The sequence below is a fragment of the Pecten maximus genome, chromosome 6 (assembly GCF_902652985.1).
Source record: "Pecten maximus chromosome 6, xPecMax1.1, whole genome shotgun sequence".
NCBI lineage: Eukaryota > Metazoa > Mollusca > Bivalvia > Pectinida > Pectinidae > Pecten > Pecten maximus.
The window spans coordinates 33,178,644-33,298,233 of NC_047020.1; the positions used below are offsets into that span (position 1 = coordinate 33,178,644).

The following is a 119,590-nucleotide window of genomic DNA, read 5'->3' on the forward strand; positions in this document are numbered from 1 at the left end:
ACCCGACGGTTCTATGGGCAACACTTAAGCCATAACTGATCCTATATACATTAGATGTATTTTGACCAATTAAACCAAAACTGATAGTTTCATAGGATAAAAATACTAGGAGTGTAGTCACTCCATTCCCTCCCCCCTTTTATTGGAGAGCACTCTTGATAAAAAAACTACTTATACTAGAAGTGTACTCCATTCCTCACCCCCTCTCTTAAGATGAGGTGTGCTCTCTGTGACCAATGGCTACCTGATGACCTGATCGAATTTTAATTATATGTATTAGTTCTCAGGGGAGGGTCTCTCAGGTAAGCTATATACCTGTCTCCACAGATTTCTCCCTCTCCACCTGAATACTCAAGGGGGGAGCCTGCGGTGACCTTGAGAACTTGTGCTGGAGGTATAGAACCTCACACCTTATCAATCTGTTGGTGTTGTGGCAGCGTGCACACCCTCAGAAGCTCTCGGACCCACAAATTGAGGAGAGATCTCTGTGTGACTGCACGCCCCCCTTGAGGGACTTAAAGTTCCATTAGCACCAGAGTGCCTTGAACTCTAAACCCTCCTTCCGAGAATTAGAGAATTCCGATATTTCATCAAGTATATAAATATCAATTGGGATGCTGCCTGCTGAGGTTCCACTGGAACCCCGCGGTGCACATTACTGGTTACATAGACTTTTAAGACTTGCCCCCTTGAGGTTCTACAAATAATTTGGAACCCTAGGAGGCATTTCTCTATTTTGGATATTTAGGGGCTCCACCGTCACCTCCAGCTCCTATAAAGCGGTGGCAAGGTGGATATCGGGTTTGGTGTTTTAGTGGGGCCCCGGGTTGGTGAAGGGGCATCCCCCCGGACGTTTCAGGGGGAATGTTGTCGCCCTCAAGGTCTGTCTTCTCCGGCTCTGCCAGGGGAGCACGGACGGGCCCTGGGGGCGAGGAAGTCTCCGACTCCAATTGAGGAGTCGGATTTGCATACGTTTTGGACTCCTCCGTCCCTGTGGACGGTGGAGTCCCTGAGGGAGAAGTCCCACCCACCGGCCCTTTGGGGGTCGATGGCCATGGGGCTTCGGGTTCTAATAACCCTTGGACCTCCCTAAGGAGGTCCTCGAGCCCATCTTCCCGGTGGTGCAATTCCAGGATGTCCATTTATAGTCCTGCAACGGAATTGACTGAGAGTTGCATTGTATGGATCGGAATAGTAGCATTTCCTATCTATATACTCCTATACACCACCTGCATTTGTGCCTACACACACCACCTGTATTCGCTTGCCTAACTTACCTTCCCCCCTCCCGTAGTGTAACCTAGGGTAGGAAGTAGTTGTCAAATCTACGGGGTTGTCTGGTTTGTCTCCCCGTACGCGTTACTGGTTTATTCTGGTCCCCCCTCAAAATGCTATCGGGAGAGCCAACGGTATTCGAGCGGTTCGAGACCCCGGGGCCTGTTGATGGTTTATTCGGGGACACCACACTTGGCGGTGTGTTACTACCGCTTCCGGGGTGTTCCGCCCCCCCCCCCCCCCCCCCCACGACTTGCCGTCGGAGCGTCACTGTCCTCCCCTGAACTCGCGTTACACGGGTCTATGTCCTCCTCGTCCGAGGGTACTTCGGTCCGCGAGGAATCATCGTACGCGGCCCCCGGTAGGAGGTTGTGTCTTAGGCGACGTAGCCATATGGGAAATGTATCCCCCGCGTAGAGCTTTAAGCGATCGTGGTGACAATACTTGGCCCCTAGTCCTGTATCAGCCCCTTCCCAATGGACCTTAATGTCCAACTTATGGGGAGTTTTTGTCTCCCTGTATAGGAGAGTGATATAGGGTCCCCATTCTTCCCCTAGACTACATGAGTAGGTACCCCCGGGGTCAATCTTCCATGGTTCGACAGACATACTCAGCGGACCCTGGTTCTGTTGGCGCGAAATCCCACGACACTGCAGATAGCGGCCCTTCAGCGCGTTCTCGCGTATGGGTACTACAGTCAGGTTTTTAAGAAGCTCTGATCCACCTCCTGGGTTCGGATCATTCTGGGTCTTCCATGACACGTCTCTGTTGGAATGGGCTTCTCCTGGCGGCTCAGTGTGTGGTTCCCTGACAGGAAGGGGTATATGGGGCTCCACTGTCTCTATTCTCATGACGTCCTTCCCCCTTGCAATTTTGAAGTCACTGACCACCTTCATAATGGCATGATCCACCCCAGAGGATACCGATGTGTTGCCAAATAATGGCCCCACCGCACTGGAGTTGGGCTGGACCATGACCGGCTGCCGGGTGGTCTCGTTCCAGCTGACATCACAAAATCCTATGGAGTTTGAGGGAATAGTTGTCTGAGCGGTGGACACCATGGGTGGTTCCTGTGGGTTCTCCCTGTAAGGTGTGAGAGGGATTACCTGATCTCCCATTAGTAGCCTCCCAGAGTTCATGTCCAGGATACAGCTGTTCCTGGCTAGGAAATCTACGTCCAGCAACATGTCATCTGTGATGGGTGCTTCACATACCGTCCAGGGGGTCACCGTGGTTCCTAACCCAATGAGTAGGTCCTTAATTTCCCATACATTCTCCAGGTTGCCGGTGAATCCTCTGAGCTGTACCCTTTTACCCAGTATAAGTGGTCCATTCATGTGGTCCAGCAATCCTCTCCGGATCAGTGTCATGGTGGCGGCTGTATCTACGACTGCCCTTATGGTTGTCCCATTCAAGGTCACGGGTATGGTTAGACTACTCCCTTCCGAGACTACTAACTTTATTTCCCTATGAGGGGATGAATCCCTTGATCCCTTGTTCGTGGGTGACGGTGAGCGGGACCGCGTAGGAAAGCTTTTCTGGCGTTCTGTAGACATGGAATTGTTTACCGGGACGCGGCTGTCTTCCGTGTTGCCCTGGCTCCTACCATTACTCCATCCTGGTGGCGTAGAGTTACGTCCTCGGTCCCACGTCTTTCGGTCAACAGTAGGGGAACGATCCCGGTCCCTAGGCAGAAATTGACGGCCTTCATTATCCGTTGACCGTTGGAAGCGCCGCGGGGAACCGTCGTACCCGGGAGATCGAGGTCTTCGGTCGGGATTTCGATTCCCTTCGCGATACGGAGGATACCAACGTGGATCCCCCGCCGGCGGGTAATACGGAGATACCACCTCACCTCCACCCTGATTATGGTATGGAGGTGGGGGCCGAGGCTGGCAGTACGGTGAGTTAGCTGTCCCACCACGCGTAAGCGACCGTTTGAGATCATTTACCTCATCGCGTAGCATTTTAATAATCTCCTGCTGTGTCTCACCGTCCCCGGGTTTGGTGCCTTCAGCGAACTCCACCTGTCTACTCGGAAAATGTGATGAGCGTGTGCCAAATAAAGCGCGCTGGTTCGCTACCGAGGCCTTTATATATTTAAGGGCCTTATGAACCGTCTTGGGGTTCTTTTCCATAGCTTTTTGAGCCGCCACCTTCTCCCGGCATCCCTTTAAGAAGGATTCTGTCGCGATTTGATCTTGGGTGGTCTCATCAGCATAAGCATACCCATCATTGGTAAGCGTTTGGATACGCTGAGCGTACTCAGCAAGGGTCTCCGTTTCTTCCTGCTTGGCATACTGGAGCTCGCGCCTAGCTACTACAGGTACATCCTTGTCACTAAACCTCTCCTTCATCTTCTTTTTTAGCCAATGAAAGGAGAGCTCGTCGGGTAGTTTATCTGCATATTCTAGCGCGTCCCCGCTTAGACAATCAAAGAACCGGTTAATTGTCTTACGCTCTGACCATGCGTTGTCGGCTACTATGCGGTCAAATTTTAGGATGAAGGGTTCCCATCTATCCTTACCAGTAAATGTTGGCATCTTGTGGCGCTGCGGGCTTTTACTGCGATGTCGGTGGTGGCGGTGTCCATCTCTCCGACGTCGGTTGAAGTTGTCACTGGATGACTCCACATTAGGCTTCTCCTGACTCGAGAAATCTAAGTCAGACTGTCCGATGAGTCGGCACGGCGGTTTTCCACTCGGGCACGACGCGGATTGCGGGCACGCCTATTGTCAACGGCCCCTCGATCGGTTGAGCCGCGCCGAGAACCGTGGTCGTCCCGATTATGCCTATCATATGTGTGCTTCCCCCCCCCCCCCCCCCCCCCCCCCCCCCTGGGTCTCTATGGTATATTGACTGTCTGTCTACTGAACCTCTACAGGTATACTTAACAGCTGTATTCCCCACGTGGGTCTCTGTACCCATATTGGGAGGAGGTTTACTATCCCCTGAGTTATCCGGTTTAATACGGTTTGGTATGGTGAGGCCATCTATGTACCCTAATAAGGGAGTTTCTACATTGGGCCTACATATAGGGGCTATGGGCAAGTCATGTATCTGTGGGAGTGGTATGGGTGTAGACCCCCCATAATCATTTGGTGGTAGGTTGGTAGTAATCTTACCACCATAACCACCCAGGTCCCTGGAACATAAAGGGTCTAAGTCAGCAAATGTCTGGACTCCAGCAGATACTGGGTGCCTGCCTGTTACCTGGGGACCTGGTTGAAATCCATAACCTACAGGTATGTCATTGGCTATGGGTTGAATACCTTGACATGGTAGATTGTCCCCAACATAGGATCTGGTAATGCCCATAGTATCCCTAGATACCGGTGGCTGATCCACAGAACTGTTCATGTTGTTCTGAGGTTCTGTAAAACCCCCAAGATGTTTTAAATTCTTGTTGTTGAGGCGATATCTGTATCCCCCATGTGTTGGCTTTAGATTGGGGAGGGTATGAGGTAACTTGATCCCTTATGTATCGACCATCCCTAGGTAGTACATTTATGATACTGTCCAGATAAGGGTTACATTGTGGAAGGGTCCCCGACATGACTAACCCCCCTGGCGCCTCCCGTTGTTGGGTGGGTTCCCCCTATACTGGCGGAAAGTCAGGAACTGTGGGTTCTAAGGGCTGGGGGTCCAGTGGTACCTGGTCATGGATGTACTGCGCCCCACTAGGGGTGGTTAGCTGAATTGTTCCCGGTTGTACCACCTTACCAGGAATTGACCTGGTAACAGCGGACTCCTCCTTTAAGAGATCCGCTGTCCCCCTGTCTACCATAAATTAATCTAATTTCCCCATAATTCTGTAAACTTGAGGTTCATGTCCCTAATTGCATCGTCCTGTTTATTCAGGCGATTATCCAAGTTTTTCCCAGGGGAATGGGACCCTCTCAAGGAACTGGGTGAATGGGGTGGTGAGGTTGGCCTCAGGTTCATACCTGTAATCCTTCCCTGGCATATCCAATCTAGCCAAGTGTCTTTACTAATTCTTAATTCCTTTAGGGAAGACAATGTTAATTCTTCCCTCCCCCTGATTTCTATTATTTTCCCTGCATAGACTTCCCCTATACCTGGAAGGGAACAGAGTTCCTCCTCTGTTGCTTCCCTTAAATTAATACAAGGCATGGTTATCACAGGAAAAATAAATAAGGCAACACAGGTGGTGTAAATAAAGAACACAACACAGTTTTTGTATGCAAAAGGGGTGGTGTAAATAAAGAACACAACACAGTTTTTGTATGCAAAAGGGGTGGTGTAAATAAAGAACACAACACAGTTTTTACATGTGTTTGTAGGCTACTGTTGTGTGGTGCTATGTAAAATAACACCAATAATACATGTAATTATATCTAATCTATGCTATCCTAATACTAACTTAACATTTATTTCCTATAACTAAAAATAAGTTTCCTAACACTAACTACTCTAACCTAAAATACGTGCGATTATAACACACCTCCAAAATATAATGGGCGGCCCACAGCACAGGTGCGTAGCCGTATAAAAATAACTACCTAAACTAATTTCTAATTTAAAAAAAACCTATGTTACTGTATGATTGTACACTCGGCCTTTGTATGCCGCCGATATGGGCGGCCCACACGATCAAGTGTACCAGCAAAAACACGAAAAAAAAAACAAAAAATGTTTGTTGGAACGACAATTAAATCGTTCCAACCTACCCTAACCTACAAATAATTAGCAAAAAAACCCCCTAATAGTCCGACAGAGTGTCGTTCTGCTCCGTAGGCAACATGTGCAGGTCAAAACAAAATGGCGCTGACACGTGCTGTCCGGAACAGGACGACACTAAGTTGAACAAACATGTTGAAAAAAATAGAATTTGGCGTGAAATTCTCAAACACTCTGACACCAGTGTAGAGAAAACTGGTGTAGGGTTCTCACCAGCCTTCTCTAGAAGACTAATGAATGCTCCCGTATCCCAAAACCCATACAATACAGTGACGAGTACTCACGTTTAGTGGCTGTATGTGTGCATTGCAGGGTTCAGGATCAAAGAGACCGCTCTCTGACACCCCGCGGGATTTTATACTAGCTCACGTGCAGAATGAGCTCCAACCAAGGGAGATAACTCCCCCGATTTTCACTACAATATTTCGTTGGTTACCTAAATCGGAACCTTCCCAGTTTCGGTGCTGATCAAATTGGATGCAAGAGTAGAATAAGAGGTTATTTTGATGCATTTGTGCATTATATAGAACAGTTTTTAATTGTATCATCATTAGGTAATAGCATTGTAAGCACAACTTTTCAGGTTGCAACCGAAAACCCAGAAATATTACTGCGTTGAACACCCCATTCAGAATGGTGCTGTATTGTCGTCAAGCGTGACGTCAAAGAGTATGCCACCGATTCCCGCGCTTTCTCAGCGCATATATTTTACGAGTTTTTCGTCGTCCAGATTTCTGTAAAATATGTGATATTTTACAGGAAACGAACAACTTCTGTATTAACTGCAGTAGTTGCTGCATTTTTCATCATAAAATTTCATCAAAACTTGTATTATATTAATAAAATTTCATGATTTGTCCAATATGCACTCAGTTCAGATTAAAAACCTGGATACTTATAATATATATCAAATCATAGTCTAAGCGAGTGATTTTGCTTCTTGTTACTTCAACCACGGACTTACATATACATACTAATATATGTCCATGCTTTAACCTGAAAACAAAACTAAAACCCAACAGATGCATAAAATAAAAGAAAATAAAGATATATGTCGTAAGTTTTAATTGTAACTAGTTTATTGATACGATTGCCTTCTAGCTTCCTTTAGCTCAGTCAGTAAAGCAGGTGACCATTTAAGCCATGCAGGGGTCGCAGGCTCGATCCCGATGGAGGCACACTACTTGCTTTTCTGTTACATCGGGTGACTACTCCAAGTGCAAGCTATAGGGAAATGAGATGATTCGTTGGGGATAAACCCACCTAGGTTAATGTGTGTTCGGGGCAAACACGTTTGAAAAGTGAGGAATAGTGAGGCAAGTTTTAATTGTAAATAGTGTACATAGTGATTTCAAGTGGGGAGATTTCCCTTAAGCTTATTCGGTAGAGCGACGGACCAGTAAGCAGAGGGTCGCGGGTTCAATCCCTTGTGGAGGCAATATATTCCTGTTATATATATCATGAGAATCTTGTTGTATTGTCTGTCCTTTTACGTTTTTAGTAGCATATGGAATATGGCAGTAGAATACTGATGCCATTATTCAGTGCACATGTCATCACGGATATGATGATATACACGATCATTTGGAATGCAAAGTAATTAAAACATTGAAAGTCACATCAGGACAAACAATAAGAATTTCAGCTGATATCTGTATAGATGTATAGATGTAATACATTGGCCAGAAGCATCAGTAACCCAATATTAAAAGAATGAAAAGAAAAACCAAAAAGCACTCGCCAAAGCACAGCGTAAACTGAAAAAAATAGGCTGCTATAGAAAAAAACCCAACAAACAAACAATCACAAACGTCAAAATAATGTTCCTGTTCATTTCGTTAATAGCTTTGTTTGTCGACCTCGAACAATGCTAAGTATATAAAGTTATAGTGTGGGGATTTCAACTGCTTTAAAGAAATATACCAGAAATGAAGTTCAGACTCTCTAAGGGTGTGAAAAGACCGCAGGGATTGATTTTACAACATGATTGGGTTTAAAAAGTCCCTTGGGGTTGGGAAATGCCATTGGGCCTACTACATTAGGATTGTGTTAGTCCCTTTAACGTCCGGTGATGCTATACATGGTTATATGATGGGTATCTCAACAGTTTCAAAAATATAACCACTACACTACTGGTAAATCATAAGGGGTATGGAAAGACCTCAGGGCCCATTTTTACACCAGGATTGTGTTTATCTTTTGATGAAGTTGATGCCCAACAATGCTATGTTATAGATAAGGATATAGGTCGTCATGCATGACCGTCGTGAGGGCAAGCTTGTTTGACCAAATTCATGCAACCATAAAAACAAAGCGGAGACTGGTTAGAATTGAAATTGGCCGTTTATCATATGTAAACAGTTTTCTTATAGTGGATGTTTCTCAGGTCCTACGACTGGGTTCCGTGTGTGCTATACAACTATATACACCCCGGTATGCATCTCCAGCATGACATTGCAAAAGACAATCAACGAGCAGATATATTCACTTATATATTTATTTACACGACAGGAATACAAGGCCTACAAATACAATCACAAACAACTCGCATACTGCACTCTCATATACGGAACAACGACCCCCCGAAATCAAAATATGGATTTTCAAGTCTGACACACAACTTGATATACAAGAAAAACTTTGGTCCAAGGTGGGGATAAAAAACGCTACCATGCTGTTCTACATTCTAGAACAACATACCCCATCTGAGGTCTCAATTACATGGCGAATGTGAATCTCCCTTTTTGTGTCGCCTTGACGAAAAGGTGACATATAGGTATTACTATGTCGGCGTCGGCGGTGCCGTCGTCCGCACAATGTTTTCCGTGCAATAACTTTTGTTCCCTTTGGCCTATCAAACTCAAACTTCATACAGTGCTTTATTACCAAAAGTGCTTGCTTGGGATTGCTTTTCAGGTCCAAAGGTTAAAGGACCTTGCAACTGTAAATAGAAAATAGGTTTGCTTGCGATAATTTGAGATCCCTTGGGCCAATCAAACTCAAATTTGATGCATTGCCTTTTTATAGGAAGTGCTTGCTTGACCAATAAAACTCAAATTTTGTATGGTAACTCCTTATCAAAATGCTTGCTTGGGATTGCTTTTCAGGTCAAAGTCACGGTCACTGTAAATCAATAGAAAATCTGTCCAGTTCCCTTTGGGTCAATCAACCTAAAACTTCATATACTGCTTTCTGGTTTCTGTGTGAAAAACACTTAAATTTTGCATGAAAATTGTTTTGATTTGCAAAGCAGATCAGTTGGATTTTTGTCAAATATTTGCACTGATCAGAAAAATATTTCCAATTTTTGGTATCGACTTTTTCTGAAAAGGGCGCCTATAGGTATTACTATCATTCGTGAGTTCATTCATTGTACGGGAATCCATCCGAAAAATTATACAAATTATACTTAGAATAGATACAATGAATATCCAAGCTGGTTTTGTTTTTTAATTCAAATCCTAGCTTGCTGTGAAGGCGACGCATCCACTTCCGTGGAATTCTTGTTGAATAGCCGCATTACAGTTTCCACTTGGCTTGATATGTGCATGAGTAGAGTGACAGATAATAAGTCAACGTTCAAATCACCAGCAATTACTACATTTTGAGATAGTTCGATCGGGCCGGGATTTGATTCAACATCCATGTGCTGAAGCAGAGTTTCGAAAATGTGATAACATAAGATGATTTGATAGTGAAAGCAATTTTAGGAACCGGCCATGCAGAAGGATCAATAGACGAAATATAAACATTTCCCATAGACCTTGGAATGAAATATACCTATCGCCGTTCTGTGACCTATGTAGTAATCACCTATTGTTGAGAAACGAGTACATCGTGGTCACAGAAAGGAGACGAAATCTAATCTCAGATAAACTTGCAACCAGCAACAGACAAAGTTGAAGAAAGGTTTATATATACAATAGATACAATACAACACAACAAAGTAATAAACACATACAATACATTTGAAAACCCAGAACTCAAACTAAACATAAACAAATCAGTAGATTCGTTTTTATATTATTATGATACAACTTTCGGTGATAGTAAACACAATCAACAAAATCTGACGTTCATCGAAATTTGAAGAAAAAAACATAACCTGCAGAACACAAAATGATGTCAAAACGGCGACAGAATGTGTGTACATGAATATGTTTTCTAAGGAAAGGTCAAAATAGTTAGGCTGTAGCAAATTTTCAGGTCCTTGTGGTTCCAACTAGCGGGAATTTCCCTTTAGCCTATAGTAGCAGGATATTTTCCGTGAGAGCGAAAGGTCGATTGTTCGAAGCCCGGCAAGCAGCAGGTAGTATGCAGTGAGTAGTAAACAAGAAACAAGACTAGTACATTGAAAGTATTAAGCAGCGTTTGCAGTAGACAGTAAGCAGTAATAAGCAATAGGCAGTGTTTGTAGTAGACTTTATGCAGTAGACAGTATTTGTAGTAGACACTAAGCAGTAATACGCATTAGGTTGTGTTTGCAGTAGACAGTAAGTGGTAGGTAGTAAGTGGTAGGTAGTAAGCAGTGGGCAGTGGGCAGTGGATCTATAGCTGTCAATAGGAAGTAACAGTGAACTTAGTTAAAATGTAGAAAGCAGGAGGGAGGATGCTGTCGCTTTAGGAATTCTATAAGGTTCAGATTCTTTGTTTAAGTTTTATAACTTATCAATATAACATGTAAGAAATAAGAAATGACACAATATTTACATTCTACGATGGCCGATAGCAGCCGGCATATTTATTTTTATAGAAAATAAACGTCATGTCACTTTTCAGCTAAAAAGTATCTGACAAATTTTTATTTTATGAAAAATTATTTGACATGACATTTTTCAGCTAAAAAGTGCCATGTCAAATAATTTTTAGACAAATTTTTATCTTTATTTTCAATTGTATTCTTTTCATCAAAATTCCCAGCATGCCTCTAACACCTGTATAACGTAAAGCTGCTAAGCACACGCTAGTTTTCATACCAGCGTCATTTCAGCAGTTATCCTTCACAACTTTCACATCAATAAAAACTAAAGACTAAACACAGAAGCATATTGTTTCGATATAAAATTGATATACTTTTTAGTTATTGAAATTGTTTCTTGTTTCCGTTTTAATTGATTGTTTAGACGTATATAACTATATAAATATTATTTTTAGGAAACGACTAATCCACAATGGAACATGACCATGAACAACGTAAGTATTCTTAAGATGGTATTATTTATTCATATATTCTTATCAATTTTCATATTGGTATCATTGATCACACTATGCCGGCATGATTGTGTCATTGGGCAAGACATTTAATCCAACTTATGTTTAGTTGATAATTTCGTAATTCATAACAAAACCGATTGCATGTATACACGCGTGTTAGAATCAATATTTATAGAAGACATACTCGTAGTATAACAGTTTCAATTCTACACGACGTTTGATATCATTTACAATTGATTCACATAAATGTACGTATTTACTCTTAAATTAATGTTATTTTTCCATTTCAGATAATGCCTTTTAATTGTTATTGGAATACTCAAATCAAAATTTGACGTATGAAGAAATGTCACAGCTTTTTGAGAACAAATATGGATTTAAACTGAAAATAGAGTAAAAAAAAATATTTGACATGACACTTTTTAGCTGAAAAGTGTCATGACAAATATTTTTTCATAAAATAAAAATTTGTCCGACACTTTTTAGCTGAAAAGTGTCATGTCAAATATTTGTTTATAAAATAAAAATATATCCGACGCTTTTTAGCTGAAAAGTGACATGACGTTTATTTTCTATAAAAATAAATATACCAGCTGCTATCGGCCATCGTAACATTCACACCAACATTGAGGCATAGCGACCTGTTTTTAGGCTGACAACAACTTACTTCTTTCAAAGGCTAAGCCGATATATTCACCATGCAAGGGTAGTGAGTTATCTAACATTAGGTGTATTATCTAAATAGCAAATCCGGTGATATTTCACAAGCCTGTAAATCACTACTCTGGTGCAAACTATTTGCATATTTCGGCAAAACATGCCAGGGTCGTTAGGTAAAGTTCACTTGTCAGAGCTCTAGGGGCTTATTCCTTGAGAGTTATTTATCATACTTCAGACACTTATAAAAGGCAATATACATTGCCGAGTACGAGTTTCAGGGTTGTAATGTCAGGGTCACCGTTGCTATTTTTAGAAAATCCTAGTTTCATTTAATATAATTTCTCTGTCCCAATGCTAACATTACAGTGTCTTGCATTGTTGAATTGATTTAAAATCAGTTTCAAGCTAATTGTATACTTTCCATTTTTCCAAATTACCACCAAATGGCACCATCTTTATGATGGCTCAATTTACGTACAAGTAAAACAGACAAGACACAAAGTCAAAATACATTTTTCATTTAAACAAGGCATTACTTATATAAATTCTTCAATGGCTTCTACTAGCTGCGTTTTGCGCAACCTTTGTGCACCTTTTCACACCCCGTAGTACTATGAGCCTGTAGATTTCAGGGTTTCATTTTCCTCACGATTTGGATATTGGTTTTACCTCTGCTATTTTACAGGAATCAGCTAGTTCGCTCTTATGATAACAATGAGTGGCTTAATGATGGTTACAGAGTTTTGAAATACATATTTCGTATTTTGGCCTGCATGACTTTTGTTCGATTTTACTCCTTTTATGTTTTTTTTAAAATTTTGTTTGATTGCTTGTTTTTGTTTTGTTCTTTTTTCTTATTATTATTTTCTTAATTAATTCATTTATTGTTTTTGTTTTTGTTTTTGTTATTTCATTTTGCCGATTGTTCTGACTTTCTAAGTTCTTTTACCTGCGTCTTTCCATAAAAGCTTAGGGTCTGATTTGAGTTGTTCAGCCATATCTCTGTCAAAAAGATACTTGTTCGCCCTCCTTCTGTGTGGCGGTACATTCATTGCGCACAACGTTACATCGTGGAAGTTTGCTTCAATTGTGTCTCGTATGTATTTCCTCCTGAGATTACGCTTTTTTGACATTGTCCGCTGTGATTCCTGATTGATGTTCCGTTTTTAGAGGTTCTTACGCATCACTCCATGCACCCTTGCTACGTTTTTACGAATAATTTCCGTATAACTTTTTGCAAGAGAGTCATCAGCAGGCATCAGCTACTTTTCGACGTACATGAATCGAGGTACTCAGCATCGAATAAGGCTATTTCCTGTGAAATCACATCATAGTTGCAGTTGTGGAAATTGATCTTTGACTGGTTCCTGGTTTTGGTCTCATCCATGTGAACATCATTGTGGAAAGACAGGATAGAAAACAGACCGTTAAACACATATATAATTCTAGATTGCCATTTCCCAGTCCGGCTCAACATCGCCTACCATAGTCTCCTCGTTAGTTAAAATCAAGTCTAATTGGTTTGGTTAAAATTACTATATATGGCATCGTCGGCCCCAGGTGAACAAATGCACTATCGCTTAGTGCCATTTTCACCTAGGGTCGAGAAATTCCATTATCAACATACAAAAGACAATTGCATACAGTGTATCTAATGGCGCTGCATCATATACTCAGGATAGCCCAGCTTAAAATTTAGTTATTATACTGTTTACTCTCAGACTAGTTAAGGTTAAAATGTAGTTATTATACTGTTTAATCTCAGACTAGTTAAGGTTAAAATGTGGTTATTATACTGTTTACTCTCAGACTAGGTAAGGTTAAAATGTAGTTATACTGTATACTATCAAACGAGTTAAGGTGAAAATGTGGTTATTATACTATATACTCTCAAACTAGTTCAGGTTAAAATGTAGTTATAATACTGTATACTATCAAACGAGTTAAGGTTCAAATGTAGTTATAATACTGTATACTATCAAACGAGTTAAGGTTAAAATGTAGTTATTATACTGTATACACTCAAACTAGTTAAGGGTAAAATGTAGTTATAATACTGTATACTCTCAGACTATTTAAGGTTAAAATGTAGTTATTATACTATATATTCTCAAACTAGTTCAGGTTAAAACGTAGTTATAATACTGTATACTGTCAAACGAGTTAAGGTTAAAATGTAGTTATAAATTATAATATTGTATAATCTCAGACTAGTGAAGGTACAGATGTGGTTATTATACTGAATGCTCTCAAACTTTTCAAGGTTAAAATGTAGTTATATTACCGTATCATACACTTAAACTAGCCAAGGTTATTTGGATATATCTATGTACATGTACATTTACCTGTGTACGCCTATACATGTATAGTTGTCCGTTAATGCTGGCAAATCCGCTGGTCATTTTCAAAACGTGTTCTATTTATCAATATCACAAGCATTTGCACACAGAAGTTGTGATTATAAATTATAAAATGTCAACAGTATACAGTGCCCTTAGTTGTGCCGAAAAGCATACATACAGGTACAGCCGGAGTGCCTTGGCTCATGCTTACTGTCGAGAAGTTCGTGGTTGTCAAAGCTTGATTTAAGAAAAAAAAACTGTTAGATAAAACAAAGTGGCAGCTGGGCTACATAATGTGTGTTTGAATGGTGTTAGGTCAGCGCTGAGTGTATAGTGTCTGGGAGCAAAACAGGTAGGTTGTAGAGCTCGGGACGGGTATGGTTGGTGGAAAGAAAGAGACTGAGCAAAAAAAGTAATTTGGTGGACGAATGAGGGATAACATATTTGTGGTTGCGAGGGGGAATGAAATGTTAGTCTTTGCTGATTGCTATACTTAGTTATGGTAGCCCGAGTTTCCTCTTGCCCAGACACCATGGTGTCAGGGCCAGAGGAAACTCGGGTTAAAGTTATGGATGATAGCATATTCTATGACGCAACATAGGTAGCAGACGGGCGATATTTTGTTAAAGCAGATGTCTCCTCTGCTGTGATATACAGAAATAAGTATACTATAATTGGTATATTCATTATGAAGTGTAGTATACATACAGGCTTCGTATATTTTTGAAGGGGGAAGGGGTTCGAGATTATAAATGTCCGGCAGGCGCGTAGCAATTAAGGCGTACGCCAGTACGCTCGGGCTTTCACATCATTTTGTCAAGATAACATTTTTTTTTTTCATTAGATAATTTTCAAACATATTGTTTTGATAATATGATATGTGGATGGTTTCCCATCAAACCCTACATTAACCTGCAATTAGTGTATGCCTATTCATCGGCGTCTAGATTGTTTGACACTGTATCCGAACGTCTCCAGGTGTCTAGAGATTCTACGTGTATATGTCTGTTACGTTTTCAGCATCATGTGTCAGCTAAAGACATACGAGAACTGATTTATATGTTGTGAGCCTTATTCATATTGAAGGAGGCACTCAAGGATGCTTTTTAAGTCCCACTATTCTCTGACTATATAGGGCCGTGTACTCAAGGACTGGTCTCATTTGGTTAGTTTATATCGACGAGGTAGAACTCTAAAGTAAACAAGACAAGCGACTTTTGCAAAATGGACAAAATCGGTGAAAGAGCAGTGATCCACTATTTGCATAAAATGGGTAAACACCTAAGGATACCCATAATGATATGCAGGCAACACTAGGAAAAATGCCCCTTCATTTGCTTCAGTGAAAAGGTGGGTGGCGGAATTTAAGCGCGGCCGACAGAGGCATGAGGATGACTCCGTCCTGGATGGCCTGTCAATGTTCCAACCCCAGAAATTGCCAATAATGTTCATGATATTGTTATGACTGACAGACGAATCACAGAAATATATATAGCCAGTATAATTGGCTTTTCACAGAGAAGAGTACATTCCATTCTGACCGAGGATCTTGCAATGAGAAAGCTTTCGGCCCGAAGGGTACCAAGACATCTGACAGTTGATCAGAAGCACACCAGGCGCATATCATCGCATGCTAATGTTTTTGAGGAAGATCCTGCTCATTTTCTTCAGAGATTTGTCATTATGGGTGACACATGAGTCCATCATTTTACCCCAGGGGCCAAACAACAATCGAAACAATGGAGGCACCCTGGCTCTCCCCCGCCATAGAAGGCAAAGACTGTTCCATCAGCTGGGAAGGTTATGGACTCGGTTTTCTGGGATGCGAATGGTATTCTGCTTATATAATATCTTCAAAGGGGACAAACAATCAATGGCACATAGGCCTACTACGCTTCACTTCTGAGGCAGTTACTGGAAAATATTAAACTTAAGCGGCGCGGAAAGCTCACTAAAGGTGTGTTATTCCATCAGGACAATGCCCCTGTTCACACGTCTGTTATTGCCATGGCTGCCATTGACGATTGAGGCTTTAAATTGATTGAGCATCCGCCTTATTCACCTGATCTCGCTCCATCAGACTTTCATATCTTTCCAAAACTGAAAACAGCTATTTCAGTCACCCATTTTTAGTCCGATGATGACGCCATGCATGCAGTGGGTGGTTCTTTCTGAATAGCCAAGAAAGGGAGTTCTATAAAAGTGGCATTGAGGCCCTTAAACACTGCTGGCAAAAGTGTATAGATACTGAAGGGGATTTTGTTGAAAAATAATACAATATGAGGCTCACAACATATCATGTTGCATGTGTGTTGCGATTTTGTAGATTTAGACACAGTGGTGACCATGTTTGTTAATTATTTATAAAAAGCTAGTAATCCATCGTCTATTAAAACACACACATTAGTTTCGATATACATGTATATGACATTTGTATGATTTATCACCTGAATATGTACACGATATAGATTTTTTCAATCTACATCATTACATAATTTACAATGTACAGTGTATTACAGATTATAAGTCATGACTTTCACGGTATATGTTTTGTGCTAATATGTTTCTCGACCTTTAAATTTTGTCCGACCGGGCTTCCACTTTCATTTAGGTTTGGCTACGCGCCTGTCCGGTTTTCCAAAAGATTGTTTTTACACTTTAACTGTAGTTTTACTTGCAACAAAATAGTAGAAAATTTTAATGATGAACATGCATAACGTATGTCAAAACAATTGGATTTCAGAAAGGAGAGTGTGGGGATTGTGTCATTATAAGTAAAAAAAAATCGTGACATTTTGCATTTTTTAAAGTTTAAAGTGGTTTCAAGGTTTTCGCACATCTCGAATAACAAGAACAAAAGTTAACTGTATCCTTCACAGCTGTATTAAAATTGCAAATGTAGTACTGTTATGCAGGATTAACTGGCTATGTTTATTTTCAGTACTAAATCAGTACAGTACATATCTTAAACGTGTGCCTTAAATTAATTGTTTTTCAGAATTGGATATTTTTACTGTAGATCTACACTGCTAACTGTAATGTTATATTCGCAATCTAATTAACCTTTAATTAGATTGGTTATGTTCGAAACTTTATATTTTATTCGTATATTTTTGTCCGTTCCGTGTGGTCTATTATAATCCAAACTCGACTTCCGACAACACGCGGGAAAGCGAAATGAGCGATTCCGAAGCGGAAAATGAAGATCATGAACATGACAGCACGCTTCCGACTCGCGAAGAGTGCGAGTCAAGATGTCAGACGTTTGCGGAGGTCACTGGGACAGACACAGCACTGGCCATGTTCTATCTACAGGAAGTAGAATGGAACATTGATGTATGTAAACACACACTGGATGCACACTAATAAACGGACCGTTGTAGACATAATACCCGGAGAGGTACCACTGTCGTTAGATAAGAACTCTTTCACCTTTCACTTTCAAAATAGGTTTAGTAGAACGTTCGTCGTTAACAAATCATTGACGTAAGCTAACCCGTTACTGTTTGAATAAGACATGTATTGTTTGTAAGATTAGAACATCTTCCTTCCTTGTAAATAGACCCAATTTAAGTTTATCTTTCTTGTGGACTATTGAAATTTATATTAAAATTTTGGGAAACGTTCTGAAAGATAATGTATGGAGTCCTTATAAGATGGATCATATTATTGCTCTGATAGAGAATGTTCAGAAGAGAACTACAAAACTCATATCTGGAATTAAAAACTTAATGTACCCTGAAGGAAGAGAAGAGACATAATATCAGCATATTTAAAATCCTGAAAAAAAAAAATATTTGTGTTGAACGAGTCACACCAGTTATGTTCCAAATGGATACTATTAACAGGATAAGGGGACATTCACTAAAATTATTTGAAAAGCCTTGTAACCTAGTCACAAAGAAAAACTTTATAGCTTCCAAGTTGTAATTGTCTGAAACAACTTACCACAGCATGTTATAGATGCAACAAATATAAAACAACTGATGATTCCAATGGGCAATCATTGGGGAAAATTCTAAAAAGGATTTAGGCTTAGCAAATAATATGTGTGTTTTCACTAACATAACAGATAAAAAATGGTAGGTAGGTAGGGAAATTGTTTTTCTCAAATGGTTTTTACTAAGGTTATATAGACAAGCAATCTTGGCGTTAGTAGTCCTTTCTGGAAAATGGCAGAAAAAAACCAACAAAAAAGCAACTTTGGGGTACACACAAAAATATAGGGCAGGTAGGGTTTAGCTGTAACACAGGTCGTATTATGGTATACCCTGCGCTGTATGTCCCTCCGTTAACTTTTCCTTGTTAGCGCTCTCTAGCCTTTATTTATGAACAGATTTTTATGAAACTTATACAAATATTCTATGGCACAAAAGCTCAAGCAAGTGTGTGTTACGGAATTTCGCAATTATTTTATGCAGAGTTATGCCCCTTTAATTGCAAGAAGTTTTCTATATTTTTTGTTCAATTTCTCTTAAGATTTTGTATACAACTAGAAGCAATTATGTTTAACATATATCACAGGTTTTTGGCTCGTGTTTCAACTATTTGCATAACAGCATCTTATATTTGCTCAGGTAAAGTTCATTTCAGGAATCCAGCATCCAGCACCTAGATCACTAGGCCTGATGCTCCAGTATTATAAAAAAAAATTAAATTTGCTAATGCATTAAGATAGAATACACAAAATGCTTGTATCAAAATTTATGTTCCAGAGTGCCCTTAACAAGTTTTACGAAGCACAAGGTGGGCAAGAAATCATAAACTCCAAGAGAAAAATGGAAAATGATGAAGATGATGTTGGATCTCATAAGAAGTCAAGGTATAGAATGATACTGTTAATTTTAAAGATCAGTCTGAATACCATTACACAGCTAAATATAGTTACATTTACGGGGTGTTATTCTGACGTTTCATAAACATTCTTATATAAGTTTTTTTTCATTAAACATTCAATGCTATGCCAGTAAAAAAAGTTCATAAAATGTCAAAATAATTGGTACTAACATAATTCAAAATTGTATGCATATAATCTGATTTGTATTCAATAATACCTTACAGAGAAGAGGAGTCCGACCCAGAACCACATAGGATTCGACTTCTATCTTGGAATATAGATGGACTTGACGAAGTTGCAATACAAAGACGGACAAAAGCAGTGTGCGAAATCATCAATAAGTGTGTACCTTAAGTCATATTTATTTACTTACTACAAATTATCAGTGTCAATTTCTGCAGGACTCATTACTGAATGTAAACTTGCTGTGTTAAAACCTTTGAACTTTGTGAGTACCCGGTCATAGTGAAATCCAGTGGCTGATATATATGATGTATCAGTATAACAAACTGATTCTGAATACTGCCATCATATTAAATAAATCAACCTTATTGTATTAAATTCATGCATAAGTTATGTTTAATAAAAATAATTATGGATAATTATATTTATTCATAAAAACTAGCCTTTCATGAATCTTCAATAGTATGATATAATGCATATTTCATCAATTATTTTAAATTTATACATCATTGTCAAGATATCTATGGTAATTTGTGCTACATTTAGCAAAGTGTAACACAATCAGCTGTGTGTATCGGACCATGCATATAAATGTACATACATGTATATGTGAAAGCAAGAAAAGAATACCAACACAAGTATTTTCATAACCAGGTATGATATTTTTTTTTTTTTGTAACAGAGAGAACCCCCATGTCGTCTTTCTACAGGAAGTGACAGCTGTGACTCAATCAATTTTGGAGTCGAACTGCTCTGCCTACCAGATTATACCTGGAGGAGATGAGCAATATTATACCTGTATGTTAATGAAGGTGGGACAGGTAGAAGTGATACACCACCAAACGCTGCCCTTCCCCAACACATCGATGATGAGGAACCTCCTACTTGTACAGGTAAGTAATTCACAGCCCTTCCCTTACACATTACTGATGAGGAACCTCCTACTTGTATAGGTAAATGTAATTCTCCGTCCTCATCCAATACAAGTACATATTAAGTAGATCAAGTTCCACATACATTGGCTTATGTAACAATGTTTGTAGATGAGGAGGTGATTGTGAAGTATATTTTAATACATTTTTACCAGTAAAATATCAAAAATTATGTGGGGAAAATTAAACGCTGACCCATATATTTAGCTATAAAAAATAAATATCTAAGAGTATTTACAGTAATGCCAAATATATTTCAGGTGTGGGGCTAATATTTCAGCCCCACTAGTGACATTTATTTTGTATTACTGAAGACACTGTTAGCCCCCCTCCCCCCCTCCCTGTGCCTGGAAGTATAACTTTGATGGATACTTTGCTTTATCTCATTTAGATATGTTTAAAAAAAAAAAAAAAGCTTTAATAAGCTTAAGATTAGGTTGGGCTGATGTTTTGAATATGGTGCACTTTTCACAAAATTCACAAATAAACCAAATACATCTACTGTAGAGTCATTTTGGCTCCCCAATGCCTATAATCACTTGCTGGAGTGGCATGCTACAAGTTCATAAATACAAATGTTTATCTGTTCATATTACAGTGCAAGATTAAGGATGAAAACTTTGTGTTGATGACCTCTCATTTGGAAAGTTGCAAAGACCATTCCAAGGAACGTGTGGCTCAGCTACAAAAGGCTTTTCGTGTGATGCAGAAATCCTCACAGTCGTCCACCGTTATATTTGGAGGGGATCTCAACTTACGTGATAAAGAAGTTAGTATTGTAGATTTCATTTTTAAAGATCAATTCAATTATTTGTTTAGATGAATATGGTAAAGATAAGAATAAATAGGATTGTACGATTTTATTCTTTGCGCTAAATTGGTATTTCAATTTTCGATGTATTTTTGTTAAAGTAATAATAACAAATTATATAATGCAGCATGATGATGGTGTTATGAAGATGATTGGCATCATAATGGTGTTTGATTCGTGTATGATGATGATGATGATGATGATTATTATGCAGAATGATTGTGTATGATGATGATGATGATGATGATGTTTGATTCGTGTATGATGATGATGTTTGATTATGATGATGATTAAGTTCGATTATGTATGATGATGATAATGATGTTTGATTATGTATGATGATGGATCTACATTATAATGCTATTATGAGGATGATGCTATTGATGATGATGATGATGCTGATGATGATGATGATGATGGTTGTTGTATTTGTTGTTCATATTAAAATGATTAAAAAATATAACAAATATGAAAAAAAAAAAAAAAATATACCATGCACTTCTTCATTTCTTCATTTCTGCTATATGGTTTTTGGGTAGGGGTTTACACTGTAACGTTTGTAGTTTAACTCATGATTTTACTTTGGTTAATAAGGCACCTGCGTAGGGGAGAGGAAAGAATATGCTAGCTGCATTTCACTGCATATCATAAATTACTGTGCTCAATCTGCTCATGTGGGTTTCTCTTTGGCCTTGTGTTCTGGAGACTTCGGTGAGCCCAAGAATAAATCCGGATGTATCTCACTGCATTTTGATTTACTTGTAGAAAGTGACAGAAAGTGGGACCCCTGCAGAAACGGGGGGTTTTCTTGAAAGTCTTCTATTTATGGGACTGAAACGAATAAAATAGATCTGCTGATGCCATTGCAACATGTAGGATCTTTATTTTGGCATTACAATTATCTTAAAACTCCTATAAAATACAAATGATGTGCAGGTAACATTTGACACGTTTTAGAACTTATATTGTAAAATGACACTTTTTTCAGGTTGCCAATATTGGAGGCCCACCTCCAGGTGTCCAGGATATCTGGGAGACGACTGGTCAACGGCCAGAAGCAGCTTACACCTGGGACATGTCTCGCAATGACAACAAGATATTTCCTGGAAAGTTCAAGCCCAAGTTAAGATTTGATCGGTTGTACATAAGAGGGGCAGAGCCACCTGTTATTGATCCAGTTTATATGGAACTTGTTGGAATCGAACGTGTTGCTAAGTGTGGAAAGTATCCTAGCGATCACTGGGGACTATTGACTCATTACAACATAATTTCAAAGGTCAAAAATGTTGTTTCCAAGGTCAAATGATCATGGAAGTTATTCAGTTAATTTGTAGTTTTGAATTTATAGACTGATTTTGTAACAGTGGTACAAATGACATTTTAAAGCTTTCATCTGAGCCAGCAATCATAAACGAAGGGAAGTAAGTCTTTATTCAAGAATTTGTTATACTATATTAAGAATTACATCAGTCAATATTCAATAATCAAAGGTCATACTTGATCACTTTTGAAATGAAAATGATTGTGTAAATATCTCATGAAGCCCTCAACAGATTTAGTTAATATTCACATCATAGTATATACATACATGTACACTGTATTATAACATCATGTTCTATGCCTGATTTATATTCGCTGTCACTTAATTGTCTACATTTAACCTTACATTATTGGAGAAGAAATCTTACAAACACATGGGAAAGAGATTCTGACTTCCTGTACGCCTGTTATGACCATACTGTTGATAAGATGTTAAACAATTCAAAACCAAACAGACACTCTAAGGGCAGAGGTGGGGACCTGATGGGGAAATTTAAGTTAATCTTTCAAATCTAAGTAATAGATCAAGGAATGAATGGGAAAGGTCTGCCCCTTACAAGGAAATGGAGATTTTTGACTAAATTTGATCAGATTCCTTGTTGGATGGAAAATGTTTCCTGGGAATGTGTATCTTTAATGTCTTTCTATACAAAGAAACGAAATATAAAGATGTGAAATTTAGGCCAACTGGATCTCTTCTTAAAATATATATTTGTTGAAAGTTATATTTAAAAGGATATACATGTACTTCTAACTAGAAATTAGTGATATATAATATCCATGATTTTAGGTGTATGCCTACATTTGTACATATAAACTAGTGGTACAGTAAGAACATTGATGCCTGCACAGAAAATTTGGGGAAAAAATTGTAAATAATTTTATTATATCGATAGATTTGAAAAGTTATACACATCTCCCCAAATTTTACACTTGTGCTAAGTAGATATGACAGTTGTAATCTGATTAAAGAAGATTATATATGCAAAGACACATATTAAAGTAAAATGTGTGTTCAGCAATTTACAATATAAGGACAGCAAGTCTTTTGGGTAGACATATTGCCTTGTACTTTTGTTGTTGCTTCGCCACATAAAAGAGTTACTGGTATTATGATGGTAACTCATTTCTTCAAATGTTTTATTATTGACAATATTTTATTTGTTTAATTTGTACACACAGACTTGGCACAAATTTCCAACCCATGGTCCATATATACATGTATGTGTTATAGTATCGATACTATAATAAGGACCATGGGTTAGAATTAGTGTCAGGTCCCTGTGGTTATTGCATCATAAGATTGTAGAGGTTACGGTGCCATATTGAACTGTTACAACCAGACCCATTTTAGGACAAGAATGTGATTGTATTGTTGTTAGAAATGATAATTTTTTTGACAAAAAGTAAACCTATCATTGACATACTGTTTTGATATTTATACTTGTAGTCCGGAGACCATCATCAGACGGCTGGGTTGTTCAAATCACCCTTCATCCGTTGTCTGTCATTCATCTGGTCATCAGTCCGGCATTTGTTCAAATGAATGACCTTCAAGGTCATAGGGGTCAGATGTGTTAATATAGTTAAACAACATTTTCTGAATAACCAGGCCCTTAGATGTGATATCGGGTCAGGACAAGTAACATGCTGGGATGAAGGACTACAAAGGTTGTTCAAATCAATGACCTTGATATAGTCGAGGTCACAGTGGTAAAATATGTTACAATCTTTAAACAGTTTCTTCTTAGTAGCCAATAGGCACAGGGCCATGCTGTTGGGCTAGCAGCATGCTGGGAGAAGGGATACCAAATTTGTTCAAATGAATGACTTTGACCTATTTCAAGTTCAGATACAATCTTGCTATGAAATTGCCATTTTTGTTATACATTACAAAATTTTGTTATGTAACATCGAAACGAGACTTCAACGTGACTGGAATCTCAGAAGAGCAGATCCTTGAATTGATTATTGCCAGGGAGTCGGTCAGGGCCAACATGTGCATACCATCAAGCTTTCATTCCATGCTGATAATGTTAACAAAGTAAGAATGAATTCCAATATAAATCAAACAAATGATAATCAAAATTGTGATTTCCCTATATAAACTATAGTAAACTTTACCCCCTCCCCAGGGGCAAACGTGAAACCACAGGGTCATGACATTCACAATTTTCTTCATTTCCATCCGTGAAGAGTATTTGATTCTATCATATCTGAAAGTTGAGAAGATTTTTGAAATTTTAGTCAGTTTGACCATTTTTGGCCCCGCCCCTCGGGCCCCTGGGAGATCGGGACCTTTGGTCATGGCAACTTCCTGCCAAATTTAATGGAATTTCGTTCAGCGGTTTTTGAGAAGAAGTCAAAAATGTAAGTTGTTTACGGACGTTCGACGACGGACAAAAGGTGTTTAGAATAAGTCACTTGATACATCGTCTCAGGTGACGTAAAAATTCACTATAAAGTGAAATAATTTTACACTTTCCAAATGGCCGTCATGTTTCCTGATAACCACAAATATTAAATGTTCTTACAACTGCTGAATCAATAATCTGACAAGAACGCTACATGTTAGATTTATGTTGGTTTTACACATTAAACCACCTTATCTGGAAAGACGTTCACGTGCAAGGAACAGTGCAAGAAGATGTATGCCTGATGATGTTTTTACAATGGAATGAAATGTTTTCGATATACTGGAAACTGACAAGTTAAAAAAATCACACAGAACAACAGTGGTGCATCTTCGTGGTTTGGAGTGTAAAAACCAGTGTCAATAGAGGAAGAACAATGTGAAAGAATGCCTAGAGACCATGTTCTTGTCCAGTCTGTCCAGCTAGCCCGATTTTCCTCTGGCCCTGGTCAGGGGAAACTCGGGCTACCTGTCCAGCTTGTCCGGGCTTTACAACCTGCATCATCCAGAGAGGACAAACGCAGAGTAACTTATAAACGACTCCTGCTTTGATAGCATATGTGATATCTCCAAAAGAACACTGATGATTTCTTTTGATCTTCCAAATTTCTCTTTCATCAGTGCACATTTTAAAGTTAATGTTAGGATGATTTCCTATGAGATGATATGAACAAGAGGCCCAAAGGGCCTTAACGGTCACCTGAAATTTGAAATATTTCAGTTAATTTAATTGACCCTTTTTGGCCCCACCCATCAGTCCTAATGGGGTCAGTCAGGGCCAACATGTGCATATTAAGCTGTCATCCCTTGCTGATTATTTTAAGAAATTTAAAATGAATTCCAATAGACATAAAACAAATGATTATCAAAAATATGAATTCCCTATATAAACTATTGCAAAGTTTACCCTCTTCCAAGGGGCAAATGTGAAACCCCAGGGTCATGAAATTCACAATTTATGTAAAACACCATAAAACCATTCCTTCTATGAAAAGTTTTTGATCCTATCTTATAAAGGTATTTAGAATAAGATTTTGAAATTTCAGTCAATTTGACCCTTTTAGCCCCGCCCATCAGCCCCTGGGGGTCAGTCAGGGCCAACATATGCGTACTATCAAACTGTTATCCAACGCTGATAATGTTAACCAGGTTTGAATAATTCCAATACAAATCCAATAAATACATGTAATAGCCAAAAATGTGATTTCCCTATATAAATTATAGTAAAGTTTACCCCCTCCCATACTTGCCAACTTTTCAGAATTCTCATGGGGGAGAAAGTGCGTGAGCGACATTTTCGACTCAACAATACACGCCGCGTACGACTTTTGAAAAATATCTATAAAGGGAGATAATTTACTATAGGCAAATTTCTTTTCATTTTTATCTCTATAATCTCCTTAATTTGAAAATGATCTGTGCAGCATTTATTGTGTTTCTACAGAGACCTACATAGGAAATTGTTTTGATGCTCCCTTATTAAGATTATTTGAAATTTTCAATTCAAATTTGAAAAAAATATTAATTCAAAGTAAACAATGTACATTAAAGCATCAACTGAATTTCCCTCAGTAGGTTTCTGTTGAAATATGTATAATAAAACACAGACAAGCATTTATAACTTTCAATACATTTTAATAAGTTAACATATATATATATTTCTTCAATAATCTATTAAAACCTGCAGTATTTTCTCTTCTGTAACATAATAATCACTTGCATCCACTAGTAAAACACATATGCTTGTAATCCTTATCATACATACACACCAGCACAAAGCACTAAACTATTAATTATATACTTATATGATCACTTTAGCACAACTGTTAAATACAACACCATACCTCACTCAACACATAAAAATAAAGGGTTCTGGAGAACCATGTCTAAGTTATAAATATCAAAACTCCACATCCTTTCACCTTCACTTGCACACTACATATCATAATCATAAATTGTAAAATATGTTTATCTCAACTTAGAAACAAAACAGCTTTTAAGACATTATTATGCAGAGTAGCCATAGATATAAAAACACCATTAGAAAGTATGTAGAGATAGAAATACTTTTTTTTTTTAAAAACTTCATATATTGCCTGTCATATACAAAAAACCTTCATATATTGCCTGTCATATACATAAAACTTCATATATTGCCTGTTATATAGATAAAACTTCACATATTACCTGTCATATACATGTGACAAACATAATATTATTATTAACACTATTTAGCTTATCACAGACCAAAACTATTGCTATAAACACTATTGCATAGTGGTAAAATCACAAAACTATTGCCATAAACACTATTACACAGTGGTAAAATCACAAAACTATTGCCATAAACACTATTACACAGTGGTAAAATCACAAAACTATTGCCATAAACAGTATTAAACACTACACAGTGGTAAAATCACAAACCTATTGCCATAAACACTGTTACACAGTGATAAAGCCACATTATATTGAACAAGCACTAGTTTAATAAAAAAGGAATCCTAGACCCAAGAAATTACTATAGCAACAATTCAATGAAACATCTTGAGAAAAGTCAAGTTTATATATCTGGACACGTACACCAACTAAAATGTTTAATCTCTGGTCACTGAAGGTGATGAGATGTCTCTTTTGGAAAGTTCATAGTTGTATGAAACAAGCTGATTTGGCAGATTTTAGTACTACAGGGGATGGCTTGTACGTGTAGCAGGTATCATCACAGTTCAGGCGGCAAGTAAGGAGGGCACACAGTGTTGACTGATCCAATAGTGAGCGATGGTCTGTCTGGATTATCCTTAACAGTGAAAATACTCTCTCACAATCAGCATTGCTGTTTGGCAGACTACAGAGGGCAGATGGTAATTTGCTGAGCTGGGGAAATCTGGCACTATGAGAAACAGTTGTTTTAAGGTCTCCTACACCTCCCCAGAATCTGTCGAGACGTGTCTTCCCAACTTCCTATTTTGGCAGGTCCTCATCACTGCAGAGTTGGAATTCCCTGAATTCCTCCTCAAGGGTATCCAGCTGGTCAGGGGAAATAACGCTTTGAAATCGCTGACCCATCTCGGAAACAGCTGATGGATTGATGTTGTCTCTCTTTGTAGGAATCAGGAATTCTAGTCCATTCACAACTGGGTCATGGAAGGGAAACTTCCACCATCTTGTCAACAGCAGCCATGTAAAATCCTCTGATGCTGTGGTGAAACCTTGATACTGCTGATGGTTCAACATCATCCTCGTGCTGACTGAGGTATGCTCTGGTGGAGAGGCCTATGGCTAGAAAAGAATCATCCAGGTGTAAAGCTGGGTCCTTGAAAGGAATATGTGTGATATCCTTTGTCTCCTTAATGACTTTGGCCTGGACAAACTTTCCTAGAAGCTTCCTCAGAAGGAGTCTGATTTCTTGTCCTAGGTAAGGCAAGCGAGTCTCATCAGCCTGAAACATGGTGTTAAACTCCATCAGGAATGGAAGGATGAAGCGTAAAAAGTGGAAGTACATGTGCATCTCAGGGTTGGAGAGGAGGTCTGCACATCTTTTCACTCGTCCAGGCTTATCAACATCCTCATGGGAGACAAAGAAGGACTTCAGAGCTGGCCAGTGATGAAGAAGTCGATCCACTGCTCTAAAGAGGCTCAGCCATCTGGTTGCACAGTGTTTAAGGATCTTGGAAGGATCAACATCCAGAAAGTCCATGAACTCCTTATACTGCTCCTTTCGTTTAGCACTGTGATGGAAGTGGTAATAAACATATATCAGAAGATCCTCAACTGGCAGTGGGAGGCTCTTAACTGCAGCAACAGTACACAGGTTGGCAAGGTGACAAATACATCCCAAGTCAAAAATATCTGGCTGTACCTCACGGATCCGGCTGATCACAGAATTGTTGCGTCCGGTCATGACACTGCAGTTGTCCGACATGAAACTAATACAGTTCTTCCATGGAATCTCGTTCTCAATGAAGATCTCATTTAGGTGTTTAAAGATGTTTTCCCCTGTTCCGATATTACAAATGGGCATGGCCAAGAATCTAGTGTTTGCTTCTGTGGTAAAATATCTCACAAGAACTGCTAAACTCTTCTCTCCATGGGTGTCGTTGCTCTCATCACAACTGAGGGAAAATGGCTTGTTCTTCAGGTGGTCAACAACAACTTTCTGCAGGTCTGGAGCCAGAGACTTCTTCACAATCTGTGTTGTCTTAGTCCGTCCACAATGGAACTTCTGGGCAATCTTGCTGTCCGGGAACATCAGCTTACACAGTTTGGTGAAGTGGTCTGCAGTGTTGAAGGCGATGTTGTGTTCACATATGAAATTTGCAAAAAGGCATTCAGCACGGGTGACGTCATCATCGGTCTGTGTCTTGAAGAAGGACGTTACAGGTGTAGACGTTGACTCTATCTTCATGTTGGCCTGATGGAGGGATGTTGTGGCATGCTTTTTGGCGTCGTTCTTCCCTCCATGACTGATACTAAAGCTTCTGCGACAAACCTGAAAATTAAATGTTTATATTAAGATAATAGTTTGTATAAAGTAATTGAGAAACAAAACAAAAAAACACTTGGTTATTTTATTCTTTTTTTTTTCAAATTATATTGAGTTATTTTATTCTTTTTTTTTTCAAATTATATTTGACTGTTTGAGATGTCTATAATATTTTATTAATTATCTGAAATTGTGATAAAGATCATTAAAAAAAATTACTATTTTATTATTTGTTATTATTGTTTTTTGATAAATATCACTATGAAACATGCTAAGTATCTATTATTTCATATCCTGAAATGACTTTAATCATTTTAAAGATAAAAAAATGCATTTGAATATTTTTTTTCTCAAGCTTAAAAAGTAAAAAAAAAATCAGGATATGTATATAGATCCATTTAATGATTATTAAGGTCGTGACAAAAAGAAGCATCTTAAAATTGTTTTTTTGTCAAAAGTAAAAATTATTGGAATATTAAATGTAAATGTAATAAATAAATAAAAATGCATTAATCAAAGGGCTATAGTGAGCATAACAAACAAGTTAAAATGAAGTTGAAATAAAATGCAAGTAGAATTTATTATTACTCGGCAATATTAGTACATGTATTCGCGATTGGAACTTCAACAAGTCTAGCTTGATCGATCGTGGTCGGTTATCGAGAATATTCGGATATAATTCTACCGATTGTGATCAGTAGTACTCCTACGGCAAAAATCAAAAGGTGGTGGTAAAATTACATATATTGTATGTATTTTTTACGTAATGGACAGAGATTTTGTACGCGTATGACCACGAATATTAACGCAAGGTAGCGAGAACAGATGTAAATAAAGCATGAGATTATAAAAATACAAGGTAACGGTGATATTATACGACGAAAATAATGGTGAAATAGCGTAAATCACAAAACAATCAATACATTATGTACCTGGAGGGCCTCCCCAGGGGCAAAACGCGAAACCCCAGTGTCATTAAATTTTGGTAAACCACCATAAGAACCTTCCATCTATGGAGAGTTTTTGATTCTACCAAATATGAGAGTAGAGAAAAAGATTTTTGAAGTTTCAGTCAATTTGACCCTTTTTAGCCCCGCCCATCAGCCCCTGGGGGTCAGTCAGGGCCAACATTTCCATATCATCAAAATGTTATCCTATGGTGATAATGTTGACCAGGTTAGAATGAGTTCCAATACAAATCCAACAAATAATAGTCAAAAATGTGATTTCTCTATATAAACTATAGTAAAGTTTACCCCCTCCCCAGGGGCAAACGTGAGACCCCAGGGTCATGCAATTCACAATTTTGGTAAAGCACCACAAGACCCTTTCATCTATAAAGAGTGTTTGACTCCACCATATCTGAGAGTAGAGAAGAAGATTTTTGAAGTTTTAGTAAATTTGACCCTTTTTGGCCCCGCCCCTCAGGCCCCTGGGGGATGGGGACCATATAATTCACAATTTTGGTTGACCTTCAGCCATAGTAACTTTCTGCCAAATTTCATTGAATTTTGTTCAGTGGTTTTGGAGAAGAAGTCGAAAATGTAAAAAGTTTACGGACGCACGACGCACGACGGACGACGACGGACAAAAGGCGATTAGAATAGGTCACTTGAGACTTCGTCTCAGGTGACCTAAAAATACGTAAGGACCAAGAACACTACAGTTTGTGATGAATGAGGAGTTTTGGTGTTTGCGCACTTGGGCAAAATGGTCGAGTTTTGATTGAAAGTGTTCAGTGTGCTTTCGGCGTGGGGAGACTGGCTATAAGATATAAGTCTTCTATGGACAATAATTGGATATTCCGCCACGTATCGTCATCAACACTACTGTTTTGATCTTCAGGTTGATACTTGAATCGTTTCTGATAATTTTTAATATTGCCACTTCGCACACACGCCAATATCTTGATCGTCAGTAAAGTTATTACCCATCTGCTTTTAAAACATAAGCAATCAATTCTGCTGGGGAAGTCTTATGTTTCTAGCAGATTTCTTGGTTGTTATGTCTCCCTAACAAACTTTACTACCCACACCAACACACGTCCTATCTCTCATTGTGAGAACGGTACTGTATAAGTTGTTTAAAGTCCCGGATCGGAGAGTCATAAACATAGAAGATATTTACTTGAAGAAGATGTAAAAAGTATCGATGTCGGGTATTGTTGCAATACAAAATGTACTTGTTTAGTCGCTATCGGTCATGTTGTGTATTAAATATATTGTATTTAATGTCATAATTTTAATTAACACTCGATGGTCATTTACCAAATCAAGGACATGGCCTACACTTGTATGTGTGCTACGTACGGGTTGTTGTATACATGTATCAGGAAAGACACGCGTGTACTAAGGTTATTTAACAGGGTGTAGGTCTGTTTTGTCCACAGGGGCTTGGCACGATTTTCCAAATGATGGTCCATATATATATATGTATTATAGTGTCAAGGACACTATAATACATATATATATGGACCATCATTTGGAAAATCGTGCCAAGCCTCTGTGGTTTTGTCTACTGTCTTTCAACAAGTTATATTGGGATGACAAAAATCAAAGCCAAAAAGTTTGACCTTTGGGAAGGGTTAGGGTAAATGATAAAATAAAACTCTAATACATACACTTCTTGAATGGACTGGGAATATGGAAGGCATACAAAATGTCAATTATTCACCAAAACAATGACTTTTCCCCACAAAACGCTTAAATATCATCGGCGGTATATTTACTGTTTTAGAACTTTGGTATTTAGTTAATGGTTCAAACTTAATTCGTTAGAATAATAATTTTTTATCTGTTTTGTGACAAACTGTTTTCTTAGTTTAGTCATTTACTTACGTAATGGGTTGATTAGCCAAGTGCATCATCGATTTGACAATTTAAGTTAAATATAATATATAACCAAGGGAACCATCTTTCAAGGCAAAAACCAATATATCGGTGAGTGATCTCTAATTTAGGGTAAAATGAATCTTTATAAGGCCCATCCCTAGCTATGGACAATTAATTAACATTGCTGTTAACCCCACCTTTGTTTTTTTTTAGCAGACGAGCATACTGTTATGACATGTGTAGAGAAGCAAAGTTGGTCAGAATTCAACATGTAATCAACTGGCCAGAGGTCAAGGTCACTTGGTCAAAGGCCATATATATGGTCATTTTTCACGGTACCTTTTAGATGAACTTTTTGTTAAGACATTATGAACGCTTTCACAGATGCCCGGGACCATGAGTCATGGTCCCGGGCATCTGGGAAATCGTTCATTGACATTGAACCAGTATCATGCAGGGATTAAGGGCTACAATGGTTCTTCTTCAAATGAATGACCTTGACCTACTTTCAATGTCAAAAGGGTTCAAATTATGTGTTGAAATATTTAAATGTCTTCTTAAAAACCACGTAGTCAATGGTTTATGTAATTAAACAGTTAGCATGCTGGAAGGAATGGCTGCAAATTTTATTCATTTTAACAAATCTGTATCAATTTTCCTGGTCCCAGAATATGTCTCTGTCATGATTGATTTTAAAATGTGGCCAATATTTTTTTCAGATCTATCTGTAAAAATGTTTGATTTACCATAGCTATTGTAAACACTCACTTAATGTGAGCTTATGTTATCATGTTATAAAAAAGTATGAATATGTAAAGTAAAATTTACTTGAATTGGAAATATCCGATAACCAATTAATCTTCATATGAAACATACAACGAAAGTAATAGGTTGCTACCTGTAATGTAGAACGCATGGAGTTAACTCCCCTGTTAGGCAGTTTCAGCCAATCAACATGAAGAATTTAACAAACAGCGCCAATTTCGGAATGCAACGGAAAGAGGGTAAAATGGCTGATGTTCGTGCTGGAAATGGAGGAAAACAAAGACAAGGATTAAAGAATAAACACGGTTAGATTTAATAAGAAATAATGCAAGCTTTGTAAGGGTTAATATTTTACAGGAATACGCCGATTTGTACTTTCTAAAAACCGCATGTTATAATTCTATCGTGTATACTATACTTGTCTGCTTGTTTGTTTACCTTTTTGTTTTGAAAATATGGTCAGCTCTGTTAGCAAAGTAAAGATACATAGCTACCGAACAGTAGGTGTATTCAGATTTGTTTATTTGTTAGTGTTTACGATTGCATCATTAATATCAAAGTGTTAAGGACTTTGCATCGGCAGGCTAGTAGTATTCCATCTCTCCCTTTGAATTACCCCGCCCACTCACGTGGCTAATTCAGTGGATTTTTTTTTATTTTGAATATTTCATTTTTAGCAGTTGACCTGATTGGTATGCTCGATCACCACGTGTTGTTTTTAAGTAAAAAGATATTTGAAATAAGTCTTGTACAGTATCTCCAATAACGAATTCCTGGGCGTGCAAAATGTCCCTGGACACTACCTGGTCACTCATTAGGTACACCGCTTTTGACTCTGGCATTATATACTAATTCCAGGAATTTTAATGACCATATAATCACAGGTGCCTGACTCGTTTTATAAAATAATAACATAGGCCTATAAGAGTACATATAAATGAGAAGGGTTCTGAACTCCCCCAGGCTTGAAATCTGATGTATTTTTTTCTAAGTACCGTAGCCTTTCTCATTTATATATATGTACTCTTATATGTTATTATTTTATAAAACGAGTCAGGCACCTGTGATATGATAAAAAAACATGAGTTATATATTAGCTCCCCCCCTCTTTGTGCGCCAACTAGACACAAAAAAGAGATGGAAAACCACAGGTTTTATCACAGGGGTTATATTAGTTATACACAAATGATAAACAACTGTATGTATGTGCGACCCATATGCATCTCGATATATATCATTTGTATAATGTTAACCAACCCCTGTGGTTTGATCATGGGTGTTTATAGCCCGCTCCGACTCATTAGTAAAAAAATCTATAGGGCCATATATTGTCATTATCTGCAGTTTCTACTCTCCTACGTCAGTTAAATGGGGCTAGACTTCTATATATTGAACAGTCTTACTCTTATTACTGAATGAAATCACACACATAATCAGTATAATACATATATGATTTAAAACCCAAATACAGGCATCCATGTCTATAGTAAGTTAGTATATTTATAGAAAAAAGGTACCTCATATAGTGAGAGGAATCTACAACATGTTAATATTTTATCACTTCCACAATGGATAATATATTATACCTAGCAATGTTAATCAACAGTAATGCATAGACATATCAAATCATAGAGTAAATTAATATACTCAACATAATGTGAATGATGAGTTCTTCACACAATAAATGTTCTTTTGTACTACGGAATGTCCAATGTACTTGAATAGGCTACTAGCTAGTCCTACATATGCAGCCTAATTGATACTGATATCAAATATCAGTAATTCATTATCAATTAAATTTAATGAGACAAAGATCACAATTTTCAATAATATTGAAATATGATTCTGCCTATAATTTTGTCCCGATTCTTGACTGCTTAAAATTGATATATATACATTGTAATATCATTTTGAGTGTATGAAAAATGATAAAGTTTCCATTATAGATATGTTCATATAAAACAGGATTGATTCTTGAAAATTGAATTAAAGGTAAAATGCTTTTAATATCTTAATCATACTACCAATATATATGCATGATAATTGCAGACTAGGCATATCTTTGCTTTTGTTTTTATCCTAATGATATTTATATTTGTGTATACTGTCTATTCCAGATGACTTCATGGACAGGTTTAACAAATTCAAGAAAACAAAACAAATTCAACCACTTCAGGAAAGAGGAAAATCAACAAATAACAACTGGTATTTATCGTACAATTAACATCAATATGATACGATTAGTTGTGGCCTTTCATCCAGCTACTTTTGAAAATCAACCACCTGTTGGTTGAATCTTTAAAACCAATTACATGTACCGTCATTGATCACAAGTCAGTCATCAGCTTTATATATATGGTTCATGTACTGTGTGTTCCTTTATCGGGTTCGTAGCAGTTGTACCAAATCGGAATCACAATATTGTATAATGGAACTCAATTGAATTTCGAGTGAGTTCCCAAAATGGCAGCTGTCGCTCGCTTTAAGCATAAAAAGCAATCGCTTTCCTGTTTTTACAACGTAGCAGTTGTAAAATCAATGCCTGAAAAGTTCCGTCAAACATTGACATAGACTGTATATGATTTATAAGATTTCATCGCAAATGAAGGGTTCCTGTCTCGTATTCAGCAAAAGGTACATATGCGTGACATGAAAAATCACAGTTCTGCGATCTTGGATCCAAATGTTACCTTTCAAAAAACATTCCATGGGAACCTGTTCAGTTCTGCTCACTATTTCAAGTACAGCAGATTTGTACTGGTACAACTGGAACGAACCCGATAAAGAACGCATGGTTATACTTAGAGACGATCAAAATTGAACTATTATCATTGTTAAACAGATCATGTGTTTAATGGATATCAATTCAGATATAAGTCGTATATATAACCAATTATAAGAGTTAGCTCCCTTGGTTTATTTCTTTTTAACCAAAGTCAGAGAAATTGGATAATCCGATTGTTTGCAATATTCCATGTTTTTGATATCTGCATGTAAAATTACACAAATATTTATTTTTTTCAGTGGACAAAAAAGAAAATCATGTCCAGATTCAAGTTCTACCAAAGTGCCATTTAAGAAGTCAAAGGAAAATAGAGGCACACCGGGCCATGTTTCCAGGCACAAACCAACCCCTAGCAAAGCCGATATGACCAGGAAACCTGTTGTCTCTCAAGGATCTATACAGAAGCCCGAGTCAAATGGTAACAAGGGTGACACAGAAACAGAGCATGAGGACACACCAATGTTGTATGTATACCTTCATGAAATACAGTTGTACATATCACAGTCTATTCTGTATAATCCAGCAATAAACTTTGCCTTGTGATAAGCCCACCAATATCTGTTATAGTAGATGTATATTAAATGCCATTTCTCATATATCGGACATACTGGTTGCTGCCAGGAAGGCAATGAAATGATTGGGTAAAATAACATCATCTACAGCTTCCAGATTCAACTTGAGCCTGTTAGACAAGGTTAAACATGAAAAGCTATGATGAATTGGTGCTGATTTTTCTAGGCATTTGATAAACAAAAATCATGCTTTCCTGTTTATCATCCAGGGATGTAGATGTAACTTGGCACAGGCAGGATTGGTTCAGGTGCTATTTTTGTGTCGCCTACCAAAAGCAGGTGACATATAGGTATTTCAATATTTGGGGTGTCGTTGTGGTGACAGCAGCATCCACATAGAGGTTTCTGTGTGATAACTCAAGTAACCTTGGGCGAATCAAACTCAAAACTCATGCAGATCTTCCTTACCACAAGTGCTTGCTTGGGATGGTCCGAAGGTCAAAGGTCAAGGTCACTGTTACCTGGCGGTTATTTCAGCAAAATTATCTACCCAATGGGAGGACTCCAGGTTTGTCAAACGGGGACCACCTGCAGAAAAATGTATTAAATTAAATGGTTCTGTATAATAGGTTGCATTTTCTGGATTTTTCCCATTGGATATATATGTTTTACCGGAATAACCCTTAATTAAATAAGAATGATCTTGGTTTTGTAGAGTCAGACTACAAAGATGGAAGGATGAAAAGCAAAAGAGCATTCAAGAGAAAAAGAAAGACAACAGGTGAGCTGCATAAATTGGTTCGTATATACTATATCTGCTTGAATTTTTTTATTTGATGATATTGATACTTTCACACTATTACTCTCCCCAAAGCTCCAATCCCCCTGAAATCATGAAAGGGACCATTTTTTTCTTCTCTTTGTTTATTATCATGGTATTTTTCATGTTTAATATCCATCCTGGAATAGTGTTCACATGAAGGGACATAGTTTGTTTATTAGGATATACAAGTTGTTTACCTAAGTAAGTATGTTTCCTTTTTCAGGAAGAGTTGTCCAGGTTTATCAGGTTCTTGTAAGAAGTATGTACAGCCAGGTGGCCCACGCCCACTTCAACAGTCTCGTCCTAGACAGTCGGACACAGCACAGAATCTGACACGGAAGCCAGTCAGTCTGACCACGCACAAGGCCCCCAGTACTGAAAAGCCGGTGAATAAGTGGGAAAGGCTGTCCAGGGGCTCATCAACTAAGCCAAAAGATGGTGTGCTGTCCAGGGCCATGTCTAACTCAAGAACTAGCATTTCCAGCAAGGGTAGTATGACAGAAAGGACTAGACAAGGCGTGACCAGGGCGGGATCACAAGACAAGGTCAACAAACGTGACACTAACGTTAGGGGCCGGACAACTCAGAAACCTGAAGTCAAGAGACGCCACTCAGAGGTAGAGGACTGTTTGATTTGTGAAATTTTTAAATTGCTAGACTTGTATACTATATTTTCATTGGTTTAGATATCAGGTAATGTGAGTGAAGCATATTTGATGTTTCCATACCCATTAGCTAAACCTACATCTCTGGTTATAGCCACAAAGTTTTCCAATTATGTTATTTATAATAACATATAATGCATTTGTTTGAATGTTAGGTCCAGGCTCGAGGCAGTCCCCTTAGAAGGCCAGGGATACTGAAGAGGAAGTCCTGTATCGCCAGCTTTGGAGATAATGGAGAGACGGATGCCAATAACAGAGTCTTATGTGATGATGAAACGGCAGTTCTGTCTCCAACCAGTGGTAAAACAGGCCAGACCACAGTTAAAGATCTTCCTTGTAGAACTCCAGATACAGCAAGAACTGTGCGGTTTTATTCCCCTCAGAGTCAGACTACTGACTCAATCTTCAGAAAAACTCCCAGCAAGTACAACACCAAGGAAGAGTCAATGAGGTAATTCATGTCAGACTGTAGTTTGATGCTGATGCCATTGTGTATGGGAAAGGGGGAAGTGAAGTACTACCCATATTCTGTCCTGTCCCATACTGGGCCATCCCCCTCCTTCCTGTGTCATCTCACCCAAGCCCGTCCTGCCCCATCCTATCCTGTCTCAAATAGATTTCGTCACTTTATAAAATATGTTGTGTACATTTCTTTTGAAATTTTTGTCAAATTTTATTCTGAGGTAAATTAATACAATACCTTGGATAAATTTGTGGTTCAGTGTTCTAAGGAAAAGATCCTTACCTAATTACAGATATTTTTTTCAGATAATGATTAATTTTGTTTGGGGCTGGGCATCCATGTCTGAGAGACGTGTTTTGATTTACAGAGTGCAGTTATTTTTCCGACTGCGACATTAGTTTTTTCTACATTTCAATTTTAGTTCCATTTCTCAAAAAGCTTAGGTCCAACTTTAACCAAATTTAGTTTATAGTTAGATTACATAGTTGACATCTCAACACAGCCTTCATTTAAGAAATATCATCCATTTTATGATCCAGTGACGGGAAATAAGGGATACTGGAAATCTTTAAAAGTTTTGTGTTTAGATAAGTTTCTTAAAAATATCAATATTATCTTAACTGATCCTGGAATAAAGTTGCATTGTAGTGTGGACACAGATATTCATAAATTAAATTTTTTTTTCTCTATTTTTGGGTTAAAAACTTGAGAAATTGGTGTAAAATCTGTATTGCTTCTCCAATTGGTTTATAAATAAGTTTATAGCAAAATTGGATTGAATTCTTTCATGCATCAGATGTATTTTTCACTCACAAAGTGATTATAGGAAAGAATGATATATTTAGGTGAATTTTTGGGAATGAGTGATTTTGTGATATCTTATATTCACAGATGAAAATGTTCAGCCGATTGGCTGATTTCAGCCTTTTTGAGAATATCAGTGTAATGTAAACTTGTAATTTTTCCCATTGAAAAGATTGAGTAATCTAATTTTCAGCCTTTTTGCCCTTAGTCCATTTTCATCTCTGTATATTTGTTTTGCAATGTATCAATATCTACGTACACATGTTTATAATGTATACAGAATGTTTCCATACTATTACGTGAAGGTTTTGTGGTTGTTTTTGGAAACAATACTGAAATTCTAGCAAATTATTCTATTGGCAAACGCGTGAGGAAATGGAGACATATGATTACATGTAATTCTTGCATCTTAAGATTTAAGATTTCTATGTCCTAGTGTGACATTGTCAGGGATTTCTCTATCAGTTTTCGACAGTAGGCCATGGCCACACTTTGCTCTGAACTTCCATATAAAAGATTCTCAAACTTGGAAAAGCAACGCCATCTATGTTTTGAATCTTTGACTGAAAAGAAACAAAATAGCTTCTGGAGCGAATAGTATTTCTTGGAGTATTTAATTAGATAGTTATACATTCTTAACATAGCTAGTAAATTCTAAAAAAAATCTTCTTTACAGAAACAGATTGAATAATTGGCTTGTTGCTAAAGGAAAAACACCATCCAAATTCCGACATCTTATGTGCTTTGATGCCAAAATGTCAGCTAGAAAGAAAAGTGACCCTAAAACGAAGAGAAATATTACAGTGGAGGAGCTGACAGTACAGGTAGGTAAACATGGCTTTGGGATTTTATAGTACCCTACTAGTCAAATGGTAAGGATGTGGACACATTCATTGTTTTTCCCACCTGAGATGATTTTAGTTATGTTCCTCGCTTAAGGCTGGGGTGAGGGATGTTAAATAATCACATACATTGCACGTACATCTGTCTGAGATAAACTTGTGTACATCTCGTGAACTCCTGAAGAGTGTATATTCACGTCATAGCATCAAAGATCTATACCTGATTAGATTTTTGATAAAAGTCAAATGATGCCTTTGACCAATTTTGAAATAAAAAGCTTGATGTCATGGACCCATCAAAAGATTTAGTTCATATTCTCACCAATATTTACATCTGATTAGATTTTAATGGTCATAAGTCAGGGTTAAGGTTGCACTTGACCTATTTTAATATAAAAAGCTTTAGTGCACAATATATCATGAATCTTCTACAAATTAAGTTCATATTCACACCAAAGCCTCATATCATCACAATCTGAACCTGATTACATTTCGGTGGTTATCGGTCAAGGTTAATGGTAAAATGTCATGCTTGACTGGTAAAAAGCTGGCATATACAGTGGACCCTCGATAATCCGAACACCTTCGTTCCCAGCCCAAACCGTCCGGATTACGAGTTTTCCGGACTACCGAATTTCGTCTACTAGGTCAAAAAAAATTGTTGTGTAAGAGTTATCTCCCTTGACTCTATACAATACGGGACGTTTTAATGACGTTTCATAAACACGTCTAATTGTCAGTCTTTTTAAAAAATAAATATACTTATGTTCTTGATATGATTCTTGTTTTCTTTTATTTTGTAGAAACTAAAAAATAAACAATGTTTTTAAAAGAACATGTGAAGTGAAAGTTGTTTTATTTATAGCGGACATATGTGACCTACAAACAACACACATGGGTTACGTCCCAGAGGTTCACAAACGAGTAGAAATTACATACGTTAAATACCTGAAATGAAAGACCCACTATGTACAATGTACGTTTTTTTACGTAAATTATGAACCTGAAATGAAAGACCCGGTAAATGTACCATGTGTGTAATTAATAACATGCATCTTTCAATGAGTCGTCATTACACGTTACGGTGTTACAAGCCGATATCCTTGTTTACCCAATACAATTGTTAGTGATGTTAATTACCGATAATAAATTTATTACATGCATTTGTGATTGATTAAGTATCGTATCACATACTGTGTTAGTGAATTAATTATTGCTAACTACGAAATAGCACTATGTAAAATAACTATAATAGATAATGTATGTCAAGTTGATAAAAGCAAGACCAGTCTACACTATAAAACCCTTTAATACTGAAGCATTTAGGTCGATCGTAAAGAAAAGCAATGTACCGTTATAAAAACAGAGCTACATTGTAACACAGGTAAACACCCGGGGCTATGACCTGGCAGCGGTCGCTATGACTACGCACAGTGTCAAGCGATAGTCTGTACAGCTGTCGACACGGGTGACTTGCCCGACATTTTTCTCTCCTCGTGGTGAAAAAATCGTCCGGATTATCGGGGGAAATTTACTAATGAAAAGTACTTTCTGTTCCCAAAATGGGCTTCCGGAATCGGAAACCGAATTTCCGGACTGGTGAGTACAAATAACGTTACGGAAATCCGTTCCCGTGCTATTCCGTCCGGACTGCGAGTTTTCCGGACTATCGGCGTCCGGATTATCGGGGGTCCACTGTATGTAGGTTGTCATCATCAGTATCATTTTGTTGTGGTAACTTTAAACTTCAGTTTCAATTGTTTTACAATCCTTCATACTTCCTTTACGTATAAATCATTGTTCCTTCCACCAGCAAGAGACAATGGAAAAAGAGACAACACTGGCTGTAAATTTAGCAGGAATGTTTGACAAGGTGGCTGATGAAGAAAAAGAAGAGACTGAAGCAGACGACCATCAGACTCAGGAGGACCCTGGCCTCTCACAGCTACGTACCATCCTCGATGAATGTACCATCCTCTTTGAGGCGGTGAGTCTTCAAACAGTATTTTTCTTCATACATTTGAGCTTGCCAACTCAGAAAATACAAGGAGGACTTACCGAGCGGTATTAGATTGGCCAGGTCCTACCTGGACTTTGTTAATTTCTTTTATTATTTATTTTTCATTTCTTTTCCTTTACTTTCTTTTATATTTGTATAATTTAAAAAACCCACTTATATTCATATAAGATTAATTCTTACAAGTGTTGTCCTAATGATCATTTATAATTGATATCTAATCAGAGAGGCAACCGATTTCAGACATTAGATTGTGAGATGTCAACATTGATGATAGTATTCAAAACTGGAAGTGAAAGTTCTACTTTCATTTTCACCAAGAGAGAACGGGTCTGTCATTTTTTTGAACTACAAATTCTTACCAATCATGTTACTTAAACATAATTAATTGCAATAGATAAAAGTGATAACTGTTCATCAATATAGATTGTTTCATTGAAATGGTATGATAAAAATAAAGATATGAAACTACGCGAGGAAAAGCTAGTATGAAATCAAAATGACTACAAACTCGGCTGATGGGTAAATAGGACTATTCAATGATATTTTTTAAGGATGATGTATTGGATGGCTTACTGATTAATTATTGAAAACTGGTTGACACTTACTGATCATATCCCATCATCAATATTGAAATCTCAACCGATTGCCAGTGCTAATTCTTATTCACATAGACATCACGTCATCAACAGGTATATGCTGTGCTCAAACAGCTCTTGCATGGAATCCCCACACTATTTGAAGTCCTGCATGTCATTTTAAAAGCGATTTAATTTGTTGTTCATTCAAGATCACAGAGGACAGCCATATTACAGTTGATAAACTCTTGTTTCTTTGTTGTATGATAGGGTTGTCCCCACACAGACATCCTCAAATGGTTGGATTCCATTGAACAAAACATACCCCTGGCCAGAAAGTCAGCCATTTTCTACATCTGCAAGGCCCAGGTTTTGCAGTCAACTGCCGATCTAGACAGCGTCCTCAAGGTGTTTGAGGAGGCAGTTATCAATGCAGCCCAGGTAAGGTTCATATGAAAACTTACAACTTACGTCACATATGTCATATGGTATAACACTTATCGCTAGAGAAACACACACTGCCCAAGTTCAACTGTCTTAGTTGGATTGTATATACAGACTGTATATTGTTTAATGGAGATTTCACTTTAGATAAATGCATTATCACAAAATGAGTTATATGATAAACAGAATCTAACACTCATGCTTATCATGGGATTTACATGCTTGAGGCATATCACTTTATTTAACTTGTTTTATTAATTCCATATAGCATATTCACTCATGTAAGATTCTCTTATGTAGAAATATTCAGGGCAGAACTGTAAAAATCCTGTAAAACCCAAACATTATAAAAGAAATTCGCTACCAACCCAGAGATTTTTGTCAAACATGCACTAGGAAATGTGCATTTAGTTTATTTTGGCCTAATACTGGACTTGTTTTGTGGTCCCAGCCTGCACAGGAACTGGCCACAGCACTGACGGCCATTGTGAAGGACATCAGTAAAGAAAGAGAGAGGAAAGCTCACCAGAAAGGAATCGAGAAACGCATCCAGGAGGAAAACATCTTTGAGTCTACAGCCATCAAATACTGTGTTCGCCAAGTTACTCCATTCTCAAAGAGGTATAAACTTATCAAGCACTCTTCAAGAATCGTGTCTGTCTGTCTGTCTGTCTGTGGTTGGAGACGTGTAGGGTTGACCCAAGGGGGTGATACCTGTGTCCTCAACCATCATTATTGGATCATTGCAGGGTATTACTATACACTCTCCATATGATCAGTACCTATTGTCCGTGCTGGCTTCCATTTGTGACTAGCAGACTGAATTTTGTTACAATGCTCATTCAGCATTGAAATAATTACTATTTATGGTCATTAGCTTGTGCTACATCTATGTATATACTGTCTAGATATCCTGTATTTATAACCTGTTTCCTGTTGCCCAAATCGATTTGTATGTATAACAAAATATTTTTAATTGAGGTAGTCTTGTCACTTGTGTGCTTGCATTTTATTTTTTCATTTTGATGACTTTTCTGAGAGTTGTGCCCCTTTAGTGAACTCTTTGATTATTTTTTTCATTATATGGGAGAGGGGTTATTATGCCAGCATTACAATTCCAGTTTCTTTTACAGGAGCAGAAAATCAACAGGTGACACATCAACAGGAAGCCAGTGTACTGTATTAACACCAGTGAGACGGTCCACTCGCAGAAGTCTGGCCAGCCTCCCCGACTCTCTGCAGGAGAAAACACCTGTGTTCAACACCCTGGAGGAACTCTCTGACTCTGACAAGAAAAAGACACTGTACAAAGAGAACAATGCCCTGAAAACACTGTATTCAGAGGATGAAGTCCTGGAAAAGGTTTCGCTAGATTTCAATGATTTGGACAATGATGTTTTGACCTAAGTTTGTTGTTAACAGGGATGGTTCATCATGTGTTGTCTTGGGATTAGATGTAGGCACATCTGGAAAAATATAGTTTTGATTTCTATAGAGCTATGTCACTAACGATCAACAATTCAGTGACAGTTTTTAAAAGTTTTCAACAATAGGATAAATCTCCCGCATTTTTTAGCTCACCAACATCAGATGGTGGGCTATTCAAATCGCCCTTAGTCCATCCTTTGTCTGTCCATTGTTAATCCGTAAACAATCCTGTACTTTTTCTAATAAGGGTTGTCCCAAAACGAAAATTTCCTCAAATGGTTGGTTTCCATTGAAAAAAACATCCCCCGGGCCCAGGTAGGTTCATATGAAACTTACAAATTACGTCACAAAAATCATATGTTATAACACTTATAGCTAGAGAAACAACCAATTGCCCAAAGTTCACATGTTTAGTTCGGATTGTTATATATATGTTATGGAGATTTCCAATTAGATAAATGATTATACAATATGAGTTATATGATAAACAGAATCTAATACTCATGATTATCATGGGATTTACATGCTTGAGGCATATCACTTTATTTAACTTGTTTTATTAATTCCATATATCATATTTACTCATATAAGATTCTCTTATGTAGGAATATTCAGGGTAGAACTGTAAAAATCCTGTAAAACCCAAACATTATAAAAGAAATTCTACCATGTTTGCTATGCAATGCCACTTTTGATTGGTTGAAAACCATGTATTATTTTCCAATAATACACGCTCGTGTCAATAATACACGCTCGTGAGTCACGGCTGTTACAATTTTATATATCTAATATTCACATATTTCATATAAGGTTACTCTAGCCGAGCGGGCTAATGGGTTAGTCTTTCATTAAATTTTTATCATGACGCGAGTTCGAATCCTACGAAGGCCAACTTTTTAGGTCATCTGACCCAAAGGGTCAGGATGACCTATAGTCATCGTGCTTCGTCCGTCGTCGTCCGCCGTGCGCCGTCCGTAAACTTTTTCTTTCAAAACGCTACTCCTCCTTAACGCTTGGGTGGATTACTTCCAAATTTGGTTTGAAGCATCATTGGGGGAGGGCAATCATATTTTATATAAATGAGGCTGGTCTGACCCCTGGGGCCAGAAGGGCGGGGCCCCAAAAAGGGAACTTAGGTGAATATTGCTATAAAATCCTACTCCTCCTTTACCCTTGGGTGGATTACAACTAAATTTGGTGTGAAACATCATTGGGGGAGGGCGGTCATATTTTATATAAATGAAGTTGGTGTGACCCCTGGGGCCTGAGGGGCGGGGCCCCAAAAGGGGAACTTTGATGAAATTTTGCTATAAAATCCTACTCCTCCTTAACCCTTTAGTGGATTTCAACCAGATATGTTGTGAAACATCATTTGGGGAGGGCGGTCATATTTTATATAAATGAGGCTGGTGTGACCACTAGGGCCTGAGGGGCGGGGCCCCAAATGGGGAGCTTTGATGAAATTTTGCTATAAAATCCTACTCCTCCTTAACCCTTTAGTGGATTTCAACCAGATATGTTGTGAAACATCATTTGGGGAGGGCGGTCATATTTTATATAAATGAGGCTAGTGTGACCCCTGGGGCCTGAGGGGTGGGGCCCCAAATGGGGAACTTTGATGAAATTTTGCTATAAAATCCTACTCCTCCTTAACCCTTTAGTAGATTTCAACCAGATATGTTGTGAAACATCATTGGGGGAGTGTGGTCATATTTTATATAAATGAGGCTGGTGTGAGCCCTGGGGCCAGAGTGACGGGCCCAAAAAAGGGAACTTTGATGAAATTTTGCTATAAAATCCTACTCGTCCTTAACCCTTTGGTGGATTTCAACCAGATATTGTGTGAAACATCATTGGTGGAGGGTGGTCATATTTTATATAAATGAGGCTGGTGTGGCCCCTGGGGCCAGAGGGGCAGGGCCCCAAAAGGGGAACTTTGATGAAATTTTGCTATAAAATCCTACTCCTCCTAACACCCATAGTGAATTATTACCAAATTTGGTGTGAAACATCATTGGAGGAGGACAATCATATTTTATATAAATGAGGCTGGTTTGACCCCTAGGGCCAGAGGGGCGGGGCCCCAAAATGGGAACTTCGGTGAATTTTTGCTATAAATCCTACTTCTCTCTAACCCTTGGGTGGATTAATACGAAATATGGTGTGAAACATCCTTTGGGAAGGGTGGTCATATTTTATATAAACGAGGCTAGTGTGACCCCTGGGGCCTGAGGGGCAGGGCCCCAAAAGGGGAACTTTGGTGAATATTTGCTGTTAAATCCTAATCCTCCCTAACCTTTTGGTGGATTACAACCAAATTTGATGTGAAACATAAGGTGACGGCAATCATATTTTTTAATGAGACAGGTTTGACCCCTGGGGAAAAAAAGATGGGGCAAAAGGAGCGCTTAGGTTAAACATTTCTTAAAAATGCAATTCCTCCTTAATGCCTGAATTGATTACAACCATATTTAGTATGAAACATCATTGGGGAAAGGCAATCCTAATTGATATAAATGAGTCTTGTCTGACCCATTGGGACAGAGGGGCATGCCCCAAAAATGGGAACTTGGCTAAAATTTTGCTTTATGATGCTGCTCTTCCTGGACAAGCTAAATGGATAAAAACCAAATTTGATCTAAAACATAACTGGCTGCGATAAATAATTTATGGTAATAATGCTGGATTGGGGTGTGTGTCCCTGCTGTAAGTGTAAGTGTTTGTCAGATGACCGTTAAGGCCCATGGGCCTCTTGTTTTTCTTTTCTTTTTTTATCCTTTTTTTTTTAAATTTTCAAAATATCCTCGTCCTCGTTGTATATCCTGCAACAATACACGAATCATTGTTAATTATTTCTTAATTAGCTACCAACCCAGAGATTTTTGTCAAACATGCACTAGGAAATGTGCATTTAGTTTATTTTGACCTAATACTGGACTTGTTTTGTGGTCTCAGCCTGCACAGGAACTGGCCACAGCACTGACAGCCATTGTGAAGGACATCAGTAAAGAAAGAGAGAGGAAAGCTCACCAGAAAGGAATCGAGAAACGCATTCAGGAGGAAAACATCTTTGAGTCTACAGCCATCAAATACTGTGTTCGCCAAGTTACTCCATTCTCAAAGAGGTATAAACTTACTCTCCAAGAATCCTGTCTGTCTGTCTGTCTGTAGATGGAGATTTATAGGGGTTGGCCCATGGGGGTGATACCTGTTTCCCCAACCATCATTATTTGGCCATTCTCTGCCCACTCTAGGCGTAAAAATCCTTTAGCAAAAGTTGCTAAAATACCTGTTTTCTCTTTAGCAAATAAGAAATGGTTTTAGCAAGACAATTTAATGTTATTTCTTAGAATTTAATAACTAAATATAGCACACGCATATTTGTTTGATATATATATATTAATACAATGTGTTAAACTATTTTATTAGTAAAGGCAGGCATTAAAAGTGTTCATTATTTAAGAATTTATGAATTACAAAATACTGTAAAAATATCATTTATTACCTCAGGGTAAAAAATAAAATAAAAAATCAACCAACTAAATAAACATTGTATCATACCAAAACAGTTGTTGTGCTTTAGCTGCTATTATTTTCATATTGAAAAAGAACACAATTGAGATTACACTGAAATAATGTTATACTTTTAAAAGTTATATGAACTTGATTTTCAACTTGATTTTCAAAACACAACTTATATTTTAATGTTATCGTTCCCGGGACTTCTTTTATTTACATGTATTTATTTTTTTGCAAAAATTGAATTGACTGTCCCTGTTCCTTTAGATCATGTTGGTGATAAAATTTTATAAGTCATTGGATTTTGAGAATGATATCTGCTGCTTAACCTATTCACAGCATTTCCAAATAGATGCTTCATACATTAATCATCCTGAACAAATAATTTTGCTGCCCCGTCACAACGTGGAGTTTATAGTGAATTGTACCTTATGTAATGTTCGTGATACAAGACATTGACTGAAACATACTTGTTAAAATACTAAATAATATTGTACATACAATTAATGAAAGTTGAAATAACATTGAACGAACAATTGTCATTTTGTTTTAGGGCAATGTAAGCTTGCGGCACAGGCAGAACATTCGTCTGCCATAGGGTCACAGCTGCCATGTTTTTGCCCAAGTTATCTAAACGCTTTATAAAGCATTGCCCATCAAACAAACGCTCAAATGATTCAGATTTATTTAAGAACTTCCGTTTCCGTAACATACATATATACGACATGATGTGCTAATCATGTAGTTCGATCACAGGATGAGTTAGTTGCAATGGCATCGTAATTAGTGTTAACGTAAGTGGTTGAATTAAAGATTTAAGACAGGGGGATATTTATGCAGTCTATATTATTTCTTAGGTTAAACACAGTTTCGCAAAAGTTGCGAAAATACTTAATTATATTTTCGCAATTAGTGATTACATTTCGCGAAATGCGCAAAATGCGATCGATAGCATGAGCAGGTCATTGTAGGGTGTACACTCAGCACATGGTCAGTACCTATTAAGATAGCTGTGTTTCATTTTTCCATGCTGGCTTCCATTTTTGACTAGCAGACTGATTTTGTTACAGTGCTCATTCAGCATTGAAATATCAATGTTATTATTGTCTAGATATTCTGTATTTATTTCTGGTTTTCTGTTGCTCAAATCGATTTGTATGTAAGGGCTATATAACAAAATATTCTTAAATTTGGTAGTCGTGTCACTTGTGTGCTTGCATTTTATTTTTTTATTTTGATGACTTTTCTGAGAGTTGTGCCCCTTTAGTGAACTCTTTGATTATTCTTTTCATTATATGGGAGAGGGGTTATTATGCCTGCTTTACAATTCCAGTTTCTTTTACAGGAGCAGAAAATCAACAGGTGACACATCAACAGGAAGCCAGTGTACTGTGTTAACACCAGTGAGACGATCCACACGCAGAAGTCTGGCCAGCCTCCCCGACTCTCTGCAGGAGAAAACACCTGTGTTCAACACCCTGGAGGAACTCTCTGACTCTGACAAGAAAAAGACACTGTACAAAGAGAACAATGCCCTGAAAACACTGTATTCAGAGGATGAAGTCCTGGAAAAGGTTTCGCTAGATTTCAATGATTTGGACAATGATGTTTTGACCTAAGTTTGTTGTTAACAGGGATGGTTCATCATGTGTTGTCTTGGGATTAGATGTAGGCACATCTGGAAAAATATAGTTTTGATTTCTATAGAGCTATGTCACTAACGATCAACAATTCAGTGACAGTTTTTAAAAGTTTTCAACAATAGGATAAATCTCCCGCATTTTTTAGCTCACCAACATCAGATGGTGGGCTATTCAAATCGCCCTTAGTCCATCCTTTGTCTGTCCATTGTTAATCCGTAAACAATTCCTGTTACTTCTATTTCTAAAAAAGTACTTCATGGATCTTTCTCAATTTCATATGTAGGTTACCCTGGTCCTTAGTTGTGTATAATCAATTTTGAGACTAATTGAAAAGGAAAGGCCAATAGGTGGCCATTTTGAATTTCTAATGGTTGAAAGTTTGTTACCACTTTTTCTGCACAATTACTGGAAGGATATTTTTTAGACTTAATGTGTAGGCTCCACTTAGTCTTAGTTTGCCCATTTAATTTTCAGTTACTTTTGAAAACAAAATGGCCGGCAAGTGGCCAACTTTGATTTTTACATTTAAACTTTTATTTTTATATTTTTTTGGTCACAGAAAGTTCTTCTTAGACCCCTCTAAGCTTTCATTTGTAGGTTCCCCTTGTTATTGAATTATTAAAAGGAAAATGAGAAAATAGAGAAAAGATCAGTCTTAATATGCCCTTTATAAAAGTTCTTTCAATAGTGAGCACCAAGATCCCTCTGGGATCTCGTTTAAAACTCCTTGGCTAATTTGAACATGATGAATGATAATATTCATAGTGCTTTGAACATATTTTTGCAACACTTTTGAAATGTTACTGTACTTATTGAGCTGACATTGTGGTAAATTGAGCACCAGTTAAGAATATTTTAGTACTCTAAATATTCATATAACAGCAGTAAAGTGATAAAGCATTTTTTAGCAGGTTTCTTATTTTATCATTTTATATATATAAAGCATTGCAGTTTTTGACGTACTAAAGTTTGAGAATGCCAACATGTGTACACGTACAGAATTAAAACACCAGGCTCTATTTAACACAAATATAATATATTGTTCCTTTTATTTGATGTATATTACAATACATATCGGATGTACCATACAATTATCAGATATAGTGCAATGTATTGGATGTCTAATACATTATGGCAGTTGTACAGTATAATTTATTGGATGTATTCTAGTACAGTGTATCGAATGTTTGATACAATATGTCAGGACAGAGGTACAATGTATTGGATATATTCTAGTACAATGTATTGAATGATTAATACAATATGTTACGTCAAGGTACAGTGTATGGGATGTATAGTACAATGTTACATTATTCAATGTATATATTTGTGTATCTGGAATATATAATATCCTGTATTCGATTTCTTCTATCATATTTAATGCTATAGACAGAATATTTTAAAGAAATCATTGGGCCATTATTTTTGGAGTTGTCCCCCTTTATACATTAGCTGTAGTGTCCAATATATATATATATCCTATAATTCTCACAGGATTGCAGACATATTAATCATAACACATATTTTTCAATTCGTCTGCAATCTTGAGAGAATTATAGAACCATAACTTTCCAAAAAATGTAATTTAATGCTTAAATAGCTTTATAACATGTGTGTAACGACCATGAAAACTTGTACAAGGTTGGTAGCTTTTACTATTTGACCATTTTGTTTTTCTGGAGAATGTGTCACTTTGCAGTGGGACTGCCTATTTTGTCCCATCTTGTGAAACACATCAATCATTTCCTTGTATGTTATAAATATTGATACATACCACATATCCAAATTATTTGTCCTACTATTCATCTTTCTTATCTGTCTTCTATAATGACCCTCTTTCTATCATTTCTATCTACTATCATACACTACTTCATACTATATCCTACTTTCTACTATCTACTATTGTATACTATTGTCTTGTCATATTTGCACCCTTTGTACAAAGACAACAATCAATAGTGGGATAAATTGATCATCTGATGATTTCATGCACACAAGAATAGATAATTTTATTTTCTCTTACTCTGGACAGGTGCATATATCAATATTTGTCAGGTTTCCCTTTTTTACATACTTTACAGGGTTAGTCCATGGTTGCTGGGGAAAAGATGAATAGAATCTGTCACCCCCTTCGGGCTAAGACAGGGGAATCTCAACCAGAGGGGGAAGATTATTAAGTTGCCGAACATGAAGCTTGCCGAGTGTTTGGCAGCTTAAGCATTTTACCCTGAGTGTTGAAATTCCTGTCTCACTTCCATGGGGAGTGAATGATTATTTTTCTCTTACCTTTTTTTACCGTCTGCTCACAATAATGTAACATAATCATTTTACGTTGAGTAACCATGTCGTAAATGATAATGTCATCAATTTTGACATGCTTTCCAAGGAGCTTACATTTGCTTGTAAATAAGTGAAAAAATAATCAACATGGGTCTGTTCGGCTAACAAGGATATCTCGACCCTCGTGTAAGAGTTTCGCTTGCCAGCACTTGGCAAGCCTCGTGCTGACTGGTCAAACTCTTACACTCGGGTTGAGATATCCCTGTCCATGTAACAGTCGACCCATGTTAGAATCTATTAAACTCATCTTTGGGTTAAGACTGGGAGATTCCCCTTTGACAACAAGTGAATGACATCATTGCAACAATATGATGGACATGCATCAACAATTTGGTCATGTCATGCCAACCCTTTCTCTCATTGATGTGAAGTCAATATGGCATGTAGAGTGTTAACAGGGTAAGACAAAAATAGAATAATCATTTACCTGCTTTCAGGGTAAGGCAAGGAGATTTCTGCCGCGGAGTGAGATTCCCCCGCTTCCAAACACTCTATGTAATACTTGTTATCTCTAAGGATTCAAGTAATTCAGAAACCAGTTGATATTTAAAGGTTAGTACAGTATTGAATTGTTTTACACCATTTTTATTAAATTGTATGTAGCATCTTTCCTTCACTTGTTACGCCCTCGCCGAGGAAGTTTGTGGAATCTACAGGAGTATGCAAAATTTGTCTGCCCCTCAGTTCATGACTGGCCTATGTCCAAGGGAATATGTAATTCGAAGAAAATTTTCAGTATAGACTGGTAATTTATGTTCATCCTCATGAGTAAATAAAACTTATCCATGAGCTTTTTGGAAAAAAGTTTTGTACATCAATTGCTGTTTGAACATTTACTATTAGCTTTGTATTCTGATCTATTTGGTATCTTGTGGTCATGAATGCATTATTTAAACCCTCAGTTTTTGAGAATATGATTTTATAACCTGCTATATACCAGGTCAGTAAGCCAATCAATCACAGTGCATTGTCATGTGTCAGATATATTCATCCATATTTCTTGCCTCTGCAACATCACTTTTGACACCACCTTTTGATATTATGCTCTGTTATGTAAACTTATGCACTGTTTCATGGATGCCTTCATGTTAAATGTAATGTGAATTGTGTGTATCTACATACTTCATTTATGGCCTTGCGATCACAAAAAAATTGCTACAAATGAAATAAAAGTTTTAAATAAATTTTACGATTTGCTCGACTGGGTACTCCAAATTCATCCTCGCCTGGATAAACACAAATGCTTGTTAATCAGTTGGTTTCTGCACTGTATAAACCATGGTACTTTTAAACACTCCTCTCAGGCGGGTTATTGTCTAGATAGACTGAAGAGTTTGCTGTTTGCTATTTTATTACTATGTTTGATATTGATAAACGACACGTGTGTATCCGTTATTGTTATTGCCTATGCCATTGTAAACAATATTAAGACGAGCCTTTTGCTAGAATTGTAATTGTTATAATGAAAACCAAATAAACTGTGATTATTTATTTTTGCATTATTGGTTTATCCCTCGCAACAAATTGTGAGTACACTGGAATATCGCCCTGCCATCCGCATTATAAATCGATTTTTATCAATCATTGATACATGTATTTTTCAGTGTTGTCATGATTACGTTTTGTTGCTGTGAAAAGACGACAGTCTTTGGCCAGTAGCCACAGTATGATGATGGTATAGTTATTGTTTCATCCTTACCTGAAGATTTCCGAGATGGGAGTTTACCGCGCCATAGGTCTGCATCACGCGTGAAAAACATATTTCTCTGTTTTAGATGGTACATACTTTTTTTTTTTTACATATTATGTATGTACGTCTCTGGTTTTAGCCATTATCTGAACGTCAAATTTCAAACCATGCTCTAAATATAAGTGTCTGTCGCCCAAAGCTTGATATGTAGAATAATCACTCATTTAGTTTATGTCGAATGCCGTCTATACATTTAATGTCTTCGCCCAAGTCCACATTGATACAAATAACCTAAAGATTTCATTGGGGTGTCGTGCTACGTTGTCCAAGGTATGACAATTCGGAGAGATGACACTTGAGAAGTAGGTCTGAACGATCGGAAACTTACCGAACACACAAAACAACACTACCATTGATAATAAGATAACACAGTCAAAAACAAATAATTTATTCAGAAGCTATGCTCGTATACAAAAAACGACATCAGTGTATTGTATGGTATTAAGACTATACCACTTCACCAGAATGTATTTTTGTGGTATACGTTCCCGCGCGAATTGGTACCACATTTATGTATGTGTGGGTCGTTAGCAGACGATTGATAGATATTAAGAATCCGCGGCGATCCTCCCGACACTTGTGTTCCGGTGTTGGTTTCCACTTGTGTAACATTATTCCCGGATTTTCGTGGGGAGTTTTCCGAGCCTGGAGATCCTGAGTGACGATTTTTGACATCGGTATTCCGGCTTGGGCGCGCCCATTGTTCAGTTGGTCCAACAACGCTCTTGTTCTGGCCTGGCTTGGCGAAACAACACCACCACACCCCGCAGCCGGCCAAAGCGATGAGCAGCAGTCCTCCAAAGGCCACGCCTATTGGCCACAGAGGGGGACTGTCGTTGTTCACAACTACATTGATATCCTGCAGGGGAAATTGATTTCATAACGGACAAATAACGCTTATATAGCGTTCATATGTAATAAAAACTTCATCCTCAATAGGAAATATCGGTAACATTCTACGTTAAGATGTTTATTAATTCTTTCCGAAAGATTTGTATATGTTGTTTTGGCGTTGGGACCAGTGTGTTCGAGCAAAAGAAAAAAAGGAAATTTATGTACAAAGTTTAATCAAAATTAAAATTAAGAACAATAACGGCGGATGTTCATTAAGTGGTGTATTCACTACTAGAAACAAATAGGAGTGTTGTTGGCAATCTTAAATACCACGAGCAGTCAGGGTTTTACGCAGTATTTAGTAAGTTAACAACACGAAAAATATATTTTCACGTTCAATTGAATATAATGCTTACTTACATCTTTGCTGTTATCTACAAGGCAAATAAAACAACGCTAAGAAAAGTTATGTGCTTGGAATAGAAATTTTCGTAGTCAGAAAATAATATTGTCTTGTTTTCATTATAAAATAAACAAAGAGTATTTCGTAGTGGGGCAAAACAAGCCCATCCAATACCCAAGTGACAGACCAATATGAAGATGTGACAATAAAGTATCATATCAAAATACAATTTAAGATAGCACCATTATAATGATGTTGTTAGCACTAACATGTTTGAAACCATGGTTCAATATGTCGAGGATTTTCATATAGAAAACCCTGTATCTACTTGGTCAGCAGACATGGAGTAGTTTATGAATAAACTGGTAGAAAACCCTGACTAACTAGTATAATGATAGTTATGACAAAGATATACACTCGCTAAATGATGTTATGGACTCACCTGCCACTTTGACATAGTCTACTATCTGTATTCCCTGACTGTCCGAGGATACTGTAGCGATATACTGCAAACTTGCAGTAACGGAGGGTCCGGTGGAATGTTGGGGAGTCTTGATGCCTTTTGGGTTGAGAGGTAAATGGTATTGTTCATATTTAACAAACCAAGTTATAATTCACATCAACATACATGAAAATAATAGTGTACAATAAACTCCAGGGTGACATGAAAGATTAATTACGATACGTAATAAATATCTGAACCTCCATGTTATAACTCCTTATATGAAAGAGTTCGAAATACTGTTTTATTTATATTTTTAAATATTTATATTGTTATTTGCTTGCTTCTTTTAAACAATGATCTGAATATGTTTTCTATATTAATATTCAAGGTTTGTAATAAGAACGATAATCAAAGTCAACGAAATGGGTCATTTTATTCTGACTAGAAATATGTTTGTAAAGCGTAAAAGCCTCAATGACTAAAATTATTAAAAAGTGCTGTCGATCTGTGCGTTCCAGAATTTGAGAAATAAGTTTTGTTATACTGCTTACTTACGTGTCTCACAGTGACTTCCGGTATACTGAGCAGTACACGCACATGATGACCCCGTGACCTTGTCGGTGCACGTGCCACCATGTAAACATGGCGATGAGACACAGTGATCCACCTTAGTATCACACGTTTGTCCTGTGTACCCTAGGAAATCATCATATTGTTTAACGCATTTAATTATTTAGTATTTATAAATATATTGTTAAGTTTCAAAAATATCAATCTTGTGTATATTGTTAAAGCTTCAATCATAAATAAATGTATCCACTAGATAAATGTGATATTATTAATCAAAGCAAATGCAGTGCTAATTTTATCAATTTCCATGGTAATTATTTGTGATCCTGGTTTTATCAGTATTTAGTATTTCCCTACTTAGAATTAGCAGCATCATTAGAATAAAAGAACTTTCCTTCTACATTGTATATGCTTTCCTCTTGACATTTTTTAAGTTAAGAAATATTGATGAGACTTGGGCAGGGCAAGAAAAATGATACTGTTGTGAATATCCTTAAACTGGACCCCTGCTGTAGAATATAATGTAAGTAATATGTATTATGTCATGTGTATTTGCTGATAATTCCATTTCTTAAGTAAGTTTTGACTAATAAATATTGATTATATACTACGTGCAAACCTGGTGAACAGATGCAGAAGAGAGACCCATGCCTTTCCTCACAAGTACCATTCACGCATGGATTAGACGTAACGCAGGACGCACCTTTCAGCAAGTTGAAACAAAGTGCAAAGAAAAGAACTCTTTATATTTGATATATATTTATATATATACAAGTAAAATGGCCGACACATTATAAGAATTAATGGGTCGAACTTAATGTCACTATAAAATAAACTAATAGAAAATGAAGTCAAGTGAAATTTTGATATTCTCAAAACATGTGTTACTCTTGCTATTTTTAAAATTTCATGTATGTCACATCTTTTTAAAATGCTGCATTGAATTGAGTGTTCCTTTATTTATCAAGTGTTAACGTCTTTAAATCTAAATTGTGTTTTATTATTGTATTGATATTTTCAACCTAATTCAAACATTCATATGATAAGAATTAAATTTTAGGATATACTAATATAACGAGTATACTTACGGACGGAACAGTCGTTTGACGTGAACCCACCCAGACATTTGCAGGTGAATCGTTTATACAGATCCACACACGTTCCTCCATGTAAACATTTGTTACCGCCATTACAGTTGTCTTGGTCTAACGTCAAGATATAAACATATTTGTTATGCGTAATTACACACAAAAATAAAATATGTAAAAAATGTTTAACGTGCTATGAACAGCCAGGTAATTTAAGTGCGCTTCTTGACAAGTGATCTCAAAACAAAATGCCTACACTGCGCGAAATCAAACCTGCACAAAAGAAATTATAATCAAAGGAAGCGTTTGCTATATGTATAATATTTATATAATATAATGATAATTATGTTTTATCCATAAAAATGAACACAAAAAATACAACAGCATACAGAGACAAAATCTTTAAAATCTGATCTTACGCAAAAAGACAACAGACACTTCGAAAACATCTTCATAAGGATAGCTATTAACTGTAGCCTCCAAAAACACATCTATATTTGTCAAAAGTCATATTCTAACTCTTACCTCTAACATATGTAGTGAAACAGTGTTGTTGGGTAGTAGACCTGAAATAAAAATCACCGTTATCAATAATCCAAAATTAGATATCTGTTACCGTTTCATTAAGATACATAGATATATGTTATATGCTGGCATATTAAAAATTAATTTAGTGTTACCAATGAAATTAATGTTTCATAAAATGATACATTATATAGTTACAGTCAAAACCAACTAAATCGACTTAATTGTTAACATGTACATAATCCGTTATTACTACTCCGATTTTAACTTATATAACATTAAATGTATCAGAGTTTTTCATTTTTGATGCTAGAACTTCTATTTCATGAACATGAACTTTTGATAATAGTCCTATGAAAATGAATAAAAATTAACTGGAAGCCCCTATTTGAAGAAAAATGTTATGAAAACAACAGCAATATTGCTTCTGGATGGCAAAATCTCTTCCAAGAGTATGACATCAGTTTACGATGTAAAATATCGAGCACACTTTGTTTTCAAGTTATTCATTTTTAGCAAGGTCATAATGATATTTTACGGATATTTCAAAGAATACCTAAACGAGATTAACGACCTTGTAGAATAACTGTAGACCGTCATTAAGATGTGATAACGTTTGTATAATCACAGTCATTAGCTGTATCTCATTTATAACGAACATGCAATGCATTGAGACTAAAGCAAACACTTCGTCGACGACACCATATGCTGTTCTGATTGACCAAACAATGCTATGCTCCCAACAATAACATATTACCCGTCGTGTTGTAAAGCCCAAACACAGGTAAATGCCGGCCCGTCTTGGTCTGACTTCGGTGTCCAGTGTGTGTCCACGACAACACTCCCTGGATGACCAAGGTCCGGTGTCTGTGTAGCAGTCACTCCAGCAGACGTACTTATTATCACTTCTGATTGGCTGCAATATCAACACGAATAATAAAAGTTCTTTTATATAAATATCAACATAAAAAAAAAATGCAAATCAAATGATATTGATGCTCCTGTCGGCCCAAATGGAAGCGAGGTTCCTACTTTTGGACGAAACCAGTAGATTAGGAGTAAAGGAGTATGTAAGATGAAGTTTTTTTTATTCTTTATTCGTCTGATTCACATTAAATCAGTAGCGTATTCATGATCTGTACGATCCTCTGTTTCGAGGTATCCCCTCTCATTCTGTGCCAAAGCCAAGAAATATCATCTAAACTACAGTATTTGCTCGAATAATACATTTAGTTGATACAAAATTACATTATTTGGTCAATTAACATTTAAAAAAAATTGCATTGTTTGTGACCTTCACCTTGCAGCAGATACATGGACCGTGTGGAGAGTTCTAGAATGCAAGCCGGATGGGGGATACACAACAGTCGGACCTGTGTCTGTACTGCCAGGAGACAGGGGACCACACCCGCCACTGCCCTTGGTCACGTGGACAGTCAACTTGAAATACGAAAATAACTGTTGTTTACGGTTGTTTCGGTATATCATGGTATGCTAGAATGACTGATATTAAGAAACGTATATTGATCATCATGAATGATCAAAGAAACATTAACTTTTATGGTTCTATTTAATGTAGTGTAACTTTTAATGTTTTATCGATTGTATTGAAACTTTTGTTTTGTACAACTAAGTAAATCACTAAGCTGCTGCAATGCTGGCCTTTATTTTGTATATCAAAGAAATCGTCTGTACAAAACAAAAGTTGAAATGAAGACATTTTTTTGTAGTTAAAAAATCCATGAAATGCCACTGTTCAAAATAAAGTCAAATTGAATAATGTCATGTCTTTATGGAAAATAAATAATCAGTCTTTGGCACAAATTGAATCGTGTTTGTTTATCAATCCCAATAACATACAGTTGAATAACACCATATTGAATCAACAAGTATATTCCTATCTCCAATCTATCGTCTACATGTACTCGAGGATGAGGTTCACTATTGGTAAGCAAATTATATATACACGTATATACATGTATATGAAAGTACATGGTCAGTCAAGACAAACAAAGAAACCCTTCATTTGCAATTTTGATATTTGTAAGTGTTCACAATCGTTATTGCTACATATAATATACATGTATCTATATTGCCTTTATCATTTCAATGTATATATATAATGAACAAGAAGTTACAATACAATTATAAACAAGACATCAGCAATAATTCATCTTAGGAAAATCAATGTTCGCTTAATAACATTTTTTTACCTGTAGTGGCACATTGCTGAGTGGCTGATTGTAATTGCTGGTGGCGCCCCCTAGTTTTATGACACTTCTCGGATAGTCTTCCACAACTACAGCCAGGCGGTAATCGCCCATTTTCAATGTACCTGGTACTGTTACTGTACATTTGTCCTACAACAGAAAGGTAAGCAATCCAGTCAAGATAGTGCAAAATGCAGTGAAATTCCTTAGCGTTTTGACGAAATTAAACCTTTCAGCATAAGCCTGTATTATGGAACGAATATTGCTCTTGGTGATTCTTACATTAGTTATGTTGTTTATGAAATAATTAACTCGCAAAAAATCATTGACAACAAAAATATATAACAAAATCAATCTACATCATTACTAACTTGTAAAGTTACGAAAAAGGTTCGGAAACAGCCGCTAATGATAATTGTAATTGCTCATTTAAAATTTTTGATTAAATAATAGTGAGAAATGGTTTGAAAACAATCGTAAAAACCTTTTTCTTCAAAAACAGTATATTTTCAAACGTTAATTGTCCAAGAACCAAGGCAATTAATAGAAACACAATTTTGATTTACTGAACTAACGAAATGATTTTTTAAAATCCTTATCGCAAATGTTAATTCTTAAAAAAAAGAAATCAAAACAAAACAAAAAACTATTTATTTTAAAGTAACCTAATAGGACATTACATGGTCTACATGTATCCCAGTGAGTGTTGTACACGCCGCGCCGCATTCTGTTGGACCAGCTAGTCGGCATTTAATTCTGTCAGCGTCAGGATCTATGACCGGCAGTGGTATTGTCTTCATACACCCAGACGGTATTCTGGAATATGTCAGTTAAAACTCAATTCTTGGAATGATTAGCATACATGTGAATGCCTATCAATACATATGAACTCAATAAAACCAACCCAGTGACCTGGCGAGTATTGATTTTAATTTAAATCGTTGAACGAGTCACAGATATATCCATGGCAAAACTGCAATTCCAGCATAGGACAACACTGCAATAACATTCCGTGTGGAATAACTTACCTATAACAATGCTTCATTTCTTAACTCGATAAGTTCTCACTATTCAGGTAATAATAAACATTGATATACATGTAGAAAGTTAATTTGACATCATACTGTACTATATTGTTCAGTATCACCAACATTTAAATTAAAAGATGAAATGGCACTTTAAAATGTGACCCATTAAACAATGATTTTAAATTTTATTGTATTGCTATCATGTTTGTATTATTCATATCATATTCTAGGCAATATTTATACATTAATTTTGATTATTGTTTTTTTTTTTATATTTTAATATCAGATGATTCGGCCATTAGATCAGACCATGATAACAAATATGTTATTGATCAGGTGTGTTGGCGACAATGAGTGTTGTACTGTATAGATAGTAATATTCGGAGGGATATAATTTTTTCTATATCCGCGGTCATTGAAAATAAATACCCATCAAATATTCAAACTTCAATTACAAATTTATATTGTATAATATACAGGAACATATAAAAATACAATGAGGTGGTGCGGGAAATTTGATACCCAAAACTAGTTCCGGTTTGGACAACCGTGATATAGTAGCCCTGCGAAATTAAACAACTATACAGTGTGTTACTCTTACCCTATGGTAGGCTGTACGGCCGCTATCGGACTGGCGTTAGGGAGATTCGTGTCGCTACGAATTCTTAGGTCCACAGTTGTCTGCAGTTGTCCGGGACCATTAGCCTGAGTTGACCATCGCAAGGTACTCAATCTGTAAACAATTTTACTCAAAAAATGATTTCTTGTAATTTACAAACCAAAACCCTTAAAGACGTTATTTAAATTGCTAAAAACTCAAAAGTGTTTTTTTACCTCTTATTACTATTTTGCATTTTAATAGTTCGCGGAAATATTGAAGGTTTACGTTCGGTTAGCATTGAAGTCCCTTCATTGTCTTTTAAGTGCCAGATCTCTGATATTGCCGAAATATCCAAACCGAAAAAAAGGACTGTCAAGGATATCAACATTATTTTCCTAAATGATGTAAAGAGATTGGCTGTGAGGTTTAGCCTAATATTTTGATTTCCGATTTTCTTTCATTATTCTTTTATCATACAAAAGTGCTTCTTTTATCAAACAAAAGTGCTTTATTATTTTTCCCGGCAACTATCCTGCAATCAAACACTTTGATATACCACTACATTCCGCCGTCGTCAAAGGCGCATGCCATCATAAAGGCACATGTGAAAGTGTGACACGCCTGATGAATTGGTGGCCTTTTCAGATTTAATGCGAAGGGTCCGAATACTACTTTGAATCATGACAGAATAAAAATAATAATTTGACTAATAACGCGATGTGTGATATATATCTTATTACATCTGATTGATATACTTCAAACGTGTCAGTGATTTTAAGCAGTAACCAGGAAGGAAAAGATATAATGGCGAGGTAAAGTCTACTGTATAGTTCACCCATCACTTTCAGGGTTTCTTGCACTTGTGTTCTTCTCATTGAATTGACTGCATTTAGTTCGGTCATATCATGTCATTTATACCCGAAGTGGTCACTTAACCGACTTTATCAATGAATATAGTAGTTTCAATAATTCCAATAGAGGTCGTTTTCCAAATAAATTGAGAACCGTAATTTCGTGATGTGGCTTAAATGATTTAGTATAAAGAAAATCAATCAGAATAGAAGATTGATGTTAACCAATCTTCATGACGCCCAGGTAACAATGATATTTGGCTACAGGCTTTCTTATCCACGAGTAAATATCAAATTGAAAATAGAACACTGTATTTATAAAAGCGATCACAGGAATATTTTCATGTAGACGCGGTGGCACGGAAAGAACTATCCTTGCGCTGAAAGGATCAAGCCCAAACTTACAGGTTAATACTATAATCTAGTCTCCCGTTAAGAGGTCAGGGAGAGTTTTGACAGACCAAAGTAACGTAATCACTTTCTGTAACGATATAACGATAAACAACCAAGGTCGGTGTCAAGTTTAAGCAGTTAAAACACAAGGGCTTCATGTGTCACTTTCATTTCACTTGAATATTACAAGTAGATATTTTTTGTAAAACGAATATGGAATTTTAATTTACTATGTGATTTTAAAGTACACCTGTTGTGTACACAAAAGCATTATCATTATTGAATTTTTATTTTTTAAACATTCTTGGTCGATGAAGGTGAATTGAGGGGCATTTAAGAGGGATTATCAAATAATCTTTTTTGTTTTAGGAAGTATACATTTAAATGGATCTTTTGATCACATTTGTTTTATGTGAAACTATGCAGATAACTAATATGATGGAATGATTCCTCGGGATTAAAACAATGTAAATCCGCGTAAATCTATGAGAGGCCATGATACAAAACAATGTTACAAAAATAACGAAATAAATTCTGCACCTGTGAACGCTGCATTGATGTAATAGAAAAACAAAAGCATGTTTAATTAATCACACAATACAAAATTGTCTTTGTGCCGCATCCTTCGCGAACACCACCTTAATATGACCTATGCCAAGACTCAAAACAACAAAAACTCTACAAAACAAATTGTTTTATTTTTTTTGAGAAATCACATAGCGTTTCGCATTCAAATACATGGACATAGATATCTGAGATTTTATCATTATCAGTTCGTTTTGCCATTGTCGAGGATAGAACGATGAAAAAAAGATACCGTCCAACTTAGATTAGTAGCGAAGTCTGCGAAAATATGTTACCTTCCCAATTCATTTACGGAAATTTAAGTTAGTTTGGACTTATAACTGTTAAAGTAAAGCTAGTTTTGTTTCAAATTTAATAAAACAGAGCATTCAAAAAGAACTGTGTGATTGTCGATTCCTGACAATCGACCATGTTAATTTCTATTTCATAATTAAGAAATTAATCACTTGTTCATATTTCGTTCTATCCGTAGCTAATTTTGTCGAAAATAATAATAAAAAGTATAATTAAATGAAATAATATAATGATTAAATCACCATAAATATACCTCACGATCCACCACTCTTTCAAATACCAGTTTGAATGGATGGAAAAATGGTTGTTTGATTTCCTAATTACCATAATAGACAGTGTGTCGACCTATCAGAAGAAGCCTCTTAATATTTATATATGAATATCGCATCATATTTCGTCATTATGGTTAAGAACAGAAATATGCTTTCTTAATCGCCGTAAAAACACTTAGGTACTTACGTTATTTCATATTTTCCGTTTGCTACAGGGGGCGTAAACAAGAAACTTCCTTCCCCTTGTTCCCAGCTTGACGCCGCCGACCCTACTGACGTTGTAACGTAATTTACATCATGAAGTCGACTGTTCCCACTGCAACCAGAGGTACATTTCCAGTTCAAAATGGTCAACGGCAGATGCAATGTTCCAGGAGTGTTCACACTGGCTTGCGAGCATCCAGCTCCGCATGGACCCGTCCCCTTCTCCCACGTCATGCGATAGGTAAACCGAACCTGTTTTAAAGTTAAGACACTACGCAATTAAAAAACGATAGTTGAATATGCAGATTGAAAGAATAAAAAGGGTAATAAGAGTAAGGAAAAACAACACACATTGTTATCGTCTATATGCACTCTTAATCCGTATACCAACCAATCAAAATATATTAGAATTGACATGAAGGAATTTATTCATTTGCGATATACAAGTGGGGCCAACTGGAACTGTATCTACAGATATGAAGGGTGATATTTGTGGATTTCGAATGCGCAATTAATCCACGAAATCAAGTGCCTAAGTTCTTTAGTAATGGACTTTAAAGGGAATATTTGAGCCTCCTAAAACCGTGTATTGAAATACTGTACAAATTATACCAAAAAAAACCGGCAAACAATAACCATTGCATAGTTGTGAACAATGTCTATTGTGAGAAATATTTCGATGTGTGACTACGTGTGACAAAATACAACGCAAAAACAATAATAAACGACATCGGAAATTTATAGATAGCACAACAAAGGTAATTGCATTATGAAACTTTGCAAATCAGGAGGGAGAAAGTATTCTATATGTATATTTGATAATGCTTGTGTCATGGACATTGTAATACGAAAACAACCTTAATATACTGCATAAAATACATCGATATTGTATTGCCACCTTTCTAATCACCTGTTTTTAGTAATCCATTCTATGGCGGCTTAGGCCATAATTGTTTTGGTACATGTTATGCTATGCTAGAGAGTTAAAATCTGATTTTCAAAAACGAAGTATTTGCTTTTTTTTACTTCACATACGATGAACATTTTTAGATCAAATTTTCTTTTATTAGAATGACATACTGTATAACACAAATTGTTCATGTGTACTTTTTCTCGTGGTTTGGTGCTTTCAAATTATTATTTCGTGGTACAAACCAAGGTTTCAAGGTTAGCCAATGCAACAATGGTAAAAGGAAAATACACACAGCTATATCCGTTGTGTTTATATTCGTGGTTCCATCGCAACCATTAAAACAACGAACATATATACACAATGAACGCTGTTTGCTATAGAGCAGATTGCAATACAACTATAGAAATACTACCTGTACGTGATTTATTCTCAGTATTGATTTTCCGTATATGTATTTCAGACATTAACAATGATATTTAAGAACAACTCATTATAGTGAGAACAAATAAATCATCACTATTATATCACGTTTCTATTCTCATGATTATTTTATGGTACTTCTCTATAGAAATGAGAACTCTCTATGAGAACTCTAAATCAAATAGCTATTAGAACGTTAACGTAAAATTGGGTTTAAAGCTACCAGTGATTTTAATATTATGACGTGATTAGGGAAATCATGTATATTGCCTTTACTACTATTACTCGTCATTTTGCCTTTGGATCATCACTTCTTTTCCTTCTTTTCTTCATTTCCCCGATGGAATGCTGAGGAATTTCAGTAACCCGAAATATTAAGGAATGTGTTCTTCAAAATTCGTTAATGTTCCACCTACATACTATATAAGTGATGAATATTAATGATTCCACCTACCTTTCCATTCAACAAATACCAGTTAATGCTTCCGCCAAGAAATTGGGCTTCACAGTGTGCCAAAATTATAATGAAGATGACCGTAACTGGCTGCACCACTGACATTACTTTGCTCATTTGAGATAACAATGATATTACTTCTGTTGGGTAGATCTATTTTAAACGGCTACACACCCGACACTATCAACACTCGCCTTCAGGTGGTGAATTACGATATCGAGGATCCCACACTTATTGGCGAGATTCTATAGGGAATCAAGAAAGGACTATTACCTTAACCACCAGCAGGGGCCCGATATGGGAGAAACTTAAAACGAAGATCTATGGATAGTTAACTGATATTTACATTTGTTTCGCATTACCATTTACCCGGATTGAAAATAAACTTTGGCCTTTGACCTGCGTGTCAGTATCAAGACAGATTGATTGCATTTACATTTATGTAATATAGCTCGGTCGGGATAATGTGCTTTTAAACAATGATTTATGTTAAACTGAAATATGTTTTACCGAAGAAGAGGCATTACGATTTCCAACCTAAATGCACGTGATCAAGATGATGGATAACAATAATTTATATAGTACAGTACAAGTAATTATGGATAATATAAACTTTGTTTATTTTACATCCATTGCGTAACAAATTCTATCAAATTATATTAATCACGCTTATTTGCCCGGATGGAAACGCGCGAAGAGCCTTATAGCGGACGGAAACCGGAATCCTTGTGGACGGGTATGTCACCCATACCTTTCCGTGTCCGATCAGGGAATCGAGCCCCTGCGGCTTAGGTGAGAAACGAATGTGCTACCCCTATGCCAACCGACCACTGACAATTATGAATAATTCAAGTCTCACTTATTACAATAATATCTGCTGCATGTTATCTATCATATATTCAGAATGACTTCGGTACTCGACGTACCATGTCATGACCGTTAATGTTTGGTAATATGATCCCGCCAGTCAGCTTGAATCGTTCAATGAAGTCATATTTACAGCTCGCGTGGAACAGGGAATTTCGTTTATATGGTAAGGCGGTCAACGTTTTAGTGCATATATTGTCAAAGTGAAGGGCAAAATAAAAATATGATTACAAACTTAGGTCATGGTCTCATTATTCTCCTGACATAAAAATCAAGATTATCACGGAAATTTTTCCGGAGGAAATCTTGATCAAATTTAATTTAAGTTCTCAAAATGAGAGCTTTGGTGGTGACAACGACAAAAATAGACATATAAAAACATATCAAATCAGGTGATAGAATATTCTCACGGAAATGAATGTAGCGATCATTAACTTTTTCCGTGGTCTTCATCATCCTGCAACTCTCGAACCCTTGTGGTCTTGTTTTTACTTCAGTAGACAACAACTGAAATTGTGGTAAATGGTATATGCCATTCAATGTCGAATCCACAGGTGGCGGAAACTATTATGTTAATACACATTTGTTAATATTGTTCATCTAATCTAATGGAAATACGATCATTCGTCATGCTATGTTGGAATGCTTTCGATAAGCCGGCCATGAACATCTATGTCAATATAACCAATGCCTTTTCAAACACTAATGCTGACCTTTGACACTCACTTTTAACACTAATAGGCGAAAACATGTATCTCTTTACGTTCTTACACGACAAATTAGCCACATACTGCTGAACGACTTGCTTGTGATTGGTCAGTATTGATATCATATCTCCCATATACAAAATTAGAATACCACATTCAAAACAGCATACATTTAATATTCAATTGCTGATGGTTATCGTGAATGGAGATGATAGTGTTAATACAGGGAAAGCCAAATAAGTCATTGACCAAGCAGTGTATCTATAGCCTTTCTATAAAGGTCAGTGAGTAGCAGAATATCGATAAAGACGCGAGTTTCATGTTTGATCAAATATTTATCTAGATCCATCCCGAGGAACGGTAATTTAAGTTCATGATTGGGACTTTTATGTAAAAGGAAAGAACAGCCAACAATGTCAGAGAGTCTAACAGCATCAGACACGACCTCTCTCTTTAATTAACATTACAGATCTTAATTTTTTTTTCAAAATTTATATTAATTGTACAAGAATAACTATTATAATATCTTACAATGTCTTTATCATTCGTTAAAATTATTTGTGTACATCAGAATTAGAAAGCTTCCTTAGGCTAATTATCCACGTTGGTGTAAAAAGTGAAAATTACATGCAGAAATGTCTAGACTTAGGTCTCAAACCATGTAATAGAGACATGCAGTGAAAGTATTTCAATCAATATGGGATTGCAATCACGCTACATATGTATCAATTAAAATGTAAGTACAATCACGGTACATATGCAATCAATATGGAATTACAATCACACTACATATGTAATCAATAAGTTTTGAATATGATTACAATCACACTACATATGTAATCAATATGGAATTACAATCACACTACATATGTAATCAATATGGAATTACAATCACACTACATATGTAATCAATATGGAATTACAATCACACTACATATGTAATCAATATGGAATTACTATCACACTACATATGTAATCAATATGGAATTACAGTCACACTACATATGTAATCAATATTGAATTACAATCACACTACATATGTTATCAATATGGAATTATTATCACACTACATATGTAATCAATATGGAATTACTATCACACTACATATGTAATCAATATGGAATTACAATCACACTACATATGTTATCAATATTGAATTACTATCACACTACATATGTAATCAATATGGAATTACAATCACACTACATATGTTATCAATATTGAATTACTATCACACTACATATGTAATCAATATGGAATTACTATCACACTACATATGCAATCAATATGGAATTACAATCACACTACATATGTAATCAATATGGAATTACTATCACACTACATATGTAATCAATATGGAATTACTATCACACTACATATGTAAGCAATATAATATGGAATTACTATCACACTACATATGTAATCAATGTGGAATTACAATCACACTACATATGTAAGCAATATGGATTATTACCACACTGTATATGTTACATAGCAACAAGTATGCGCAGCACACATGCACAATACTTCAGTCCTGTTTTCAGTGAGTCTTTGTCAATATTTATCAGTTATGATGATGTTCTGTTAATCGTGAAGTCAGATCCGGCCATACCACTATTTTGTGGTGTCGCCTGAAAATCGTTTGCTCCATTGACGTTGTCAGAATCCTGTACGGAACTTCCTGTTGGGACATGGCCACTTGAAGGCCGAGATATGTCCTTAGAGTCTTTAACCCAGCCTGACGTGGGTTCTACCTGCTTTTCCTTTTTCCTCTTTCGACGCTTGGCAGCGGCAAAGTAGCGCCAGCAACAGACACCAGCCGATACCGCTAACGCCACTCCAACATACACCCCAACCACTATAGGCCAGACGGGAGGGTCTAGATTGTTACCCATAACACGCAAGTCCTGTAGTTGAAATGCGAGTAATTATTATATATTTATTTAATTGTACAATGAATATGTCTCTTGTATCAATCGACTGATGTATGTACATACCTTCACATTGTATTCTCAGTAATTAATCATTAAAATCAGTTACCTATTTTGAAAAGTTTTAGTAAATACGTAATCTTTAACCAAACGTCAATCTATACATACCATGCCACTGGTGCCTGAAACACAAAAGAAAATACATTAATTGAAATGATTGAAACGTAAATATGTGGCATTCCTTTTATATTCGGTGCTGTTTTTTTTTCGTTTTTTTTTTTGTCACAATCATACATTTCATATTGTTCTTATACATGTCTTGTTAATTCAGAAGTATACATGTACGTAAACAGGTAAATTTGAGATGTGATATTTTATACCGTATTATTATGGTAAATAAACGAATTGACAAAGTAGATAAGTGGTTAAAATCTAACTTAGAACTGATATAATGAATTGAAATTATACATTAACAGTTTAGTGTTTAGATTTCGATTTTTATCTCATTTGTGATGCTTGTTTTCGGTATTTTCCATGCTTCCCAATAAAAATCAAATTCAAAACTAATTGATCAAGCAGTTTTATTTACCATATGATTTTCTGATAAATTCTACCTAAAAATATATTCTTTTTCCATTGATAACATGTTAAAATACACGACTAAAGGTATGTTGTCGTACTATTAATAGAAGGGCGAATACAAATCTACTTACTGACATTCGTCCGGTCATGTGACAAGTAAAGGTCTTAAGATCATATGACATTCACATGAAAAATATACGTGTCGTTTTCAAAGAAACGACTCTCAAGATTAAAAAATAATTTTTCAAAAAATACCTTGCATTGTTTTGTTTTTATTCTCAAAATCGTAGCTAAGAAGATATCAAAGATTGTTTCCTGCTAAAAGACGCATTTCTCGCAAAGGACATTTCAATACACTTTTTACATTATTTCCATTACACATATAGTTATATCAATAAACAATGTTGTCGTGAGAAAATATCGTAGATCCTATGCGTTTCAAATATCACTTTCTTTATTCTTTAAGCCTTCAACAATTTAATGCATGATACAACGTTGAAACAATTGTGCTATGTTTACAAATTAAACATAATATTATGCTCCATCTAAGCAAAAACTTACACAAACAAACAATTACATTCTGTGGACGGTAGATTTTACTTACTTAATGTCTGGCATGTGTCACCTGTGTAATTAGTCAAACACGAACAGGTGAAACCAGTGACGTCATTACTGCACGTGCCGTTGTTCTTACAAGGTGAACTTGAACATTCATCATATTTCCATTCACAGTCCACCCCATGGTAACCTACATATAAATAAAGATAACATGTAGAAATGTAACTTAACGGTGGTCACACATTTGTTCCTGTCTTGCGTTTCATGCGATCTGTCTGGTTATTCTGTTGATTTTACATAGCAGGTGCTTACTCTCCCGATCCTATAGTCTCATTATCCGTGAAAATACTAATATTGTTTACGTATATGTTCTCGTTTGTTTTAGTGACTTCTATCAAACATGACCGCTTTGTTTACATGTTAGTTATCTCTTTGTGATTTTACATAACCTATATGCCCTGAACTAAGAAACTATCTCATTGGTATTATTACCTGGAGCACACATGCACTTGTACATTGTTCCGGTATCTACACAAGATCCATTGTGCTTACATGGGAAGTCCAGACAACTCACACCTGAAAATAAACACGTAGGTGTGCTATCCACGAAATATGACAAAATAGTAAAAATAAAATAAAATAAAGATAAAATAATAAGAAAAAAAAAAAAAACCAGGTCATTGAAAATAACTTTACATCTCATCTTAAAGCGCTTCTACATCGCAAGGGCTTTCCAATGTAATTCTACACCAGTCCTTAAAAAGCACAGTTGTTTGTTTATTGTAAAATGACATGAATCCAAGATACACAATGGCAAATCTAAAATAAGTTATCATGAGGCCTAATGTCATTGCAAAAGTCACGGTTTCGATACAAGCAAGCAAAGAACGGTACAAATATTCACAAAAACTTTGTTAGTTTCCAAAATAAAAGTAATTAGATCAGCTTGAAAAAGAACATTTTGGAGAAAGTCATGTGACCGTTTCACCAGAGGAATCCCCATAAAACCGATTATTTCCAACAATGGTGGTCAAAAGCCAAATTATATTACCCATAGGCATATTATTGTGAATTGTGAGTGCTCTCTCTCTATTATTTCTGGAAAATATAAACTTTGCATCATTTACTTCATGACGCCAAAATGTTACTTACGTAGCTGACAGTCCGGTGGTTTAAAGCCGTGTGGGCATTTGCACGTATAGCGTTTATAGAGTGTTATGCACGTGCCATTACGTTTACAGAACGCACCTCCTGTGCAATGGCCAACATCTGTAATATAAAAGCACCATAAGATATTCCCAATCGAAATGATAAATAAACAAACTAATAAATGCATAAACAAATACAATTACCTCCCTTACATCCTAGCTAGTGCGTTCTTCCTTCTATGAATGTTTTTTTTTCGATGTATCATATAATAACACTTTATTTAATGCGTACCTGCTGCCCCCATTGCATGATCGCAAGAGGCGACTAAAATTGGGATATTATCTTTTCTCTTTTTTTTCCCCTAAACAACTTTCTTCTTCTTAATATGTCCTTTAACACTGCCTCACTTTTGGCCTTTAGTTGGGAGTTTGCCCCTGGCATGAATCTGGCTTTGGGTTCTGTTCCTTGGCCGGGACATACTAGAGTTTTTAAGAGTGGTAGTTGTTATTTAGCGCTCAGCCTTATGGAAACGGGACGACTGGTTAGCCCATTGTCAGTATAATGTGACCGGATGGAGTGTCAAGCTCGGTGTCTTCGGCAGTATGCTTCAGTGAGGTACCACTATAAAGTCGACATCAGTTCCACGCTATCACAATGAGACAAACGCAAACATACCGTAGCCTCCCAAAATACATACGTATACACCTCGCACACTGGATGCCGCCCTTAGATGACCTTAGCTGTTGATAGGACGTTAAACAATTCTAAACCAAATCAAACAATCGCCTTTACATTAACCGGAAACACACCAACAGATCATGAAACAAAAATCAATACAAAAATCCAGATAACGATGTATTCTAATATCTAATTCAACTGATCCTTGTTACACAAAACTTCATTACTTTAAAGACATACATTGATATATTCATTTAAATATAAAATAATTTTTTCTCAATTTGACATGAGAAAAAACACGTCCGATGATTAAAAAGTGTTTACTTCGTGAAATGAAGACGAATATACCAAGAGAACTTTGATCGAAATCTGATAATGACAATTACAAAATTGAAATGGTATATCATTGCTACAGAATTACATCGAGGATGCTGAATATGTGACCATATACCCCTTATCCAACAGACTTATGTTCATATCCAAACAGAATTTTTTTTTGATATTGTTTTCATTTATTTTAAGTTGTTATGTTTTGATAAGTGTATGCTACTTACCATTGAGATACACAGTCATACAGCGCTTTTCCAATGTAGTGAGGCTGCAAGATATATTAATATTTCTTACTTGACAGTTTTAACAATCGTCTGTATTATACTTTCCACGTATAACATTTCTCCATATTTCATTACATAATTATTAGAAGAGCTTTTATATTCAATCCATATATTTTATGTAACGGCCCCTTCTATGACATTTCTTTAACTGGTTATGAAGTTATAACAGTTGACATCGAGTCCAAGGCATTGATATAAATGAAAGAAAATGGTGCCGACATATGGAACCGTAACCTCTGTCACACATAAATGTTAAAATGTACTTGAATTTTGTTAAGAGCTTAAATACTTCAAAGAATGTCTGAATCTGATAATGACCTCCAGAGTTTGTCGATCGATACACAAACTTTAACTACGTCCCTACCCGTCCTGTCGTCTGCCCCAAACACAGTTGAAGGAGTCTCCTGATTGGTCCCGCCGCGAGTACCATGACCCGTAGAGATGAGTCACGTTTGACCGGTTTTTGTCATCCGGGATCTTGCTGTGGTTAAACATGGCGGCAAGACTCGCTACGAAATCGGTACCGCTGTGTTGTAGAAAATATCATTCAATGCATGTCAGTACATTGTTTTGTAAAACAACTTCTGAAATTTAATTGCATACAAATGCCGTTGGTGTTTCCCACTCACCGTGTTTCGATTTAAGTACATATATCTAGTTGATTACTTTAGATATACATGTGTTCAGTTGTTCAAAAGATCATTAGCTTCATCACTTATCAATGATAATCAGATTTATCTTTTTTTTCAAATCATGTGTGTATTTATTCTTTCAAATATGCAGGTAGAGAAGACGAGAAAAAGTTAATGATTCAAATTCTCGCGGTCTAACCTACAATTGCAACATAAACGATTTATTTTTCGCAAAAAATGATAAAAACAAAACGAAGCACGGTTCTTGTATTATTTCATTTTCATAATTTTCCTTGTATTATTCTATCTTGGTTAGGATTCTAAGATGATATCATTTTTTACAGAATAAAAACAAAGTGAAGCCCTTTAACCTCAAAAATAGTTTAGCATATTGGTTAATGCGTAGCATGCAGACAAGTATGAATATTAGCATATACGACTATCAGAAACTTGTTTATGTTAAATACCCACCTGACATTTGGTGTCTCAATGTAATAAGAGAGAGTCTGGAATAAGGGACCTGTAGGAGGATACGGGAACCGGATACCATCCGGAATGTCTGGGGATGCAAACTTCATTTCCGGGTTATCACAGCCTCCGTTTGTCGACAACACTTTCACTGCAAACTACAAAGAATGACAAACTGAACACACAGGTACCAGCAAAGGTTAAAACCTTAACAAGAGGGAATGAGGCTATAGGGAATTAAATAAAGAAACAAATACTCGCAAAATGTATTACAAAAATTATGAAAATAACGATTTATTTCTTTTGTTTAACCAACAACAACTGTCGTGTGTTTTTGCTGGAACAGAGTAAAACGTTTTCACAATAACCAAGGTGATAAAAAAAGGGACAACAACGGCCAGGGTGATACCAAGGAGACACCAACAGCCAGGGTGATACCAAGGCGACACCAACAGCCAGGGTGATACCAAACTGACACCAACAGCCAGGGTGTTACCAAGAAGACACCAACAGCCAGGGTGATACCAAGAGGACACAAACAGCCAGGGTGATACCAAGAAGACAGCAAAAGCCACCGTGATACCAAGGAGACACGAACAGCCAGGGTGATACCAAGAAAACACCAACAGCCAGAGTGATACCAAGAAGACACCAACAGTCAGCGTGATACCAAGAAGACACCAACAGCCAGGATGATACCAAGAAGGCACCCACAGCCAGGGTGATACCAAGGAGACGCCAACAGCCAGGGTGATACCAAGAAGACACCAACAGCCAGGGTAATACCAAAATGACACCAACAGCCAGCTGGGTGATACCAAGAAGACACCCACAGAAGAATGGAAGAAACCAACACACAGCAAGTGAGGAGCAGACCGGGAAACATAGGAAATATAAGGATTTCAGTTGTAGCCATGGGGATCAGCAGATCAGGTCTGGTCAGTTTCTATTGATAATGGAGGTAATGGGATGTTCTGTGAGTGAGTTACAAGGAGTCACATTCTTAGGCAATAAAACTACCCCTGATCCTGCTTGAAATAGGAGTGGAGTTGGGGAGAGAGGCACAATTTGTCGCCTCTCACAATATGCACGGCTTCTTCTGGGGTTATCGGTAGTAAGAATCAAGGTAAAATCTTAGCAATGGTACGTCTACAAAAATATCAAAATTAAAGTAGTGGGAGGAAAACAACAATACAAATGAATGAGAAAAACAAAACCACTGACCGTTATATTACAATAGGAATTATTTCGATTTCGATATTATTAACGATATTTTGATAAAGATCGGAGTCGTATTCGTCGTCAATGTGCTTCGCTTTGTTGTCAGTTTGTCCGTCAGTAGCCAACATCTATCACGTGTTATCCCAAACATATAGAAGCCGCTGTTGTGGAAACAGGGATGTTACTATCATGCTGTGGAGATCGAACCAGACAACTAACTTAAAAGTCAAAAGACCTTGCTTCCAAGTCCATAAGAAAGGTATGCATACGATCAGCCTGGCTTATTTATTTCTAAACTCTTATTTAACAACAGAACATCGTCAATATATGTGAAAGCAAAATTGAATGATATTGGATAGCGTTCGTTTAACATTGAAAAGGGGAAGTACATAAGGAGAGTGGTGAGTTTTCATTATGTGTACTATCAATGATAGAAAATCCTAAATTCCAGAAGGGTCTGTAATGTTTATTGTGACGTCAATGTAACACGTGGCATAAAATTTAACTTATACTGTTTGTACATACTTGTAAAGGTATCTTGCTGATACTGTGACGAGGATTCTTAATCTCAGTTCCAACACTAATGGTGTAATCCGGAAAATCCTCGACCATGACAGTGACCCGGTAGAGTGAGTTTGGTCTATACCCATTGTCAGCTGACGCATGGACGGTAAGTGTGCAGTTTTCCTGTATTCGTAAAAAAACTTCTTACTTCCAAATTTCTTGAATTTATTAAAATATAATCAATAGAATTTTTGGCGAAAATTGTGAAACTGACTATATTATATATATATACCTAACCTAACAATATACTAAGATATGGATATAAGGCAGAGTATCTGCCTGCATCCATTACGAAGCCCAATTGATATGTAGTGAGTCATATTGAAGGTTTTGAATTTTGCTGTATCATTTTTCAACATAATCCCCTTCAGTATATATACACCTTTGCCAGCGGTGTTTAAGGACCTCAATGCCACTTTTATAGAACTCCCTTTCTTGGTTGTTCAGAGAGTCATCAGCTTTATGTGGCTGACTGAAATAGCTGTTTTCAATTTTAGAAATAGATGAAAGTGTGATGGAGCGAAATCATGTGAATAAGGTGGATGCTCAATCAATTTAAAACCTAAATCGTGAATGGCAGCCATGGCAATGACAGACTTGTGAACAGTAGCATTTTCCTGATGGAATAACCTTTAGTGAGCATTCCGCGGCGCTTTAGTTTGATATTTTCCCGTAACTGCCTCAAAAGTGAAGCATAGTATGTGACATTGATTGTTTGTCCCTTTTGGAGATGATCTATTAGCAGAATACCACCTGCATCCCAGTAAACCGAGGCCATAACCAACAGTATTTGCCTTTTTGGCGGGGGAGAGCCAGGGTGCTTCCATTTTGTCGATTGTTGTTTGGCTTCTGGGGTAAAATGATGGACCCATGTTTCATCCATAGTGACAAATATCTGAAGAAAGTTTGCAGGATCTTCCTCAAAAAGTTAAGATTAACACGCGATAATGTGCGCCTGGTGTGCTTCTGATCAACTGTCAAATGTCTTGGTACCCATCGGGCCGAAAGCTTTCTCATTGCAATGTCCTCTCTCAGAATGGAATGTACTCTTTCCAGTGAAATACCAACTGTACTGGTTATATGTCTTTCTGTGACTCGTCTGTCAGTCATAACAATGTAATAGGAGTGGGAAAAATGTACGGCCAGACCGGGGTTCGAACCCAGGACCTCCGAACACTAGCCGGATGCTCTACCGATTGAGCTACCTGGTCGCCGATGATCGACCCGGTCCAGTTCCGCTACACTCTTCCCTCCTATTTTTTGTTTTAAGTCTTCGACCCCGAAGACTTCACAACTCACAACCCAGGTTCGGGTATCCCCTTGTCAAGAATTCACCTCACTTGAAACAAGGTTTGGTCACAGGCACCAGATGTAATAGGAGGGGGAAAATGCACGGCCAGACCGGGGTTCGAACCCGGGACCTCCGAACACTAGCCGGATGCTCTACCGATTGAGCTACCTGGTCGCCGATGATCGACCCGGTCCAGTTCCGCTACAACAATATCATTGACAATTTCTGGAGTTGCAACATTGACAGGCCTTCCAGGACGGGGATCATCCTCTCTCGGCCATGCTTAAATTCCGCCAACCACGTTTTCACTTTAGCATATGAAGGGGCACCTTTCCCTAGTGTTGCTGCGATATTATTATGGATATTATTGGATGACTGCTCTTTCACCGATTTTGTCCATTTTGCAAAAGCATATTGTCTTGTTTACTTTAATGGTCAGAGAATAGTAGGACATCCTTGAGTACCTCCTTCAATACGAGGCTCACAACATATCAATCCTCCCTCGTATTCATCATATTGAGACCCTTATTGTATCCTTTCCTTCTGAATTAACAATTTTACAGTAGTAATATGATGGATACATATATCAAAACTTGTTTTCTGTCCTCTTTTCGTCAGTATTTCAAACCGAACAGAAAAGCCAACAACTTAAGCGTAATTCACGATCTATTGTCTGAAAACATCTGCTGATCAATTTTACCTCGTTGATAAAGAAATGCGGCAAATTCGTGCACGCGTCTGCGCATTCGGTGGCTGTAGCCAGTCGACATCTTACGGAATCTACATCTGGATCTTCTGTCGGCAAACTGATCACGCTTTTGCAATTAAAAGGAATTCTGGAAAATTTACAGTTCACATGAGTATACTATGCTTAAGCACAGGCACACAGTACAGTTCATGTTGGGTAATTATCAAGGAGGTCACTCGTGTTCAAGATCATTTCAAAAGTCATTCGTTTAGGCTATGCTTCAATGAAGTGCAAAAATATGCAGATCAAGTTTGTGTATATTATACGCTTGATTGCTCTCCAAAATATCGACAGCTGAGGCTGATTCGCTTTATTTTATACACTTTTTCAAGATAAAGAAGAAATAGTTACGACCAATAATACAATCCAATATTCAAAGGCCTGTGACCCTGTCTCGGCCCTATGGACGTAACTAACACGGAAACATATGGCCGCCTATTTCGTATAATGTACTTTATCAGTGTTTTTACCCTCTATCCGACAATAATGGGGTCTATGTATGTACTTACCCAACAGAGGGCGGGACTGCAGCGATGGGACTGGCATTGGAGACATTCGTGTCGTTCCGAACACCTAGTTGAACGGACGCCACCATGCGTCCAAAACCGGAGGAATTAGGCCAAGGGAGATCATCAATCCTACAGGTAGAGTCAATGAAACAATAAAAACCAGAATATGAAGTGTAAAACATTTCATATTTCTCATCAGCAAATTTGCTATAACAGTACTAATGTATACATCTTTGAAATCGTGCAATTGCATTTTCGGCATTTCCTCAATGAGTTGATGTGTATTTACCACGAGAAACTAGTAGGTTCATTTCTAATATAGTACATACGTCATACATGACTCGCTATTTCCCTATCACGCATTTGGCATTTGATTCTTAGATCTTTCCTTTAATAAAAATGCTTGTTTGTTTGCTGGGTTTATCGCCCTGTGAACCACCGTGGTCATTTTTAGGCGGGGTTTCCTTGTAGTAGGTAGCTGGTGACTACATGACTTCAACAACATATGTAAGGCTCGTCACATGCCATCCATAGTAATTAGGGTAAAGTACCTTACTCAATGGCACAACCTCGACAGTTCAGACCTGTCCGTTTCTCAGATTCCCGAGAAACACAAACCACCACGGGTAGGGAGCTTCGAACCATACACCTCGAATCTTCACCTAATATTACGTGGCCGTCGTTCTAATCGACTGAGCTATCGCCGTTCCCACGTTCATCAATTAGAATCTTACCTGACGATTAATGAGGTTATATTTATGTACTTATCATCAGAGACGAGAATAAGACTAATAGAAATTAACAAATTCCCGTCATAATTTGCTCCATTAACGTTATAACATCGACGGAAAGACGAATTTCCTAGTCGGGAAATTTTAAATTGCTACAGAAAGGAGAAAATGTATTGGAACAAGTTTTTCAATTCATCAAAATCCCTCCTCCGATACGAAGTAGAATGTAATCAAACTATAATGCATCTAAGCTTAATGTCAGTAAGTTCATAATATAGACATACACTATATCTACATGGATGGTTATATAAGTTCGGGGCTCGGTCAGGGTACGAGTCATAGTATTGTTCCCCTTCGTGAATTGTGTTTATGTATTGTATCTAACTATTTACACAATGGATCTTATACACTATATTTTGTTGGTCCGAAGGTTAAAGAATTGAATCTAATGTCATAATTGTACTTGGTTGAATACATACAATATAGATATATGTACATGGGTATTACAAATATATATTATATTTATATAGTGACAAGTAAGGTTGGTCAAGGTCACCAGTAATGGGGTAGTGCTGTGTTCGAGGTGACCTGGGTCAATCTTTGTTACCTTATCGCAAACAGAAAGTGATTTATTGAAATACGTTATCAATAGACGGTCATCTTTATTAATTCAGTGGGATTTACACCGTAGCATTCATTTACTGTCACCTCCAATGACCACTAACTGACCACTTGATTGTTATCAAGGACAACCCTGAGAGTATACAGGTTATTCCAGAATGTGACTTCATGTAGAACTCCTGCTGTAGCAAACTTGACGGTATTAACGATTCATGGTCGATGTATATGTTCATCAGCATACTTTATGACCTTTTATTAAGATACATTTTAATAAAGTTGTTTTCTTTCATAATGACAAATTATTTTACAAAATCGAAATAGATTTATTTTCAATATATACATACATGTATTTAACCTTTGTATTCTCATCGTTAGAGCATTTTAATTGTCATAATGATTTTGTTCTAAAATCAAATGTTCGGCCAGGTCAGCATTACTGTACAGTTATATATAAATATATTTTACCAGGGGTTCCTTTAAATAGGATGTCATGTCGTATCTCTAAATCATGAAGTGTTAAGACTCGTAGACATAACGGTGATTTTTAATTCTAATCGATAAATCGGTGACAAAAATGAACCATTTATATATGTACTTGGAGACCTATGATTGTTTTAAGGAGAATACGTCCAAACAGTTCACGTTCCAGAAAATTAAGCATTTTCTGGTTCATCATCCGTCATGTAAATCTGGTGCAAGGTCTGGTGTGCTTTTTTATACGGAGACGTTTCTCCCATCAAGTGATTATAGGTTCATCAGTGCTGGTTTCCGTCACTAAATCACATGGCCCCCTCATACTAAGATTCGACCTACCTACGGATTTTCCCGATTGCACGTGAGGCTACCAGCCCGACCATGTACATGTAGGGTTTTCACGGGTACCCGCATTCTATATTTATATCAACATTAATATTTTACAAGTCGTTCAGTGTCCAGCATTTGGTAATTTAACTACTGCATCAGATCGTATTGTTATCCAGATATATACATAACACACACAACGTGACATTAGTGTTCACTTATCGTAATGGGAAAGGATCGATTGATGACTGACTAGACTGGCCCCCTGTCTCTAGAATGTTAAAATTGTAAATGAAACTGAGCGTTATGACTTTGGTCCCTAGGATTTGTCTGATCCTAAGTTTCAAACTAGGGGCAGATAATCTAGTATTTTTAGAGAACTTGGGGTCTGGTGGCCAGTCTAGACTGTGACTAGACTTACGAGATACTGTACGTCCCTGTCCCTGTGAGGTTGTAGAAGAACTGATCCTCGCCTTGCTCCCAGCCAGGAGTATGGTCACTCACTGACGTCAGAATGTAGTTAGCGTCGCCCAACACAGGACTTCCGGTGCAACCGGAAGTACATTTCCAAGACAAGGAACTAAGCGATGGTGGAAGGGGATGCTTGGATATAAAATCGGCGCGAGAACACGAGGGCCCGCATGGTCCAGTCCCCTTCTCCCATGTCATCCGATAAACAAACCGAATCTGAAGAAGACATTTATTTATTTATTCATTTTTTTTTTTCTTTATTTTTTGGAGTACCATCCACTCATCTCCGAAGACATATGCACTATTGTTTCTCTGTATTTTAAGTAGTCATACTACTAATCCAAACTATTTTGAAACATGTGAAAGATTGCCTGTACTTCTCACCTTTACGTAGATACCTAATAAATATGGCAAAATATATTCTTTATTCAAAATAGATTATGCATTAGATATTTCCTATTTCGAGATCTGCCGCGCAGAGACACGCTTGATGGACATTCATATTACATTTAATTCAATGGTTCCACAGGTATTTCGTTATAATTTCAGATTTCCAAAAAATGATCCCATGCCACTGGCCAAGGGGGGGGGGGGGGGGGGGGGGGGGGGGGGGGGGGGGGGGGGGGGGGGAGAATATGACCTTCTAGATTATTTATAAGATTTTGTTTACGATGATAATGGACGCCACGACATTGCATCTGCTAACCAGTCATTAAGATTTAACGTTTAGGTATTATATGCGAAATCAATGTTCAAAATAATATATTGTTGAAAAGTGATTGAAATGAAATCGTCCTTACCGATCCTTCGAATTCCCGCCAACTGACAGTTCCGCCTAGATACTTCGTCTGCGTCTGTAAAACAGGTATGGTGAAAATTACACAGAACGTCAGCACGTGCATTGTAAAAAAAAACCGTCAATATGACGTGATTCCTCCAGGTTTAAACGCGATAAAAGTTACTTGGATTTGAAAAACACCAAATATTAAAAAGTTGCTCAATTTCTACAGTTAATCCGACAATGTTCACTGGTCACTTATACTGGGCATGCGCAGTTTGTTATCGACTGGTCAGACGCTTTATTTTATTCGTTATGACAAATAAGAAGGAGTATTTCTATTATGTGCGATATTTCACATTCCATTATTAAACTGGACATCGACAGAAGTCAATCATTCATGTAGTAAATCTTCCCCATTCTCGAGATAATCTGTCACCTTTTATCAATGCTTATCTACGATACACACCGGGGTTCTGACCACTGCGAGCTTTCATGTGGATAGTCAGTACTTCAAATTGTCCGCTAGTATACAAAAATTGTAATGTATGTATATATCGTGTCAGTTATTAATGTTTAATTGTGATGGGAATGTTTTTTGGAAAATTAACCCCTTTACTCATTATCCATGTCATACGGAAAAGTGGGCAATATCAAAAAGTCTGCATTTTTTTTTTTTTTATCATTACACACAAAACCACTTAAACCCACCAGTAAACGCTATTCTATGTAAACTATGTATACACTAACTAATTCATCTGACTGATTTATTTGCCGTGAGTCCGCTGTGCAGACAATCCGAAAACTGGAATATTTCTAGCTGCAGACTAACTGGCTCGACAGTTTCCGTAATTAATCACGGAAATGACCGAGCCAGTATGTTGAGTGATGAATAATGAAACTCAAATGCATACCGTTTTGTTGTTTTTTTTCATTTTTGTTTTTTTGTTGTTGCTGTCGTTCTTCTTTTTTTTTATTCTTCTTTTTTTTTTTAAATAGATAAGTGATATGTTGTTTCGTATCTTGCAGTTGGAAATTTCGCTTTTAAAATTGTTTTAAATATCTGCGGTTTAATTCGATTTATCAATCCAGTCAAAGTCAATCGCGGTATTTGGAAAAAAACTTTATCGAAGATGCTTACAAAAACCAATCTCAGGAGTTCCAGAAACTTGCCATTTCACTTATACCTTAAATGTATGATAGCATCTTTCTTCAGGTAAAGATGCTTTGGATAAAATTTCGACAGATCAGACGATTTCAGTAGATTTAAGCGAGAGGTAAATATATATTGGATTTTTATCTAGACGCGTATTTGTGATACGGTATATCATTTTGAATATTTGAATTTTTAAATTAATGTTTCAGCTATGTTTGTGGCTTAAGGAGTTTATCGTTACACATCCCTATAATTCGCTGTCAGTATAGTGATTATTCTTTAAGTGACGAGATATCAAGATCATGTTTATGAAGGATTTTTACCATCTTCTCTAGACCTGTTATCATACATACTGTTTGTTTACTGTGCTGTGTGATGTGGAACGTCTCAGACATGAATACATCCGGGCAACATGTTCAGAGTCTTATGGAAATAGATCAATGAGTGTCTGGGGACATCGATGTGAAGAGAGTATCAAACAGAGGAGAAAGTTAATGTCCCAGGTGTTACAATGGAGTTAAGTTTAATCACTTCCAAGCTATGGTGACTGATTTCTAAAGTCAGGGTCTCGACAACCCAGCTATAAGCGACAATAATATATTTCTTCAACGTTATTATAGCATATTAAAATGCAAACTTGATTTTACAACGATTTACGAAACAAATTTTATTACATTTTTACCAGTGAAATATCAAAAATTATTCATTCTATAAATATAAAGCCCGACATATATGTCAGCACCTGGACAGGGGAAAATACTTTTTTTGTTTACAAATTATCGCTGTAGGCCTAGTTAGCATACGGGGTAGGGTTTTCGTTGATAAAAAATGTAATAAACAGAATATCTAACAGTGTCTTCAGTAATACCAAATATATTTCACTCGTGTGGCTAATATTTTGATATTTTTTAATATCAAAATATTAGCCCCACTCGTGAAATATATTTGGTATTACTGAAGACACTGTTAGATATCCTCTATGTATTGTACAATTATTGCATTTTGTGGAGATGTACACGAGACTGTACGTTCTAGTCAAGAGTTTGTTTATGGAGGCCACAGGCCGAGGTGAACAAACTCTTGACCAGGTCCGTATAGTCTCGTGTACACCGAACACAAAGGCAATAACTGTTTTGTAGCATGGTCAATTAAAATGAATAAAAAAATCCAAAGGCTCGATTATGTCCAAATCATGTTGACTACAGTTTTCAAAGTCGGCATGCAGACTGACTTTTGGCACTTAGATATGGCCGGAATAGTCTTGTTGCACCTGAAGTATATGTCCGGGTGTTCAACAAGTCTTTTTTCTTCAAAATATCTTGTAATTACTCTTCGTTTATTGTTGCGAAACGTTGTTGGGGTATCTCGTCTGCAATAGCGTAAACAAAGTGATGCCGAACAATCGTTTGTTTCTAGCATTCTGATTGGGTGTTGTCCAAAGTAACACGTTGCGTGATTGGAGGCAAAGAGGCAATATAATTAGAAATAAATATTAACTCAGTTTTCTCTGGGTTAAGAGTTGCCAACCACGTTTTAGACCACACGTTTAATGATTCAAGATCAATATTTAAGACAGTTTAAATTACAAGACATGATGAGGAAGACATTAATAGAGACGTATAATCAGCAAAAAGAGGAGCAGCTGAGTCAAGGCCATCAGCAATGTCATTAATGTAAATTAAAAACAAAAGTGGACCAAGAACGGAACCTTGAGGAACCCTGCTAAATTCAACCTCTACTTGTGTTATGTTACAAAATCTTCATCATTAGTGACAACATTATTAGTGAGAGGATCTACAAGAGTAGGAACAGATTGTGAAGTACCATTTGAATTTAGTAGTCGTTTAAAAAGTCTCCAGCACGATTTCGGATCAGAAGTGAAAAAGCTTCGATTATACAATGAACATTTTAAAAAGTATACGTGCATGTTTTTTCATGTTGTTTACCTTATTTCGCTGTTGCTTAAATTTATTTATGTCCGAAATATCAGAACATATGCCAACGACATTACCGAGTTCTTCAAATACACATTTAGATATATTGATGTTTTGAACATGTGGATCGGATATCTGTGTACTCTGAGGAAATTGAAATCAAGGAAAATACTAAATTTTCAACATGAAGCCTCTTACCCTTCAGGAACATTATCCTTAATGTAATTTAGCATGGGTCGTAATGTCAGTCTATCTTTTGTTCAGATCTTGTCCTCGTTTTATAGACTTTGAGTTTAAACTGGTTTCATTCCTTTGTTTTTCATTCCTTTGTTCTTCATTCCTTTGTTTCACTAAAAGATCATAAACATCATGTAACGATAATTATAAAATGTCATTGGTGAAAACTTCAACATGTAAAAAGCAATATATACATGTACCTTGTTGATACTAATACACGCTATGAACAAGGAATTATATATTGACGTCGATGAAACAAATCTCATTCATACATATACGTATAACATATTTGATATTATACAATTTTAGCCCTTTGATCAGGTCCATATTAGTTTTATTAACCCGTGGAAAAAGCAACCGATGACGAAGTCCGAGGCTGATATTTCGTCTAAGGTTGATATTTTTCTCAAGTAAATAAAAGCATGTATCTACCGAAAACAAAATGCTACAAAAGTTTTATTATAAGATGGTAATTAAGAGAAATATTTCTGAATGCAAGCAAATGTTCGCTGAAACAGATTACAACGTGAAGATATTAACTAAAAGAGACTACAAATGAAAAATATTCCTTTTTAACACTACACATTCCTAGCAGTAAACCTATTCATCAGAAGTACATTGGTGGTAGGGTCCGTGAACTTTTTCTCTGTTTTGATACTTGATTCAAATACATACATTTTAATATATGTTTTCTGCAAAACAAAAAACAAACAAAATCATCAAAACATAAATGTTTTTTTTTGACATCAGAAGATTCTCGTTCTTATGCCTCTTATATCAGAGAAGTAAGTTCCAATCATACATGCTTTATGTTTTCGTCCCAAAAAAAATCTGTACCTGCATATCAGTTAGGAAAGACATTAATATCACAAAATAAGTACCAGTGTACTGTGTGACTTCACAGGCAATTCGTCACAGCTCTAGTATATCTGGTCCATGAAACTTTAGGGTGAACAAGGATTAACATACATTACAAAACTGTTGTACACTGCAAACGACGTTTCATATTTACGCTCATATGAACAAAAATGTATATCCACGTTTTACAGACTTCAGTCAGAGCGTCGTACAACATTGACACAATCATAAAAAGTCACAGTCTCCAAGCAGGTTGTCCGATGACAAGGCGACTGACTTGGTTAAAGGAAAACTCCAATGGTTCCACTTACTATGATGATATAGCTAACCGATGGGGTATCACTTGTAATTAGAAATATACCATGCCATAACTAAATCTATTATGTTAATAAACTTGTGACCATTCTTATAAAATGTTGCTACACAATACAACAAATAACAGTAAAAAGTAGTAGATAAGAAATTGTCCGGTTTACTATGGGAAATAAAAAGATGTTATAGAATGTAATATTGGTGTAATTTAAACATAGTTAACCGCTCTGTCCTATGTGAAAATTTCGTTCATGTACTTTTTTTTTTACCCTTGTCAAATTTCAGGTTGATCCAAAATCAATATCGTTTTGGGCCTACCAATATCATGTATACTCCCATGAGCCCAGTGGTACGGACGCTCTGTGCGTAAAATTGATCAGGGTATCAACCCTCCTCATTGGGATAGAGTTATATTCCTCTTCCAGCGGATATGAGATTTTAAAGACGACAGAGTGTTGCCCTATCTTTCAATTAGACCAATATTACATTCTCTAACATCTTTTTGTTTCCCGTAAACAATAGAGTAATGGCTCTAGAATTTAAAATTGCATTTCTTTTTCCTTTCAGTATACTTCTATAATAGCAAATATTATTAACGATTATCCTATTGCAATTTCGTCAAAGCTTCATGTTAGATAAAGTGTAACTGATTAGAGTTTATACAGGATCTTAATACATTCAATGGTACTACCCTAAAATAATGTTGCATAAGCAGCGTAAAATCTACGTGATTCGTATTAAATATGAAATAATTAAACAGGTATGGCTCCGTACCGGTTTGTACCATCCATTTGAACAGTGGTATCGCCTCAAATTTTCATGTGTATTCCATGTTCTTTTAAAATACATGTGATTCAATGACCCCCATTCACCAACTTATTTCATTTACTGGGTTAATGCACTTCTCCATGTGTGATTTAAAGTGTTCAGACCAGTTTAAATTTCCACTCACTCTTTCTGGATACAGCTCTATATGTAGTTTTATGTAATGTTTGGCTTTCAGATCATACGGCTATTGCATAAAAATCGTATCAAAGTACTGGTAACCATAGCTACCCTCGTGAACCTTGTCCTTATTTGAATAGTAGTGATTTCATTCCAGTATATATGCCGATATCACCCCAATCTAATTTAAATTAGACTTGTAATTTCCACTCCTCTACGATACCCTTCAATACAATACACTGCCATTTGTTTCACTGAATATAGCCCAGATACAAAAAAACAGGGACAACTTCACATGTAGTCAGCCATGTTCAATATTTTATTATCCTCACTACCGGTTGGGTTGATTTTACAAAGCTTTTGTAAACATACGAAACGATACTACAGTTAGTTAAAAGGTAAGAATGTTTGTTTTACGAGGTTTAATGTGCTCGCAACAACCAGGATCATATGATGACGAGAGTGACAATGTTATGTTGTGCTTAAGATAAATTATATTGTACATTACGGAGTCATATGACAAAAGTGTCCTTTTTTGTGGAGAACACGAAACACTCTTTGTTTATGTAAAACTAGTACAATAGACGAAAATCAGTAGATTCTTTAAATACTGAAATGGCCTACCTATGGCTGCCACAAGATTATGACTATTGATTTTTTCCATAAGATATCAGAAATACTGGTAATGCTTGCGGGGGAATTAATTTCGGTATGTAAAAATACGCGGCTACTGGATATAGAGCGAAAATAAATATCCGGTGAATTATAAGTATTAGTCCCGCGAAATTTAACAAGTATACAATAATGTTATCTTTCTCTGACCAGATAATACCTGTACGGAATAGAATGAAGACTGAGGAAGAGGACAGGAGTAGTGCTTGGTGTAGCTCTTATGTGTGTTTGTAACGTGTTTTCACGCTGCTTAGCTTTTCACACTGTCATCTCAAATTCTTGACAAATAACAGTAGAGAATACCACTATACAAACAAAGTCCTTTATAGCTCAAAAACAATAACAGGAGGTTTCACGTTATAAACAAAGGTATGTTATAAACCATCGACATGACCAATACAGATTTTGCTCTTCAAAGGCAACACACCTTTGGCCTATTATAGGTAAATTCGAATGACTTTTCATAGTTTCGCGGGGCCGCGCTGGCTGAGTGGTTAAGGTGTCCCAACACTTAATCACTAGCCTTCCACCTCTGGGTTGCGAGTTCGATACCTACGTGGGGCAGTTGCCAGGTACTGACCGTAGGCCGGTGGTTTTTCTCCAGGTTCCCCGGCCTTCCTCCACCTACCAAACCTGGCACGTCCTTAAATGACCCTGGCTGTTCATAGGTCGTTAAACAAAAACAAACCAAACCAATTTCATTGTTTCGGTAACCAGTTTTGATGAGCTCTTCAATGGAACCATTCCACAGTTTGTCTCCATGGGTTTGTCAATGGTCTTTTGGAATATCGTGTTACCGAATTAAAAGGGGATAATAGCATCTATCGTTAACGAAAGAAGATTCTAACCAGAGAATGACGACGTTCAATAACAGTATATTAGTGGATGATTAAATGTTTCGATAGAAGAGACGCTGAATAGCAGATAAATGCGTAGTTAATACATTGTATAGGGATGTCGGATCACACATTGATAAACACTTGTTTTTCACCTAGGCGTGCCCAACCTCGTTGGGTTGCTTCTATGAAATGAAAGCATCTGGATAGCATGCGTTATTGTTTTTTTAATAACCTCCAACACCAGCTACTACATGAAAACTCCTGTATAAAATGCCTAGCTCTTCACGGGATGATCAATATCACAAATTATCAAAAAACACGTTTTGCCATTGATATAATAATTTGTCTGTTAGGGGTTTCCGTACTCTCAACAGATCAAGTCCTCACAGATCACAGAACGATGAACACGGAGCAGATATGGGCCCATTAACAGGTGCCCGAACGTCATCACACTTAAACGATATAGCTGGCAACGGTAGTGTGATGCTCAACTAGTTATACTGAATGATACATTAGAGCTTCCACTTGTATACATTTTATTTGTTCGTCTCGGTCTGGGAACAGAGCCTATGTCCTCCCTTGCGTGGACTGATCGACTTTCTTTAGAGTTTTCTTCATGCGTAGTATACACTCATGAAATCCGTGGCGTCACATAAATACCTTTGTTGATAGTCTGCATCTATACTGAAATACGCTGTGGAATTACAATATCGGACAATCATGTAAGCGTGATGACTGTTGGATAAATACATAGATATACATTAGTGGTACTAACCGAACTATTTTTCTCACGTGCAGTGTGTCATGTGATCATTTATTTGCATTATCAGTTCATACGTGCCGTCGTGACTTACATGTGTACAAACTGCTACTGGAAGCAGCCACTATAGCGAGTTTCTGTATAATTAACAATAATGAAGCGTTCGTCTCTAAAAATCGTATAAGACCATGGGTCTTCTATAACGACAGTACTGATTTAGTTGACATATTGGCGGGTAGCAGATGACACTGACAAATACTTACGCGCATGTAGTTCGCGGTTGTTTAGTTGATGGATGACAGCATTTTAGAAAATGAAGTTATTGTTAGCCATAAAGGTGTTCCTTACTAAATAACTTCGAAAATGATGTATTTTTTATGCCCACCAAAAGAGTTGTCGTTCTTGCCATTTTTGTTTCGTAAAAGAAGAACATGGTTCCATAAAAATTGTCAAAATTTGAAATTTCATGAACTTGTAAAAAAAATGTGATTAAATGAAAAAGGCTATTTAATTTGCTGATTCAACTTGACTTATGCTTGTTTTTTTCATTTTTTTTCGGTATAATAAACAATGTATTGCCCTCTTCGTAGGGTGATTTTTTTTTTCAAAGAAATATGTGATATTATACATTATGACCCTCTTGGTAGAGTGATATGAAGGTTTACCTATCCTCAGCTGTCATATTCGCCTCTGGCTACGCCCTCGGGGGAATATGACAACTTCAGGTAGACAAATAACCAACGAACATATATTCAAACCAGGTGGCTCATATCATTGTGAAGAAAGAGGTCACTCGACGCGTTGTTTTTTGGTATGGTATTTATTTCACTTTGACTAATCACTTTTAAAAGTTTAAAAAGATACTCGCTAAACCTCCATACCATATCCAACAACTACTCGTTGTGTAACCCTCTAATTATATAGATATGAGGTAAGGAGGTAAATATCACAAAAGTAGTACTAGTGTATTGCGTCATAAAGATCAAGCGCTGTGTAATACAATTAAAACTTCACCGACAAGACATCAAAGTTTTAATTGATGCATGAAGTCATTATGTCAAGGAATGATAAGTATCTACTACAAAGCTGTTGTATATTGCAAACGACGTGATGTCGGCAGTGCTTCATATTTATTCGCTCCGCTAAACAAGATACATATATATTAACCTCATTTACATATTTCAGCTATCTGCTCAACTGATGTAGCACATCAGGACTTCATTACGTTTTCTATAGTAATCATAAATCTGGATATCAGAGTAGGACAAGACAACTGATGTGGATGAAGGTAGGTCCGACATTACAGCTTCTGTATTTTTCTATTATAATGCTATCAGTGGGGTATTGGTAATAGGCTACAACAACTATAGTTTAACATTATCTATGAAGATAGTAATAACGCAAATACATTCGTAATATTATTTTATGATACCAATATTTTGTACAATCGGTATATTTGCGTCATGTTTGTGTATCTGTCTTGATTTCCAAAACGACGTAAAAACAATCATAAATAAATCAAATAGAATTAATGATTATCTACTTCAAACCTGCAAATAGAGTGCATCAACTTTTTATGTTGCCCGTGAAGAAAGTTATATATATAAATATATATGCCTTATTTAACTTTTTGTTTTACGTTTAGAATCCCAGGAAAGACTTATCGTCATACGTGTTGTTACGGTTTTCGACGTGAGAGTAGAAAGTAGAATACATTACATGCTACATAAGATTCACATCAGTATAAGTGCGATTTCTTCTTATCTATTGGACTTACTACAGATATATATGATTTACGGGAAATTTTCTTCGAACTGTTAAGTTTTTTTCTGACACAGGAGGCGACTGAGGTTGGATGCTTTTAGCTTTTCTGGTTTACTTTTGTAACATATGTTCATAATCTTCACTGTATTCATGAAACAGTAGATATTACCCATAATGAGCAAATATTAATATAAACATATGTGCTTATAGATGGCCTAAAAGCGATTATAAAGTCGACTTCAACCTGTCACATATCTCGTCGGAGATCATTGGTATGGCTACCTCACATATCAATCTGTAGTTGATGAAACATTAACCAATCCTTGGCAAGTATTTCACAAAATAACGATAGTATGCTGAGGCGCCTAATGTGATTATTTATAAGAAGCTGCCAGGTAATTGTACAGCATAAGAAATAACCAGAACTATCTGTGGACACAGGGAGTTGTTTATATTGTGTAGAACGTGTTTGAATAAAACATTTCTTTCTTTCTTTTTTAACACTGGGTGCATTGTATTCTAACCTATATCGGTAACTCTTCATCTTTTCGCTCTAGTTGGCTAGGTGGTTGTCGCGACTGATTTACATATCTCTTTCACTAGTTTAGCCCGACTATCGTGTTCGGACCTCTACCACTGTCCTGTGCCAGACAAGGCGAGTGAGGCGAGACAAAGTAGGGGTTAAGTTTTTTCCTTCTATAGATATAATCATTATTTGAAAGCAGCGACTTTAGTGTTAGAGTACAGATAGTGAGTAAATTATATGTAAGCAAGTCTCAGTATTGACAAAACAAACCGTGGTACTGCCTTATTTTATATAGGTACATGTATATTTATATATCTATTTCATTAAGCTCTGAAAATGAAAAATTCTCAGGATATGCATATTAGGACATACAATGTTGTCTTATCATTTTAGGAACATACAAACTTAGCCGAGAGAAAGTATGCAGTGATAAACTATTTCTATTTTCTGATTTAAATCATCAAATAATGTTAAGGGGCATCATATTCTTAACGTTAATTTAATTTAATATATATTGAATAACAATAATGAAATACACACTACACGTTTATATTTTAGAGATGTCGTAACGCATAGTCAGATTTAAACAGCGGAGTATACCAATATAATAACGAAACCTAATACTAAATCAAAATCGTTCAAAGGAGGGAAAAAACAACAGAGAATACCGACATAATAAAGAAACCTAATTCTTACTCGAAATAGAGAAACGGAGGACAAACACAACAGAGTATATCGTCATAATAACGAAGCTGTAAAAAATCATTGAAAAAGCACAAGGAGAGCAAGATCATGTGTTGCGGAGGGAGAAGAGTCTTCTGCTTTGTCAGGGGTCGCATAGGCTGTGTGGTTGAGGTGTCCCGACACTTTATAACTAGCCCTCCACCTCTGGGTTGCGAGTTCGAAACCCCCACGTGGGGCATTTGCCTGGTACTGACCGTAGGCTTGTGGGTTTTCTCCGGGTACTTCGGCGTCAACAATACCTTACAAATCTAGGTCAATTCTGGTTTCATCAAATTCTCAAAATGAGAACTAGGGTAATGACAACTGAACCACCAGACCAGACACCAACAAGTCTCAAACACGCCCATTTCTTATAGGGAAAGGAAATATTTTCCAAAATTAATTAATTAATTATGGTTGGTAAATGATATTCGAGTCATAAGTCTACAATATGAAATTTTATCTGATATATTGACATCAAATGAACAATATGTCAGTGGTAGGCGCTACTCAGAATAGAAACCTATTCAAGGGGTTTACCATATGCATTTTCTAAGTGAGAGTCTTAGTGCAACGAAGTCAGTGGGATACGAAGAGATCATTTGTAGTCAGATATCACTTTCACTACATTGGCCATTGTTTACTATATCATTTGTTCCATTTCTTTTGTCTTTTTTCCCGTAAATTTATTGTTTCTTTTCGTATGTTTGTTTACTATTGTGTAGGCTGTTGTAAATAAGATTATGAGATTAGACTTTGTTACCACATTTTTGTTTGTTTGTTGTTTGTTTTTTGCAAAAAAAAAGTCAACTGTAATACAATGCATGACATATTTTGAAAAAATGCTGAGAGGTGAGTAAAAACCTGTTAATCCAAAACAGACATAAAATGTTACTTGATGATCTCTAATAATCATATCCATCCCTTTTTGTATAAAAGCAAACAAATATAGACATTTTAAAGACTTCTAGCTCCATATTTACTATACTTAATTGACAAGTAATTTATTTCATACAAGTTGTGAAACGAATCGCATTTGATTTTAAGTATATTATTCTTTTATCTATAAAAAACATGTAATATTAGCTGATAAAATCTAAACTTTATGAACCTGAATTTCCTTTTGTCATATATTGTTGAAAACATCCCCTCAAAAATTCTACGTGCCGACTAGGTAGCTATAGAAAGATGAAGTCTCGATGGGAAACCTATTACACAAGCAGTAGCGCGAAACATCTTTATTGTTGTCTACCCATTACAAGTCATAAAGTCAACAATGCCGTTGTCTAGTCCTAAAATAGCTGATAAACGAGTACAAAGGATATGTATCGTACTTTCCACATGTATTATATAGTTGTAAAATTTCACGGGTAATATTTCGCGGTTATCCCAGTTGGAACAAGTTTGCGGGTATTAATCTTTACATAACACCGCCGTTTAAACATTCTGCAGTAACCACTTCAATATATATGATTGCATATGTAAATAAACGCGAATTAAATCCTGCGCGAACACATGTATTACCAGCTATACAGATTATCTTATATGACCAAATAAAGCATTTTGAATTATTATAACTACAACGTTAATGTTTGTTTTGTTTGTTACAGGAAACCTTTTTTTTCTTGTTTTTTTTTTTTTATATTTTTGTTTTTTCGTATTTCTTTCTTCTTCAACTGATGTCGTTGTCTAGACATTCTGGATATATATATCCTGTACATTTTTGATAAGGATGCATCCATAATCCGAACTGTGTTACACCAAGAGATGCAGCTATGGTATTTCAAGTTTAACAATGTTTTTACACCTGTAATAATAATGTTCTCGTTATACATTGTAAACAACTTTAGGCGGATGGCTTTAGCCATTTCTCTCTCTAAAAGTCTATATAATGTAACGTGTAGACTCATTTTATGCCCAAGTGTTCATGACAGGTCGTGCCCAATTCCTTGGGTTAGGGTAGGGATTTGGAAGATGACTTTAGTAAAACTTAAAGAATTCGGTAATACGTTAAACAGGTATTTAAAAAGAACATTGTAAACTATATACCATTACAGTAACTAATAGGGTAAATTATTATCAGACTGTTTCAGGCCTTGGCACATTTCGTGATCCCGAGGATGGAATATCCCTATCCTTTATCATTACATAGCTATCTCACACGGGCAAAATCTCTCCATCATGGCGAGATATGAGAGAAAAGAAACTTATAAAGGGTCAAAGGCCGTCCAAACTATATATATATTATGCAACATTGTAATCTTATTATTGTTTCCTTTATAAATGTAATCAAGATAGTATTCTTTTATTTTACAGTTCCTTATACACTTTTCACTCTATTCACAGTATACAGTAATGTAATATGTTCTATGTTGTAGATTTTGTGAGAAGCTGAAATAGTATTCTACCTGACAGTTCCTTATACAATCATGGAGCTTCAGACATTAGTTTCTGATAAAAATGATTATGGTACCAAGGCAGTTGCCCCTCATGAAAATGGAACGCTATCACTCAAACAACATAATGGAATATCTGCGGTGCCTCCTAAAGAATCTGAAAACAAAGATAATCGTTTACCTGTTACTGAAAGTTACGAACAAGACAAGATATCGTAAGTATAGAAGTATAAGTATACATCTACATATACATTTACTACTATCGATAGCCTCTAAATCTAAATTTCTCACTCACAAGACAAGATATCGTAAGTATAGAAGTATAAGTAAACATCTACATACACATTTACTACTATCGATAGCCTCTAAACCTCAATTTCTCACTCACAAGACAAGATATCGTAAGTATAGAAGTATAAGTAAACATCTACATACACATTTACTACTATCGATAGCCTCTAAACCTAAATTTCTCAAAGGTCATTCAATGCATGACATCATGCTAATGTTTTGCAATATCGTGCTTTATATGCCTCTTTAAATGTCTTTGTTAAATATTAATGACGGTTTGATAACAGAATTTTGGTAGTGAACGTTGTGTTTTATCCTATTCAATCATTACCATATATGGAGACGAACTATAGGGAATGCATATGTAAGCATGATTAAAAAAAATTGTAATAAACGAACATCACTCGTATTAATGAATACAATATGTATATTTAACTACTTCATTTCTTTCATATCAAATATGCACCTTTTCATAAAGAATGGCTTACATTAACACATGTGTTTAATCATCAATCAACCGATCAACCGATCAATCAATAAGTGCTGACCCAATTTTGGTATCGTTATCAGTATGATTATTGTTGCTGACCCAATTTTGGTATCGATAGTAGTGCGATTAAGTCATGTTATATGTACAAATTCCAAGCTAAATGACCGTGGGTAGATTTAAAACTATAGTGTGAAACATTATTTTAGTCATTAATGTCCATACCTTTCAGAATATTTCACAATGACCATGCATTGTAATTGAAAGTCTTGAGTATCTCCCTTTTCACTCTTAAAACATTTAAAACTAAATTTCCTTTTAAAGAATCGCTTGCATTTATGGACTCTATGTATTACCCACAGTAAAACATGTATATTATATTGATCATTCATACATTAAGTGATTAAGTATTTAGAATCAAAATAGATTAACACCAATGACCATAGTAACAGTTTCAAATTGCTCAGAGAGCCTCCCAAATAAAACTGAAGACCTTAGTAACAAGTACGTTCCACGTTCACATTATGTAATTTTCTATTTTCCAGAAACATTGTGAGTTTTATGCATTTTATCAGAGCAATGGTGGCGCCTGGCGTCCTATCAACGCCATATATAATAAAGCTCATTGGAATCTGGGTAAGTGTTAAAACAATTCTAATTTGACAGCAATTTCGGTCTGAAGATGGTCTTATCGCCAATACGATCTGCAGTGGGTTGTAATTTATACAAAAATAGAATGCAACGATGAATTTTCAAAAATTCGAATTCGTTGAAAATTATTTTGGATAGATTCAATAAGTACAAATGTACATACAATGAAATATAACCATCGTGTAAATAAACCTCTTCAAAATCGATACAACGAAGTCACCTGACACAATAAACTTGAAAAAGTACAAGGAGGATACGAACACATGTTTCAGAAAAGTAAGCTTCTGCATCATATACAAAGTTGGCCATACGAATCTATGAAATGCCACGTTCTCAAAATGCAAACCGTGTGGTGTCAACGTAATATTAATAAACATCAATGTTCATCCATTTATTTTGGCCAAATAAGATTTATTGATTTTGATATACATTGTAAGAAAATAACAATCATGGAAATCAAGTTGTCGTTGTTTATATTGTGAATCGGTTCATGCTATACACTTAGTTAACAAAAATAAGATTTAGTTGATTTGGGACCTTTTTTAACTGTTCAGCATAGATCAATTCACCACCATTAGATATCGGATGTGTGTAACTAATCCCGTTTCACATTTCTTACTGACAGGGACCATTGGTTCGTTAGCGATGGGATGGCTGGCGACTTTCAACATAATAACGCTGATAAAATGCTCCCAGTCTATGAGTAAACGGTATGGTATTCAATTTTTGCACCTCATATCATGTCACTTAATGAAATCTTGTTCAGTTACTGTATCACCTAAATTATAAAGTCCGTTAAAGTGTCACCTTGTAAAGTTGGAGTTGAATTATAACGCTTAGTATCATGGACTTTCTAACATATTTAAAATGCATACCTTAGAATCATAACGTCATGATTTACATCTATTACGCTTTGGGCTTAAATACTTATATGATCATTTTATTATACAAAGGCTGATATATTGTCTATATCATAATATAATTTGATATCAGGATTATAGTGTATTTTTCATGGTTTTTTTTTTGGGGGGGGGGGGGGGGGGGGGGGGGGTTGTCATAAAAAACATTCTAAACATTAAAACATAGTCATAGCTCTAAGCTAAAAGATAAAAGGTAACACTTAAATAATTTTGAAAACATACCATAAGCTCTCATATCTATCTTCATATATATCCTGATGAGGAGAACTGAATTCAAAGTTGGCGAATAATCTATATTATAATGAAATACCATATCAGGAGTCAGGACTATACAGTCTGTTTAGAAAAAAATGTCTTAAAAACTATTCCAGCCATATTATATATGACATTGAAGTCATCTATCAAAGTTTAAGTGTGAAGTTAAGAAATGCGTCAATGTGAGGTCACATATCAAGTCTTGAGTTTTTTCTTTTGGATTCTGGATGTGGATTTATATATCATATATAATTTTTCATTTAATATCATATTTATATAAGTATGTATATATAGTATTGAGAGCAAAAATAAACAATCAATTATATAATATTGAGCAGAAATGAAAAAAATATATATAGAGGATATCTAACAGTGTCTTCAGTAATACCAAATATATTTCACGAGTGGGGCTAATATTTTGATATTTTTCACGAGTGCGCAGCACGAGTGAAAAATATCAAAATATTAGCCACACGAGTTTCCCCTGTCCAGGTGCTGACATATATGTCGGGCTTTCTGATTGGTCAGTTATTTTGGTATTTTCTAATCATTAATTTGATTGGTCAAATCAGCAAAAGTGATATTTAGCTATGCATCAAGATAGGTGTGGATGTGCTCTGTTTGTATAAAGATTAAAAACATAACAGAATCAAGATTGAAAGTGAAAAATGTCATTTATTAAATCTTTTAAATGACGAATAAATTTCATCTTTACTTTGTACAAACTTGTACAAAGTGATCTGTTACATAAAATGGGACTAATATTTAGAACCCCTTTATACAAAGATGGGGAACCAATTACGCCAACTCATACAATGCAACTCATACAATGTGATAAAACATCATGAAGTCTTAAGTCAGACATACCTGACTTTATGTATAAAACTCATACAACAATAATACTCATACAATGTCATAAAACATCATACATCATGAAGTCACAAGTCAGACATATCTGATTTCATGTAAAAATTTCATACAACATTAAAACTCATACAATGTCACAAAAACATCATGAAGCCGAAAATCAGACCTACTGACTTTCTGTATAAAATCATACACCATTTAATATATATATCTCGATATTTAACAACTTCGTGATCAAGGAGGAAGGGGTGGGTGGTGGTTTTTGATGAAATTGATTGAAAAAGCAGCTACAAATTGTACACGCTTTACCGCAGATTTTGATTGTAAACAACTGACCACGCATGCGCGTCAATTAAAATCTGCTGCTATTCATAACATCGGAAACCTTCGGTAATTTCCGTAATTGAGAATCTGTCTGGTGTATGCCAGTACGAGTTATCTCCCTTATCACGAGTTGAAATAAAACAAAACTGATCATCGCTAAAATCATTTATATTTACAACATAAATTAGCCTTTTTATAGAATGAATAATTTTTGATATTTCACTGGTAAAATTGCGTTATGCAGCATTAACATTTTACTGCTACAAAATCAATATCGACAGTTAAATAACATAATCATTTTACATCTTAGAGCTAGATTTATGCAAATTTCTATCGGTATATGCCATCAGATTTAACATATTTTACTCCGATATCAGTAGTTAAAATCGGACATGTGAAATGTGTTACTATATACACTAAATATATGCGATACGACCAAAGACGACATCCATAATCACACAAAATTGTGACGGATCACTTGTTGTGACGCGATTAATAGAATAAATTTACGGAAAATATTTCGAAAATGGTGGCATATAGATACATTGTGTTCGGTGGTTGGTTCCTTAAACCGAGGTCAGCGTCAATCACAGCTACTGATTATACGTCACTAGAATTAGAAATAATAAGAACGTTTTATATGAATAATTCTTCACTATTCATTTGCAACGCGTGTTATGATTGGATATGGGCCATGTTCTAATTTGCGATAGAACCCTCGCGCTTAAGCCACGCCTCGTTTCTTATCAAATCAATATGGCGTCAAGTTCGTCTCTTAACGAAATTCCAGATCACCGTTATGAGTCGACACTGAAGTATATATAATGTAGACACATGAACATAAAGTGCAGTAAAAATGGATATAAATAAATAAATAAGCAAAAATTGTAAATATTGTTCTTATCGTTATTTATTGATTGAAACATTCATTCCGTCCGTGTGGAAGCACCCATCCAAACAAAATTAAAAATGAAATGGAACAAGCGCACAAAACTTCACAGAACGGTTGGGTCTAGAGAAACACATCAACAATGATTTTGTCGGAACGCACATATCACTACGCATACTGATAGACGTTCTTACTTACTTAATTTATTGATGCATTCATTTTATGCTGAAAGAACTCTGCGCACTTGCAGTTTATAGGCATTGATTTATAAAACAAGTTTTGTGATTGTATCAATTCAACATCGCGCTAATCGGTTTTATTCTCACAAATTTAAACGCTCACTTAACAAAATGTATATCTACATACCTATACTTAAATATCGTATATTCGCTACTGAATTTGTTTTCTTCAGACTTAATATCCCATCACTTGATTACGTCGATTTGTTTGGGTACTCGGTGTCTATAGGGCCGAAGTTTACACGGAATTTCGTTAGCGAATCAAAGTGAGTATCGATTGCTTTTAAATTCAACTGTTAACTACCCACACACGTATATATTTTGAAATGAACAATGCATTACATACTTTTTATCATGAACTCTGATGTCTGGAATTTGACAGCGACTGTCATTGTACCTTGCGATCGCTAGTGTTATGGCACGAACCTTATTTCGGTTGTTGGCATTGATAAATGTTCACAATATAGAGTTAAAGTAACAGGGAAATAATTGAAAAAATTGTAAGTACTGATATAATCTGACGCCACCTGAATTTTCTATTGAGTTTATGCGATCCCAAAATGGGTTATTTTCTGAATTCTGAATATTTACACCAACCTTCTTGAAAAATTATCGAAGTTTCAAAATTTATCAACTGAATAAACTTGTGAGGCTTTCATATCTTAAATATTTGTTCAGGTAAATTTTCCTTTGCGATCTTCATATCAAACATTTGAAAATAATGAGAAATGCTTATCACATCATGTAACAGTGTATCTGTTTATAATTGTGTAAACAATTGAATGGGGTTTTGGGGATGAAATTTCAATTATATTCAAGAAATATGGAGCCCGTTTCTGTTTTTTTGCAGGACAATAATAGCAGTGACACTGACTATAGCCAATATAGGCTATTGTGTTGTCTACGTTTCCATGGCTGCCGCTTATTTGGAGCAGGTAACGTTGATCATTTACGGTAATAGATAACAAAAATCTAGTACATGATTATATCCTTAATGTAATTAGCAGAATAGCGTATCTTGTATTTTCATTGAAATAGAACGTTCAAAAATAGAAATAATAATTCTATTATACTTACCTGTATTTGTATCACTTACATCATAAATATTCTCCGATTATTATGATCTGTAAAGTGAAAAGAACACCTGATGGAATATCTAAGGACTAACTTGACTACAACGTATATATATAGTTTATGGTATAGAGCTATAACAAAAACAACTGAGTGTACTCTAAATAAACTGCGAAGCCGTTTATGAAGAGATTTCACTCTTTTTTGTGCTTGTTATATCTCCATAACACAAACTATATTCAAGTTAATCCTTATGAATATGTTTATTCTACACGGTCCCTGTGAAGTATACTGTTTTTGGTGGTGAACTCTTTTCTCTTAAGAAGTTATTACGCAGCTGTATCGGCTTATTGAAATCAACAAACAGCGATGTAATTTCTTATGTTATGGGCTGATAACATATTTTGTTAAACAAATGAAAATGCTTGCTACAAGCAATATTGCATTGCATGTGTTTAAAGTTGAACCGGTGTGTAGTTGCCAATAGGTTTTCATCATATTTTAACGAGCGTTATGCCGCCATCTCTTTCGTGTTGGTGTCTATCAATTTAAAATTGAGATATTGCATAATACTGTTTGAAGATGAACCTCCATTTACTTTTCTGGCATTTCATGACAATGAGTTTGAATTTTGTGATCCATATTAGTGATGACCTTAGTACAATTGTTTTTTGTTTTGTTTTAGCTGATGCAGGTGTACATAGATGGCCATATGTTTCTCCGTCCCTATGTCCTGGTATTCTGTGTGGCGTTACTGCCGATCACCTTAATTACTACGTTATCAGTTCTTGCTCCATTTTCTGCACTTGGCAACATTCTTAACTTCGTCAATCTCGCAATTATATTTCAATACATCTGCAGGGATTTACCGAGCATCAAATCCCGTCCATCGTTTACTGGGATGTCTGAGGATCGTGGTACAATGCTATTAGCCATTTCAAATCTCATGTATTCCTACGAGGGTATAGGATCGGTAAGTATATAAATAGAGATATCAGTTCACGATTACCATAGTAACATTTTAAAGCCACGAGGCTATATCTTTTTGTCGTGGAAAATATGAAACGGACAAAACTCAATTGGGCTGCGATGGCCCAAGTTCCAATTGCAGTCCCCCTTTGTCCGTCGTCGTGCATCATAAACAGTTTACATTTCCGTCGTCTTCAATAACCAGGAGACGATGGTCATGAAGGGCTACCAATTAAATTCGATTGAATGATGTTGACCTAATTTCAAGGTCAGGGTGTTTAAAACTGGAAACATTTAAATGTTTTCTTCAAAATAACAAAGAGGCATTAGCATATCTCAGTCAACTAGAATGCAGTTATTCTACTAATTCAGTTCAAACGAATGACCTTTGCCCTCGTGTAACCGTTGATCATCAAAGGAAGGAATAGATTAAATCCACTGGTTGAGAGTTGAGGAATGAATGCACCGGTGACTGGTGATATTCACAATTGAGGAATGAATTTACTGATTGATGATGATTCCATAGTGAAGGAATGAATCCACTGATAGTTAATGACATTCATAGAGGAGGAATGAATTTGCTGACAATAATGGTATTCATAGTGGAGGAATGAATTTGCTGACAATAATGGTATTCACAGTGGATGAATGGATCCACTGATAATTAATGGTATTCACAGCAGAGGAATGAATTTGCTGACAATAATGGTATTCATAGTGGATGACTGAATCCACTGATAATTAATGGTGTTCACAGTTGAAGAATTAATCCACTGATAATTAATGGTATCCACAGTGAAGAAATGAATCCACTGATAAATGATGGTATTCACAGTGGATGAATGAATCCACTGGTAAATTACTTTTTTTTATACCTGTACACATCTTGCTGGATTAGATGCTTCATGATTCCGTCTTCGGGTGGATCCTCTTTCCTAGGTCGTTTCGGCGCTGTCCACTACAACCTCCAGAGGTGCGCCGACAGGGGTGATCAAGTCCCAGCCCGGAACCACTTCGCTGTCTTGGTCTTTATTCAGTCTTTCTTGTCCACTTGTCGTGTCTCTTCCTCCACAGCCACATAGATGCCAGCTCTGCTTCCCTGCCCAGGTGACCTATAAGTTGTCTCCTCTCTGGCCCTGTGATACCGATGATCCGAAGTGCCCTCCACATCGACTGCCCAACGAAACCTCGGCATCCCACCTCCACTGGAAGACACCACACTTTCCACCCCTGCTGTTGACAATCTGCTACTAGATCTTGGTATTTGCTCCGCTTCCGCTCGTGGGCTTCCTCGATTCTTTCCTCCCATGGCACGGTCAGCTCCACAAGAACAGCCTGTTTGATGGATGTAGACCACAGGACGATGTCTGGGATCTGATTGGTAACTGCTATTTCTTGTGGAAACTGCATGCGGCCCTTGAGGTCTGCTCTCATCTGCCAATCTCCTGCTGATCCTAACAATCCGCTCCCTTCCACTGTGCTTCTCGTAGTCTGCTCCCCGGCCTTGACAAAGTTTACAAATCGCAGGCCCCTTTTATTTTCCCTTGGTTCCTTCCTGCTCCTCTCCAGTGTATCTGCAAGGACAGACAAGATCTTATCGTGTCGCCACGTGTACCTCCCATCCGCCAAGGCAACTGAACAAGAAGATAAGGTATGATCCAGGTTTGCTGGCCTTCGGCAAAGCTTACAGTTTGGGTCGTCTGTTATACCCCATGTCGCAAGATTGGTTGGTGTCGTATACAGACTTCAGCTGGAATTGCAGTCTTTGGGGTTCCTTACTCCATATCTCCTTCCAGGACAGTTTCTTCTGGCGCACTCCTTCCCAGTTCAACCAACTTTCCTGCTTCTTTATTTCCACTGCTCTGACCATTCTGATGGTATTCACAGTGAAGTAATGAATCAATTCGGAACTTCCAAACTGATAGAAAGTATAGTGCAATAACGCATTCTCCTCTGTGAATCAGAACTTTGGGCTACTCCAACAGACATTCACACTAAGACCTCGACCTTGTTCAGAGACTAGCCGCACGGAGGTGAGATTTCTTGAAACATCCCAGAAACTCGTTACAGCACGAGCAATATTATTATTCGATATAGGGGGGCTGCGGTGGCCGAGTGGTTAATATGTCCCGACACGTTAACACTAACCCTCTACCTCTGGGTTGCGGGTTCGAAACCTACGTCGAGGAGTTGACAGGTTCTAACCGTAGGCCGGTTGTTTTTCTCCGGATACTCCGGCTTTCCTCCACCTCCAAACCTGGCACGTCCTTAAATGACCCTGGCTATTAATAGGACGTTAAACAAAAACAAACCAAACCAAATATTCGATATATACGGTAACGTTCGCCTGGGAAAATACATGTTCTGTTCAACGAGAAAAAAGAATGTGTGGAAAACTGTTTAAAGAATTCGGTTGTGCATTCGTATTCAGTGACATAGTCCTCAAAACAGAAAGTTTCATTCATGACAGATTTCAACCATGTTGCTGGACTATGTGTTTGGCGATTTCTGTCCTTCACGTACATCATTGAGGAACAGGGACATGTCAAAGAAGTTAACTATAAGAGGTGGCAGGACGCGATGGCTTGTTCAAAAATATCACAAACTAATCATTCTATTCATACTGCGCAATGTCCTAATCAATTGCGGTTGATTAGCCTTGAATTCCCTAAATATACAATTGTCCTACTGGTAAGAAAGAGATGCTGTGATATGCAGACTGCCAGGAATTGTCTGGTATTATTACTTTACCCTTTCTTATCGAGTGATCATCGCTATTCAAATGTCGCGATAAATTGTTATTTTTTAAGTTAATTTCTAAGACATATTTGATTATCTTAAAGTTGATCACCTGTCGGACTAAAGACGGGGTGAGCTTATACTCTAAAGTTCAAACGATATTCAATTGAATAGAGACAGGTAGGCTTTTACTGATGAATATTGCTCAGCTGATACCTGCATGTAATGATGATCTTAGAAATGAATAATCCTTTACAATTATGTATATAGTTTACATGGATGTAAACACAAGATGAGGCATGATCAACGTAAAACCAGGAGAACCCAAGTCTGTTGGAACACAATGACCGATAAGCTCCATGGGCCTCTTGTCAACCATATTCCAATGCAGCTAATATGTATGATTTTTTTTTATTAAATCGTCGAAAATAGCGATATTCGATTACATGAAAAACAAGAAAGTAGAAATGCAGTATATAGTGACTTGATGTAATTTGAATTGTAATTTAATTCTAGTCCCTATAATTCCCCATGGCTTGTTGCTCAACCAGTTACCCCGAAACAGATTAAAAGGACCAGGCGCATCGCACCATATTATCTTGATTATGTATATCAGTGTACATGGTGTCTTCAACAGAAAGTAACAGACATATTCATAAGAGTTGTTATTATTATCTTTAAATGAATGTGTTAGAGAATCACATTCATTAAAGTATCATTGAGGTTGACAGTATATGTCTACATAGCCAACTTGAGTGTGCATTAAGATATTTCAACACTATTTCACTGACAATGCCTGAAAATAGCATCACTGATGTGTCATAGAAAGATTAAACATCTGTGTGGTGTCTCTAACATCACTGACGAGTTCTAGAAGGACGAAACAGCTGTATGATGTCTCTAATATTACTGACGAGTTCTAGAAGGACGAAACAGTTCTATGTCTCTAACACCACTGATGAGTCCTAGAAGGACGAAACAGCTGTGTGATGTCTATAACATCACTAATGAGTCCTAGAAGGACGACACAGCTGCATGATGCGTTATAATTCATTTCTAGCTCTGCTGTATCTAGCGCATAATGTGTATTAAAAGATGCTAACATCTGTATTTTACAAAAAGTTGTTTAATAATGGGGATATTGTACAACTTTCAATCCAGATTTTGACATTTCTTTCGAGACTTTCAAGTTTCCTTCGCCGTCTTCTGTGTATGAACACTACAGGCTTTCGGCATCGCTGACAAGTCTAAAAACAACGCACATCTGTACTGTGCAGTAAAATTCATTTGTGACTCTTGTGTCTTAATCTCGATCTGTGATAAAAATGGAAAATATCATTTTGTGTGTCAATTGCACAATGCTAATTAGTTTAGTTTAAACATCATACCAGAATTTTAACGTGAAGACTTGCATGTTATCATGACCTACCTGTCGTTTGGGAAATACATAGTACGTATATTAAATATTTCTAAATCTCTGTATATATCCAACAGGTCCTACCTATTGAGAACAGGATGATTGAAAAAGAGAGTTACGGGGGTTGGAATGGACTCGCTAGTCTTGCGATGACCATCTCTATTAGTCTATACACAGGTTTTGGTTTCTTCGGCTTTCTCAAGTATGGTGAAGAGACACAGCCGTCTATTCTCTTGAACTTACCTACGGATGAAGCGTATGTATATCGGTTTAAAACCAAAGAAACTTTGCACGAATTTCCTACCCACGGTCCATGTATCATAGTATCTGATGACATGTATATAAACGGTGGTAGGTTGGGAATTCGTGTCAAATAAAGTCCCTGAGTTTGACAGTGTGATTAAATATGTCCAATATTTAAAACACAATATTGAAGACATCATTAATGCTAAATTACAATTGATAAAATGTTATGTTTTTGAAATGATGGTTTTACGCGAATTTCATACTGATGGTTACACGCTGGTTACACAAGTAGACAATATTATCTAAAAAGCAACATTTCTCATACATAATTTGCTTTGTAAACAATAAGGAAATGAAAAGCCTTAATATTTGTTTTTTCTTCCCTTTCAGATTTTTCAAGGCAATTAAGGTGTTGAATATATTCATTCTATATACATCAGTCGGGTTCCAGATATTTGTGCCATCCAAAGTTATCTGGCAAGGCATTGTAAGGAGAATTACATCCGGGACATTAATCAAATATGGAGAATATTTATTGAGATTCATCCTATTGCTTTTCATCAGTAAGTACAAAAAAACATTTAAACTTTTGATGTTTTTGCCAATGAATGGTGATCGAAATTTTGGCTTGACCGGCCAACGACCGATTGCTTTTCTAGTAATGTGTTACACAATTCGATAGGCTTTCTAAGAGCAAAATGTTGCATCTCTGGTCGTTTATTGCTAAAAGAAATATAAGACTCACATATCGAGCTGTTAATTGACAAATTATTGAAATAAACACGTACTGGAAATACGGACGATTCAATGTTTACGTGTTTCAGCACTGTTTACGATGGCTGTCCCCAATATGGACCTGGTCCGACCTCTGGTAGGCGCAATGTGTGGCAGCTCTTTAGCCTTTGTCTTTCCACCATTAATGACGGCCTTTATTCTATGGAATCCTGACGATGTGGAAGAACAATCAAAGTGGAAATGGTTCAAGCATAAACTGACAATCTTATTTTATATGGTATTGTCTCTAATGGGTGTTTGTATCACCATATTTGGTACAGTGGATGCGATAACACGGATAATATATCGATATGCATAATATCCCGAAATTGGATTGGCTTTTTTTTACTGTTTGCAGTATTACGTTTATTGAATACATATATATGAGAGAGATTGGCGAGACTATGATAAGATTTTTTTTTCTTTTCTTTTTTCTTAATTTGACCGAGTGTCTGGCGATGTTCAAATTCTATATACAAAATTGGAACTAATGTAAGATTACATTTAACCAAGATATTTTTGTAGATACTAATATTTGTCATACTGACATGATATTTAAAATAGATCTATTCTCACTTCATTTTTTCTTCTCGTCATGTGACGCCAACATGTTATTACGTCGTAGTTCGGAATGTATCTCGAATACCCAATACCCAATACCCTTCCAATTTGGTTTATACATATACATTCATTAGAGGTCTACGAATACATATATTAATTCAACCATGTTTTCGACTTTCAACTGAACTTTAAAGCCTTTAGTGTAAGTTATTCGAAGTCAATATGTAAACAAGCCGCGCCGTTCGAATTCGAACTCATCAGGGGTCAAAATTTTCAACTTTTTTTTGTATCAGCTCATTTTGTGTATCAAAATACATGAAATAGATGTGCAATCATAGAACACTTTGAAAATGGCATTTACAGATGTAGTTTGAATTGATTTTGAATTTGAAGGCAAATTATCAAGAAAGCAGAAAACAATGGTATGATTTGTGTCTGCGCAAATGATGCGCCTACTATGTCTATGTCAATGTTACTGGTATTGGATTACCTGATCAAGCAATCTTTGCGTATCTGTATATTACAAAATCATTTATCAGCCTGAAATCCAAGTCTGTCAAGGTGAAGTTAATTTGGTGTATTTACTATATTGATCAAATATGAACCTTTGATTAGGTCCATATGGTGTTATACTAACCTGGTAGAATCAATATTGGCAGGGCGAAGTATCACAGAAGAGTCCTAGAAAAACGACACAGTTGTATAATGTATTTTCATATCGATGAATAGGCATGTAATTATTCACTTGTTTTGTACAATGACATGCATTGCCATTGACATATCTATATTAATAACATACCACTGGTCAACTGGGGAGAGAATTTCAAGTCCCCTCCTTAATTCAGATGAGTAAATCAGCACAAAATATGTTATATTAGAATCTTCATTAAAAAAAAATCTTCAAAATAGTGACATTTTCCAGTATCATACCACCAAGTTAAAGACTCACACAGTCAACTCATTTTAAAAGGAATCGGGTATAAATATGTAACATTAGAGTCCTTGGAGGAAGCCTTATTTGTAGCATATAAGTATAAAACAACGATTTTTCAGAAATATATTCATTAACAGAAATACATCAGGATATTTATCGGTTGTATGAGTGTGAAATTTATCAATTTAAAAAAAAAACATAAGCTGTACTGATTTCATTGAATACATATATTACGCGATACATCGCAGTGTGCATTCAAATAAACATATTTGCCTGATGGGATTTTAACGATGTATACATACAGTACCACTGCATGCCTGTTAGAAAGAGGGAAATTATAAGTTCGAGAAACTCTCTATTATTGATTTGGTTGATTTTTATTAAATTATTACTTCGATATTTCTTCAATATGGAATTCTCCCTTGCCCGTTACAATTCGGCTACGGCTACAGATAAGCCTACCCCCTCCTCACTACTCCTCTATTAAATGCACAGGCACGAATTCAATTGCACATACGGCTGTTTCGCCTTTTTAAGACTCTCCAGTGGAACTAGGGCTAAAATGGTAGGACTCTATCAGAAAGAAGATGTGGTTTACAGGGAAAACAGCCATTCTAGGGGACTAAAATATCCACAGCAGTGCTGGTACACGATATAATACGTCTACAAATCTATTGATATAATTGTTGCCTTTTTTTGATGTCGTGTTGTAACGGTAAAATTAGATTTCACACAAAATTGTCATCTTAAATATGTTCCACTACGCATAGATCTAAAAAGGAAACAAGAGATCCCAGAGGGATCTTGGCGCCCACCATTGAATGATCTTCATAGGTTCCATGTCAGATTGATCTTTTCTCTACTTTTCCCTTCATTTTACTAATCTGTGCAAATTGAGACATCCCTCCAGTACTTTTCAAACAAGGGAATCCTAGCTATATAAGAAATTTGAGATTTAACGATAATGGCTGTTTGTTTGCCAGGTTGTTTTCAGGACAGACTGGTCCAAAACTGCAATACAAGGGACCAAGAAGAACCTACTTATGAAATTTGAGAAAGATCCATTCAGTACTTTGAGAAATAGAGATAACAAACTTCAATTGTCAAAATCCAAGATGGCGGTCTGTCGGCCATATTGTTTTCCAATTGATCTCAAAATGCAATTAACATAACGAGGCACCAAGGGGAACCTCCATATGAAATTTGAGAAAGATCCATTCAGTACTTTCTCAGAAATAGCGATAACAAACTTCAATTGTCAAAATCCAAGATGGCTGCCTGTCGGCCATGTTGTTTTCTGATTGGTCTCAAAGCGCAATATGCATAACTAGGCACCAAGGGAAACCTACATATGAAATTTCAGAAAGATCCATTTAGTACTTTCTCAGAAATAGTGATAACAAACTTAAATTGTCAAAATCCAAGATGGCTGCCTGTCGGCCATGTTGTTTTCGGATTGGTCTCAAAACGCAATATGCATAACTAGGCACCAAGGGAAACCTACATATGAAATTACAGAAAGATCCATTTAGTACTTTCTCAGAAATAGTGATAACAAACTTCAATTGTCCAAATTCCAAGATGGCTGCCTGTCGGCCATGTTGTTTTCGGATTGGTCTCAAAACGCAATATGCATAACTAGGCACCAAGGGAAACCTACATATGAAATTTCAGAAAGATCCATTCAGTACTTTCTCAGAAATAGCGATAACAAACTTCAATTGTCAAAATCCAAGATGGCTGCCTGTCGGCCATGTTGTTTTCTGATTGGTCTCAAAACGCAATATGCATAACTAGGCACCAAGGGGAACCTACATATGAAATTTGAGAAAGATCCATTCAGTACTTTGAGAAATAGAGATAACAAACTTCAATTGTCAAAATCCAAGATGGCGGTCTGTCGGCCATATTGTTTTCCAATTGATCTCAAAATGCAATTAGCATAACGAGGCACCAAGGGGAACCTCCATATGAAATTTGAGAAAGATCCATTCAGCACTTTCTCAGAAATAGCGATAACAAACTTCAATTGTCAAAATCCAAGATGGCTGCCTGTCGGCCATGTTGTTTTCAGATTGGTCTCAAAGCGCAATATGCATAACTAGGCACCAAGGGAAACCTACATATGAAATTTCAGAAAGATCCATTTAGTACTTTCTCAGAAATAGTGATAACAAACTTCAATTGTCAAAATCCAAGATGGCTGCCTGTCGGCCATGTTGTTTTCTGATTGGTCTCAAAAACGCAATATGCATAACTAGGCACCAAGGGGAACCTACATATGAAATTTGAGAAAGATCCATTCAGTACTTTGAGAAATAGAGATAACAAACTTCAATTGTCAAAATCCAAGATGGCGGTCTGTCGGCCATATTGTTTTCCAATTGATCTCAAAATGCAATTAGCATAACGAGGCACCAAGGGGAACCTCCATATGAAATTTTGAGAAAGATCCATTCAGCACTTTCTCAGAAATAGCGATAACAAACTTCAATTGTCAAAATCCAAGATGGCTGCCTGTCGGCCATGTTGTTTTCAGATTGGTCTCAAAGCGCAATATGCATAACTAGGCACCAAGGGAAACCTACATATGAAATTTCAGAAAGATCCATTCAGTACTTTCTCAGAAATAGTGATAACAATCTTAAATTGTCAAAATCCAAGATGGCGGTCTGTCGGCCATATTGTTTTCCAATTGATCTCAAAACACAATATGCATAACTAGGCACCAAGGGAAACCTCCATATGAAATTTGAGAAAGATCCATTCAGTACTTTCTCAGAAATAGCGATAACAAACTTCAATTGTCAAAATCCAAGATGGCTGCCTGTCGGCCATGTTGTTTTCTGATTGGTCTCAAAACGCAATATGCATAACTAGGCACCAAGGGAAACCTACATATGAAATTTCAGAAAGATCCATTCAGTACTTTCTCAGAAATAGTGATAACAAACTTAAATTGTCAAAATCCAAGATGGCGGTCTGTCGGCCATATTGTTTTCCAATTGATCTCAAAATGCAATTAGCATAACGAGGCACCAAGGGGAACCTCCATATGAAATTTGAGAAAGATCCATTCAGTACTTTCTCAGAAATAGCGATAACAAACTTCAATTGTCAAAATCCAAGATGGCTGCCTGTCGGCCATGTTGTTTTCTGATTGGTCTCAAAACGCAATATGCATAACAAGGCACCAAGGGAAACCTACATATGAAATTTCAGAAAGATCCATTCAGTACTTTCTCAGAAATAGTGATAACAAACTTAAATTGTCAAAATCCAAGATGGCGGTCTGTCGGCCATGTTGTTTTCCAATTGATCTCAAAACACAATATGCATAACTAGGCACCAAGGGAAACCTCCATATGAAATTTGAGAAAGATCCATTCAGTACTTTCTCAGAAATAGCGATAACAAACTTCAATTGTCAAAATCCAAGATGGCTGCCTGTCGGCCATGTTGTTTTCTGATTGGTCTCAAAACGCAATATGCATAACTAGGCACCAAGGGAAACCTACATATGAAATTTCAGAAAGATCCATTCAGTACTTTCTCAGAAATAGTGATAACAAACTTAAATTGTCAAAATCCAAGATGGCTGCCTGTCGGCCATGTTGTTTTCAGATTGGTCTCAAAACACAATATGCATAACTAGGCACCAAGGGAAACTTACATATGCAATTTGAGAAAGATCCATTCAGTACATTCTCAGAAATAGCGATAACAAACTTCAATTGTCAAAATCCAAGATGGCTGCCTGTCGGCCATGTTGTTTTCGGATTGGTCTCAAAACGCAATATGCATAACTAGGCACCAAGGGAAACCTACATATGAAATTTCTGAAAGATCCATTCAGTACTTTCTCAGAAATAGTGATAACAAACTTCAATTGTCCAAATTCCAAGATGGCTGCCTGTCGGCCATGTTGTTTTCCGATTGGTCTCAAAACGCAATATGCATAACTAAGCACCAAGGGAAACCTTCATATGAAATTTGAGAAAAATCCATTCAGTACTTTCTCAGAAATAGCGATAACAAATTTCAATTGTCAAAATCCAAGATGGCTGCCTGTCGGCCATGTTGTTATCCGATTGGTCTCAAAACGCAATATGCATAACTAGGCACCAAGGGAAACCTTCATATGAAATTTGAGAAAGATCCCTTCAGTACTTTCTCAGAAATAGCGATAACAAACTTCAATTTTCAAAATCCAAGATGGCTGCCTGTCGGCCATGTTGTTATCCGATTGGTCTCAAAACGCAATATGCATAACTAGGCACCAAGGGAAACCTTCATATGAAATTTGAGAAAGATCCCTTCAGTACTTTCTCAGAAATAGCGATAACAAACTTCAATTGTCAAAATCCAAGATGGCTGCCTGTCGGCCATTTTGTTTTCCGATTGGTCTCAAAACGCAATATGCATAACTAGGCACCAAGGGGAACCTACATATGAAATTTGAGAAAGATCCCTTCAGTACTTTCTGAGAAATAGCGATAACAAGAATTGTTTACGGACGGAGGGACGGAGGGACGGACGGACGGACGGACGGACGGACGACGGACCACGGACGCAGGGCGATTTGAACAGCCCACCATCTGATGATGGTGGGCTAAAAATAATTGCCATAATAAAAAAAAATAAAACAAACTTTGAGTCATGTTTAAGAGTGGGTTTATTTAAAAGCTCATTATCTTCAAGATAAATAAAGCTACCTTAACTGGTTAACAAAAAGGATGCCATAATACTGGCATGGCAAGTAACGTAACTGGGGAAAGCATTCAACCAGCGCATATCCCCACATCTCTCAACCTGACTACTGACCCACATAGATCATCTCTCACATCCATATATATCATACGTATATACGTCTTGAAAGAAAAGTTTTTTGTAGTTTTATTTTGACAACTTTTTAGTAAAATGTCGTTTCCCTCCAAAGTGATGGATACATGCAAAATTACATTAAGAACAAAAGAAAGCAATTACTCTGACACCTATCTATAACTTATCATGAGATTGTGTTTCTAGTTAATAACATGCTATGGGAGATTTTTTAACACAACTTAACCCCAAACAACCAATATGTAATGTTCAAACATTGTACAAAAATTATCTGTTGTGAAATCATTTTCTAAAATTTAGGAAAGAATATATGCATATTTGGAATAATCTAAAGAAATCTGTTGTCTATTGAAAACCCTATAGCTAGCTGATTGATATACAATGTACATATTTGAAACTGAAGGAGATTAGAGAAAACATCATTCACTTTATCAAAAGTCTAGATAAAGCAACTTTTAAGAATCTGAAGGAACTTCATCATTGTTATAAGAAAATTTCTTTTGCTTTGTTAAGATATTTACCACACAAATACAATAAACTGGCTAGTATATCCCAAAACATATTGTATAAAGGTTCCATTCTTCAATATCAATATATCTACTTGAATATATATTCCGTCCATTTTAACCATAAATTTGATATATAGTTAGGGTATATATAACAATGACTTTATTATCAACAAAGAAAGATTATACTGTATTAAACAATACTTACGTCAGTCTAACATTGACCCGTTTACTATACATTAGTTAGGTAATATCACAGGGACAATTTGCCCATCCATCATTAGTATAGACTGTGAACTAGGAAATAGTACATAGTCCCTATAGATAATATGTAACAACAGATCATTATTAACCAGTTTACCATATATTTAAGTATTACAAAACATTACATCCATCCTTATTTTAACAGAATATGGTCCTATGAAACAATACAGGTAAGAAGATAAAGGAAGAATATAACTGGCCAAATAAGGTTGCTTTCAGGAGTTCTTATTTCCAATATTGTTGCTGTTGATATAAAAAAAAATCACAAAAAAATAGAATGCATCGACTTGTTTCATAATGCTTCCTTTCTTGCTTCAACTTTTAGTAGAATTTCACAAGTTTTAAAATCTTTACAGGAAAAGAGAACATAGTTTTATTTAAATACAATTTGTTTAAATGAAAAGTGCTCCTGTTTCACCAATATTCCATCAGTTTAGTTCATTCCTCACAACCTCGTCTTACAAAATATAGTTATAGCTTATTGTATGCCCATCAGCCATTTTGTTTATAAATAATCACAGTTAAAGTCTCGGAGACTTTGCTTGTCTCTGTTGTTATATAGCAGTCAAGACATTAGACATTGTTCGACAATGCCAGGGGAAGTAAATCAGAATCTATTTTTGGAAACACCCAATCAATTGTCCAAGGGAAGTAATTCAGAATCTATTTTTAGAAACACCCAATCAATTGTCCAGGTGAAGCAATTCAGAATCCACCAAATCAATAAGATTTATGGTTTAACCTTTTCTAGCATGAGAGGTCAGTATTATTTTTAAGCCAATCAGAAAAATAATATTGATCATCAATACCTTTTATTATCATGAATAGCTGAAATCCTCAAACAAGCAGGTAACTATTGACTTAGAAATATGTTAACTTGTCAGCAATATTCTTCCAAGTATCAAATTGTTGCACTCTGGATAAAGATATGAAAATATATTTGTCTTTTCTGCTTCTCTGTTGAATTCTTAACAATCTAAAAGAAAACACATGCAATTGTCCTATTCTTTTTGTCAGCAGGATTTCTGAGGATGAGGCTTACACACAAGGCATTTTGGTGGTAACAATTCGTTGAGAGGCATGTCCTTGAATATAAGTCATGCCATTGATAAACCTGTTATATAATTTAATATTTAACGAGAATGAATTTATCAAGGAACAGATTAATGTTTCTCACCAATTTTTAAATGACATGCGGTAAACAGCAGCAGGTTGAAAAATAAAATTCTAATGAAATAATTCAGATAATTTTCTTCTAATGAAATGATTCAGAGAGAAGATATAATTCAGATAGAAATTTTCTTCTTATGAAAGAATTCAGATAGAAATTTTCTATCATATTTACAAGACATTATTCAAAAATTGAAATGTAAATGATTAAATAATGCTTGTCGGAAATGATTTTGGTACATAACTTATTATTTCCATGTCTTTGTTTATAATCTCTCTACTTTTCAACTAGAATATCAACTATATAAATGGTCATCATTATTATTACAAAACCAAAACTTTTTTTTCCAAAATAAATATTTTAACAGTATAATACTATGGGTTTAATTATGATTTTATGACATTAACAAACCTTTCTGATTTACAATTTTCCTCAGCAAATGGGACTTGGTATCCATCCATGTGCTATGTTAATAGCAAATTATGTAATTTTCTTTGTCAAAATATACAAAAAAAATTAAAACTTAAATGGTGTTAGATTCAAGAATTAATAAATTGCTGTTTTCTGTTGATACAAAAATGGTACATTGGGTGAGTACACTACCAGATTTTAAAGTAGACACATGATTTTACTTTATTGTGATGTAACTAGAACGGATGATATCAATTTGAAATACTGAAATTCTTTGATAGTGAACAATTATATTTTATATTACATTACCAAGCTATATATCTCGCCTGATATTAAATAATGTTGAAATATCACTGAAAATCACTTAAAAACCCTTTTTTTTCAGATTAGAAAGCAAACTATGATGTTATTTGCTGGTTATTGATAAATACCCGGGGTAAATGCTTAAATATGAAGAACTTTCATAATTATTTTATCATACAATTGCTTTCCTTTCCAAAAATACTTGTAAGACAATATTCAACAATAACTTGTTGAATATTCAGTTTTAATTCCAGATTTATTTTGCATTCATCCAAAAACAGTTAATCTTCTCAAAACACATATTGAAAACCATTTCTATTTTTTTAACCATAATAAACAAAACATAAGGTATAAATGACACTGGCTGCATGCATAAAGTCAGGCGGAGCAAAAAGACGCGACATACAACAGCAAACAAAAACCCATATTGTGCCAGACCAAATCATATCTTGGCTTGCTTACATTTCAATGTATAGAATAGGACAATATGAGGACAGTCAAACAAAACCTGGTTTTAAAACCACATAAATAGTCTTCATTAAAAAATGTACATCAACAATAAATAAAGTGTAACAGAGTTCCTAACTACACAGCAAAACACTCATCACAAAGCGTAAGGCTGAAAAAATTAATTACTTGGATCTCAGACCAATTTTTCTAAAAAGAATTGAAGAAGGAAGTTAATCTTTCTATCATTTTATTGGTCAATAAACTAAATAGGCATTTTTTTTTATTTTTCAAAACCAATCATTATCCATTTTCAAATAAACAGTTTCAAAATGAGGGAAACAATAATTTATTATGGGTTGTCTTTGTTTCACATTAATGAACTCGTGTTCTAACTTTAAGGATCAATAAAATGGATATAACAGTAGAAAGGTTTGTTGGTGATGTTTTTTTCCACACATTCTTCTCCCAAAGAACCTGGAAAAACATGTGAAGAGGTTGTTTTTTTTTTACTTCAAAGCAGATGAGGGAGGGCTGAGAACCAAGTAATTATTTTGTTTAGCCTTAGGGAGATCATTTGATTTAATATCATACAAGACAAGGTAACACTGACCGTGACAATGTGTCTCCATGATTCTTACCTTACATATAAAATGGATTGTGGTTGAAGAAATTATGTGTATATGCTTTTTATACATTTACCGGATTCAATTCTTTGACTTATCTTTTGATCTGCTATTATTTTCAATACTTTCATCTAGTCCTTTTAAATGCATTAATCTTATGACCAAGACTACTTGGAAATGAAAAGCTTAATAATTTATATACAAATATACCATGTAAGTTTCTTTACTGTAAATCACTTAGATTTCATGAATACCTTATTTCGCAAACTTTCCTCTTCAGAATATATGATTTCACAAACGCTGAACAAGAAATGACTTTAAATTCACGAACGGTGAGATAGTCATGGACTTTGCAAGATTTCTTTCTCAGTGACGGATAGCTTGGTCACAAACCATAGGTGTTGTTTTTGTACAAATAATCGCAAAGGATTTGAATTTGTGACTTACTCTCCTCTCCCATATTAACACGAAAATAAATTAAACATGAAATTTAAGTGATTTACAGCACTATTGTATATCCTATTGTAATGTCTTTGCTTTGATAATGGAATGCACTTTAAGGTGAAACAATGGAATTATGTAAATGTCCTTCTATGCATAATGATCAGGCTATATATTTTAACATTATACAAATTTCTAAATTATGGTTTAAATTTGAAAGTCATGGAAATGCTATCTATGTTATGAATAATAATATCAATGTTTTATATACAAATTGAGCTGCATTTCATTTTTAATTCAATAACAAAATTTTAATTTCAAACTTCTTTAATATTATTAACATAACAGAATATAATTTGATAATTACTGTGTACAAAATAATAATTTCTTTTCCCTGTAGAGTTTATAGATGAAGGTTTCAATAACTATATTCTTTATGAGTAAATAGACCAAATATACTTTATAATAATATTTAAACAAACAGAATTATACAGATAACCAATAAATATATATAAAAGAATTTATAGTATTTATAATTATTGAATTCATTTGCATTTTAAATACACTTCTGAACATATTGCACAGCTACAAATAGCATAAATGCATATTTTTTCCACAAATTTCATAACTTTGTCAACAGAAGTTTTTTTTTCATTTCCAGAGATTTCTGCAAAACAACCTCTGCATACCACAGTTTTACAACATTTCATAATTTAGATCAATTCTTTTTTTCTTTCCATTGGAAAAACACCAGGTAATGTTTTGATTTCGAGTAACATATTAATTATCTATTAGTTTGGAGATTTTCCTTTACTTTATTAATACTTGCCAAGAAAGATCTTAAGTCCAACTAGAGTAGCATTTCTCTTAGTGAATGCATTGGACCTGTCTAGATTTGAAAAGAAATCAAATGAAATTATAGTCAAGTAAAGACACTATTTGTGCATGACATTTGTTTAAAAATTTGATGCATCCAAACTCTGTATGTGATAGAATACAAATTTAACAGACTGCATAGAGGTAAAGACTCGTAATATGCTACTCTATGTAACAATCAAAATTTGTAAAATACATTCATGGCTATTTAAAAAGGCCGTAATATGAATGACATATGCCTGGTCATTGTAAAATACTGAGATACGAGATACAAAGGAGTAAAATGTTAGCATACATAAGTTACATTGTATCATTAATCAATAGATATGTATCCACATGTCTTTTGGAAAACTAGGTTAACAATGGTAAATAATCATGATAAAACATTAAACACAGTAAATGATTTCTTCCTTATATTCTGTATGTTATACTTAACTGTATAATAATGCTTAATCTACTAATTTCAACATCCACATTGCAGAGCTATTATGTAAACAGTCAGTTTATTGTTACAGTGGATGTCTGCAATACGGTAATATCAAAAACTGCGTGTGTTTCATCGATCCTTATTAAAGATAAATGGGAATTAATTTGTTTTCCTTTCTGACATACAGTAGTCCCAAAATTTAAACCACTATTTTAGATACCAACCAATGCTTAAACCACTACACACAAAGACTTGGGACAATTTTTATTGATGAGAAAGGGTGTTGGAAATTAGAAATAGCACACATCATACATGGTCTTTTTTTGTAAAACTATGATTATGGAACAAGTCACAGGACGTAATTTGACAACACCTACAGAGAAGGAAATCAACATCAATAATACATTTCATCATACAAACATAACATTGTTGTGAATTCAGTATTTACAATGAGGTACAAATTTCAACATATATTGTACATATAATAAAGTGTTATGTATATATCACATTTTCAGATTTTTCTGAATATAATGCTCCTCCCAGTACCAGATAAATGTAAACTGTAATATTTAAACTGAAGATTATTTCCAGGCATTTTCAACAGGCTTCATGTTTTGTTTTCCAAAATACATTTGGAAATTTCTAAGTATGATGTCTGTGTTTTCTAGTCTGTCCTTAACATAATTTCCTGAATCTAGTGTTGTATTGCCCAAATAACTTTTCTAGATATGCAAAGAACGATAAAAAGATTAAACACTAAATAAATCAAATCTGTTGGACATTTAGGTGAAATTGTACAACAGAGAGGAATAACTTCTACTAAACCACAAAATCTCCCAATTATCAAAAGCTTCTAACACTGATGCAACACAGCAAGCTTCCTTCTGATCACCACGGTTTGTCTGAAGCCACGTGGTAATTAATGCGCAGAAGCATGTTTAGACCACAGGGCCAAGTTGTTAAGAGCCTATTCATTTGAAAGGACAAGTAAATATAATTTCTAAATTGTCAAGACATCCCAAAAGGAACAATAACTATAATCTTAAAGTTATTATGGACTAAAAAAAACATGTGATCTGGTATGTAAAATGGAGATTTTGCTTTTCGAAGGGAATAAAAAAAGGGAAGA

General features: G+C 36.1%; 6 protein-coding genes across 8 annotated transcripts; 3 read left to right on the top strand and 3 right to left on the bottom strand.

Moving 5' to 3' along the window:
* The first annotated feature begins 17,318 nt into the window (after positions 1-17,318).
* On the top strand, positions 17,319-23,702 carry LOC117329577 (tyrosyl-DNA phosphodiesterase 2-like). Its single transcript, XM_033887584.1, has 6 exons — positions 17,319-17,528; positions 18,908-19,014; positions 19,254-19,370; positions 19,895-20,105; positions 20,743-20,913; positions 21,944-23,702. The coding sequence occupies exons 1-6, from the start codon at positions 17,370-17,372 to the stop codon at positions 22,259-22,261; spliced, it is 1,083 nt and encodes a 360-aa protein (XP_033743475.1). The 5' UTR covers positions 17,319-17,369; the 3' UTR covers positions 22,262-23,702.
* A 4,125-nt stretch (positions 23,703-27,827) lies between these two features.
* On the bottom strand, positions 27,828-29,093 carry LOC117330149 (zinc finger BED domain-containing protein 5-like). Its single transcript, XM_033888369.1, has one exon. The coding sequence runs from the start codon at positions 29,091-29,093 to the stop codon at positions 27,828-27,830; it is 1,266 nt and encodes a 421-aa protein (XP_033744260.1).
* A 3,849-nt stretch (positions 29,094-32,942) lies between these two features.
* Positions 32,943-53,121, top strand: LOC117329578 (cytoskeleton-associated protein 2-like). Of its 2 annotated transcripts, none has more exons than XM_033887585.1 (11): positions 32,943-33,072; positions 34,885-34,972; positions 35,792-36,016; positions 36,780-36,845; positions 37,111-37,504; positions 37,708-38,003; positions 39,496-39,643; positions 41,475-41,648; positions 42,527-42,697; positions 47,084-47,253; positions 48,993-53,121. In XM_033887585.1, exons 1-11 carry the CDS (start codon positions 32,958-32,960, stop codon positions 49,264-49,266), a joined length of 2,121 nt encoding a protein of 706 aa, XP_033743476.1. In that variant the 5' UTR covers positions 32,943-32,957; the 3' UTR covers positions 49,267-53,121. The 2 variants fall into 2 exon arrangements, with proteins under 2 accessions (XP_033743476.1, XP_033743477.1); XM_033887586.1 differs by lacking the exons at positions 47,084-47,253; positions 48,993-53,121 and adding exons at positions 43,152-43,321; positions 43,834-44,349.
* A 631-nt stretch (positions 53,122-53,752) lies between these two features.
* On the bottom strand, positions 53,753-66,665 carry LOC117329579 (protein HEG homolog 1-like). Of its 2 annotated transcripts, XM_033887587.1 has the most exons (14): positions 65,471-66,659; positions 63,667-63,935; positions 61,085-61,216; positions 60,136-60,271; positions 59,459-59,605; positions 58,546-58,685; positions 58,003-58,161; positions 57,246-57,286; positions 56,721-56,837; positions 56,252-56,335; positions 55,618-55,758; positions 55,060-55,176; positions 54,635-54,648; positions 53,753-54,239 (listed from the first exon to the last, which is right to left on the bottom strand). In XM_033887587.1, exons 1-14 carry the CDS (start codon positions 65,585-65,587, stop codon positions 53,838-53,840), a joined length of 2,016 nt encoding a protein of 671 aa, XP_033743478.1. In that variant the 5' UTR covers positions 65,588-66,659; the 3' UTR covers positions 53,753-53,837. The 2 variants fall into 2 exon arrangements, with proteins under 2 accessions (XP_033743478.1, XP_033743479.1); XM_033887588.1 differs by lacking the exon at positions 54,635-54,648 and having other exon boundaries at positions 53,836-54,239; positions 65,471-66,665.
* An 816-nt stretch (positions 66,666-67,481) lies between these two features.
* LOC117329581 (pro-epidermal growth factor-like) lies at positions 67,482-81,616 on the bottom strand. The gene is made up of 13 exons (XM_033887589.1): positions 81,414-81,616; positions 80,564-80,829; positions 77,990-78,118; positions 77,433-77,568; positions 75,403-75,564; positions 73,660-73,814; positions 72,921-73,082; positions 72,497-72,540; positions 71,268-71,384; positions 70,608-70,691; positions 70,162-70,305; positions 69,144-69,157; positions 67,482-68,951 (listed from the first exon to the last, which is right to left on the bottom strand). The coding sequence occupies exons 1-13, from the start codon at positions 81,513-81,515 to the stop codon at positions 68,613-68,615; spliced, it is 1,854 nt and encodes a 617-aa protein (XP_033743480.1). The 5' UTR covers positions 81,516-81,616; the 3' UTR covers positions 67,482-68,612.
* Positions 81,617-96,569: 14,953 nt separating this feature from the next.
* LOC117329582 (proton-coupled amino acid transporter-like protein pathetic) lies at positions 96,570-108,331 on the top strand. The gene is made up of 7 exons (XM_033887590.1): positions 96,570-96,652; positions 99,610-99,702; positions 100,287-100,371; positions 101,193-101,480; positions 105,710-105,888; positions 106,269-106,441; positions 106,703-108,331. The coding sequence occupies exons 1-7, from the start codon at positions 96,588-96,590 to the stop codon at positions 106,969-106,971; spliced, it is 1,152 nt and encodes a 383-aa protein (XP_033743481.1). The 5' UTR covers positions 96,570-96,587; the 3' UTR covers positions 106,972-108,331.
* Positions 108,332-119,590: the final 11,259 nt, after the last annotated feature.

What these genes read in the sequence shown, in the direction of transcription:
- LOC117329577 (XM_033887584.1), top strand. Translation starts at nt 17,370, where the DNA reads ATGAGCGATTCCGAAGCGGAAAATGAAGATCATGAACATGACAGCACG. An exon ending in AAGTAGAATGGAACATTGAT is followed by an intron (nt 17,529 to 18,907) that starts GTATGTAAACAC and finishes TTTATGTTCCAG; the next exon opens with AGTGCCCTTAACAAGTTTTA. An exon ending in GTGTGCGAAATCATCAATAA is followed by an intron (nt 19,371 to 19,894) that starts GTGTGTACCTTA and finishes TTTTTGTAACAG; the next exon opens with AGAGAACCCCCATGTCGTCT.
- LOC117330149 (XM_033888369.1), bottom strand. Translation starts at nt 29,093, where the DNA reads ATGAAGATAGAGTCAACGTCTACACCTGTAACGTCCTTCTTCAAGACA.
- LOC117329578 (XM_033887585.1), top strand. Translation starts at nt 32,958, where the DNA reads ATGAAGAATTTAACAAACAGCGCCAATTTCGGAATGCAACGGAAAGAG. An exon ending in ACCAAGGAAGAGTCAATGAG is followed by an intron (nt 38,004 to 39,495) that starts GTAATTCATGTC and finishes TCTTCTTTACAG; the next exon opens with AAACAGATTGAATAATTGGC. An exon ending in TGGAGGAGCTGACAGTACAG is followed by an intron (nt 39,644 to 41,474) that starts GTAGGTAAACAT and finishes TCCTTCCACCAG; the next exon opens with CAAGAGACAATGGAAAAAGA.
- LOC117329579 (XM_033887587.1), bottom strand. Translation starts at nt 65,587, where the DNA reads ATGAGCAAAGTAATGTCAGTGGTGCAGCCAGTTACGGTCATCTTCATT. An exon ending in AACGGAAAATATGAAATAAC is followed by an intron (nt 61,217 to 63,666) that starts GTAAGTACCTAA and finishes AATTGTTTACAG; the next exon opens with ATTGAGTACCTTGCGATGGT. An exon ending in TGGGCTTTACAACACGACGG is followed by an intron (nt 57,287 to 58,002) that starts GTAATATGTTAT and finishes TTTTTATTTCAG; the next exon opens with GTCTACTACCCAACAACACT.
- LOC117329581 (XM_033887589.1), bottom strand. Translation starts at nt 81,515, where the DNA reads ATGCACGTGCTGACGTTCTGTGTAATTTTCACCATACCTGTTTTACAG. An exon ending in TCAGCAAGATACCTTTACAA is followed by an intron (nt 73,815 to 75,402) that starts GTATGTACAAAC and finishes CATTCTTTGTAG; the next exon opens with TTTGCAGTGAAAGTGTTGTC. An exon ending in TATGACTGTGTATCTCAATG is followed by an intron (nt 71,385 to 72,496) that starts GTAAGTAGCATA and finishes TTTATATTACAG; the next exon opens with ATGTTGGCCATTGCACAGGA.
- LOC117329582 (XM_033887590.1), top strand. Translation starts at nt 96,588, where the DNA reads ATGGGATGGCTGGCGACTTTCAACATAATAACGCTGATAAAATGCTCC. An exon ending in TCCCAGTCTATGAGTAAACG is followed by an intron (nt 96,653 to 99,609) that starts GTATGGTATTCA and finishes TGTTTTCTTCAG; the next exon opens with ACTTAATATCCCATCACTTG. An exon ending in CCTACGAGGGTATAGGATCG is followed by an intron (nt 101,481 to 105,709) that starts GTAAGTATATAA and finishes TATATCCAACAG; the next exon opens with GTCCTACCTATTGAGAACAG.